Below are 144,179 nucleotides of genomic sequence, written 5' to 3'. Positions count from 1 at the left end.
TGGAAATACCTGGATGTGACATTGCATTGTCTAAGTTTAAAAACATACCTACATGAAGAAGAAAAATGAACAATATTAAAGTTTTAGGTGGATTTTTCCTTTAACATATGAAACTAAAAAGCACATGAAGAAGATTTCCTCTTTGCGCCATCATGATTATATATATATTCCAAAATGAATGCTAACCATCACCCTGGTTTTACAGCAGAGACACAGCTAATCAGAGTAATGGCTCAATAAACTCACCACTGCTGACACACAGACGCACCCTGAGGCTGCTCAGACACACACTCCTCTCAGCACTACGTGTGTGTCCTGCTGTCAACATGACAGTAATGATGACGTCTAAACTACACACACACACACACACACACACACACACACACACACACACACACACATATGCAATGTAAATTTACAAGACATACATGGATAGAAATACACAGATACACGTTCACAAAGACACAAAGTCACCTGCTGCCTGGATTATGTCTCTCTGTCACCTGAATATCTGTTCTCTCTGGGAGGGCCTGCAGTGTGTGTGTGAGTTTGTGTGTGTGTGAAAGAAAGAGAGAGAGAGAGAGAGAGAGAGAGAGAGAGAGAGAGAGAGAGAGAGAGAGATTTTGCTGAAACTTTCAAATTGAAGACAGGTGAGAAAGCTGGAACTGTACAACATGTATAACAGTTTCTCTGTTTGCTAAAATATTCAAACTTTTCCAGTAATGTTTCCTTTCAAACTGTTAGGTGATGACATCAATTTCTAGTGATGCAGATGATCGAGATTTATAAAGCACAAGATAACAAAAATAATGTAATACACATACGGTAATTCGCACAGCACCTTTCCAAAAAAAGTAAGAAAGTGCTTTAAAATGGAGAAAAAAAATAATAATGACATGACAGCATCAAAAAGTTGCTGCAGATTTGTCAGGTGCACATACATGATGCGAATCTCCCATTTCACTACATCCCAAAGGTGCTTGGGATCTGGTGACTTCAGAGGCCAACTCATTGTGTTGCTCAATGTTTTTGTCCATAATCTTCTATTCTCCAAATTCAGAGAGTCTATGCCAAATGTAGCCTCCGTTTCCTGTTCTTAGCTGACAGGAGTGGCCCCCGGTGTGGTCTTCTGCTTCAAAGTTTGACGTGTCGTGTGTACTGGTTTATTTAGCTTAAAAAGTAGGAGGAATTGTCACACAAAAGGATATTAAGACTGACATCAGATTGTCCGGTCTAGCTCACTGACTTATCAATTAACTAGTCTCGCATTGCCGGACCCTCCTCCACAGCGCTGCGGAGGAGGGTCTGGCGAGTCCACACAGCATTCAATTCGATGGGAGCAAAACGTGCTCTGGTTTATTGGCATTTCTTTTCTTCTTCTTTGGTGGAACGTTCAAAAGTTGTTGATTTACCCTGCAGAGATCTGAGAAAAGGTTAACATAGACCTCATAAATCGACTGGAGTTTAAAATGCCAACACAAAGGAAGCCCAAGGCAACGGATATCCGGCCTAAATGAGTGAAATCCGGCAGAATTTCCGTCGGCAACGTAGCAATGCCAGAAGTGGAACGTCGTGGATAAAGACTATCAATTAGCTGACCAATCATTTCACAACTTTAATGTGACAGTAGATGTTTTTTGCCCTTGGTTGATTGACAGCGGGCACGCTTGTCACCCATTGTGCTGTCGGTGTCGGCGGCTCTGGAGATGCTCTGTGTGGGAACGTTCTGGAAAAGCGAGCTCCTATCAGCGCTTTCACACCGGGGTCCTGTCACCTTCCTCAGCCGACACCAGCGAAGCAGCCAGAGAAGAGAGCGTCATGGCGTGAAACAGACCCGCTAACTCATGTCACTGGTTGATTAAAGGTCTCTGAAACATCCAGGAGGGTCCAGAAACTGGGAAAGAGTCCCTCATTACTCTGAAATAAGTGTCCTGGAGCAAACCACTCAAAGGAAATAAAAGTGATGAGTCATGACTGGGTGATTAGCACTGTCCTATATGCAGACTGAGCTGTTAGTTGAGCTGATAATAAGGTGTGTTATTGTACATTAAGGTCTGGATGAGGACCCTTTCTCTCTCCTGCTCAGGTATTCTTATTGTTTATGTTTGTCTTAAACACAATAAGGACATGTTTATACTTGAAATAAGAGGTTAACAGTCGTCTAACCGTAGATAGCAACATAATCCTACCGCCCCCTACAACTGTAACTGTGTTTATATTCTTTTAAATTCATAAGGCTTCACCGCCATGACCACATACAGACACAGTAGCCTATTACCAAAGCACCAACAAGTCCTCCAAACCCTACTGGCTGTTCATTCCTACCTTCTAATACGACCAACACATTCGTACTCCCAGCGCGTCAAAAAGTGACACGTGTTACTGACGTCTCCTTTTTACGTCCAGCCCTTTGGTGTCATATTTAGACACGCTTGGTCGGGACTCTTGGCGTCACTTTTTGACTCTGTATCAGGACGTACGTTTAACTGACATGCGGCTCGAGAACGGGAACAGTTAGGTATGGGAAAAGATCGTGGGTGGTGTTACAAAATGTACGTTTCAATGACACGCGGGACAACAACGGGGACACGAGCCCTGGTCTCTTCGGTGAAAGACCCGTGTTGTTTGACCCATCTACCACCCCATCCAACCTCCCTATGCGGATTTTCGGTCTTTTATACTATTCGCTACCGTTGTCGCTCTTAACACTACGTCATTTTACAGCACCCCAGTCGAGCTGCTGCTATGCCCTGTGCGTTCCATACAAGCGCTAAAGGGTGATTTTTGGGTCGGTATCTGAGAGCCACTGACCATGAGAGCCACTGACCAAGCGTCAGTATTTAAAGAGTTGGGAGTGAGAACGGGTTAAATACGATCCCACAGGAGTGTTTTCCGTGCTCATAACTCAACCCAAGAACGTAATGGTGGCTTTTCCTTATTTATTTCAAACAGGACAGTGTTTCGCCTGGTCTCACGGGTGATACATTTTTGATAAAATGATGATGAATTTTGACCAAAAGACTACTGCCATTTAATACGCTTTATTTACGTTCTTTCATTTGCTGTGATCGTCTTGGGCGGCACCACGCTCCAGATGCACCGTTGGTACCCTTGTTAAATAGATAGCAGTGAGATGGCAGAAGTGGGGTGGGGGGACACCCACCTTTGCCCCAGCTCTTTAAATTCGGTAAACCAGATTACTATATTCATAACCCCAACCTCAAACTTGACCTTAAATCTAAAGGTAACCTTAACAAATCCCATAGTCCTAACCCTACAATTTTGTGTCCCAATATTGGAGGTGAATCCCCATAAAATGACTGTGTGAACTGACTGTATTCAAATAAAATGTGTGTAAATAAAGCTAAGCAATTTGAACAGCCACCTTATCCATCTTGTCAAACACAGAGAGAGAGATAGCTGGCTTTATTCTTTTTGACTTTTTATTCAAGATTTACTTTAAGCTGTTAGTAGAAGTGTTGGGATGGGATTACAAGTTTGAGTACGCTGAATGACATGCTTTAAATACAGTAGAAACCGAGAAGAAACAGGAGTTGGCAGGTCAAAAATAGAAGGAGACAGAGATATGAAGTGTCTAAGTTTGTCCATGTTCCCGCGCCGTGAGTGTGCATGTCTGTATTTAGGTGTTGGTGTGCTTTTGTGTTCATGCATGTTATTTTCCTGCATGTATGAGTGTGTGTATGTGTGTGTGTGTGTGTACGCGTGTGTGTGTGTGTGTGTGTGACACCGCAGACAGGGCGTCTGGATGTTGCTGAGAACTTCCAGAGCTCCAGAGCAGAGTGCCTGTCCCTCAACCACGCCGGCTCTGAAACACACTCAAGACAAGTTAATCCTCCAGAGCTCGGCTTTATCTGCACCCAACAACCACCCCCCCCCCCCCCTCCCCCTCCCGACTCCTTCACTCCCTCCATCTCTCCCCTCCTCGCTTCGCTCACACATTCCCTCCATCTTAGTCCCTCGCCTCCCGCTCTGTGATCGATCGCGTACTTTGCTAGCACTCGTTCAGCCCTCCATTTGTTCCCTCGCAGATTGTAAACGCCTCCATTTCTCAAACTGTCCACATCCACTTCTTGCAGCAAACACCTTTATGTGGTTAACAGAGTGTCGGGTCTTCTCTGGGTCCTTGTTCAGGAACATATGGACATGAAGGCGACCATTTGTCAGGAACTGCGCTTTCACATTTTTGTAACTAGCTGAGCACAAAACTTGTTTGATTTGATAATTAACTGATTTGAAATAAGGCCTTGCTACGTCTCTGCAAGCAATGAAAGATTATGTGATTTTCAAGTCATCTTCATTTGATTTAATCATGTTTCATTACTGTATGCCGTGCTGTTTTCAATGTACCCGGTAGTTTTTCTTTTTAACCACTAGTAGCTGTGGAACAATATTTTTTATGTCCCTTTTTCACGCTATTCTGCTGATCATCAGGTAGCAGTAATGCACCGAGAAGATGCATCCGCAAAAAGCAGAGAAGACTAAGGTTTCAAAATATATATATTTTTTAAAGCAGCTTTATGTGGGGGAAATGCATTCATTCACACATTTGTTAGATTTAAAGGATAGACAGAGTGAGTTGGGTTCATAGCATCATCCAGAGGCACACAGCGCCATGCAAATAAATTAAAATGCGCAAATGACTTGTCTTTGAATTGCCCGGCACAATTGCGCCATGCCAAAAAATTATTTTGCTAATTCTTTCAACAGATTGAAAAAACATCAAAATAGACATTTTAGTGCAATTAAGGCAGAGCTGTGGTGGGTGACATTACTCTATGTCTAGTCTCGCTTTGCCAGACCATCCTCCAATATGCGCTGAAGGAGGGTCTGGCTACTCCACATAGCATTTGGGGTTGATGGGAGAAAAATGTGGTCTGGTTTAATGGCATTTTTTTAAACCAATCAGAATCATCATAGGGGTGCCCGGATAGCTCAGTTGGTAGAGAGGTCGCCCATATATAGAGGTTTACTCTTCGACGCAGCGGGCCTGGGTTTGACTCCGACCTGCGGCCCTTTGCTGCATGTCATTCCCCCCTCTCTCTCCCCTTTCATGTCTTCAGCTGTCCTGTCAAATAAAGGCCTAAATATGCCCAAAAAATAATCTTAAAAAAAGAAGAAAAGAAATAAAAGAATAGTCATGGGCGGTGCCAAACTCCGCACAGAGCCGCTGCAAAATAGTCTAATACTCGATAGTCTAGCTAGCTGTCTTAATTTACCCTGCCGAATTTAGACCCACCAAATTAAAAAAATATAAAAAAAAATGAAAAGAAAGCGGAAGGAAATGAAATCATACATGCATCTGGCGGAATTTCCTGCGGCACAGGAGCAATCCCGGAAGTGGAACGTCAAGGATATAGACTCCTCTAAGTCTTACCTATAACATTATTCATGTCACTGAAGGTAATCTGTTTTTTGCAGAAACCTCAATGGTGATGATTAAGTTGCAGATTTGCTTATACAATACTGTAGCTGCAGATATCACACGGCAGCAAGAATGAAATCTTTAAACTGATATTTGAGTCAGACAACAGCCTACCTGAGCCCATGTCCAAAGACACAACTCACCACACATTCACATCTCACGGGCACACAAAGTGTGTGGGTTAAACCCTGAACAGTGTTGTTAACCATGAGGATCAGCGGCTCAACCACCGTGACCTTTCCTGCCTCTCAATACAGAAGAAGAAGAAGCATCACTGTCAATTTTGCAAGACATTTCCAGGACTAAAAAAAAGTTGTTCTTAAGTTTTTTTTTACTCATTCTTAAAAGTCAAGTCAAGTCAATTTATATATAGAGCACATTTAAAACCAACCTACTTGTATTATCTTATAAAAACAAAAGAAGACAATAAAAATATAGACACGATGAACATCATAGAAACTACACACTTCTATACAAATGTCCCTAAACTAAATCATACGCCAAAGAATAAAAATGTGTTTTAAGATGAGACTTAGAGATCTCTGCAGTAGAGGAGGACCTAATATGAATGGGAAGTTTGTTCCAGAGTCTCGGGGCCACAACGGAGAAGGCACGATCCCCCTTTGTTTTCATCCGAGACTGTGGAATAGCTAAAAGGAACTGATGAAACCATCTTAGGTTCCTTGAGGAGTGACGTAGGGTAAGGAGATCAGCAATATATGAAGGGACCAATCCGTGTAATGCCTTAAAAACAAGTAACATTACCTTAAAATCCAGTAACCAGTGAAGAGAAGCCAGTATTGGGGAGATATGATCCCTCCTTCTGGTACCAGTCAACAATCTAGCAGCTGCATACTGGACAAGCTGCAGGCGTGATAAAGATGATTGGCAAATCCCAGAATACAAGGAAGTGCAGTAGTCAATACGAGACGAAATAAGAGCATAAATAACAAGTCTCCAAGTCCTTACGACAGAGGAAGGATTTTAGTTTAGCAATAGTCCTGAGATGAAAAAAGCAACATTTGACAACAGAACTAATTTGTTTGTCAAATTTTAAAGAGTAAAAGATCGAGACCTGGGTAGTATTCCGCAAAAGAAAAAAAGATGTCAGCTTGTGACGATACAACGCAGCCTTTTAGTCCAGTTTCACATATCATTGCATTTTATTTCCAGGTTTTCCAGGATGACTGGGAAGAAAGGACAACTGCAAAGATTTGTAACATTTTAATTAAAGACCTTCTAGCCCTGGGAACCTTCCGCTGCCACATTTTGTTTTTGCAGCTACGTGGTTTCCCTTGCCTGGCGACGGCGTATCGAAGAAGGATGGGTGGATTAGCGCTATGGCCCTCGTGTCTGCTTTGGGCTCGTCCGAAGATAGGTTACATGACCCGGTGACCTATGCTTCTGCAGAGACCGCGGTCTGTCAGCGCAGACCTGCTGGGATGCAGAGCTCAGCGTCGGACTCTCTCACACCATCCCAGAGCTGGATGCCTGAGGATTAAAGTGTGTGCTGAGAGGTAGATCTGTTTTGTTTCTCTAATGCGCTAAGTACTTGAGGAGCCGTGCCCGTTCTGAAAAAAAACATGTGTGTGTGCTTGATGATATTTAGAAGTGTGCATGTGTGTGTGTTGGTGCATTTCTTGAAATGGTGGTTTGACTGTATGAGTGCCTGGGAATTCTGTCGGTAATAAATACAGTGAGGCTTAAGTGTGTGTAAACACGTCTGCAGTACCAGACTGTGAAACACTCTCCTGTGGATAGAGGCAGTTGGGAAAATCGAGCAGCTTACGTGGCACATATATCTGTCTCTCTGATGTTTTTAATGTCTGAGATAACCAATAATAAAACTAATACTCAACTCCACTCACCCATGACGACTTCCTGCTTCAGTCCTCTCTATTTCTGGCTTCAGGTTGCTCGTTTTCGCGAATATAAAGCTCTGATGTGATAAAGAATCTAGAACACGTGATGCTCCCCTGTGATCAGTTAGCAAGATGAAGAAACACAAATTGTTCTTATGTGAAAGTTAAATACAAAAATGTAATCAAGTGTTAAGGATCAATTATTCCAAACTTCCTTAGACGAGATCTTAGCACACCAAAAAAATGCCAGAAAGTTTAAACATCATGTTGATAGGCGTTTCCAGTACGGCGTGTAAAACGAAGAGCAAATATGGGCTATGAAATCTGATTGGGAAATCATTTTTACAATTATTCCGACAACACCTGAACGCAGCACAAATGCTCTATCTCGCAATGTTAACGAAAATGAAAAATAATGTGTATCCGCCCCTTGATTCAAATATGCTCCAAAATGTAATGGGTTTTTCCTGCGTGCTACACCCTTCGACTAACTTTCATGAATATCGGGCCAGTAGTTTTTCCATAATCCGGACAAACAAACCAACAAATGGACAAACCGAACCTAAAAACTTAACCTCCTTTGCGGAAATGATAAAAGAGCATGTAAAAAAGGAAATATACAGTCAAAAATAATAATACATAGAAATATTACATAAAAAGATTAAATAAAATGTGAAAAAATTAAGTTATTTGGCATTGTCGATTATATGTTTTTTTAACTGAATAGTGAAGACGTGTAACAAACAAAGTGGATGGCTTTAAATTTGATTTCAAGTCATTTGCTCCCTCGTGCCACACACTTTCCGTTGCCTAATCTTGTGCTTGTTTATCAACCACCCTCAAAATCCACTCGGCTAAAACTGAGATCAAGAAATCCGTGTGGTAATCTGCTGAAATAATGTGTATGTTTGCTTGCTGAAGAGGTATCATCCTGTTCCTCATCTCCATTCCTTCCCCTCGGGGCTGATACTAAAGGCTGTTGACCCATTCACGGCATTTACTGCGTCAAGGCACAAAGTGGGCCGCCATTCTCACCCAAATCCTCCCAAAGCTCCCTTCTCTTTTTCCCGGGCCAGGCCTTTGGAGAGGCAAGCCAGTCTCCACAGGTGCAGCCCTGGAGAAGATGACAGCCTCTCTTCAGCAGAGCTTAGCTCCTCTTGTGTGGCTTTGAGGCTCTCAGCCAGTGCATTCCCCCGGGGGCCGTAGTTGCAGCTACACCCTCAACAACACAGGTACTGTTGTACACTCCACAGACTTGAATGCCAAAATGGGACATACAGCAAAAGATACAACAGACATGTTTATGCTCTTTGAAGTGAGTGCGTCGTCAGATGCCAGCGGCCCTTTTCCAAGCGTTGTCTGTTAACACCCCGCCGACGTACGTTTGCTCACCGAGGAGGTGCGAACACTGAGGTATAACCTGGGAGATCAAAGATAAAAATGGCTGTCAAGTGGTTGAAGTCGTGGCTTGTCTGTGACCTCAATGAAAGGAGGCATTATTACACACTTAGCCGCGTCCTGTAACATCAACACGCTCGGTGCAATACACTTGAGAAGGAAATCACTACCTTTAATGAAATTAATTATATGGATCAAGCCTGCAAAAAAAGATTGTGTCAAAGGGGATTTATATGATTTCCTGTCCTTTTAACATTTAATATAATTAATTTAATCCATGTTCTAGATTTATTTATTGCAAAAACATATTTTTTTAAATAATACATTGTATTGGGACAGACCGAACCAATCCCAAATGTTTTAGGCTACTGAGAAAAAATGAGATGTTGTTGTGTTACCTTGCCTTTTAAAACTGGACTTTTGCATCTGTATTTTCAGAATAGCACTTCTAAGAACATTTGAGCCGTACAAAAGACGATGTAAAGGCCGTAAAGGAGACTACAACGCAGTGTTGTAGTCAAGACCACCTAAACCGAGACCAAGTCATCACCAAGACCAGAGGGACTAAGAGGGGTTGAGACCTAGTCAAGACCAAGACCAAGGCAGGGCGAGACCGAGTTAAGACCAAGACCAAGGCAGGGCAAGACTGATTCAAGACCAAGACCAAGGCAGGGCAAGACTGATTCAAGACCAAGACCAAGGCAGGGCGAGACCGAGTCAAGACCAAGACCAAGACCAAGGCAGGGCAAGTCTGATTCAAGACCAAGACCAAGGCAGGGCGATACCGAGTCAAGACCAAAACCAAGACCAAGATAGGGCGAGACCGAGTCAAGACCAGACCAGTGCTAGACAGCCAGAGCTTCTCCTGTCTCCCACATTCACTTTCTTGGGAGCGCGTGTTAAGGGGGCGTGGAGAGGTGGTTAACAGTACCAAATTTACAATTAGAAATGAGTCAAGTTATTGGTTGCATTTGAAGCAGAGTTAACACATGAAATAAGACAATGCACAGACAATTTAGTGATCAGAATCAGAATCACAAAAGGGTTTTATTGCCAAGTACGTTTTTTAACACATACAAGGAATTTGTTTTGGTGTTGTTGGTGCACATCACACGTTCTCTAAATTGAATATTACACAGTATAAGTATAGGTATAATAAGGTATGATATCCCTGAAGTTGTGGTCTTAACCATTGTTGAAATAAAATCCCAAGTCCTCTTTATCAGAGACTGAGACGAGATCGAGTAAAATTGCGGTCGATGCCGAGACCAGACCGAGACCTTCAAAAAGTGGTCTTGAGACCGGTCTTTAGATCCAAGACCGATCTCGAGTATTACAACACTGCTACAATGGTCCAGTACTGGGAGTTTGTGGAAGAGGGTGCCAGGCCAGCGACAAAACTGTGATTTCTGCTGGCAGCATAGTATAAATAATGAATATTGCATGAGGAGTTGCATCTCACAGTCAATGCAAACGACAGATCCAAAAACCATTCAAGAAATTGAGTGTATCAGCGCCCTCCAATTTTCAAGAGTTGAGTTCAAAGTACGTAAAGTTCCTAAAGTTGCCAAAGATGCTAGTTAAACTTGGCGTATGCTGACTTTTCTGTCTGTTAGCTACTTCATCATGTAACTCACATGCACTCTGTGGAGGCTGGGTGGTCCAAGCAACAGGAACTTAACATCTCCTCATTCACTCGTAAAAGTTGACACAAGCAAAACAAACGCTCGTAACGAACGGCATCCTACTTCCCATGGCACGAATGAGCGAAAGTGTGAGAGGGCGTACGCGTTGTTGCTCTGCGTTTTTTAACAGCGACCGGTTGTTGTGTTTGACGCCTGGTATTTTGTTTAGGAAGAGAAAGCTCTCTGTGTGTGATGCTGATGGCAGTTCCCACTCGGGAGCTTTTGTCCCGAACTTGACAGCTTCTCATTCATCTAGACCGAAAACTCAAGGACAGTTTTTAAATGCCTGAGTCACTACTGGGTCTAACAGGAAACATTGACGTTCAACATCCTATTCAATGAGCCAAAGATAGGAACCGGCCTGTCTAAACACAGTGAAATAAAATAAAAGTGAAAGCACACATTCACTGACAAGATAGTAAAAACCAGTACAGCAGCATTTACAGTTACGATTCTACTGTTTGGTTGCTTCAGTTGAGACATTTTGCACACTTGTTTTTTCATGTCTTCATATTAGAATCAGCTTTATTGGTGGTAGGTGTAACCTACAAGGAATTCAACTCTAAATAGTTTAAGATGATAATCCAGAAATGCTTTGTTTAGCAATAGTTTAGCCAAAAATATTGTTTGTCATTTGCCAATAAATGAATGCTAGACACTAGGATAATGCTGTACAGGAATTTTCAAAAAGTTTTTCAGAGATTTTATAACCTTTTTTGCTGTCTTTTGTTTGGAATCCGCCAAAGTCCGTCTTAAGGCCATTCGATAGAAAATCTTTCCTGGGACCATTGAGAGGCTAGGGAGATGAGTACTAAATACAACAGATATTGTTTTTGAATGAACTATTCATATAATACACAACTCAAATACTCAAAGTGCTGTGTACATTGAAAGTTATTTGTCACTGTAATCATTTATCTTGGCCTGAAAGAGCTGGGGGATAAAATCTGTGTTCCGTGCAAGAACGCATTCCAACTTCATTCTTCTTATTGTGTATTGTAGTATTGTATTATATTAATATAGATTTGAAAATTGAACTTATTCTTTTATGAAAGTCAGTTTAAAATCAGGTTTGGAATTTTGTATTATTTACATCCTACATTTTCATCATACAACTGATGGAGCTCAGCGTAAATTCTTGCAGGAAGACTTCTAAACTTAATCACATTTCTCTCTCTTCTAAAACTGACCAGCTGTTAGAGGCGTTCACTTTTATCTAATCCATTAAGAAGCGGCCTTGAATTTCACGAGCCAATCACAGCATGACATCCCTGTTTTAAACCTGTCTCTCTCTGCTGCTTAGTTGTCATTTCAGGCTTAGAGCACAACCCTCCTCCTCCCCTTGCTCCTCCGGTCTCATCTCGCACTCATCTCCTGGTTCATCCTCCGGCAAGACTTCGCCTACCTTGGTTCAGTATTCGGGTTTCTCACACCACCATCAGTGTCTAGACTTCATTGCGGGATTAGCTTCTGGCTTTCTCACCCCCTAAATATATATATATATATATATATATATAATTTCAGAATGATGGAGTCTAATCTCCCAAGACTGTACATGTTTTATAATGCATTCGTACAATACATCTTTTTATATCTGCAAGGAAGTCTCTCCTGATTGAAATACGTTTTCTGTGAGTCATGTGATGTGTCCGTGATCTGTTTAACATGTAATCTCAGTTATTCTGTGTAAATATTTGTGATAGCATTGGAAGTCTTTGAGCTGTGCACCATATTACCTCAGCTGGAATCTGTTTTTACATTAGTTAAGGTATTTTTTGGGATTATAAAATAAGCTTTCAACATGTTTGAGCAACCCAAATAGTGGGAAAGTCACTTACTCTAACTCGCACATTATCTCGTTGAATTTAAAATGATGTACTGAGAATGTGTTTGTGGTTTTTCGGAGACAGCAGAAGAATGCCTCTGTGTGGTAGGGGGATATCGAGCAACGTGAGGAATGCTAACAGACTGCTGGTCTTTATTTGGTCTGGCTCCGGCTCTTATCTGCTTCTGCCTCTCTCAAGCTAACCTTCTTCTGTGTATTGACCAATCACAGCCCGGTTTAAACTCGCGGAGCCAATCCAAACAGAGGCAGAGCAAAAGCAGCAGTAATCTTCATGTTTTCCTGTGAATGGTAAATCAAACATAGACCATAATACATGTTCAAAAGAATGTAGTTTGTGATAAGAAGGGGAGAACACACCATCATTGTGCTTTGAGACAATTAGCATCTTGAAATAATACAGGACACATCAGTGAACAGATGTTAGTAGCGCAGAGTTAACTAAAAAGAAAGGTTTTGAACAACTCACCGTAGCTCTTGTTGTTTCCGGCTGCAGCCATTTTATCAGTCAAAAACAATCGATTTCCGAATGCAACAAAACAGGGAGGAGAGTAAAGACGGAAAGCTCCTAAAGCTTAGTTCCATATAAATGCACCGATTATTTCTTGTTTTGTCATTATTGAAAAACAATATTGACCTTGTAGTGGAAAAAGGAGCCTGATATGGAGTCTGTTCATTCGCATTCGGATATCGACTCGTTTTGACTGCCAATGTGGTAGTGGCTGGAAACAACAAGAGCTACGGTGAGTTGTTCGAAACCTTTCTTTTTAGTAAAACTCTAGGTACACAAACAAAGTTGTCAATGCTTTTGTTAAGGTGTAGAGCCCCTGGTGATACTTCGAGCAAAGTTTAATGTTGTGTCGAGCCTTCTTAGTGTTTTAAAAATAGCTATTTTGAGGCTAGCATTAAAGTACCCCTATCACTCCCATTAGGGGTATCACACTTCTCAGCCTCCCTGGTAAAGTCTACTCCAAGGTGCTGGAAAGGAGGGTTCGGACGATAGTCGAACCTCGGGTTGAGGAGGAACAATGCGGATTCCGTTCTGGTCGTGGAACAACGGACCAGCTCTTCACTCTCGCAAGGATCCTGGAGGGAGCCTGGGAGTAAGCCCAACCGGTCTACATGTGTTTTGTGGATTTGGAGAAGGTGTATGACCGGGTCCCCCGGGAGATACTGTGGGAGGTGCTGCGGGAGTATGGGGTGAGGGGGTCTCTACTCAGGGCCATCCAATATCTGTACGACCAAAGTGAGAGCTGTGTCCGGGTTCTCTGCAGTAAGTCGGACTCGTTTCAGGTGAGGGTTGGCCTCCGCCAGGGCTGCGCTTTGTCACCAATCCTGTTTGTAATATTTATGGACAGGATATCGAGGCGTAGTCGGGGTGGGGAGGGGTTGCAGTTTGGTGGGCTGGGGATCTCATCGCTGCTCTTTGCAGATGATGTGGTCCTGATGGCATCATCGGCCTGCGACCTTCAGCACTCACTGGATCGGTTCGCAGCCGAGTGTGAAGCGGTTGGGATGAGGATCAGCACCTCTAAATCTGGGTGCGGTATTACATTCAATCTATCGCACCGCTGTGACAAAAAGAGAGCTGAGCCAGAAGGCAAAGCTCTTGATCTACTGGTCAGTTTTCATTCCTACCCTCACCTATGGTCATGAAGTCTGGGTCATGACCGAAAGAACGAGATCCAGGGTACAAGCGGCCGAAATGGGTTTCCTCAGGAGGGTGGCTGGCGTCTCCCTTAGAGATAGGGTGAGAAGCTCAGTCATCCGTGAGGAGCTCGGAGTAGAGCCGCTGCTCCTTTGCGTCGAAAGGAGCCAGTTGAGGTGGTTCGGGCATCTGGTAAGGATGCCCCCTGGGCGCCTCCCTAGGGAGGTGTTCCAGGCACGTCCAGCTGGGAGGAGGCCTCGGGGAAGACCCAGGACTAGGTGGAGGGATTATATCTCCAACCTGGCCTGGGAACGCCTCGGGATCCCCCAGTCGGAGCTGGTTAATGTGGCTCGGGAAAGGGAAGTTTGGGGTGCCCTGCTGGAGCTGCTCCCCCCGCGACCCGACACCGGATAAGCGGACGAAGATGGATGGATGGATGTATATCACTCCCATTCAAAAGGCCATTTGACCGAAAAACGAAAATACGGTGAATCTTAAAAGTGGCGATTCCATCCTATATATGCTTTTAAACGAAAGTTTGACTCGGGTACATTCACAAAAAGACCATAGGTTGCATTTTGGCGAGAGTTACGCTTTAATGATTTCTGGAAATGATCATTCAAAAAGCGCAGGATTGAATGTGTTTAACAATACATAAGGTTAGAAATTCAGAAGACAAAGCAGGCGTTCTCAGAGTACAACTTAATTTTTCACCAAAGGCCGTTATTTGTACTTATTTCTCCAAATCCTTGCTTGGTCACTTGCACACCTAGCAAGCTAGTAGAATGGACATTCCCTTTCACATCATCGTAGCAGGATGGTCAGAGCGACGGCCATTTTTATGTGTACCATTTGCCTTTATGGTGGTGAAGTAACAGGTCCCCAGGAAGTGCGCCGGGCTTTAAAGCCAATTTGACATAGCGGCAAAACAGTGGAAACTGTTAGCCAACCTTGTCTGCTAAATGATAGTTAGATAGACAGCTTTTTCCAAACAAAAGGTCTGTATGTTGGATGTCCAACCATTTTGGATGGATTGAAGTGACATTTTGTACAGACATTCATGATGCACAGAGGAGGAATCCGCCTGACTTTGCTCACACCCTGACTTTTCCTCTAACACCAGCAGAACAAAATTTTGACTTTTAATGAAATATCCAAACAAATATCAATTGCCATGCAATTTGGTTCAACTTTTCATCTAGGGCCAACATCAAGTAAGTTTTGTTCTCCTTCATTTGAAGTTATAGATGAGAAATGTTGATCTCAAAAAACTCTTTCAACTGAAATTGAACAGTACATCTTCTTGTGCCGCAATAATCATGTGGAATAACATTCTTTTGTATTTTCCTTTAATATTGTGTGATCTATTTAAGTTCTGAGTCTTTACTTCTTGTTGTTAATTAAGGTCTTTAAATGTTCCTGAGAGTCATGTAATGAAGCTAAACCTGTAACCTTTTTTTGCTCCCAATCACCAGAAAATTGCAATTGATGACATCATCAGATAGGGCCTGAGCTAATCTGGTCTTGTTGTCGGTCAGCAGCAGCGGCAGCGGCGGCAGAGTGGTGTGACGCGTTGCATCAGACTTGGAGCCGCAGGGCTGCTCGGCTGCTCAGGATCTGGCTCTGCGAGGCCACAGCAGTGTTTATGGAGCCGGGCTGGAGATTAGCATGACTGCAACACACACACACACACACACACACACACACACACACACACACTTTGTCTCTCCCTCTCTCTGGGTTTCCACTCTCAGACTGCTCGCCATGAACACTTGCTGCACCCCTCCTCTTTTTTCAGGGGGTCCCCTTATCGTAGGCCTGGAGACTAGAGCAGTGACACTATCTACAGATGTGGGGAGGATGCGTGTGTGTGTGTGTGTGTGTGTGTGTGTGTGAGCAACAGAGAGAGAGATTGAAGTGCTAGCGGCTGACATGAAAAGGGTCATAGCGTCAGATACGGCTGTCGCCAGCGCCGTCATGCCTTGGAAACTCCAACGCAACCCAACAAGGCGTCATGGCAGGAGTTTACTGCAGCCTTATCACACGACCAATATTCACTCATGCTGCTGAAACAAGAACGTATCGGGTGATGACCTCATATTGGCAGCTTTTCAGGAAACATTTTGGGGTTTGAATTTAGCCACAGTTTTTTAAATTTATATTATTAACATTTGGCATAAAAATGGACAGAATTTGAGTTGAGACATGACAGAGATATGAAGGTGGAAGCAGACAACCAGTAGACGGGTCATACATGTTTAGAGTATCACAAGGGGTTATGTACATATACAGTACATGACCACCAGTGTGTGTGTGTGTGTGTGTGTGTGTGTGTGCATGTGTGTGTGTGTGTGTGTTTGATAAGGAGCAGGGTGATGGCGCCATGCTGATCCTCCTCTCAACAGCACTGCAGTAGTTCCCATGCTGTCCACATCCTTTAATGAGTGTGATGTGTGTTCTCTGTCAATGTGTACAGTGAATTTTCAGCTGTGTTATTTAATTTTTTTTGTTTTTACATTAAACACTATAACTCGCCTATTACACTGATATTGTACATATTTTTTGTGTATATAGGTAGCCATAACTGTATATTTCTTGTATAAGGAAAAAATGAAAAGGAAAAGAAAAGATATATATATATATCTTTTCTTTTCCTTTTCATTTTTTCCTTTAGGACTATTTTTTATATACCCTGTTCTATTTTATCACAATCGAACGATTGTGTTGACCAATATCCTAAAATCTCTCAAAGATGTTTCACACCTACTGTGTGAGAAAAAAAATTGACTAGTTTTGCTTTGAACATTAGTGACCAAATGCTTTTTCATTAATAAGATAAGCCTGGCTGCTACTACAGAATTTGTTATCCCCTAACGGACATCTTAGAGGCTGTTTGAGCCGCTCTTCAGGACCTCTTTCCAAAAAGGGACGATCCTTCAAGACAGGGATAAATGTGCCTACTTCTTTCTAAAATTTCAAACATTTATGATCTAGGCTTGAGCCCATTTTAAACAGTTTTTGGTTAAACAATATCTATGTACAATTTTACAGTGCCCTGTAGCCCTGCCAACATGTTTCAAATGTGTGCATGCAAGAGTGTATGTGTGGACGTAATCAAAAGAAGCCTATCTTTAAGTGTGTGTGTGTGTGTGTGTGTGTGTGTGTGTGTGTGTGTGTGTGTGTGTGTTGTCTCCAGAGAGGGGCATTCTGATACTATTGTTAGTGAAATCTAATCTGTGTGTGTCGTATTGTGTTGGGGGTGGAGGGGCTTGGGTACCAGGGGATGGTGTGTGTGTGTGTGTGTGTGTGTGTGTGTGTGTGTGTGTGTGTGTATGTTTGTGTGTGATGTTGGTTTGGAGGACATTGTGCTGAGCTCGGGTCTTCAGCAGCTTCTTTCTCCATTAATGCTCCATTAGCCAAATTAGAGGCCTAATTGGGGAGACGAGGAGAGCTCTGCGCTTTTAAAGGCTGTGTGTGTGTGTGTGTGTGTGTGTGTGTGTGTGTGTGTGTGTGTGTGTGCGTGCGTGCATGCGTGCGTGCATGCGTGTATGTGTGTGTGTGTGTGTGTGTGTGTGCATGTTGAGTCATTTACTGTAAAGGCAGACATATAAAGGGACTTTTCATTTCAGACAGGAGGGCTGTTATCAGCAGGGTATGTGAATGGATAAAGGTGCAACGTTGGATGAGGAATGCTGGACTCTTTGGCTGAATATTGGACAGACGAGAGCTCTGACGACAGTCGCTGATGCTAATGGACCGTCTCAAGTCTTAAAGGGCCAGCGGCTGCAAATTTGATCAGCAGGTTATTAGCTAATTAGCTAGCTACTTACTGTGCTTGTTGCTCTCAAGACCTGGTGGTGGGGAAGTAAACTGGAGGAGACACAAGGTAGTGTGACTAGAGTGTGTGTGTGTGTGTGTGTGTGTGTGTGTGTGTGTGTGTGTGTGTGTGTGTGTGTGTGTGCGCGCAAGCATCAGTAAGTGACGAAGAGGAAGTCATTTGTCTGCCAGAGACAGAGAAGAGATTAGTTTTGTTTAAATTAAGAGAATTTCTAAAAACTGCACACATTTCAGGAAATTTCAGGTTTGAAACTGAAACTGACATCCAAGTTATGTAAGTCCTGATATCCCGCTCTGTTCATTCTTGATTTTGGCTGTTTGAATTGAGCCATGAATTACACATATGTCTGTTTCAAGTCAAGAACGTCTCAGTTTGTCGTAAAGCTGTTGAAGTATAGCATACAAGACTATACAAGACTTTAAAAAATATATAATTAGAAAGTGTACTCACCTCAAAGTTGCGAAGTCTGCTCACCTCTAAGTGATGTCTCGCTGAAGCTTCGATGTCTGTGTGTATCGTACCGGGATGTAACGTTACTTAAACAAGCACTGGGTCTTGCTAGTTCTTTCCCTAGCAAGACCCAGTGCTTCAAGACTGATAAAAAGATGCTGGATAAAACACGTAGATAACGTTACATGCGTTGTGGAACATAGCTAAGCTAGCTAGCTAGCAAACAAGCCGAGAATCAAGCGGGGGCTCGATGGTGTTTTAAGCCCCCACTGTCTCCTTCCAGGCAGCGCTGCGACCGTTGACTTCAAGGCACCTAACCCTAACCTTGTCTTTTAATTTTATTTAGAATCTAATACGTACAACAAATTAAGAATTACAAAGACAAAACAAGTTTCAAACCCCCCACCCACCCCTACCACTCCCCCATGCATTCATACCACAATCACCACCACAATCAACTCCAAATTCATAGTGTTTTAACAAGAAAACAAACTATAAATAAAAAGAAGCACAAAGCAAACAAAATTAATAACAAAGAGAATAAAAAATTAACATAAATCAATCAATCCTCTAATTCAAGTAAACAGACCTAACCCTAACCTTAACCCTAAGTGTTTTAATCCAAACCACAATCTTTTTCCTAATCTTCACTCCACGTTTTGGTGCCTAATCTTAACTTTCGTTGTGGCAAAAAGGTCATAAGTCACAGATTTTCAGGTAACTAAACCACCAACTACCGCTGATACAACGGAGGTCTGTAGCTGGCGTCACAAAGCTCTCTAGCGGCTTAAACAACTAGCAACTGCCGCTCGGCGTCATGGAGCTCGTAGCCAGCCGGCGTCACATGTCCACCCGCCGTCACGTGACCACAACCGTCACGTGACCAGCTGCCGGTCTCCTAATTTCGTACGATATCGGCCCAATCATGAGAATGCGTTGCACACTGATGCGATTTTAAAAGAAATATTCATTTTCATATTTATTATTCCAATTCTGTTCTATTTCATTTAGAAAGTGTTATATAGTTGAATTTTGGTAATATTTAATCTCTAATTATTCAGGTTAAGAAACAATAGTATATACTTAAATCTAAGTATTTTTCCTCTGGAGAGAAATTATGTGAAATTATGTGAAGAGAAAATTTGCTGATTAATATTACGAGAAAATTGGTTTACTTTATTTACTTTCCTTAGGTAATACTTGATAGTTTGATGATAAATGCATCTGTGTGCATACATCATAATTGGGTGCATGCCTGTGTGTGTGTGTGTGTGTGTGTGTGTGCGTGCGTGCGCGTGCGTGTGTGTGTGCTGATAAGAACAATAAAGCCTCGATCTGTGTGAAATTTCCCAGACCAGACCTCTCTGCTGAAAGTGCTCTAAAGTAGTTGGCAGAAACAGCCGCTCCGTGATAAACTGTAAATGACTGAGAGTTAGTTTAACCTAATCCCCTCTTGTAGGAGACCTGCAGGTCCCTCCAGCAACCTAACAGGTCTGTGTGCCCCGAGATCTCCACACCTCCACACTTATCAAAGCCTCGTATATTACACAGTCTCTCAAAGCCCCTCTCACTGGCCTGGCTCCCACAAATAAATGCTCACAGAGAGCGGCAGTGTGGAGGAGGAAAGAATAATGAGGGTTACTTTAAGCTGCAGTGAAGAAGCTAGGGTTAGGGTTTATGTAAAAAATAAATCTCAGTCGTAGCAAAATTACAAAATGGAGTCACACAAGACTAGGATTCAATTAATTCACAAAGTCCAAATACATTTGGTAGTCTTAAACCTAAATGATGTAAAGATATACAGTATATTTACATACTTTACTTCTCATTAAAGCTGGTATTCAAAATAGCACCAACAAATACAGGCCGGTCGCTAAAAAAGGCTGGTAAAAAAAACACATTAAAGGAGGTGAAATTACCTGAAGCCTACTACAGCGGCTCATATAGCATAATATACATTTCCTCAGCTTTCTGTAGCCGTTTTTCTCATATAAACTGCGGATAATGTCCTATGAATCAGGTGCAGACGTTGTCCGAAGTTACCCTTTCACACGTGTAGCATACAACAGGAGATTGTCTGTGTCAGACGCGTGATTTAGGGGTGGTGCCTGCGTAGAGTGTGCATGTGGCAGAACATGGTGTGGGTTACACCACAGTCACATAGTCAGATCATAATTTGCTCATAAACAACAAGTCTCTTGCCGTTCCATCAATTTGTCTGACGATTTCAGCGTTGGCCCTTACCGACAGAAGTTCATGAATCTTGCCGTCTCTCCAGTTAGACATTATCGTTTCCACCTTTGTGTAAATGACCCTTCTTCTTCTTTTTCTTCTTCTTCTTCTTCTTGTTCACCCTTGGATGTTTTTCTTCCAGTTTCCCGCAAGCCCGGTAGAAATGTCTAAACAACATGCCCTCTTGCTCGCTGTAAATTCTCTGGACAATGACCATGCTCCATTTACACATGGGCTCAATCAAGACATTACACAGACTTTGTACGAGAAAGCTTGCAGGGTAAAGTCTGTTTAATCACCGGTCCATCTGATTCAGACATTTGCGTGCTACCATACAGCTCCCCCGGGTAATGTCAGTAATTTCCGGTTTGCAGTGCATGTGTGAAAGAGGCTTTAGATTATCTTTTTAACAGCCATTAAAGTTGTTTCTTTGGGATCATCCCTATGTTGCCAGGGCCTGTGTGTCTCTTTATATAAACTCATACTGTAAGTGTTTCTTAAGAGCTATCTTCGCCGTTAAAATTGCAAAAAAAAAGGAGAGATAGGAGGAGATGGATGGTTCAAATGCAGTTCGAAAGGTAAGAATTGAAGCTGGAGCGGCCTCTAGCTCACCCGGTAGAGCGTGCACCCCACGTAGGCTGAGTCCTTTGCAGCGGCCCGTGTTCAAATCTGACCTGTGGTCCTTTGCTGCGTGTCATCCCCTCTCTTTCTCTACCTGCTTTGCTGTCTATCCACTGACACTATTGAATTAAAGTGAAAAACCCCAAAAAATTATCTTAAAAAAAAAAAAAGTCAAGAAAACAGTCTTGCACGTAAATTGCCTGCAGGACAAGGTTTAGAAAAAACCTGACACACTGGGAGTTTTAGAGCCGCGTTATGTTAGGAAAATAACTAGCTTGACCATCCAATAAGCAGTCAGGATGAAGCATACTGGCAGCTTCACAGTGTGGACTTGATTGTGTGTCTATTGCATTCTTCACTCCTTCACAGGTATCACACTCTCATTGATGGCGGATAAAAATAGCTGCTTTAGGAAGACGGTGTGGCTCGCACTAAGCCGAGCTGTCTCTCTCTCTCTCCTCACTGTTGAGTCACGAGCTCTTTTACTAAGAAAACAGCGCAGCATCCAGGTATTGTGCTGCAAGGTCAGCACCGAGGGACGAGTCTGGAGAAAAGAATGGGTGGCGGTTTGACATTTTTATTTAAGACACATTGGAGAGACAGACGACCAGGGTGTGTGGTCGCACATGCCGGAGAACACAAACAAAAAAAATCTTTGTTTAAAGTTGATCATTTATATAGTGGTTGTGAAATATTTAGCTTGTAAAAAAAAAAAAAGGTAGGCTACGAGCAGGAAGTTTCACAAGCTGATTCTGGAGCGGCAGAATTCTTTCAACATCTACTGAAGTCAGAAGCTCAGTTTGAACACGCGGAAAAGATAAATTACAAAGAAGAAGAACTGGAGCAATGATGTTACACTCAATCCTAAAAAGCAGCTGACATATAAATAGATACATACATGGGGTATGGGTATACAAGGGTATGGGTATGGGTATGTTTCTTGAATTCTTGTCAACTGAGTGCATCAAAAAAATTAAATAAATATTACTGACATTTAGTATCCAAGACTTTCCACCACAGTTAGATAGGATCTCCCCTTCAATCAACCACTACCCACACTTAATCACTGATAGCCCCAGAGGCTCATGGGTGATTATCCGCAGGCACATCTCCACCTTCACTTCTTAGACAGTCAAGAAGTGTTTGAGGATGATCAATCAATCATTTTAATGGCTGTTGTAAGGTTTTATTAAGGACCTCTCTGGGGAGAACGGAGGCACGTGATGATCGATTATCATGTGATACCGATGTGACAACAAGCACATGAATATTCTAAACAGATTTATTTTGTTACTTTACCTTATAAGCTTTGAAGTATTAGATTTTGAGCATTTTGTAAATGAATTGTACCCTCTGATGATCTCTTATTTCAAATAATAGTAAAACATTTTTTTTTTTTTTTGTCAGCAACAACAGTTTGAAAAAAACGATATTGTGTCCCAACTCTCGACATCTTCCTTTATGAAGACAACGTGCTCCGCTGTGGTTTGCCCTTGGCCGAGCTGCTGTCCCCTGGAAACCCCGTTGATTTCCAGAAGAACCCAAGCCTCGTGGGTAACTGGGTTACCGAGCCTGTAATTTGTAAGTAATAGAAGTTGTCCTGGATGAGGGCACATAGATATGGTCCAGGAAATGTTTTCTAAACGTGGGAGGCAGTGGGAGGGAGGGGGGGGGTATCCAGAGAAGCCTCTCCACTTCAATCCTGGTAAACGGGGACAAACAGGATTAAGTTGGAGGTAGCGGGCTGGGGAGAGGGCACGCTTGCCTCTGGACTTTCAACAGCTCTGAGTGGATGCTGCCAAAGAGGCAAGGAAGAATGGTCAAATGCACTCATTCTTTTAGCCGGCCTGGTCCGCCGTACGGCAGCAGTAAATTCTCATTGGTGGAAAGGTACAGCGAGGTAAAGACGAAATTGTAGTTCTGCTTACAGTCGAGGTTTTTAGGAGAGATTGTGGTTGTTGTTCAGTAATTTATTTCTATTAGTTGCATATGCGCCTGAAGGTGGCAGTTTGATTAAATCACTTGACGTTAAGAAGGCTCCTGATATGCAAATTAAACCCAAATGTGACTCGTGCAAGATGGTGACCTCAAGTGCAGAATGACATCCCATTTTTTAAGATCATGTGTGCAGCGAGCACGTTAATGGTGGGAAGTTTAACAAAACATTCCCAACTCAAGGTCAATTTGTAATGGATTGAGTATTTGTGCCGAAACAACATGGTTCGGGGGTCACAGTCTGGGGCACCGAGCCGCACGCAGAAAACACCATATAAAGATTGATGCATGTAGTGCAAAACCAAAGTACAGAATCCCAAACTTTTAGCCATGTGCGAGTGTCTATGTGAATGAATGAATGAGGTGAAAATTGTAAAGTGTTCTATAAACAGTGTTGGGAAGGATACTTTCAAAACGTATTTCGTTACAGAATACAGAATACATGCCCACAAATGTAATTTGTAACGTATTCCGTTACGTTACTCAATTTGAGTAACGTATTCTGAATACTTGGATTACTTCAAGATTACTTCCACATTGAATTGCGTTTTATAAGTGTAGGAATGCGGCTATCACATCTTACTAAACAGGCCTATAATGGTGTGTTCTTTTTATTCCAACTAGCTGAATGTGTACCTGAACAAGCAGATAGATAGTCCGTAACGGCTCTGGAGCTAGTAAATCAGCACCTAGGAGAATGTAAAGTCGCACGTCAATGTTAAAATAGCAAGGTGACCAGTAAAACTACAGCAGACGACTATTCTCGGCTAATTAAAAAAATAACTTACTTTAAGATGCTTCTTCAGGTTGGAGGTGGAGTAATTTGGAGCTGAAAGGAGGTTGGTTGCTGGCAAGCAGAGGCTGCACGGCACAGTTAGCTGTATTTCATTCTCTCTGTTCGTTCTTTAATGTGAAATACTGTTTGAATTTCCAAGATAGAAACTTATTGCTGCCCTGGCTCTGTCGTGCCGGTTCCGACTCCATTGTGACTGATCACGCAAATAGCTATTTTTTTCTATTTCATATTGGGGCTTCTGGAAAATGCATAACGTTGCCTTAATTTATTCAGAGTGAATAAACTCGTGAAACAGATAATATTTGTTCATTTCCACATGAAAACATGCCCCAGATTTGCTGATTTCTGCTTGAAAGTGAAAGCGTAAAACGTTCTCCTCCATCCTTACCACCACTAAGGAGCCCTCGAGCAAGATACTTAACCTGTACGCTTAAGTTTTGTGGCCAACAGATCAAACTGCAGCTGTACTGGGCAGCATCCGGGTCAGGAGTGACGCATTTGGAAACTCCACCCTCAGACTTCTTCTTTAAGGGTTGTTAAAAACGTCTCTGTGTCCATCCATGGTACAGTTACAGCAAAATTTCACTCGAGGGGCTTGTAATTGAATAACTCCATCCCTATAAAAGCAATTGTACGGTTATTATCTTCTTAGGGCCCCATTTGTGTGGAGTGGCACTTAGGAGCAGGATTGTCGGAGAGACTAATCTCATATTTGGATTTTCTTAGTCATCAGATTCGCCAATGTCACTGCTGCTGCCATTGCTGCGGCCCATTGCAGCCGGTGTGATGATGATGGGTTTGCTGTGACCTCGTGACTGATGAGTCTGTGTGTGTGTGTGTGTGTGTGTGTGTGTGTGTGTGTGTGTGTGTGTGTGTGTGTGTCGTCAGTATTGGCAGGAGCTGGCTCATCAATGAGGTTACTATCAGGTGTGTGCGTGGCGACGCTGTCAGTGTGTGAGGTCATTTAGCACATTCTCAGGGTTTGCGCGGGGGGGAACCGTGGATATGTTGGAGGGGGGCAGTGAATATGGATGAGATTGATGGACTGCCAGGGGGAATTATTTTCCCGTGCTGATCAATGTCGCCCAGTTAAAACCTTGTGATTTGATTAGGGTTGACCACTTTCCTGATCTCCCTCTTTGATTCCATGTTAAGCAAGCAAGCAAAGAAAGCCCCTAAGTTATGCAAAGATAATAGCAGTGCGAACAGACTTTAGGAACATTGGCAACTTGAATCTTTTGGCTTTGGATGATTCTGGTTTATTACAACTCAGATCTTATTTTGTCTATAATTTAATTGCTGGGATCGCCGTGACGTCACTACAACAGAGTCCAACAGCAAGAAACACAAGCATACAAACGATCAAAGACATATTTCTTAATTATTTGATTAATTGTTGTAGTCCTTTTTTCAGGCAAAAAAAAAGGCCAAATTCTCGTTACAGCTAATGGGAGGATATATATGCTGCTCTTTCTTGCCAGGTGAGTTTCTTATGTTTCTTTGTAATGAGCGGGAAGCCGGGCACTGTGACTATGTGTTTCCTATCCAGAAGGTTTCTGATCGTCGAAAGCCAGAGCTGCACCCACCGCATTTTGGCTGCCAACTCAGTCTGCTTCTTCCCGGGGCTGAAAGCTGTCAAGAGGGCACGCTAGACGATGGGTGTCACACTAAATAAACGCCGGGCAGCCATGCTTATTTGTATGGTGTTAACAGTTTGACTGCAAACCCCCTCCCCCAGCCCACCCCACCACACCCCCTTAAACCCGCCCAAAAGAGCCTTTCCTTCACGATGGAACTGGGGCCAGAGACGAGCAGTGCACCATTTCCCACAAACTGAAGGATTTACAAGTAAAATATACATTTTTGTATATATTGTGGGTATATTCTGGCAGACACACAACAACAACACACACACACACACACACACACACACACACAATGAGAAAAGCTCACGTGGGTTCCAGCCAGTATTGATCTTTTAACATAGGATTATACAGTCTGGCTCTATAGGCTTAGCGGCCTTTAATTCCCTCACAGAATAGATAGACTGACTTTGGCTCTATACATATCTGGATCGATGCAAATCTACTTTCGCCCCAGCGGTTCAATTTTAAGCGAATTCCATTAGCCATAAGTAAAAGTTTTCTTGGGTAATGTGATTAGAGAGAGAGCGGGAGGGGGTTGCTTCTCACCGGGGGCTCTCTGAAAGCGGTGAAACGTTTCTATTTTTCCTCCTTCCTCTTCTTGTTCTTGTTCTTGTTCTTGTTCTTCTTCTTCTTCTTCTTCTTCTTCTTCTTCTTCTTCTTCAAACTCGCTATGCACGCTTTGTCTTCTTCCCCGGCGGACGAAGAAGTGTCGATAACACGGAGAGACTAACAGGTTGTGATGCACACGGAAGCAAACACACTAAAAGAGAAACGCACACATTGGCAGGCACATGCTGAAGGGATGATTGATTCTGGTTCCTGAGGACTGACAGCGATTGTTTTTGTATTTTCTGATAGCTGGTATTTTCCTGTCCGCAAAATTGCAGTTCTACTTCTGTCAACATGAAAAGAACGTCTGAAGCAGCAATTTATAAAACAGCAATTTTGATAATTGATTCGGATTTGTTGCCTTTCTCTGTTTTATTGTTGTAGATTCATAATCTTTGGGTTTTGGAGTGTTAGCCATTATGAAATAAGCAATTTGAAATGATATCTTGGAAACAACATTTTTGGTATTCGTTTTAGGTTATATTGACTCATGGAATAATTATATAAATAATCAACAAATATAAAAATGATGCGGCCATAATTAAGACCAACATGTGTCTTTTAAAACATATATAGAAATCTTAAAAAAAACTAAAAATTCTTTGAGTTAGCATTGCTGAAAGATATAGTCATACAATCCAATCAGAAATCAGGAAGTCTGTTCTTCAATGTAATTTTACATATATATATATATATATATATATATATATATATATATATATATATATATATATATATATATATATATATATATATATATACGTTTGTATGTGTGTATATATTTATGTGTATGTGTTTAGGGGTATATATTATGTGTTTTTTTTTCTTTTTCTTTTTCTTTTTTAATATTTAATATGTGACATTTGTTTATACTAGTAACAAAAGGGAAGGAATGTCTAAAAACAAAAACTAGAAAATTAAATTAGTAGTTTTTAGAGGCTGTCTCCATCATATTGTGAAATTACAAGAGTGACTGACCGATATCTGATACTAAATAAAATCATCCTAATACATTGGTCTAATCCTGTTACAAACAGCAATGAGACAGTAACAGGACAACTGACGTCCACTGATTGGACCTAATGTATCTAAGGAGAATAGACACACAACAACAAAACATAAATTATGCTGAACATTGTCCCGAGTGCAAAATTCAATCACAATGACACAACTGCTCGTGTATTACGACCATTTCACAGAGCTCCCAGCAGGCCCGGCTTCACCTACAACAATAGCAGCGCTAATATTAGAACAACAGGCCGTGATTCCTCTTCACTTCCACTCTCGTCCCTAACGTGATTTTCTTTTCTATACAGTAATTTGTTTGGTTTCAGATTGGTGGAGGGGCGGCCCCCACGCTGTGTGCGGAGCGGCAGCTGCCTGTAAATGGCCGCCGAACGTCTTTGTTGTGTTGACGGGCAGGAAGGAGAGGTCGCTGTGTGTCAGCCACATCTTTGTTTGACCCCTTTGATATGTCAGTTAAAGAGCAGGTCGGGACGAGCTCGGCCTGCTGCTGATTGTTCAGTTTCGGTCCAATGGTATTAAAATTCTGTCAATTACAGGAGAAGTGACTTTATGTCTCCATATGGTCTGTATTGACTTCTGCAGCAGGGACACAAATTAACATCGGTATGCTAACATCTTTATGTCCGAGTGAAGGTGGTTTGGAATTGAACACATGCACACTTGGTTGAACTAGCACATGCCAAGTCACCGTTGACTTTTTTAATATTGGATGAAACCGGGATCAGTTGCTCGCAACCAAAGGAGACTCCAGGAAGTTACTTGGTCCCAGCCAAGAAATAGTCTGGCACATAATCCTCCATAAAACACCAAATTGACTTTTACTTATGTGAATGTGCCGATTTGCTTTTTTTGGCCCCCGATCCTGATCAGATTTTGAAAATATTGTCCTGATCCAATACTTATATTTGCCTAGATAATAGAGCTGCATACCGTTTTTTTTTTTTTTTGGACTATTTTGACTTTCTAGTTTAAAACACTTCTACTCTGCTGATATTTAATTTAATTTAATTTAAATTGTGCTCAGCTGACGTAAATGATCGCAGTAAGATGATCGGGGTGACTGCCAATCTCAGATCAGTTAAAAAAAAAAGCCCATATTGTGGCTGGGTTAGCTCAGTTGGTAGATCAGGCGCACGTGTATAGAGGATTACTCCTTCCCCTTTCATGTCTTCATCTGTCCTGTGGAATTAAAGGCCTAAAATGCGCACAAAAATAATCTTTCAAAAAAATGCTTATATTGCCTCCAATATGACACTTGCGAATGGGATCGGGACATCCCTATATCCCTACAGAGTCTTTTTACACTGTTGCTAATTTTACTTAAAGGTGCAGTAGGTAAGACTTATAAAACTAACTTTCTGTCATATTTGCTGAAACTGACCCTATGTTCCAGTACATGAAGCAGATAATAATAATAATAATAAAAAAAATCTCCTCTGGCACCACCTACAGCCTGTAGTGTGATTTGCAAGTCTAACTGCGTGTCAATCACTGCTCATGCACCTACATTCATTCTCCCTTGTGGGGGGAGGGGCTTATGAGACCGTTTTGGGATTTAGCAGAAAGGGAGGAGAGACTGAGAAGTTGTTGATGTTAAAATTTTTTGGCTAAGTCCTGGAATGTTTTTCTCACTTTTACCGAAGTTTTTGAAGCTTTTTTTTCCAACATAATTTTATCAATTATTTTCTTCAAATGCTATAAAATTGAATTAAACTCCCAAATTTCATGAAAGTAGCAAACTGAACATTAATTTTACGTTGTATGGAACCATGCACGTTACTTCTTTTTGACAAGATTAGTTGAAAGAAACCCTAAATTTTCTGATATAGAAACTTTTTGAAAATGGGTCAAATTTGACCCGAAGGGCAGAAGTACAATATCTTGAGTACTTCTTTAAAACATATTAATTAGTTTTGGTTTCCAGAGTATTTGGGTCAAACCTTCATCCTTGACTCTCTTTCTTCTTCCCTTTCTCCTCACACCTCTCTGTTCTCTCAGCATTCATCTGACGAGTCAGTGAGCTGAGTACTGCAGTAAAAAGCCGTCTAACAAGCTGCTGACAGCGCGCTGAATCAGGGGCAGAAGCAACGAAAACCGTGGAAACGGATTTAAGTATGCCCCTGGTCATTAGCCTCAACATAATCAAATCATTTTACTCATTCAGAAGTTCTCGGGGGCCCGTCCCAGGATGACGGACGCTGTCGTGAAGGCTTTATTCTCCCCTCAGCCTCGCTGTGCCAGGAGAGCTGCTGCCTGCTACGGCTGCTGTCCGTGCTGCTGCTGCCAAACAGGGTCACTTAACAGCTTTTAATTGTTCGTGTCTGTCTCCAGGCACTTGGAAATATATGTTGGCACTGCTCTTTCCACAAAGGTAAAAAAAAAGCAGGTTTTAGTGAGTTAAAGTAAATGCGAACTGCAGGTGAAACTGTGGCTAAGCATTTTCAAAAAGTTTCTATATCAGAAGTTTTGCGTTTCTTTCAACCAAATTGTCAACGAACAATAACGTGGGTGGTTCCATACAACACTCTTCACAAGTAAAATAAATGATCAGTTCAGTACTTTCATTGAATGTGGGTGTTTTATTCAATTGTATAGCATTTGAAAATAAGTGCTTAAGAGAATGTTGAAAAAGGTGACAAAAATGTCGGAAAAAGCTTTAAAAAACGTGGGAAAAAACAAAAACATCTTAAAAAACCACAGAAAAAAAACAACAAAAACATCGGAAAAAGTGACAAAAACATCGGGAAAAGAGACAAAAGTGTCGAAAAGTCAACCAAAATGTTAAAAATATGTTTAGCATTTAAAATGTTGACCCAGAAAAACAAAACGTTGCATGGTCGACGGGAAGGCAACACAAGGGTTAAGAAAAGGAAAAATCTCAGTGGATGTGAGAAGCAGCAGTGTGTTAAAAACAATTTCCATTTTTGGATTTCATTTTCAACTTTTAATTACCTTTTACTTTGTATTTTGTTCCCACAGTATTTCGCTTTGTATCTTTACATATTAATATGAATCGTTTCTGTTTCTCAAAAAAGAGAAAAGAAATTTTGTATTATTATTATTTAATTGCTTGGAGATTATAAGGCCCCAGACATCATGCAACTTTCTGTTTCATTTCACAGTAGGCCAAAAGAAAGCATCCAAAAGAGAGAAAAGGTAAAAGAAAAGAGAAATGTGTGTTTTAAGGATCAGTAGAAGTAAAAAGAAATGGTCATGTTGTTTCCGTGTCCTCTGTGACTCTTCATGTTTCCCAGAGCTCAGAAAGGATTTCTCCCATCTCTCTGCACTACTTTATCCTGATTTTATCTAAGGTCAGGATGCTTTTCATGCTGTTACCTCCCCCTAGAGATCAATGGAGGAATAACAGCCAGTGCTCACTGTGTCTCCCAATCTGGATAAACTAACTAACTGGCTTTTTCAGGGTATGGCAGCTGCAGCTGTAACAAAATAAAGAGATGAAATTGAAGATGAAGAGAATAACATGAGGAGTCAAATAGAACTTTATGTCAAATTGATCCAACACCACCACCTACTTTCTGTCTGTTTAGTACAAAGAAATATAGCTGGACTTCATTCATGCAAGATCAACTTGGCAAAAACAGACACACCAAATCAGACTCATTTGTTAGTAAAACAGATTTTAAGAATACATATCACTGTGTGTCCACTTTCATTTCCAAATTGAATGTATAATAATATTCTCTAGCATCAAATGGTGAGTGTGTGTGTGCGTGTGTGTGTGTGTGTGTGTGTGTGTGTGTGTGTGTGTGTGTGTGTGTGTGAAAAAAACACATGTACAATGAAAAATAATTAGACTTACTTTCCACTCCTTTCAAATCATCATACAAATAATACGCATATGTCCTTCTTTTTTTAAACTTGAATCTTATTTTGTAGATATACGGCATATTAATCTCCTCAAAGACTCTAAATTAAGCTCTGTGGCTTTGCTCCAAATAAACAACGTCGTACCCAGCCCACATAGGAGATAATAAGTTGACTGCGAGTTATGAGTCTGAATGTGTGTGTGAGACTTTTATCTACAGACGGTGTGCATCAAAGTGTGTATCTGAATTTCCCTGGGTCCAGCTGATTCAGTTTGTTTGTGTTTGGTCTGAGGCCGCGGGGGCTCGGCCAGCGCAGTGACAGACGTGTGCGGCTCTTTAATGCCGCCCCCTCACCCCCATCCCCTCCCCTGCTCTCGGCCTCTGAGAGATATATTGTTCCCTGGAACTTTTGGTTCCCATGAATCCGAGCTGTGTGTCCGAGCTGGCAGCAAAAGAGCTGCCTGCCACATCAATTCATCAACACCGCCCGGCCGTTTCACATGTGGTGTCTCTTCCAAGTGTGCCAGAGGTGTGTGAGTCTGTGTGTGTGTGTGTGTGTGTGTGTGTGTGTGTGTGTGTGTGTGTGTGTGTGTGTGTGTCTTTCTGACCTTTTCCTATCCTGCCTCTCTGTTTTTTGCCTTAATTCCATCAAATCAATCCTTAAAAAAACTACCGGTATGATCACAGTAACATTTTTATTCACATGTTATTGACTTCTTTGAAACTGTGTTCAAACTGCACATGTGTCCGCAGCTCATTGTGTAATGTGAATGTGAAGGAAAGTGCCATGGGGGTCAAACTTTGGATATTTAGAGCAGGGGTTTACATCCTTTTTTTCCACCATGAACCTTTCTTAGCTGACATGTTTTATTTCCCCTACCTCTGAAAAAACTGTAAGCTGTGTTCAGACAATACATTTTACAGGTGGACATGATTTACACGCACACACACGCACACGCACACGCACACACACACACACACACACACACACACACACACACACACAAACCCCTGTGCAAAATTCCCTCTGTGCAATAATCACTTATTCTAAATCTTGATCGTATATATTCTTAAAATATATATATATATATATATATATATATTAATTATTGCTTCTTCTACAAATTTTGTAAAATTTTATTATATTATTATTATATTTAATGTGTTTTCATGTTTAATGTTTTTTCTTTCATTGCCTTTTACATACTTACTGTTTTGCTTTAACGGAGCCTCCCAGCATACGTTTGTACTTGTGTAACCGATTGAATCGTCTTCGCATTCATTGGAGACTTATTAACAGCTAATATCTGTATTTGCTGTTTGAGGAAAAACACAGACTGCACAAAGGTGGTTATCAGAAGCATCTTATTTTCATATAATATTGGCTTACCAGAAAACTAAATTCTTTTTTTAAGATTATTTTTTGGGGCTTTTCCCTTTATTTGACAATGGATAGACATGAAAGGGGGAGAGAGAGAGATGGGGGATGACACGCAGCAAAGGGCAGTGGGTCGGACTCAAACCCTGCGCCGCTGCAGGACTAACATGGGGCGAACGCTCGAGGGCCCGCCTCACCAGACAACTAAATCAACTTAAACATAGATTGATAGTTTAAATAAAACTTCCATTCTGCAAACAAAATGTGTGCAAATGAGGCAAGACGGAGCTCTGCGTTGACCCGTTTGTATCAGTTTTCTGAAGAGAAGGCTGTCAATCGAACAGATTTACTGTAAATTCTTGCTGGGGAAAGTCAGATGTAAATGGAAAAGTAACATGCTCAGCAAATAGTTGATATGACAAATAATACATTTTTTACATTTTTAAAAGCCTGTGTTTCATGGAGGACTAAAAAATGTTGTTCAGCTTGCTGCAGTTTGTCAAAGAAAAGCATGATTAAGGTAAAGAAAATAAGTCATTGTGCAAAGTCAGTGATAAACTGATGAACCAACACATCATTTGTTTCACTGGGCCACAAGTCAGCACATTCTTTACCACTATGCTTTTTGTAATCTTCATTCCGACCGACTCACAAGTCCCTATCATCATTTATTTTGACCCAACTAAAAGCCAGTGATGGCAGCATTTGATTTTTAGCCCATTTTCCCGATTAGAATCCAAACCAATAAAGCAGAGACTGGTTCTACTTTTTTTTTTATTTATTTTGTATTAAAATTAAGGCCTGAAACTTTATCCCATCTGCTAAATTTGTTGCAATTTTCTCTGAATGAATCGTTAATGTCACGGCCAACCGTATTAGGTCCCACTTGTGTTGCAGCACACAGCAGCAGACGTCACTTATTCTCTCAAACCTGCCTTTAATTTATTCATTAAATTGTCCAATTCTGCTACAAGAGCCCAGTGGCTGGAAAGAAATTAATTATGAGCAGACAATGCATTATTTATCCATGTTTGGGCCAGGGATAAAACATTTGAGTCGTATGTCTTATTGAAGCTCAATGATGTTTTATTTTGTCAGTGTTAGCCCAAAGGTTTATATATCATGTTGGTAATTAAGTCAAGCCAGGGGCCTATTGGGGTGTGTTTGAAAACTAATCCAAAAGTACTTTGTATTTCAATTTAGGTACTTTGTATTTAGATTTGACATGTAAAATTACTATTTAAAGAATAATGTGTAAAAATAAGGTATTTCATACCAAATCAAAATCACATGAAGGACAGCTGACCCATCAATCCAGTGAAGGTGGTGATAGATCTGACCAGAATATAGCTCATATAAATCTTATAATGTACCGAGTGTATATATGATTCATCCAAAGTAATTAAAACTTGAATTTGCTAATTTTGATGAAACGATTTTTTTTTACATTACATTGCATATTTTGATGCAGATTTGAGTTGAGAGAATTGATTAAGCAGACTTGTCACTCGTTTTAATGTCATTGTACTTTTTCAGGTGTAGAAGCCATGTGTGTGTGTGTGTGTGTGTGTGTGTGTGTGTTTGTTTGTTTGTTTGTTTGTTTGTGTGTTGTATTAAAGCTATTTAGTATCCATATGAATATATTAATACTGCTGCCTACAGCCTGTGCAGTGATGATTTGTCAAGTTGCTCTTTAACTAAAGATGAGTCAATGAGGTTAATCATTTCTCCACCGGCTCCTCCGCCCGGCCAATCTTTCTTCGTTAGGGCCTCGAGCCATCCGTCACGGGAAAAAAAAAGCTCCAAGCCTCCAAATTTTCTGAGATTGCCCGACAGTTTTTCAGCCTCTCCCTCTGCTTACACTCACAACAATCATCAGAGAAGATAAATATGCACAGCAAATGCACAGCTACGGGAGAAATTGCCTCTGTTCCGGGAACGGCCAACCTAATCCGTTCTGCTCCATCATCCGTCCAACTGACAGGGGAGGCTCGGGCCGGGCAGGCGCGGACCAACCACGGGGCCGGGTCCCTCGCCGCGGTCCAGGCTTCGTGGCTTCGTGTCCTCATGTCTTCCTGGACGCTCGTGGGCCGCAGCTGCTCGTCAGGGCTCCTCGTGCCTCCATTCTGTCAGTATCGGCAGCCGAAACTAAATAAAGATGTTTACTGACAGCCTAATGAACGGATGGGCCCTGGTGATTTAACCTTGATGAATGGTCCGCCCAGGTGTTTTCAATAACGACAATAAGCACTGCAAGCCGCAGGCCCACTGATACTGGTATAATGCATTATTAGGCCATTAGAGGCAGGCCAAGAGAGACCACTTATGCACTGGCCTATCAATAATGCGGTGTCCCAGTCCACATTTGGGCCAGGGGAATTAGTCATACTGAAATTCTATTTAATAAAAAAATCACAGGACGACGCATAAAGAATCTCATTACATTTTAACAGGGTTACAGTAACCCAGGAGGACTGCGAGTTTAATTTTCATAAGAGCATCCATTCCTCAATTATGTCAAGCAGAGAAAATGTAAATGGCAAATGGAATCCTAACAATATCTAACCAACAGCGCATTGGCAGCAGAGGAGAGCGAGGAGGGGCTGCAGCTATGTGTGTGTGTGTGTGTGTGTGTGTGTGTGTGTGTGTGTGTGTGTGTTTGTGTGTGCATGCATAGTTTCTGATCATGCAAAAAAACAAGAGAGAGAAGCCCACAATTTGTGTGTGTGTGTGTGTGTGTGTGTGTGTGTGTGTAAACCCACTCGCACCCAATAAAACACAGAGCAGCTGCAAGGTGTGAGACCTATGCAGTGAAAACTATTTTGAATCTACTCAGAAATATAAAATGTGTGTTTTCCTGTCCCAAACTCTGTAAAGGTGTCCTCGTCGTATTCTATGCTGATGACTTGGAGTTGATGATGACATATGTTTTGGATAATGGATCTTTTCACGTACTGTAGATGATAATTGCGGATACGACAGTGACAGATAATAAGCAAAAGTCTGTTGCTTGTATGTCTAAATGCCATTTTGTGTTTTGACTGCATATTATGCTACAGTACTTAAACATAATCTGCTTTATTGTATCACCTGTGCCGTTTCATGTTAGTATCTGAGTGTCCTCTATTTAATGCACTACAAACAACACATTAATGAGAAAAACTATTGTGTCCAACAGAAGATCGACTCTGTTACAAATGGATGCATTGGAGGAACAGTTCAACATTTTGGAAAATACACTTGTTTGCCTTAAAAGTTAACGTTATCTTAATTAACTAGCTAGAGCAGATAAAAATCTGCCAGCGACAGATGACATTTCAGGTGGCAATACTGACTTGAAATAAAAAGCCCTCTGTCTTCCACTTCGGACTGAAATCAGGAAGCTATTGTTATCATTGAGTGTTACGTTTTGGCAGGGGTGGAACGCAACTAAGTACATTTACTCAAGTACTCTACTTAAGTGCAAATGTTGAGGTACTTGTACTTTACTTAAATCTTTTCTTTTCGTGCCACTTTCTACTTTTCTACTCCGCTACATTTCAGAAAGAAATATTGTACTTTTTATACCACTACATTAATTTGACAGCTTTAGTCACTAGTTACTTTACAACGTAAGATTTTTGCACACAAAACACACGTAGTTTATTAAATATGATGTTTTATTATAAAATAAACTACCCAAAAATATAACGGCCTACGTCCTAAGTCCAGCTGAAATGATTAGACCATTAAACACTTAGTTGATGACAGAACTGTTTGGATGGTTTCCAGTTTCTAAAATGTGAGGATACTTACATACTTTTACTTAAGTAACATGTTCAATGTAGGACTTTTACTTGTAACAGAGTATTTTTACACTGTAGTATCTACCAGAGATGGGGGACTCGAATCACACGACTTGACTCGAGTCCGACTCAATTCGCCAATTTGAGGACTTGAAACTTGCTTGACTTACAGTCATAAATGACTTGACTTGACTTTGACTTGTTATTCAAGACTTGAGACTTGACATTGACTTAAGACAGATGACTTGAAAGGACTTGACTTATTAATATAATAGGCAAGCCCGCGATGGGCAGTGGTGGTTAGACACGAGAAGAAACCACCGCTGCCTATCGTGGGCCAGTCCCCGCGGAGCTCAGCTAGCTTGATGTAAACCTAGCACCTTAATTGGATGTCTCTGTAATGAAGTTTTTGTTGCAACAGTTTCGTTGCAATATTGAAGAAAGAAAACAAGGCTTTTCATGACGAAAAATGTCTTTTTAAACTGATTATGAATGTAAAAACTGGGGTAGATCTAAGAATTCTGTACGACTTGACTTGTGACTTGCTTCACTTATAGCAGGGACTCGACTTGACTTGCTTGATTATCACCACAGTGACTTGAGACTTGCTTGCGACTTGAAGGTTAAGACTTGAGACTTGCTGGTGACTTGCACATGTGTGACTTACTCCCACCTCTAGTGTGTACTACTACTTTTACTTAAGTAAAGAATCTGAATACTTCTTCCACCACTATGTTTCAGACGGTCACAAGACTAAAGCTGCCATCATGCGGCAGTAGGCTAAATAGAACGGTCACATATGTTGACATTATGAGTCATTGGAAATCTACCTATCCTGTCATTTAGATATGAGGATGTGGTGTGAGTTCTCCACAACACATCCATTCTTTTACGATGCAGAACAGGACACGTTTCATTGGGGCAGGATTCATAGGGAGGCACGAATGCAAACACAGACACATACAGACAAACACACACAAGTGGATCTGTATATTCTGCAGGGCTCAAACACATATACGTAAAATCTTTGCTCACAGCGCATCTCATCAAAAAAAAAAAAAAAAAAAAAAAACAAAGACTGCTGCTGAAAGGTGTCACTCTGCACTCTGGCAACCCGTCTCTCTCAAACACACAAGCTCACAGACTGCCGGTAGCCGCATTGGCATGTAGGTATAAGCGCCCGGGGGCCGAAGCTGAGGGCCCCTGCAATAATAAACTGCTAATTGAAGGACTGCAGTGAGCAGAGAGGTGTTAGCGGGGCACCCAGCCGCTGAAAGATCACTGCAGCACGCCAGCCAGCCGAGGCGCTGAAAGAGCCTATTACACCTCGCCTCAGTACCCGGACCTTGTTTAATGAAAACGCACACTCACACACACCCTGCCTGGACGAAATATATACTCTTTACATCTGACTTGGATGGGTTGGATACAGCGTGGCAGGAAAGCACTGTGGGAGTGTTTGTCTACACTAAATGCTTGATGCCAACTGTTATAGATGCTATAATGGTTATTAATCAAAAACATTTACCTGTATAGACCACTTAAGAATATTTTTGTGGGAATGGTTTTCCCTGCACCTGATTCGGTGACTGTTTACTGTGAACAATCATGAGTTACCGTTAACGTCATGAGGTGGTCCTTTCAAGAAGAACGACAGCATCAGTCATTTCAGAAAGTGTCCTAATACGATATTACATGACAAGTGACAAAGCCCTCTAGCAGGAATTATGACGGCAGCAAAGGGAACATGTCGGCAGAGGTTAACAAAGTCCACCGAAGAGGTTTCAGTGGATGGATGGGGTCGTCAAAACAACGCACTTTGACATAGGAGACCGCCGTGGGTTATTGTAACCATGATGAAAGGTCTCCTAACCTTAACAAAGTATTTATTTTAACCCAAACTGTGATCTTTCCCTAAACCTCAAGTCCTTTCTGTGCCTAAACCTAACTAAACGTTACCCGTAGCGTTGTCACATCATAAAACTGACTTTTCAGTTGTTTGGAAGGCACAGGCAGCATTGGCTCAGAAAACGCTTCTATGGAGGCCGTGGACAAACAGCCCATTTAGTTTTTTTGTTGTTTTAATTTTAACATACACAATAAAGCATAAATCGAGCAGCTGTGTTCCCTTGTCCATGTTTTTTCTCATCCAAACAGGAGCAAAATTACATTACATTTTATATTACACAACTAAATATGTCTACACAGCAATACAATAACAATGCTGCTCCTTTAATTTTTACGTCTTTTAGCACATTATAATTTATGTATGTATGTATGTGTGAGTGTGTGTGTGTGTGTGTGTGTGTGTGTGTGTGTGTGTGTGTGTATGTGTAGATGTATGTATGTACAGTATGTATGTATGTATGTATGTATGTATGTTATGAATAACAATTTTAAGACCTCTTTTGCTGGGTTATTGTTTCAAAATAAGTCAACTAGAGATAGCTTTTTCAACAAATTCAAAAGTTAACGTTAGCTTAACCCTCAAAGCCTAGAGCTAGGGCTAGGGCTGTTTAAATCTGCCAGCGACAGGTGGCATTTTAGGTAGCAAAACTGACCGTTTAGCTTGAAACAAAAAGCCTGACGCAAATCAGGAAGCCATTGTTTAAAAAGTCACTGTGAATTTCATGCAGTATGTTGGTCCCCATTATCACTGTAAACTGCATACGAGCAGTGCATGGAAAGGTTGATAGACGTAGGAGCTAAGGGTGGAGGGGCTTAGTTCTCTGGAATCTCGGACATTCGACCATGTAAACCAGCTCAGTGGGCACGTTTGAAAATCGCTAACATAGCTGAAACACACAGCGTGATATGGTGGGAAATGGCCAACGTTTTAGAAAATGTCTCCCTGGCATCAGCAACATGAAGGATGAAATGCCCCCAAAACACCACAACCACCTCCACCATCCCGTCTGCGTGTCCATGCCTCTCCCCCCTCCCCCCAACACCCAGTCGGCCTCCGTCTCACCCCTCTGAGAATGAAGTGAGGGCCCCCAGGAGAAACAGCCCCTTATGCGGCGTGCATGAAGCCATGCAGAACGCTCATAATCTTTTAATACTTGCACAGGCAGGAAAGATTAAACCGTCAGGGTGTTGACAAATGACAGAAGAACCTCGTCGAGTGTGTAAGTCACAGCAGTGGACTCACACGCGCACACATACACACATATACTGTACGTACACACACGGGCTGCACGTATGACCGAATGGTCAGAGACTCTTAATTAACACAATTGGCTTTCCAGATTGCTTCCCCAATACTTGATCAGGTCCATCTGTAGCAGTAAGAGGATTAGTCAAAAATCGCTGTGGTAATGAGAGAGAGAGAGCGAGAGAGAGAGAGAGAGAAAGAGGGAGAGAGAGAGGGAGAGAGGGAGAGAGGGCACATACTGGAAGACGAGGGAGGGTAAAGCAGGGAGAAAGAGAAAGGGATGTAAACACAGACAGACAAAGCGTTTAGGTAGAGAGAGAGAGAGAGAGAGAGAGAAAGAAAGAGAGAGATGGTAAATCTGGGAATGACTAGGCACTTCATTCGCAGCAGGTCTCCTGTAAGGAAACATAAAAAATAGCCAATGAGTGATAGTTTATATGATTAGGAATGTTCCTTCATTGATATGCCTATAATTCATATTTTTTTCTCTCCTTTTGTTCTGTTTTTATTCTTATTTTCTAACTTTATTCTTTTAAAAATATTTTTTTATGGAAAGCAATTGCTCTGTGCATATGACTTTATTTATTCTGTATTGTTTATTTCATGGAGACCACTCAAGACGCTACCATATATAGAAATATAAACAGACAAGTTGGCAGCAACACTAAATACAAGACCATAAAGAAGAACATAGTAAATAAATAAGCCACCTCTGGTTGTTACATAAAAGTAGACATTATATTAAAAAGTTAAGTGAGATTGGCTAACTCGTTCATGTTGTAAGAGTTGATTTTTTTATTTTTATTTTAAATATTTTTCTCTCATCATCAAAACCAAGACATACTAATAATGACACTCGTCACTTTGATTTCCTGAAGTGCACTGTCTTGGAAACATTAGGCAAGTTTTCATCCAAATTTCAACCACATTAACTTGATTTCCAAAAGATCAGCATATTTCTTTGAAAATGGCAGACAATAAAACTTTGAGATTGAGCATAACTATTCAGAATTATTAATTAATTTAATTATCTAAGACATTGCTATGCATATGTTTTTATAGAACAAAAAAACTTGTTTCTCTCTAGCATTCACACACAAACACAGTGTGTTTGTGGCATACATTTGGTATACATTTTTGACAGTCCCTATTAACCAGAAGGTCCCAGCTGGGTGACTCTGGAGGTTACTGGTGGCAAGTCCCCCTTGGCATTGTGTAGGGTCTGAAAAGAAGGTCACTGATTTGGGCTAATTCTATTACATAGACCCTACTCAGGGCTGGTTAGGTCTGCATTTGTGTGTGTGTGTGTGTGTGTGTGTGTGTGCTCTTGTTCGTCTACCTTTGTGAGGACCAGTCTGAGAGTGATGACATTTTTGGAAAGAAAGCACATTGTCTTCAAAGAGTTTTTCCAAAGGCCTGTTTGAAGGTTCAGACTTTTTGTTTTTAGGGTTAAGATAGAATCAGGTTTAGGTTAGGGTCATAGACTGTTGTACAGTCTATGGTTAGGGCAAGGTTTGAGGTTGGACATGTACTTGTGAGGGTTAACCATGGGTTAGGGACTGGGGAAGGCTTTATGTCAATGAGGGTCCTTACAACTGAGTGTGTGGGTGTGTTTGAGGAGCAGAAAGTGTGTGTGTGTGAGGAGGTGAAAGAGGCAAAAGGAGAACAAGGGAGAAGACTGTAACAAAAGAGGTGAGTGTTGAGAAACAAAAGCAGTTGTACATGAGCCTTTCCATCATTACCAAGGTAGGTAGCCTTGGTAACGTTAGCTGAACCACGTCCCCTGTGTGTCTTCCTCTGTGCTGCAGCTAATCCTCTGCGTGTTAGCCTGCTGACTCTGTTGCTGCTCTGCTTCATTTGTCTGCACAGCCAGCATGGAGCAAAGCCCGTCATATGACTGCATGCTCTGCACATCGGCCTAATCATATGGAAGAAATGATCACAGGGCAGGAAATCGCAGCACAGGGCCAAAGGAAACAATCTTTCTGCACTGACTTAAGCCAATCATGTCCTCTCTCTCAACTCACCACTTGGCCTCTCGCTTGCCCCCCCATCTCCTTTTTTTCCCCACATTTCTCCTTTATGTGATTTTATTCATGTGCTTCCAGTCCCCAGATGTATCTGCCTTCCTTTATAAACTCGAAACATAACACAATATCACCAATCCGTAAATCCATTTTAAACCTCAAGTCAAATTAGACATCTTTTTAAAGCATGCAGGACTAAAATTAACATGTATTGTTCATATTTTAGCCTTTTTTCTATTGTCAAAAAAAGTTTAATTAAAAGGTAAATAACGCATTTTTCAACCTGGGTATATGTGGGCCATTCTGACTATTGTCTTTGTATTTGCCACCTCTGTTGTATAGACTTAATTGGAAAATGTAAAGTGCTGTTAAAAAATGTGTATTGTGTAAATTTATAAAGCTAGTTTGGTTATCAGAAGAGCTGCCCCCAAAAAGAAGATCTTTACACAGCTATATTAGCTGATGGGGTTTGAAATTCATGTAAAATTTTTGTTTATAAGGAAACCTGTGGGCAGTTCATACTGCTTGCTGATATATATTGTTTTGCCGCATTTCCCAAATCTCTGCAGCAGAGGCAGTGAGTGGAAAGCTAGAATGATGCCATTGTCAGAACGGCCAAAATATGAGAATAAAAATGCCGGAACTATCCTTCAATAATTTTCCAGGGCAGGCATTTCATGACTTGTTTGAAAAATGTCTAATAGCAAATTTCATTTATGAAAACAGTCCACGTATGCTTGATGCAGCTGATAAAAAAATGTTGCAAACGTCAAGAAATTAGTTGGGTTTTCACTGAAATCTTTTGCCTGGCCTGTTGGAGAAGCCTCTGAAACTATTGGGCACATAAACTTCATTAGAACATTTTCGTGACTATGTATGGAGGATTACCATCAGTTCAACACCAATAATCAAACAGCATCATACCCATCATATCAAAGAGGGACGGGACTGACTTGCTGATATGAATTTTGAAGAGAAAAAAAAAGTAATTGTGTGCAAAAAAAAAGTAACTGTGCTCAACATGATATCATGACTTCGCGTAAACATACACACCCACTTTCTTAGGCCAAGTGGCGTGTTATCTGTACGCATTTTGAGCTATGTCTACGCTGTATACAGCGGACGTAAACATACACACCACTTGGTGTGTTATCGCCACTTGGCGTGTTATCACGAGAAGAAAGCTACGGTTGGGTTTAGGAAACGTGACACGTCTCCTGGGTGAAAGTCCAGTGTTCTACCCATCCACAGCCCCAACTGACCTCCCAACGCGGGTTTTCGCCCATTCATACTACTCGCTACGGCTTAAATTCACACGCAGTGGCAAGGCAATGTAAGTCAATGGAGGCCAAACGGCGCTGACGCCATTTCATGAGATCAGTCTGCTGTGCTGAGTCACCAGCAGCTTTGGTTTTAATGAAATGAAGCTCTGATGTGTATCACACTGTGTTCAGCTTGACGTCTCCTCCTCAGTTTATCTCTCCATCAGCGGAGGGGCAGGTGAACCGGCCGACAGCTTTGTCCCGGGAAGCGAGGGATTCAAACGCTCGAGGTCAAGGTGCGCCGGTAATCCACGCAGCTGTGTTACCAGGATTAAGACGAGGCCAAGGCCATCGTTCTGTCCACCTAAAACAGGTGTTACCATGGCGATGACCTGGAGATGGTGGGGGGGACTGCAGCACCTGCTGGGGTTGTACAGAGTGCTGGACCAAAACATCTTGAACATGAGAGTAAAATTCACACTTTCCATGTACACATACAGATATACACAAAGATACTCGCATGGCAACAATCAACCACACAATCACACACTATTTCTCTTTCACTGTACACACACAACGACTTACCGTTACCAGTTCAATTACTCAGAAGCCATCAAGTAACCTTCACTGGAAAACTCCATCCAAGCTTCCTGCAGTTACATTATCGCCTAATAGCAAAATATGTTTGAGGGAGTTAAATATCAACAATAAAGTTTTGGGATCTGACACTATAAATCTAATCGGGATGGATTAATATTTACAGTTGAAGAGAATGAACCCCAATGCTTAGCAGGTACAAGACGTCATGTTTTGTGTTGTGTTTAGTTTTATTAAATTGAGAACATTGTCTCAACTTCTATTTTAAGTATTTCTCTAACAAATTTAAGTGAATCACTAACTAAGAAAGGAGGAGACCAAGAAGTTTGAGGTAAGTTTGGATTATGTCTGGCTCTCTGTCCCTCATCTCCAGCCACATACCCTATAAATTCAAAATTCAAATTTATTTGTCACACAATAGTCTTTTTCGGCGACGTTTCATTTCCGGGATTGTTCAGGTGCCGCTGAAAATTCCGCCGGATGCCCCTCATTTTTGGCTGGATGTCCGTCACTATGGTTAACTGCTCCTCAGATCTCTGCAGGGTAAATCCAGACAGCTAGCTAGACTGTCAAATCTGACTTTTTATGATGCACGACTAAAACGATTTTTGAACGTACACATGTTCCACCAAAACAAGTTCCTTCCCGAGGCTATTTTGCAGAGGCATCGTTGCTCCGTCGGGCCCAAAACGATTGTGATTGGTTTAAAGAAATGCCAATAAACCAGAGCACATTTTCCAGACCTTCATCCGCAGCGCTGTGGAGATAGGTCTGGTAGTGCGAGACTACATACACAATAATATATACTATACCTCAAACCACATCTCTCTCTCCATCCAGCAGATGCCGTGGACCTTCCCTCCTTTCCACATCACCCACCCACCCACCTGTTCCCACTCCACTAATTAGCTCTGCCTGGCCTTCCCTGCCCACCTCCTCACCTGCATCTCCCTCGTCAGCCACTCTCCGGATATACTGGTCCACTTCTTTTGTCCCCTTGTCGGTTCATCATTGACTACGTTTACATGCACGTACTATTCCGTTTTTCCCAAAAAAGACGTTATTCCGACTAAGCTGTTTACATGGATAATGAAAGTGAATATTCCACTAATATTCCCGTTTACGTGTTTTCCAGCGGTGGTGGATTTGTTGGACCGTGCGAAAACAGTCTCCCCCCCCTGTAAAAGGAGCTGTGTTTCTCCTTCTTATCGGGTATGCAGCCTTGCAAATTGTTGGCTGGTTGGTTTGTGTACACTAACCATAGCATCGCACAGAGCTGACCATAAGCCGTAAACAGGCAAGAGGCCATAAACTGCGGTAAAACCCCAGATTGAGACGCATATTCCGAATGCGCTGTATACATGTCCAATGAATGCCTCTAATACCTGAATAATACCAGAATATCCCACGTCTTAATCGGAAAATGCTATATTAAAAAAAAATGGCCTTATTCGGAATATCCAAGGAGAATATGCTGTTTACATAACCTGTATCAAATTTGGAATGTGGTCATGTTTGACCCCTGTTACCTGTTGGCCTCTTACCTTCCTGTCGGATCGACTGCCTCACTTGGACTTTTAACTCCTGTATAAGCCTAGGCCTATATATCATAACTTTGTTCCTTCAATAAACCACAGAATCCATCCTGCTGCCTCAACTGTCTGTGTCTGCCTGTGTCTAAATAACACATGGAATCTAAACATGATAAATGTATGTTAAAAGATCCATATCCAAGTATGTATGTGGAAAATGAGGTTACACTTTTTTGCGAAACTTCATTTTAATTTTGATTTTGAACCACATTTTAACTGTAAATCATCCCCAAGAAGAAGTCAGAACAGGCGGAATATACGTTGTCTTACCTCTCTACCTCCTAGATTTAAATCCTCGCTCACACAAACACACACGCCCTGGTTTGTGACAGCCGCTCTCTCTTGACTGATGTGGTGTTGTGGCCCCGGGGCCCCTGGAGAGCTCTAATTGAATTGACTTCCAGAGAATACTAATGGGCCTTAATGTTGAGATAACTGATACTCAAACAACGAGTGATCATTGACAGCATGTGTTTCTGCTCCGTGATAAACATGTCACAGCAGCACGGGGAGCCATTTAGCCCATAAATTAATACCCCCATCCCTCTCCCGTCCCCTGTCCCGTCCGATTACCCCACACACACACACACACACACACACACACACACACACACACACACACACACACACACACACACATGTCACCCACACATATATTACAGACAACTTTTATAGGTCAGGCTTTCACAATCCCATTTATTGTGCACTAACACAAAAAAATTAGATAACAATATAAATAAATGATGATGTTTTCCCTGGCTGCATGATTTTAACACTATATACCTGAGGTCATGGCACAAACCAGGCTAACACAGTGTTTTGATGTAGTATATTTGAACATAATTGAGGCAACAATTTTAAAACTACTGGAACATTTATGATAACATTATAGGCTAACAATTTCTCAATTGTGCTGGATGACACCTCCAACTGTAGCTAGTGCATCTTGTATTTCATCCATTGCTCGTTTCTGCGGTTGAAACACAGCTTAAGACATAAGTGTCCTAACTTGACTAAAATGTCCTCAGCCTTGAAGTCTGGTCCTCATAAAGATAGTGTACACACACACACACACACACACACACACACACACACACACACACAGGAGAGTGTACTGTGTGTACTGTGTACCCATTGCTTCAATATTATTACAATTAGGAGGTTAGTTCAACAAATAGTGATTCATACTTTCGCAACTTTGCGTCCATGGGTCCCATTGCTGTCCAAGCCAGAATTCGCTTGTTTGTGCAGCAGATTACAGAGATGACCTCAGTGCCCTGAAAGCTGTAGCTTATACACCCTGCTAACTGTTTTACACCTCCGCCTTCACACCGACAGATCACACACCTATTTCTTTTCCCAAGAGTTTAGATTCTCAAACATGAATCAGGTGACATTGATGTGGCTGAGATGACATAGAAAAAACATAAACAAAATATCTGATATTTGCATTAATCTGGAAACACACAACACAACAACAAAAAAGCCATTCATAATATGAGAGGAAACTACAGATCTGAACACAATCCTGTAGTTTGAGCTGGTTAAAGAAGAACATCTAAAGATCTAGCCATCTAAAGGGGACTGTATTCCACAAAACCACCGTCATTATTTAATGTTTTAGTGGACATGGTTGAATTTAGACACAGCTGTTTTTAATTTGCAGAAGGTCCCTAAAGCAACACAGCTAAGCGTCTTGGATAGAGAGTTTCGTCAACCCCCAGCCACAACACTGGCTCCGACAGTACCCACACACACCCTCGCCCGGCCAGTGCCTCCGCCATGCTGTGTTTGGTGTAAAAACAAATTCCCTCAGTGCAATCGCAAGCTGAGCGGACAGTTTTCAATAGCTTGTCCTTCACCATCGTCCCGTCCAGCGACACCTCTGGGTTTTTGACATCCCTGACGACAACCCAGCCTCAGTTATTGTATTTCGTCCAGGTTCACCAGCCCTGGATCAGCCAGGAGTGTGAGAAAATACCACCATGAGAGCGAGGACGAGCGCGGCGGCGGGGGTTTTGATGGGTTGGAAATTTGGGGGTGATGATGAGAGATGTGGCACACAGGGAAGGGGTTTTATCCCACGCGATGTCCACATGTGCTGGCGGTTTCAGGCGTGGCTTTGGACAGACAAGATGGGGACGGCACACACGCATGGCGCTCCAACAACAACTCTATAGGGTGGTATAACAATAAGCATACTGTCAGATGTGTGGGCAGTGAGAACCCCTGTTTGAATGAGGCAGTAATGAGGCATTATAACAGTTTCTGAGCCAAGACAGGGAGAATTACAGTGAGTGAGAAAACATTTTTAAGGGATTCACGTTTAAACAGGGGTTAGTCTTGCATTGCCAGACCTATCTCCACAGCGCTGCGGAAGAAGGTCTAGCTAGTCCGCACAAAATTCCTGGGTAGGAGAAAAACGGGGTCTGGCTTACTGGCATTTCTGGACCCAGCAACAATGCTGCAGCAAAATAGCCTCGGGAAGGACCTTGTTTTTGTGGAATATGTGTACGGTCAAAAGTAGTTTTAGTTGTGCAACAGAAAACTCAGATTGGACAGATAGTCTAGCTAGCTGTCTGGATTTACCCTGCAGAGATCTGAGGAGCAGTTAACCATAGTCCTCGGAAATCCACCGGAGTTTAGAAAGCCAACACAAAGAAAGCCGAAGGTAACGGACATCCGGCCCAAAATGAGTGGCCACCTGACAACTAAGGTAGTTTGGCCTCGACTGAAAGAATTTTTTTACATTATTTTTTTCATTGCCATATACATAGCTACTTTACAAACGTAGGAAAAAGCAAGGTCATATCAAAAAGAAAATGGCACAGAGTTATTTATTCATTTTTACAAGATGAGCTGGACAAATAAGCCAAAGGGTCTGTGAACCATCACCTTATCGTGGTGGAGAGGTTTGTGTGTCTCTGTGAACCTGAGGGCTGTGTTGTCTGGAGCTTTGTGCTCCTGGTAGGGTCTCCCAAGGCAAAGTGGTCTCAGGTGAGGGGCCAGACAAAGAATGGTTCAAAAACCCCAATGAAAAAGCTAAGCAGAGATGGAGTGACCCTGCCCGGAGGAAGCCCGGGGCCCCGTCTGGAGCCAGGCCCAGACGGTGGGCTCGCCGGCGAAGCGCCTGGTGGCGGGTTTGCCACGGAGCCCGCCGGGCACAGCCCGAACAAGCTACGTGGCAACTCCCTCTCCATTCCATGGGCCCACCACCTGTGGGAGGAACCGTTGGGGTCGGGTGCGATGCCACATGGGTGGCAGTGAAGGTCAGGGGCCTCGACGGACCAGACCCGGGCAGCAGACGCTGGCTCTGGGGACGTGGAACGTCACCTCTCTGTGGGGAAGGAGCCGGAACTGGTGCGGGAGGTGGAGCGCTACCGGTTAGATCTGGTGGGGCTTACCTCACGCACAGTCTTGGTTCTGGAACCATACTCCTGGATAGGGGTTGGACTCTTTTCTTCTCCGGAGTTGCCCAGGGTGTGAGGCGCCGGGCGGGTGTGGGGATACTCACAAGCCCCCGGCTGAGCGCCGCTGTGTTGGAGTTTACCCCGTGGGACGAGAGGGTCGCCTCCCCACGCCTGCGGGTTGTGGGGGGAAAACTCTGACTGTTGTTTGTGCATATGCACCAAACAGGAGTTCGGAGTATTCGGCCTTCTTGGAGACCTTGACTGGAGTCCTGCATGGGGCTCCAGTGGGGGGACTCCATTGTTCTGCTGGGGGACTTCAACGCACACGTGGGCAATGATGGAGACACCTGGAGGCGTGATTGGGAGGAACGGCCTCCTGATCTAAACCAGAGTGGTTGTTTGTTGTTGGACTTCTGTGCTAGTCATGGATTGTCTATAACGAACACCATGTTCAAACATAGGGATGCTCATAAGTGTACCTGGTACCAGAGCACCCTAGGGCCGAAGGTCAATGATCGATTTCATAATCGTTTCATCTGATCTGAGGCCGTATGTTTTGGACACTCGGGTGAAGAGAGGGGCAGAGCTGTCAACCGATCACCATCTGGTGGTGAGTTGGGTCAGAGGGTGGGGGAAGACTCTGGACAGACCTGGTAAGCCCAAACGTGTAGTGGGGTAAATTGGGAACGTCTGAGGAGGCCCCTGTCCAACAGACTTTCAACTCACACCTCCTCCGGGAGCTTTTCGTGCATCCCTGTGGAGGCTGGGGGCATTGAACCCGAGTGGACAATGTTCAAAGTTTCCATTGCTGAAGCTGCAGCGAGGAGCTGTGGTCTTAGGGTCTTAGGTGCCTCAAGGGGCGGTAACCCACGAACACCGTGGTGGACAACGGTGGTCAGGGAAGCCGTCCGACTGAAGAAGGAGTCTTTCCGGGATATGTTATCCCGGAGGACTCGGAGGCAGTTGCAGGGCACCGAAGGGCCCGAAGGGCTGCAGCCTCTGCCGTGAAAGAGGCAAAGCAGCGGGTGTGGGAGAAGTTTGGAGAAGACATGGAGAAGGACTTTCGGTCGGCACCAAAGTGCTTCTGGAAAACTGTTCGCCACCTCAGGAGGGGGAAGGGGGAACCATCCAAGCTGTGTACAGTAAGGATGGGACACTGTTGACCTCAACTGAGGAGGTAATAGGGCGGTGGAAGGAGCACTTTGAGGAACTCCTGAATCCGACTAATACGCCCTCTATGTTAGAGGCAGAGCTGGAGGATAATGGGGATTGTCGCGATTTCCCAGGCGGAAGTCACTGATGTAGTCAAACAACTACACAGTGGCAAAGCCCCGGGATTGATGAGATCCGTCCAGAAATGTTCAAGGCTCTGGGTGTGGAGGGGCTGTCCTGGTTGACACGCCTTTTCAACATTGCGTGGAAGTCTGGGACGGTGCCAAAGGAGTGGCAGACTGGGGTGGTGGTTCCCCTTTTTAAAAGGGGGGACCAGAGGGTGTGTGCCAATTATAGGGGTATCACACTTCTCAGCCTCCCTGGTAAAGTCTACTCCAAGGTGCTGGAAAGGAGGGTTCGCCAATAGTCGAACCTCGGGTTGAGGAGGAACAATGCGGATTCCGTCCTGGTCGTGGAACAACGGACCAGCTCTTCACTCTCAAAGGATCCTGGAGGGAGCCTGGGAGTATGCCCAACCGGTCTACATGTGTTTTGTGGATTTGGAGAAGGCGTATGACCGGGTCCCCCGGGAGATACTGTGGGAGGTGCTGCGGGAGTATGGGGTGAGGGGGTCTCTTCTCAGGGCCATCCAATCTCTGTACAACCAAAGCGAGAGCTGTGTCCGGGTTCTCGGTAGTAAGTCGGACTCTTTTCAGGTGAGGGTTGGCCTCCGCCAGGGCTGCGCTTTGTCACCAATCCTGTTTGTAGTATTTATGGACAGGATATCGAGGCGTAGTCGGGGTGGCGGGGTTGCAGTTTGGTGGGCTGGGGATCTCATCGCTGCTCTTTGCAGATGATGTGGTCCTGATGGCATCATCGGCCTGCGACCTTCAGCACTCACTGGATCGGGTTCGCAACCGAGTGTGAAGCGGTTGGGATGAGGATCAGCACCTCTAAATCTGAGGCCATGGTTCTCAGCAGGAAACCGATGGAATGCCTTCTCCAGGTAGGGAATGAGTCCTTACCCCAAGTGAAGGAGTTCAAGTACCTTGGGGTTGTGTTCGCGAGTGAGGGGACAATGGAGCGGGAGATTGGTCGGAGAATCGGGCGCAGCGGGTGCGGTATTGCATTCAATCTATCGCACCGTTGTGACGAAAAGAGAGCTTAGCCAGAAGGCAAAGCTCTCGATCTACCGGGTCAGTTTTCGTTCCTACCCTCACCTATGGTCATGAAGGCTGGGTCATGACCGAAAGAACGAGATCCAGGGTACAAGCGGCTGAAATGGGTTTCCTCAGGAGGGTGGCTGGCGCCTCCTTAGAGATAGGGTGAGAAGCTCAGTCATCCGTGAGGAGCTCGGAGAGCCGCTGCTCCTTTGCGTCGAAAGGAGCCAGTTGAGGTGGTTCGGGCATCTGGTAAGGATGCCCCCTGGGCGCCTCCCTAGGGAGGTGTTCCAGGCACGTCCAGCTGGGAGGAGGCCTCGGGGAAGACCCAGGACTAGGTGGAGGGATTATATCTCCAACCTGGCCTGGGAACGCCTCGGGATCCCCCAGTCGGAGCTGGTTAATGTTGCTCGGGAAAGGGAAGTTTGGGGTCCCCTGCTGGAGCTGCTCCCCCCGCGACCCGACACCGGATAAGCGGACGAAGATGGATGGATGGAGATGGATGGATGGATGGATGGATGGATATCAAGATTTCATTAAAGTCATTAAATTAACCATTACCAGAATACTTGTATGAACTACTGCATTGTGTTGTAGTTTCTTTAGACCAGACACGGTGATCTCTATCTGTCAATCTCTCTGTTTATTCTAATGAAAAATGCAAAAAAATAACAGGACCTCCTCATCATAGGCCGCTTCAGCATCTACAGTACACAAACAAGAAATATGCAAAACGGAAGTTAGCTTAATCTGCCACAAATTTAAGCAAGCCACACTACCTCTTAAAAACTCTAGAACACCTATATAATAATGACAGTCTGATGCCTACAAGGGGATAAACTCTATACGACTAAATTAAGTGCAAAGGTCAAAGACACAAAATAACAAGTAGGCTATTAGTTTTCCTAGTATTACATGCTCATACTTGTGATGTCAGTAAATTATTCTCTGAGGAACCCCTGGCTGCTGTTCATCTTCTTTCTCTTATTTTTTGTGGTGATTCTCACAGATTCTCATATGCAGTTTTGGGCTTCCAGGACCGAGCCGCCGGAGAAAACAAACACACTATCTCTCAAAAACTTCCCACCCCTGCCTTTTTTTGTTATTGTGTTTTTTTCCCCCACATACACCTCCCAAGCCCACCACGTCACCATGAGCGGGAATCAGCGTCTAGAGTATCGTGGGTGTTTGTTTGTGCAGTTTGAGGGACGCTGTCATGATGTTACCACCAGAAGGCAGCCAGAAGAAGGGATTTTCCCCCTCTTGCTCCCTCTCTCTCCTTCTCCAAGCTAAACAGATTAGATCAACTCTTCTTTCCTGATGTTTCTGTCTCTGTCGCCAGATAAAAACTATGGCACCCATGTTTCACTGCAAAAAGTCCTGCATATAACAGAGTCTGCTACTCTGTTTGCCTGAAGCCTCAATTGCTATTTCTTTTTATGAAAATACCTGGGGATCTGCAGAATCAGTTCCCAGTAAAAGCTCCAGGTGTAATGTGGCTGCTGTCAAAATAAAAGTTGTAAAAAGAGAACACTTATATGGAGAAAAATATGAAGGTTTGGGTGTTTGTTGTAAACTAAACTTCTACAGTAATCTGCAACAGACAACCAGAGCCACTGTAATGAGATGCATTTTAAAACGTTAGCTAGATTGTGATTTTAAAATGCAGATACATTGTGATACTTCAGTGACATCTACTGGTTGTGTAGTGCTGGTGGGACTTGCATGACACCAACAGGAATGAAGGACAAATTCTACCTGGCAACGTTTCATACTTGCAGTCAAATTTTATATCCATAAACGTAAATACTGTTAAAGTGAATCTTTCTTTTCCTTCTATGGTAAATAAATTATGCTTTTAATTTAATTTGTGCCTTTTTGGTAAGAGCTTAGCCTACCCCATGGTTTTAACTTTACCTTTGTTTATTGTTTGTATGCAAGCTTGCTGGTATTTTATGTTTTGTCTTTACATAATTTATTAATCTGCGGTAATGTTTAATGTTCATAAACAAAGTTTGTTAAGAAAAATACTTGTAAGGCAGTGATTTAGTGGTAATAGGCTACCACAGACGGTTTAGAACCACTTTAGTAAATATACAGTATCTTTGTTATTAGGCTACTAAGTAGGCTGTTAGACAAAGTAGGCCTATGTCATATATTTGTGGTCTGGTTAGGGTTTAAATGATTAGTCATAAGTAGTATCCCCTAGGTATAATAGCCTCATTTAAATGTATTATATTTTATTTAGACCCTGGTTTCTGTAAATTAATCTTTTTTTTTAAATGTCCCCAACATGAAGGTAGCAGTGCATGAAGTAGTAGGTTAAAAGTAGTAGCATAATATCGCTACCACCAAGGGTGTAACTTTGGTTTGAGAAGTGGACACACACACACACACACACACACACACACACACGCACGCACGCACACACACACACACACACACACACACACACACACACACACACACACACACACACACACACACACACACACACACACACACACACACACACAGTGTCGAAAAAAACGGTAGAGTTAGTCAACTGCAGAGTGATAGAGAAAGACATTATATCTCTATGGCTCTGGTCAACTGGTTACATCTGTACTGTTATGCAACGTATTGTTACGTCGCTACTTGGCGTTGTCATGGTTACCACCAGAAGCTCTTTGCAGGGGCGCTAAACGGCCAGACGGGGGCGAAGCTTCCTAAGATTTCTACGAGTGTCTGAAGCGAGGAACCAGTGAAAGCATCACTCAGGAAGGGTAGTACGAGGGGCAGATCCGAGGACCAGATACGAGCAACTGTGGTGCTGCTTAGCTCACACCTCCGGTTCTTTTCAACGGCGCCTCACTGCCTAACCTCGACTCTTCCTGGAGATCATGGTGGCTAAAACCAGAAAACAGTCCGGGAAGAGTCCGGCGACCCAGACTGACCGCGACAAGAGCCCGCTTGTTTCGCCCCATAGCAAAAGTAACGTTAGGCGACCAGGCAGGGAGGGCAAAGCTTTCAACAGCTCTCATCCAAACGGGCTCTCGGGCATCAGGCACAAGCTCGGGCTAACTCCCTCTGGAGCCGCGAAGCTGGGAATCACTCTTCTCCTCGGTAAGTTAGGACCGTTAGCCAGCTAGCTCCTCCTAGCTAACGGCTACTAACGTAGTCTATACTAGTAACTTAGCATTTAGCGTATCCGCTAAAATTAAGTTATCTCCGCTGCTGATTAGTTGGCTAACGTTAGCTCACCTGAACGCTAGCTCACCAGCGTTAGCTACCTATTGTTGCTCTTCATTTCAATCGCACTAAAGTAGTCCGTGTTCCTCTCTGCGTATGTGACATGTTAGTTCCACACGTGTTAACATGTTTTCTGGCAAGGGTCAAGCTAATGTTAACATGATTTCTCTTCAATATGCACCACCGTAGCCACCCGCAACATTGTATAAGCCTTCACCCCCTGTGTTTATGCCTTCTTTCTGGACCATAAAGAAGCATTACTTTGCAGCACTTAAAGTTGATTCTCTCTGTCCACAGCTGCTCTGACTGGCTATCTCCACTGGTGAGTTGCTCTCACAGCATGTTATTACTGCTCATGCATCACTGCTGTGTTTACTTGTGGATGCAGCTCTTGGCTCACATATTTCTCCTCCCATGGTTAGGCATCATCTCTCACAGCTGTTTGAGAATGACAGACACTTTTCACACTTGTCAAACCTGGAGAAAGAAATGGCTTTCCGGACAGAAATGGTAAATCCTCTTATTTTTTGTAATTGGTATGCACTAATAAGCCAGTACTGTTTGAGTTTAAGTGCATAGCGTCTTAGGCAGTGTCCTCATCTAGGATCCTTAGGACTGAAGACTGGTGTATCTGGTAATGCTTGTTTAGGGTTGGGCATCGAGAACCGATTCCTATTTGGAATCGTTTCAAAAATTACGATTCCATCGGAATCGTTTCTTTATTGGAATTGTTTGGAGGATTTGGTTTCAAATCTGATCACGGGTTCAGAATTTAACATGCGCATGTTTTGGTTTCCGTAGCGGCCAGGTGCTTGTTGTGTTGCAGCCTTGGAGCACAGTAAGCGGTGCTCTGGTGTGGCTTTATATTAAATTGAAAAGCCCCGTCAAATTGCAACCCACCTTTGAATCAAAATAAATCTTTCCTCTTATTTGTGAAATAAGCATGTGACCCGTTTCAACTCCACCCCTCAAAGAATCGAGAATCGAAAAGAACCGGAATCGGAAAGAAGAATCGGAATTGGAATCAGAATTGATAATATCCAAACGATGCCCAACCCTATGCTTGTTATAGGCTTGTTTTCAAAGGAAGAAATGTATTAATTATGAAAATAATGGGCAGATTAATAATAATACAAATAACCATGAGTTGCAGCCCTAGTCACCATAAAGGCACATTTGCCTTCTGTTACACTCAGCCTTGAAAAAAGTATGCAGTGTCACAGTTCCAATGTGTGTTATAAATAAATATTGAGCAGAGCGAAGTGAGCGATGCTGCAGTTTGTAATCTGGTATTGTGGTGTTGTACAAAACAAGGTGATGACACCGAGCTAGAGTAGTGACATTGGCATTTCCAAACACCGTTTCTATTTAACAACCAAAAGAAAAGTTGAACAAAGGTGACCTGCGAGTCTGCCAGAGTTGGGCCCGGGCGAGGCAATCGCCTCCGAAAAGCAGGCTTTAATTTGTCAGCAGCATAGGCTTCAGTTAAAGTGAATGTGGGAGACAAAACGAATATTCAAGGCAGAAGTGTATGCAGCCATACTGACTCCATAGCTGCATCTCGTGTCTCTTAAATTGCCTCCTCGAGTCCACTTGCCTCCATTTCTAGCGTCTTCATCCCTCCCACCGAGGAGGCGCGGGAGAGACGCGAGCAAATCATGGGAGGAGAGAGGCAACGAGCAAATGCATTGTAGAGGGACGAGACATCCTTTCCTCTGAAGCGTTGCATGAATTCTTCAGCTGTTTGGGCGGAGTTAGCAGCTCCTTCAGCTGCACGGCTTCTGGGAAGGCTGCTCTCGTGTATCTTTGCTTATAGCTCCTCAAAGATCCCTCCTCGATGCTTGCTCCTCGGTCCTCGGAGCAGAAATAAGAGCTTTGAGACGGCCTTCACCGAGAAGGGACAGGAAAAACATCCGGTTCAGCCAAGGACCGAGGAGTCAAAGAGCTATCAAATAAAGGCCATGGGATGTACCCATTATCACCTGCAGAAAATCATCCTTTCCTTGCACAATATTTCAAACAATATTGAACTTCAAAACTGATATTTGTGATTCTAACAATATACAAAGTGTTGGTGCATTCCTATTTTCTGTCGCTTTCCGTCATGACTCAAGGGCAAAATCAGCAAATGTTACTTAATGTAGCATATGTTTTAAGCATCACTATAACTGTGTAAAAGTTCTCATTCTTATTCAACATGCAGCACAAGCTTCATGCCCTTTTTTAGAGATGTGAGACAGTAAAGGTGATGATTTTATCACATGCAAACTGAATATTTTTCTTCCCTCGCCCCTGCTGTGTGCTACAGTGCCAAATGTGCTGCGAACTGTTGCCATCTGCTGAGTCTGTTTGACTCACTTTTGTTTCCTCTGTCTGAGTTGTTTGTTGTGGCGCAGTTATATTTAGTGTATGTCTCTCTCTCTCTCTCTCTCTCTTTAAGCATCTCCTTTTTTTTCTTTGTCTTTTTGTTCCTCCGCTCTCTCCCTTGACATTTTTATTTAAATTTCTTTCTAATTTTGAGTTTTTATGTATGAGTTTAGTCAAGTATTAATTATGTTCTTTTGGTTCCAGGGTCTGTATTATTCTTACTACAAGACCATCATTGAGGCTCCCTCTTTCCTGGATGGCCTCCACATGGTCATGAACGATCGGCTGACAGAGTACCCCCTGGTTATTAACACGCTGAAGAGATTCAATCTCTATCCAGAGGTAATGCTGATTTGGCATGCTATTGTAGTATATTATCAGACTTTAAAGTAATAATCCCGAAGACTTTCATGTTAAAGGTCTGTTAAGTCACTATCTATTGTCGGTAACGCAATGGTGATTGAGCCGATGGCCCTGTGATGAGCCCTTGCGTTTGCAGTATTGCGAACTGGGTGTGTGTGGCAACGTTTCTCGTTAAAAAAAAATCCAAAGCAGCGCACAGTTAGTGACCACAGTTATTTTATAATAATTCTAGTGTAAGGTCTGAAGCAGGCCTGGCAAACTAAGGATTCGGGTTATTCTGAGTCACTCACCAAACTGATCCGGGTTGCACGAGTCACTTGAGTCAGTATTGATCTATAGGCAAGCCGAGGCGAGCTTGCAATGTTTCGGACTGTCTGCTCGACCTAATTGCATTTTAACGTACTACATTTATACACCAAAACCTACAGTAGGCCTAGCTGGGCTACGTGCAGAACATTGTATGTTATTTCAGAAGTGAAAGAATGGCTGTTGTTGTTGATTTGCTTTAACCTGAGCGCGAGTGAAGTTCACTCGCTCGTCTGCTACAGAATTTTACACTCATGACAACGTAGCCGACTGACTAGTGCGGGAGCTAGCGGGTCGTCGAGGACTCGTGAGTCGTCGAGGGCTCGGGAGTTCTCGAGTGGTCTGTGAGCTTGCAATGTTTCCGGCTCTGAGTCTGCGGGTCGGGAAGTTGTGTCTCGGACTGTCTCTCTGCTCACTCTGAGTTGACTTGTGGAGTTGTGGTTGTCTATGGAATTGTAAGTTATAAAGCTTTTGGGAGCTAAGATGGCTAGGACTAGTAGTAGCTAATGTTGCAAGAGGTTTGTATGTGGGGCTGTTATCCTTTTTAGAACTGATCCAAGTTAATGATACCAGAGACTCGCGACTTGTGAGTTAATTGAACGAGTTGGGTTAAAGATCTGAGTGAATCACGACTCAAATAGGTTTAGTCTGAAAACAATAACAAAAAGCCACCCCATGCCGCTAAAACGCGCTCTGTCTGAACAGGACCTAATGCTGGCAGGGAACATAATGGAATTTGTACACGTACAGATCTGGGATTTAAAAAAGTGTTTAAACAGGCTTCACACTGATTCTGATCCGTCTCTGCTCCCCAGGTGGTCCTGGCAGGCTGGTACCGGATGTACACCGGTGTAATGGGATACTTTGGGATCCCCACAAAGATGTGCTGGTCCATCAACAGAGGAGAGGGACTCAGTCCTGTGGACAGCTGTGAAGGTACAGACTGTTGCCTTGGAGCTGTAGTCTGATCTGCAAATACTCTTATATACACACACACACACACACACACACACACACACACACACACACACACACACACACACACACACACAGACAGCAGGTTGAATGATGACTACATTACACAGGCAGATAGTTTCACTGTGACCTGGAGCTACACTAACATTTAAAATACTCACACAGTCTTGCGCTGAATTGACTGGATGACTAATTTCTTCACAGACTTTGATGATTCTCTTCAGTTGTGGACAGATGTGGTCAAAACAGCCTCATAGGGATATGGCAGTTAAGAGAAAATGTATACATTTAACAGAAGGAATAGAACAAAAGGCAACGCACAACATATTTTTGCTTAATATGTCTAATACTTTTTTTTTCTTGAATTGTTGTTGAATTGTTTAGTCTATGAAAATAACGACAAAAATGCCCAGAGCCCAAGATGACCTCATTAAATTGCTACTTTTGTCCATCCACAGTACGACAATCACATACGTTCAACTTGAAATCCGATCGAATGACAAAAAGCTTAGCATAGAGACTGGAAACGGGGGGGCAGCTAGCGTGGCTCTTTTCCAATGTAACATTTGCCCTCCAGCTCCTCAAAAATGATTGCTTGTCTATCTAAATGGTTGTCAATTAATTTTCTGTCCACTCATCAATTAATCAACTAATTGTTTCAGCATTATTATCAATTGAAATAGAAAATAAATGGAGGTGAGGGAATTCTGAGATTGACAAATAATAAGCTCACAAATTCATGTCAGGCATAAGTTGACATTAAAGATCTAAATGAATTGGTAGAACAACACAGCCAGGGAAATGTGTTTATTATAGTAGCCCTGAGGGAAAGACAAATGCTTTTTAACCTATTACAGACAAACAGTTTTCTGGTATTTGTTTGCAGGAACATTTCCGAGACGGATAAATCCGCTGACAGTAAACAAGCAAAAACTGTTGTCAGCTTTCCGTTGCAGAGCTGCAATCTGTGTGTTTCTGTCAGTCTCATTAGTGAGAGCGAGGCACCCTCGGTTCAATGTACTCAGGCTGTTTTCACAATGTTTACACAAACCTGACGCACACGCTGCCTTGCATAAGAGCTAACCGTCAGAGAAGTGGGAACATTTCCTGTAAATGTCGGCTGGTACATTATGTTGTGAGATGCAGGAAGGCAACATTTTACTTCACTTTAATACTGAGCTGCTACGGGAACCAGCGCCGTGATTTACCGACAAGTCGACGGCTCTTAGTCATGTCAACACATTATTGCACCTTGTTAGTCCTTTCCAATCTTTTCTGTGAACCTGCTAATGTAGTGAGGTGAGGTGTATTTGCGTCTACCCACTAGGTCTCTGAGTACAAATTTGAGGAACCTAACGTTCTGTATCAAAAAGGGGGACCCATTATTATTCAGTGTAATATATTCTTATGTCTACTGTTTCCATTAGGTCAACACCCTTGCTGGTCAAATATGCCACATAGTCTCACTTACTGATGCAAGTTCAGCTTTAGTGTAATCTAAACATGAGATCTATTTGATATTTGTAGACTTCCGTCTGCAAAGAGAAAGTTTGGTTTATTTCCTTCCCTGCCCTGTAAAAACAACCTCTAGTCCGATTCAAACTGATCCTTAGTCTCTCCCGACAGTGCTTTATTTGAGAGGTAACTGGAAGTGTGGGAAGAGAGAGACCGAGGGGGAATTACCTAAAACAAGTTGGATTCGAACCAGGGACTTTATGATCACACAGTATATGATATGTGTTTTAACCACACGGCCACCAGACCCTAAGCTTTTTATTTTATCTTCCACATTTGGACCGAAAACATGGCCTAAAGTGTTTGATGGAGCACTTACCGAACCCACTGGTTATGATTCTGCCGAACCCCAAACCGAAAGCTGTGCGTTTTTCATTTTATTTTATTTTAACTGTAAAAAATACAAAAAAATAGGCAACATTATGCCTGGCACACAAGTGGGAAAAACTATTTTTGACAAAGCCTATGTTTACCCTATCTCCTATAATCTACCTATAACCTATAATCCCATAAAGTAGGCTACCCCCATGCTCTATTTACATCGTAGGAAAGTACATCGCTATCGCCAGATGAGTGACAATTTTGTTTGGCAAATTTTCGCTAACCAGTGTATGATGAATGCATGTTGGGTGGGTGGAATTAGAAAGCTAATGTTAGCTAAGGAGCAGCAGCCGGCCGTTCGGTCGCTCCGCTCCCACCGTAGGGAGACTCCTTTACCGAGAAAACAGCTGACAGCCTGGGAGAGGCGCTGTCTGGTTAACACCAGTTTTTAGCTGTGACTGTCCTTCCTTTGCTGTACCTGGGGTTGCGGTCTGTAGATTCCTTCATGCACAACTCATATTCTTTTGGATGTTTCATATGCAAATGTCTTAACAGCGGCCATGTTGTGTATTGTTTAGGGTCCTCGCCACCACGAGACCAATCGGCATTGCAAATTTAACATGTAGCTCGACTTGAATGGCCTTCTTTTGACAGAAAGTACTGCCAAACAACACTTTTTCTGCTCTCAGTTCCATTTTCACTTTCTCACAGCCTACTGCCATTGCTCCTGCATTCCGTGTAGCTCCAACTACGTCATTACGTCGACCACGTAACTCTACAAAGAGTAGTGAAGTAACAAGATGGTTCAGTCCAAGATGGCGGAGCTGCAGCTCTGTCATGGGTGCGTTTGTTGGCAATGGAACGATCTATTGAGGTTCGCCTCATGTTACTTCTGTACTCTTTGGCAAGAGCAGAAACTCAACACGTTAGCCTCCTTTTCTCGCCTCTCATTACTTCTCTTTGGTAGCGTTGGGTTCGGTCGAAAAAAAGTCTAACGTTCGGCAGTACCCGAACTCCGTCAAAAAGCCCAAAGTTCTGCCGGAATTCCAAACCGAACTCTGGGTTCGGTGCATCCCTACTAAAAACAGGCCACAAAAAGCCTGCAGCAGGTGATTGGTTGGGGTTTGTGGCATCCTCACAGGAAGAGCACAGCACCATGGATCTGTCATCCTGGCCAGGAGCTCTGTAGAGACACTACCTGTTTCATGGGCTATTTTTGCACACTGACCTAACTTACAGTTTTGAGGAGACTTGTGCATGCCACCTTCAGACTGTAAGAGTGTGAGAGAGAGAGATGGAACCAGTCAATGTTCAGCAATTTTGGGGTTGATAAATGACGATCATTAAAATCATCGTCAAGTACTTCTTTTGTTCACCAACCAATCGTGTGTGTGTGTGTGTGTGTGTGTGTGTGTGTGTGTGTGTGTGTGTGTGTGTGTGTGTGTGTGTGTGTGTGTGTGTGTGTGTGTGTGTGTGTGTGTGTGTGTGTGTGTGTGTGTGTGTGTGTGTGTGTGTGTGTGTGTGTGTGTGTGTGTGTGTGTGTGTGTGTGTTGCACATTAGGGATGGGCGACCCGGCGTACTTCTACGTGGCCTTTGTGTTCCTGCTGAACGGCGCGATGATGAGCCTGTTCTTCCTTTACGGCGCCTACCTCAGGTAACTCCGCTCTCACTGCTGTCACGCTCAGGTGGGCATCGGAGACGAGATGAGGGATTTTTTATGGGCCATGTCTTTTCTCAGCAGTCAGCTGTCAGACCTAGACACAATACAGTTAACAGAGTGCAGCAGTTTGTCTCCTGTCAAATATGTATGTGAAACATGAGATGGAGGATGCTCCTTTCTGAATCTGTCCTTTGCTCTCTTGCCTCCCTTATCTTCTGTCCTCACTTTCCATTTTTTCCCCCGTCTAGTGGCAGTCGACTTGGCGGCATTGTTACCACGATGTGTTTTTTCTTCAATCACGGCGAGGTAAGTGCACTACCCTTACTGTCAGTGTCAGTGAGTCAGGAGAGCAAAACGCTTGTTGCTTTGTACTATAATTGTGCGCAATAATTCTCTCTGGTTGTATGTTACTGAAAAGAAGAGGGGCTCATTTTGTCCCTCAAAGGAGCTTAGCGTTGGTTTTCAGCTGGCACTTAAAGCTGAGTCCCTCCTCCCACCTTCTTCTCTCCAATTTCCTTCAGAACAAATAGCATGTCTCTGTTTTTCCCGATCGATATGCCGACATTTCAGTCCCACGCACACTCACAGGTGTTTCTCAGTCCCTGTCTTTTTCCTTCCCCTGAGTGCAGTAGTAGATTTTAGGAGCATCTGTGGCTTTCCCTTTTTTTGTTAATTTGAGGAAGCAGTGGGTTGGTAATGTAGCTGAGTGTTTCGAGGTGACAAACGTGTGACATTTTAGTGTAAAGTCAGTATAAATAGGGGATTTTATCAAGCGATAGAAAAAGGTTTCAAGAATGCGTGGCATCCTGGGAACAAAAAACTAGGGAAGTCCCGATTAAGCTTTTTTGTCCCCCGATCAGAGGCCTTTGACAAAGAATCTAATACGTATACATACCTAAATGGCACAGCTGTGATGTTTTGATTTGCTTTTGATTGTGCATGTTTGTTTTTTTGTCTGTGTGCATCTTCATGGATGTTCTCAGAGCACTCGTGTGATGTGGACTCCGCCTCTGAGGGAGAGCTTTGCCTACCCCTTCTTAGTCCTGCAGATGCTTCTTCTCACCTACATCCTACGGTAAACTCACCGCCAGCATCTCTGCCTCTAAATCACAGTGGTCCAGATTATCCTGCTATAAATCTTCTTCTTTTTTTACCCTGTTAGCAAATTATCCATATTACAACATTCAAAAATAATTTAATTTCTTTAAGTTTAATACAAAATCTCAACTTGTCTGGAGTCTTACCTGTGTAATTTAGTGTTTTTTGTTTTAATTCAGCAGTGAGCACACCTGAAGTATGCATTGTGCATTGAGCATACGCATATAGTTGGGGGGAGGAGGGAGGGGGGGTAAGGTGCATAGTTCTGAGACGCTATATACTTATATAAAAAAATATAAAGATAGATATGGTTTTATATACAGTACAGGCCAAAAGTTTTGACACACCTTCTCATTCAATGCTTTTCATTTTCATGACTATTTACATTGTAGATTCTCACTGAAGGCATCAAAACTATGAATGAACACATATGGAATTATGTACTTAACAAAAAAAGTGTGAAATAACTGAAAACATGTATTATATTTGAGATTCTTCAAAGTAGCCACCCTTTTCTTTTTTATTAATAAGGGAAAAAAATCCACTAATTAACCCTGACAAGGCACACCTGTGAAGGTAAAACCATTTCAGGTGACTACCTCATGAAGCTCATTGAGAGAACACCAAGGGTTTGCAGAGCTATCAAAAAAGCAAAGGGTGGCTACTTTGAGGAATCTAAAATATAAGACATGTTTTCAGTTATTTCACACTTTTTTGTTAAGTACATAATTCCATATGTGTTCATTCATAGTTTTGATGCCTTCAGTGAGAATCTACAATGTAAATAGTCATGAAAATAAAGAAAGTAAGTAGTAATGATATTGCACAGTAATGAAATTGCACAGAATTTTCAATATTTTCAAAAGTATTAAATATTAAATATTGCACAGTATGTGGGTAGAAGAAAGGCCAGGGGTTGGGGGGTAAGACTGTGAAGTCATTTCATGTGTGAGTTCAAAGTGGTTATGGCTTTTGTTAGTGCTCGTTCTGATGCACCTGTAGCGCCTCCCTGAGGGCAGCAGGTCAAACCAATCAGAGCCAGGGTGGGGGGGCTGTCCTCGGTGAGGTTTTCTGCCCTGCTGAGGCAGCGGGAGGAGTACGTGTCCATAAGGGAGGGGAGAGGGCAGCCAATGATCTTCTGTGCTGCTTGTTTGTACGTTGTAATGTGTAATGGTTTATTGAAAAATGTAACCTTTTCTTGAGGGAGGAACCCTAAACCCTCTGTCAAATACGTGTGCCTAAGTCTTCCTCAAACTTAGGGAAAACACTGCCAGTGTCATCACACACTCCCAAATCTGATCATCTCATCAAACATGCAGCTTTCTAACTTTTAATGGAGCACGGTGGATCACTGTACAGTGCACTACTTTGGTATTCACTCTCCAGATCTTATTGTGAATACCTGAAATCTTTGGAAAAACCAAAAAAACATGGGCAAGCATCTGGTGTTCTTTTTCATTTTAACACCCTGTTTAGATGCGTGAAAAAACAGAAGTAAAACATGGCCAAACAGCTGTTTCCTTGTCACATTAAAGTAAGACATGCTACAATTGTCCCTGCGTGTTGTGATCGCTGGGGGTGAAGCTCAGCTCGCTTCTGTTGTCTGCTAAATCGTGCACCGAAGCAGGCAGCGTGCTGAGCTAATGTACTTGTCACTAGCAATCTTTGTCATTGCACATCAACTAGCGGACGCCGCCTTGTGTTATGTGAGTGCAGTCCGTAAACTATGACTCCTTCCACCACCAGCTTTAAAAAGGAGAATGAACTCTGTGTCATATTTCTGAGGCTGGCTCGGTGCATAACCGGGCCTTTGTAGGGATGGAAATTGAATGTGTGTGTGTGTGTGTGTGTGTGCTTGTGTGTGCTTGTGTGCGTTTTCTCAGCCGTCTTAATGCATCTTCTCTTATCTCCTTTTTTTTTTTTTTTCTCTCTCTCTCCTCCTCTGTCTCTCTTTGCTCCCCAGGACACGGAACCCGAGCAGGACGGCCATGGTCGCCCTGGGCATCTCCAATTTGTGCTTTATGCTGCCTTGGCAGTTCGCCCAGTTTGTGCTGCTCACTCAGGTAGAGAGGCAGAGAGATTAGGGGGAAAATAGAGACTTTGAGAGAACAGAGCCTTCTGGTAAGGAAGGTGCATAGATTGCAGAAGTTAGCCAGGGTGGGAGAGATACGATATGGGCAGGAAAGAAAAGGGACAGAGCTGATGAAATTACCAGAATACATCTAATTTACATCCTTGTTTCATAAACCTCTCATAACAAACAGTAGGAACATATGCGTTTTAAAATCATTAGCATATTCCAGTGGAAAAAGTTGAGACTGTGAAAAAGAGATGCAGACACGCAAGTTAAAGAAAGAAGTGGTGGGCTAAAGAGTGTAGGCTGGCAGACGGAGTAGCCGGAGTTTGAAGCACGACTCCAGAATGAACGGGTCACCGCTGCGTGCTCGGCAGCAGTTAAGCCCACGCTGTCGGCGGCCCCCTCAGGGCACCGCAGCTTTATGGACACGAGACGAGTTATTTAACAGCTATTATTGCTTTGTTTTGTTCTTTTCAGCAGCTAATTGAGCCTGTCTGCCTCATCCACTGTGTGCGTAACAAATAGTGTATGTCCGCCCACACTGCTCACCCCTCAGTGTGGATGGAGTGTGAAGAAATATACAAAGTACACTCTGCTGGTTTTTAAAGTTTTTAGAATGACAAAGTTAATGACATTACTACGAATTTGCTGGTATTAATATCTATAGTATTGTGATACCTTGATCCAATTACAGGCGTGCGACCTGTACATAGCTATGGGACCTGGAATTTACCACACACAGAATCCTAGCTGTTACAACTTGATTATTCACATTTGCATTTAAATGGTGTATTTAAAACCTGAAAGTAAAATATAAACATCTTAACATTTTCTAATTAATTATATTTTCATATTCTGTTTTGTGTGCTAGACACCGCATAAGCTAATATCAAATGGACTAAAACTTATTTTGCAATACCGTTTAAAAAAATGTAATTAATCATTTAAGGGACATAATGAGGAAAATGTGATGATGTGGAAAGGTGTTTTTACTTTGAGTTATATAATGCATAATTGAAATGCAAATTGAAATAATGAAGTCGTTCTGTTTTTCTGGGGGGTAAATTTATGTCTTAGATAGCAATAGTGGAGCGATAACGGGAAATAAGCGGGGGATTATGTTTCCTGGAGTATATTGTTATGGTCGTCGATTTTTGTTTCCTTTCTAGGTGGCTTCTCTGTTTGCTTCTTACATCCTGGGTTATCTCGGCGCCGCCAAGATGCAATCCATCCTGGTCACTCATATGGTACAGTAGATGACCTTTCCAAAATCCCACATCAGTCCATCCATCCATCAGAGTGTTAAAGCTTTAGTGTGTAACTTTTTTTATATTAATGTTCTCATAATAATTAGTTCTCAGTACGGCTGCATTCAGAAATTGTTGTTGTCGGGCGACTTTCACGCGCAGAAACTCGAGTGATGATAATTAACTCTTCTAAAGAGTCCATCATGTTTTTTTTTAATCCTCTGTGTTTATCTTGGCTTCTAGCAACTGCGTGGAGGAGGGGTGGGCGATTAATGAAGGCTTGTGTCATGTGGATGCAACAACAGTGGTGTTGTCATTACTTCTCAAGGGGGAGCGTTAGAAACTATGCACTATAGCTTTAAGGGCCCTATTTAACGATCTAAGCGCACGGCATGAAGCGCCTGGCGCACATTCGTTTAGGGTGTGTCCAAATCCACTTTTGCTAGTTTGACGGCGAAGAAAAGGTTCCGTGCGCCGGGCGCATGGTTCAAAAGGGTTGTACTTAGTGTCTTCATTAATTCATAGGTGTGTTTTGGGCGTAACATGCATTAAACCAATCAGAGATCATCTCCCATTCCCTTTAAAAGCCAGGCACGTTTGTACCTTGGCACATTGCTATTATGATGGCGGATTTGCACCGAAATATTTTATTTGTAAGTGTGTGTGTGTGCGCCAGTGTGCTGTGCACGAGCCTAGGCGCATTTTACTAATTCGCTGTTAAATTAACAATGAAATCACTTCCCGCTGCCTCAAGATAGCAATCCGCCAAGAATGCACCTGAACACACCTCCCTGTAAGACCAGCACGCCCATGGGCGCACAGTTAGCAAAGACACTTGCGTCGGGCTTTGCGCTGCGCCGGGTTGCAAGATAAGGCCCTAAGAGTGTTTCTGTTCTCACTTTATATATTTATTTGTTACCGGTGCATCAAGCGGTGGCACCTCTGTAGCTTGGATTGATTCAACCGTGAAAATAATTATGCCAAAGCAACTAAACTACTAAGACAGATACAACAATATAATTAAAGAAGAATTCAAACGTGGAAAGGGAAGATGCAAATTATCTTTTTGTGCAGGTGAGACACAAAGGCACAGAATGAAGAGAGACAGGAAAGAGAGAAACGAGAAGTTATCCTGAGTAGAGGTTTTCGGTGGTTCATTTCGATTTGCTCAGTAGTTTGGTATATCACAAATGTCCATTAGCTTTCACTGTGTGTGTGTGTGTGTGTGTGTGTGTGTGTGTGTGTGTGTGTGTGTGTGTGTGTGTGTGTGTGTGTGTGTGTGTGTGTGTGTGTGTGTGTGTGTGTGTGTGTGTGTGTGTGTGTGTGTGTGTGTGTGTGTGTGTGTGTGTGAGGATTATGTGTTGTGCCCAACACAAGTGAAAGGCTTTCCAGCTGCTATCCTCTGAGCTGTAATGTGCTCTGCCCCGGCTCGCCTTATCTCGCTCAGCTCTTCGGCCGGAAGAATTTCATGAGCCGGCAGGAAGACACGCCAGCCGAGACAGGGACGACTTTTCTTTAGCATTAACGATGCCACTGCACGTGCACGACTGCCTTTTTAGCATGGAAGAGGGAGGATATGTGGACAACTCGCTTCACCCTGCCAAGGACAAAAGAATATCTGTTGATGTGTGTGTGTTTGTGTGTGTGTGTGTGTGTGTGTGTGTGTGTCATTCCATTTGGTCCCTCTCTTCCATATTCTTTCCCCCTAATCCCCTCAGCATGCCAGGCTGTTAGCCAGGACCCGGTGTGCTCCACAGATAGGGAGAAGGCCCTTTGTGGTAAGATGGTGGAGATTTGTGTCAGAGGAAGGCATATGCCTCTGCATAATTTAGCGAGCTTGGCTGCGATAACTTTGGCTTTGTGTGTTGCGTGCGTGTGTACGTGCGTGCATGCATGCATGCTTAAGAAAGATATCCAGACACAAAGATATGCATGTGTCCTCTATGAGCTACAGCGCTGTTAATGAGTCTTAATGAGCAGTGTCACTTTTGATCATCAACTGATCTGTCAGTTGTTAAGATAAGAAGGCTTTATTGACATCCTTCTATAAACAGTGCAGTGCAGTACAGAGAGGAACGAAATTGTGCTTGCCTGGTACAAGGGAAAAAGAATAACGCATATGGTGCAAACAATACGACACAGAAACAGGTACAGAACAAAATACAAGACAAGGTACACATACAGTATGCTATAAGCAACTGTAAAAATTGTGTTTGGGTATTTTTTCATGATTAACTGTTTCCGTAGGCTTTAAAATGACAAAACTAGTATAAATTGCGCAATCACAGTTTCTCAGATCCCAAGGTGACCCTTTTTAAATTGATCCAAACGCCCCAAATATTAAATTTACAATGATACAAAAAAGAAATACATTTTAGAAGCTGGAATTATTTGAAAATATTTAAAGGAACACACCGACTTTTTGGGAATTTAGCTTATTCACCGTAACCCCCAGAGTTAGATAAGTTGATACATACCTTTCTCATCTCCGTGCGTGCTGTAATGCTTTCTGACGGCTCAAGCGGCATCAGGCCAGCACAGAACATGCAGGTGAATGGTTCCAGCAATCCTACTGCTCCGAATAAGTGACAAAATAACACCAACATGTTCCTATTTAGATGTTGTGATTTGTAGAGTCACAGCGTGTACAAAAAACAACGTAACATGAGACACAGCCACCTTCTATCCCTTAACAAACCAGGAACTATATTCTTAGGTGGAAGAATATAGTACTTTGGCGGAGTGATATGCTCGCAGCAAGCCTGTCTGAGAATATAGTTCCCGGCTTGTTTACGGTTAGAAGATGGCTGTGTCTCATGTTACGTTGTTTTCTGTACACGCTGTGACTCTACAAATCACAACATGTAAATAGGAACATGTTGGCGTTATTTTGTCACTTTTGTCACAATTTGGAGCAGTAGGATTACTGGAACCATTCACCTGCAAGATCTGTGCTAAGCTAAGCTAATGCTGGAGCCGTCAGACAGCGTTACAGCACACATGGAGATGAGAAGGGTATGTATCGACTTGTCTTACTCTGGGGGTTACGGTGAATAAGCTAAAGTCCCAATAAGTCGGCGTGTTCCTTTTTAATATTGTATATAAGTTTTTTAAATGGCAGCTGCAACTGGTGAAGTACCCCCTTTCCCCTGGGTTGTAAGTGCCTGTCTACATAATGCAACAAGTTTGTGTTTGTGTCGCTCTACACTGTGGGATTAAGCATCAAGTGTTTATTAAATAAGGATTACATTTTCCTAGTGGCTGTGTATTCAAAGTTTACTGCATTGGTTTAAATCTCTGGAGTGTTTTACACTTAAGACAATGTATCCCAGACCAGCCTCCTGCTAACGAGAGGCAGATATGTTGTTGTGAATATGGAGTGTTTTATTGAGGCCACTGGTGTGGTGGACTTTCCATCTTATAAAACTCATGCTAAGTAAGTTGAGCCAATGGTATCCAGGTGTCATCCAGGTCAGTGTCCAACATGCGTAACCTCATAACCTTTCCAGGGAGAGGGGTTTTTCAACTTTGTGCCTCAATAGATGATGGGAGACGTAGCAGCTGTGTGATGCCGTGGCCATAGAGAAAGTGAACACCTAAAACATTTTGTCTGTGCTGAGATATTTGGCTGCCCGCAATATCTTTGTTTACCTTAAAGCTACAGTGCGTAGTTTCTGTCTCCCCCATGAGGAATTCTAAGTGATGACAACAAAACTGTCGGCACGTCCACATGACCCAAGTCTTCCGTGATCGCGCACCACCCCTCATCCACGCAGTTGCTAGTAGCCGAGGAGGACACGGAGGATTAAAAAAACATGACGGACTCTTCAGAAGAGGTAATTGTCTTCACTCGAGTTTCTGCGCAGGAAAGTCACTGGATGCCTCCAGTTTCTGAACATAACCATAGTGAGAAATACAGAGAGTTGTGTGGAGCTGATAGTCTTAATTAGCTTTGTAGCATCTCATTTGGCAACGGCTTGAATGTAACGGACGTTCATTAATATCAAAAAGTTACACACTAAAGCTTTTAAGGTTCTGCTAAACTTAATGCCTCCACCATGATTAAAAAAAAAATAAAAAATTCCCCACTGGGGATCAATAAAGAATAAAAAAACAAATACACCTTCAGGAAGATGGGAACTTCAGAAGTTGGGATGGCACCACACTGTACTGTGTCATCCAGCCAGACTCGCATGTTTGGCGTTCTGTCTAATCACAGCGACAGATCGCGCACATCAAGCAGGTGACCGTTCCTCTCCTACCTGTTCTCATCCTGCAGATCACTCTCGGCGTCTGCTTCGTCTTGATGTTTGGAAACTCCATGCTGCTCACGTCCTTCTACGCCTCCTCGCTAGTCTCCATCTGGGTGAGTTGGACCTTTTAGAGTCCAATGTACTGCTTGTACAGCTGTTGACGTTCCGAGATTTATCGCGTCAGTCTAGATAACTTCAATTTGATTAATGTATCCAGCTGGTCTTAAATAACAAACACATGTGTTTGAGTAAATGATATTGCAGAGGAAAGTGGAAATGAAAATACAAAACCATTGTTGAGATAATAGGTTTGTATTTTATCATTTTGGATAACTATGGATGATTTCTTTCGTGGTTTTGAGTTCTGTTTGGTATTTTTTTCTCTCTCCAGGCAATCATTGCATTAAGGGATCGATTTGCTCAAGTCTTTAAACCTGGCATCGTCATGTGGGTATGTAGAAATGACTTCTCCTTCTTGTGTTTAGAGGGGATACGCATCATTTTTGCCACTTTCTTATGGCAGAAATAACCAAATGTGGCTCATATTACATGTTTATATGCAGTATTTGAAACTATCATCTCCAGAAAAAAAACATGTTGTCGATTATGCAGCCTTAGTTTTGGGTCAGTTAGTTTGTTGTTAAAAGAGGTAAAAGATTGGAACTGGCTGGATTTTCTGGCCACTGTGTCCAGTCAACAACGGCCTACCTGGCTTTCTCCCAACTCTACAGTGCCTTGAAGGTGTTTGTGTGTGTCTGTGTGTCTGTGTGTGTCTGTACACATGTCAGCCTGACAGTGTGCATCTCTTCTCCCTCCTCAGCTCACGCAGGGTTTGGCTTGGGTTGGCTCCACCGTTCTGCTCAAATACATGCTGTCTACAGTCCTCTGTGCCTCTGATGATGTAAGCTGCAGAAACCTTACTATATGTATCTGGAAAAACTGCTAATATTCAGTTTGAAGTAGATTATATTCCTGAATAATATGTTTGACTTAAAGGTGCAATATGTAACATTTCTGCTTTAAAATGTCTAAAAATGACCATACCTATGTTATATATTTTTATGAGTTGTGTTCTTACACTATCCTAAATGTTTCCACCAAATGTCAAACCCAGAGAAATCTGTTATTTTATTTTCAGACACGGCACGTTTCCTCTAGTCGCCCGTCAGTGGCTTCATATAACCTTTCACCCTCCAGTTACTCTAACTTCCGTCAGAACACTGGCACCAAGATGATACGTTCAGGAGTAATTGTAAATCATACAATGTCACAGAAAAAAAATACTTGTAACTGTAATACTGCTTTTTTTTTGCCATACAGCATCATTTTGTGATTAATTACATCCCACTTTTTATCACATTAATACAACAGAGACCTTATCTATTTTGAAAGTTCAATATCGATACCAGCTTGACATTACTACAATGTGCTAACGTTGATGCTAAAGCTTTGTGGGTAACATTATGAGGTTACAACATCGTTCAATACGCTAATAGTTATTTTTAGTATGACTGTTTCGACCACAGCTAACAGGACTGAGCTAACCCACAAATAACTTCACTAGTAACGTTAACGTTAGCTGTATAGATAGACGATTAATCTAATGCTAATTTAGCCAAAGTAGCACACCCCGGTCTGTCTGCCTCACTCCCCCGGCGCAGAGAGACTCAGTCGGGATGACAGCTGACAACAGCCCCGGGACATATAGCTAGCTAGTTACCGTTAGCCCCCAGTCAGCTATCAGCCAGCTACTTCCATTACAGAAACCACCGGCCAAAACTTATCTCCAGTGCCTGGTGCTTACGACGCTAACGGCAGTTTAATTAAACGTCGGGAAACAGACTATATCAGACCCAGCACCGAGTCACAACAGCGGCAACATCCATAGCGGTAGCTAGCTACATCTCCGTAGCGCTACCGGTGTATGTGCCGAATTTCTCCCCCCTTCGCATTTAGCTGTCTTAATGGTTAGCTAAATTAACCCGACAAAAGGTAGGGGTTAAGCAGCAAAACGAAAAGTTAAGATTACTGAAAAGAGAAGGGGAGATAATTCCGGGCAGCTGGGAGATGTTCTGCTGCTGCACAACAGGCATCGACCGTCCTGGCTCGCTATCGCGGAGATTTCCCCGACAATCTCCACCCACACCCGTCTCTCAGCCTCGTTTAGTAGCTAGCTAGCGTTACAACAAACCCCGTCCGCCCCGGTGTTGAAACCTTCCAAAAGGTGACATTGATATGTGAAATATTTTGTGTTTTAGCTGCTGGCTACTGTTAGCTTGCCGGCTCACTAGCTAACTGATCAGCTACAAATAAAAATCTAATCAAGAAAAACGTAATTATGTTGGGGGAAACTGCAGCTATTTTATTAGAATAACATAAATAAACGTAACGTGAATAAACTTGAATGGTTAAACTCGTCCGTGAACAACCGGCAGCGAAGGTGTTTAACACTAAAAACTCCCATAATTCCACGCAACTTCACAACGTCATCAAAAGTCCAGTTTTACCATCCATTGTTTTGGTTGAGAGACCCCTAGGGGCAGAAAGTTACATATTGTACGTTTTAAAATCAAAGTAATGACTATGAAGGGTTCCTAGAAAAAGAAAGGAACATAGAAAAAGAATGTTTGTGTCCACATATCGAAAAGTTTTAATTGTTGCACAGATATGTTTTTAAATGTGGATCGGTTCATATAATGTTTAGCAATACACACTGCATTTGTTATTAAAGAAATGATATTCAAGTCATATTGTGTAGTCAACCTGTTATAATAATTACATTTTCAAGAATAGACAGAAACCACTGAAGATGTAATAATGTTAGTTTTTACTTGCAAGTAGAGTCAGTTTACAGCACTTGCAACATAAGTACAGAAAGTGAGTAACGGGAAGCCCCCTACATCAGCATATTTATGACCGAAATGTAATCATAATACAAAGTTGATGTCGTCAGTTGTTATCTGGTCAGCTTAGATGTCGTTGTCTCCTCTATCTGGTCAGCGTCGATGACGTCTCCTTTATCTGGTTAGAGAGACACATGTTCTGTCCTCAGGCCCCAGACAAGATAGCCAATGGCTCCATATTGTCTTGTGGGAGAGCAACCAGTATAATATGATATTCTTATGCAAACAGTTTTAATATTAATGAAGACAGTGGAATGCAAATCATAATTTATCTAACACAACCCTCAAGTGAAAACTTAGCTGCCAATGTTGAGATTGCTTTGTGAAGCTAACGGCCTATTTAACTGTTATATTGTTAAATGCCACCATCAGAAAAGGTCACACTGAACAATTAACAAGCATTTAAAAGTCAGGAAAGAGATCATTGTTAAAAAATGCAAAATGTATAGAAAAACATGTTTTGTAATGTTTTTTTATTTTTATTTATTTTTTGTCTTTTTCCAGGCTCACATCAGTGCACTGATCAAGTCTAAGTTCACGAGCTACAAGGACTTCCACACTCTGATGTACACGTGTGCTGCAGAATTTGACTTCATGGAGTTGGAGGTAAGGTCTGTTTATATCAAAATCTGGCCCTCGATCAGAGTTCCTATTTTTCATGCTTGAAGCTTTCACTGATAAAAATACAAGTCTCAGGTGGTTTGGTTTGAAACCCATTTCTTTTAATCAGGAAAAAAAAAAAAATAAAGCCTGCTGTTTTGTATCAAAGTGGCTGGTATTTTCTCACAGCAGGAGGGAGGCAGATCTGTGCTCTGAATTTAATGGGGGAATAGAAACCTAACAGCAGAACCTGGCAGCTTATTTTGAGTTGATTCTGTGCTACACAGCCGCCTGATTTCTTTCTTTATTTTATAAAGGACAACACACATTAATTAACATTTCTGTAAATGTGCCAGTGTTAGCCGGCCGGCTGTAGTCCTTTGGCCAGATGATTTTAGACCAGAGGAACACGAAACCGCAAGACATTAGTACAGGTTAAACTATACAAACAGAAGTCAACAAGACACCACACAGACAGCTAGAGCAACAAATAAGTTTTCTCAGTAAGCCATGCAGAGCTACAGGAAGCAGCAGGACATTAACAGTTACACATCAACAGTATCCCCATTCAGTATAAGAAGCCACGCAAGCATCAATACACAGCCAAGCAACATTTCACGTTTGTGTTTGCATGTCTGGACCGTGCATATAGCTGGTTAGAGTACAGTGAACAATATTAGATGTCGTACCTGACTGTGCCTCTGTCTCTCTCCCCCTCAGACCCCTATACGTTACCTCAGAACGTTGCTGCTGCCCATCAACATGCTGGTGGTTGCTGTCATCGCTTGGAGGGTAGGTTTTCGTGGAGCTATTCAGACAAACACTTTGATTTGTTTTCAAAGTAGCAGAACGCCCCCACACACACACACACACACACACACACACACACACACACACACACACACACACACACACACACACACCCTAAAAAGAAAAGCTTAACTACACAAAGTCGGCTGCAAAACAAAAAGAGGACCCTAAAGATAGTGTAGATCTGTCTTTGGTTAAATCCCAATCAGTAGATTCATTAGCTTAGATAAACTAAGGTCTTCTTCCTAGCTTTTTCCAGAACCACATCTCACGACAACAATACACTGTCACGTCATCACAAGCTGCAAAAACAGTCATAAAAGGGCTCGAATCACAAAAACCCTGACTCAGTAACACCTCAGTGATTAAGATGCGTGCCCACATACATCAAAATAAAAAAAAATGCCAACCTGGCATTAATGGCGGCTCCTTCAGAATACGATCTCATATTTTACGAGGATAGTTCACCGAAACGTGTGTCTGAAAACATTTTAAGCGAGAAATAGGCCGTGCAGTTGCTGAATCTGTCTTGATTTCAGATCGACAAAGGTCAGTTTGAAAGATTTTCGTCAGATATTAAGAGGCTGTTCGCCGCGCTCATACCACCAATCAGATTGGTCACGGAGTCTGGACTGCCCGCCTTTCGATTCTACGTGTCAAATCGGGGCCAAAATGAAGGCCGACAGCCCCTCCAACGGACGTCGGCACGGAACACACCCAACCGACTCAAGTCACTGACCTCGCCAGACTGTCCGACGGCCGATTATCGGCTTGGTGTGTCTCGGGCTTTATAGACCAAACAACTAATCGAGAAATTGAAAAAAAAAAACTATCAACAGATACGACAATGAAAAAAAGCATTAGTTGCAGCCCTGCATCTTGTAGTAAAATGCAGCACATAACATAAGAATCCTATATATGCATAACACCTGTCTTCGTTTGCACCATCCTTGGGAAATGAGGAGTCTTAGGAGTGTTGGCTGTAGTTAGAGAAATTGTACAGATGTGAAAAAGTGTCAGGCCTGCTGTATGAAGCCTCCCACGCCTTTCAGACCAGTACAGCAGGCAGTCAAACATGCAGTGAGCCGCTGGCAGGAAGACAAAACTGGGAGTTGATCTGCTCTGATTACTTAATTACCCCGGAGGAAAACTGCTTGCTGCTTTTTATATATTCAAGTTATATACTCTTTCGCTTTCAGGAAATTGCAGTGGTCTTATTTGCTCTGCATGAACCATCACCTTATCGTGGTGGAGAGGTTTGTGTGTCTCTGTGAACCTGAGGGCTGTGTTGTCTGGAGCTTTGTGCTCCTGGTAGGGTCTCCCAAGGCAAAGTGGTCTCAGGTGAGGGGCCAGACAAAGAATGGTTCAAAAACCCCAATGAAAAAGCTAAGCAGAGATGGAGTGACCCTGCCCGGAGGAAGCCGGGGCCCCGCCTGGAGCCAGGCCCAGACGGTGGGCTCGCCGGCGAAGCGCCTGGTGGCCGGGTTTGCCACGGAGCCCGCCGGGCACAGCCCGAACAAGCTACGTGGCAACTCCCTCTCCATCCCATGGGCCCACCACCTGTGGGAGGAACCGTTGGGGTCGGGTGCGATGCCACATGGGTGGCAGTGAAGGTCAGGGGCCTCGACGGACCAGACCCGGCAGCAGACGCTGGCTCTGGGGACGTGGAACGTCACCTCTCTGTGGGGAAGGAGCCGAACTGGTGCGGGAGGTGGAGCGCTACCGGTTAGATCTGGTGGGGCTTACCTCACGCACAGTCTTGGTTCTGGAACCATACTCCTGGATAGGGGTTGGACTCTTTTCTTCTCCGGAGTTGCCCAGGGTGTGAGGCGCCGGGCGGGTGTGGGGATACTCACAAGCCCCCGGCTGAGCGCCGCTGTGTTGGAGTTTACCCCGGTGGACGAGAGGGTCGCCTCCCTACGCCTGCGGGTTGTGGGGGGGAAAACTCTGACTGTTGTTTGTGCGTAGTTGACATTTACATGTGTAAAGTTATAAGCTTTGAGAAAGGAAGAACAGCGAGATTTATTCTGGATTCCTGAAGCATGAAACATTTTTTTTTGGCTTCAGAGAAAAAAGATATTTAAAGAGCTGCTCTTTATGTAGTCTAATCTCATTACGCCTTGCCCACGCTAAGCCAAGAATACTTAAGTCGATTTGACAAAGCATGGTATGCAGTACATGAGCAAGCTGTTAGGAAGATCTTCTCCTACGGTGAACTCTTTTTTTTGTGTGAAAACATGACATTTGAAGGAATCTCCTTTTGCATTTCATTCTAACCATTTGTCCTTTTCAGACGGTCCAGGATATAGTGCGGTTCCTGAGGGACGGAGGGAAGGCGTCTGTCAAGCCTGATGATGTTGATGAAGCTGCAGGGTGAGTGTCCTGAGGCCTCCTCCCTGGCCATGTTGCTCATTTTAACTATATTTACAGTTGACTCTATCAATTACTAACAGATTATAATAGGGGAAATAGCAATTCTTTTTTTAAATGTGTTTTATAAAAGCTTTTAATATAGATATTTTGTCCCAAGTGGGCATCTGAGTTCATGTATTTCTGTCTGTTCTGTGTTGCAGGTCTGAAATAGCTGCAAGAGGAGAGGTGAGACAAAATACTTTTCCACATCCTTTATTAATATTAAGCATACGCACAAGCGTTATCTTGATAAAACCTCAATGTGAACTCGTGGGCTCTTTTTTATTTATTTTTTTGCAGCGTTGTTCCATTTTTCTAAATCTGTTTTATTTGATTATATTCCTCCAGCGCAGTAACATCTGCTCAGTGACTATGTCCCTAAGTGGTTTTCATCCCTTTTCTCATTACTAAGAAATGAAAGGCAGCTTCCCTTCTACTCAGAAGTCTCCCCGTGCTGCCTATTGTCAACTCTCTCTCAGCGGCTGCATGTCATTTTTCTGTAATATCCCTCCCAGGGCAGGGAAACGTTCAGATGTTCATCCACCAGCCACAGTGTTTGGAAGTTTCCAGAGTGTCCCAGATAATTGCTTTAACGTTTCTGTATGGATCAATGAGTAACCGTGCAGAGCCCCGAGGGTGTTCTCACGATCAAAGCATCATGAAAATGTCATTATACAGCAAATTAAGCTTTTTTTGAGGTCCATTTTAATTGGAGGATAGCTGCCTCTGAAGAGATCATGGCTTCACTGACAGCAGGGCTGCAACTGGCTGTCACTTTTTAAGAAATTTAGAGCACAAAATTCATACAAATGAATTGGGACGCAATTCACCAACCTACGCTTCCGTTCATTCGTAGTGCCTCCACTGCCTTAAAGGACAATTCCGGCGCAAAACGGACCTATGGGTTAATAACAGATGCGTACCCCCTTGATCGCTCTCTGGGATATGTTTTCATGCTAATCGAATGTGTTCGTAGCTTGAAACAAGCTAGCGCGGACCGCTGATTAGCTTACAACGCTAGTATTCGGGGCACAGGGAAAGTAAAAGCAAATCGCTAATTATACCACTAAAAAGGCTCAAAATATTACCACACGTCAACGGTAGCGTAATGAGGGTCCCTAAATGTTAAACGAAGCATTGAGAACATTGTAAGTGTACAGACAGTTTAGAAAGACAGTAGCTCCCGAGACGGCGGCCGCCTGTAAACTGTCCGCTAATATCAACTCTCGAGTCACTGTCAGTCTTTACATCAAGGCAAAACTAGGGAATGCAAATTAGGACAACTATGTATCAGCATGCAAGGTCATTGGTATTATGCTGTACCCAAAAAAAAAAGGAGCCTAGTCTTAGTCTGGAGCCCTGCATGTCATGAATTTTATTTTTTAGATTTATTTATTTAAAAGGGACAACGCACATTAATCAACATGAGTACAGAGTCCCAACATGTAAATGTGCCAGATTTAGCCATACAGGCTAATTTTCATCTGCAGTCCCTAGCAGGTTGATGGCTTAAAACGATACGCTACAACAATACAACAAATACACATAAAACAAGAAAGACATAGACGAGTAAAATGTCACAACCACTATTCCAGATCATGACTACTGGCAGGTTGATGGCATGAGAAAAACATAACACAAGTATCATACACAGTGGACACCGGTCAAAGTACATTAGGACACACATTAGAACACATCAACAACACGTAAGCACACACAGAGACACAACTATAGCGATAAAGACAAACACATTATTCTGTATTATGGCAGCATAAATACTCATGTAAAATGTACTTTGTAATATCATATTGCAGCAATGTGAAATCTAACTAAAGCTGTTTTTAATACTCCAGAAATGTGAAGCCAGTTGTGTTTTGGTTGAAACGACCTGTTCTGAGTTTTGTGTTTGTCTGTGTTTAACTGCCTCGGCTGCTGAGGAGATTAGATTCCGATGTGTGTGTGTGTGTGTGTGTGTGTGTGTGTGTGTGTGTGTGTGTGTGTGTGTGTGTGTGTGTGTGTGTGTGTGTGTGTGTGTGTGTGTGTGTGTGTGTGTGTGTGTGTGTGTGTGTGTGTGTGTGCGTGTGCGCGTGTGTGTGTGTGTGTGTTCCTCTGCAGCTGGTGTACCACAGCCTGCAGCTGGTGGCATTTTCTGTCCTGGCCGTCCTCATCATGCGTCTCAAGCTCTTCCTGACGCCCCACATGTGCATCATGGCCTCGCTCATCTGCTCCAAACAGGTCAGACTCAGAAAGAGATTTAGGGATGTAGCACTTACTAGGAATTTGTCATGGTTGAAGGTGCATACTTAAAACCAATAATATAAAATAAAAGAACAATAAATACAGAAACAAATAACATACATACATACATACATGTTACTATTTAGCATTAATTGGGTTGGTATTAGAGACCTATTATAGAATAGGTCTGTCTGTGATTAAAAATTACAATGTACTACATTTAAAAAAATAAGTTTTTTGTTTTCTTAATGTCAAACTATTATTATTTGACATTTATTTATTGAAGAGGAATAACCCCTTGAGATGAACCATCTCGTCTTCGAGGGGGTCCTCTAGTTCAAGTACAGAAATTGACGTTGACCTTACAGCGGCAGTCAAACAAAAAAAAAAAACACAAAAAAACAACAACAATAAAAAACAACAACTTACTTTACAATAATAGTAAGTGCAAAAATATATAATACATAACTCATACAAACAAAACATTCACTCATACAAGACTCTCCAAAGGTTGCTCACCCATCCCTCAACAAAATAAACACATGAACTATGTGAAATATAAAATATATATGTACCGAAACACACATCTATTAAGTTTCTTCTCCACTTAAATTTTATGTTAATGGTGCAGTTTGTTGAGCACACATTCTGTCCTTCAATAATGCTCCCCGGTGGTGATGTCAGTTGTTTGGCTGGATCGGGGAGAGATATAAACCCCAAGTTGCAGTGTTTGCCGTCATGGCCATCATGGCCGTACAGGGAGTGGCCAACCTGCAGGCCCAGTGGGGGATCATCGGAGAGTTCAGCAACCTGCCGCAGGAGGAGCTGCTGGACTGGATCCAGGAAAACACCCAGCCTGGTGAGTGAAGTCGCCTGCTTCCATGACTACAGTAAAATATAGACCTGGGTTAAAAAGAAATTTAGATTTTCCAATTTAAATTGATTTTCATTTGAATGGTCCAACATCGATTTCAAATAAATCCAGAATCGATCTCTGTCTGTATCGTATGAAACTAAAAGACCCTAAGGAATCCATTGGTACCAACTAGGGGTGGGAGAAAAAAATCGATCCAGCATAGTATCGCGATATTTTCCGTGGCAATACTGTATCGAAACACAGACACAGAGTATCAGTCTATTATTATATATGTGTTGGTCAGTTTGTCTGCTTGACAATCCCATTTTGCAGCAATACAATTGAAGTGAGATGAACAAACTGAGAAATGAACCTTTTTTTTTTTTTTAGATAAAACAGATGTTGACAAAGTTTCTTTTTGGGGACATAATGTGAAATTGGAAAAAAGGTAACAATTTGCAATATATCACAGGATATTGCAGTATGTTTAAAATCGCAATAATATCGTATCTGGCATGGCCATTTTCAAAGAGGTCCCTCGGTCACCTCATGATATCTGAATGAAATGTCACTCAGAACTCACTGACTGTAGAGTCTGTAGAGCTGCACACTGTGTGTTCATGTTAAATAAAAAGAACATTAATGTTTCTGTTTTGGGGTCAATTCTTAATGTGAACATTGATACTTTTAATAATGCCTGGAAGTGATTTTTAGTTTTAGTGTGACGTCAAGGGGATTCAGTCTATAGTATAAGGTTTTTTTCTAAGTACATTCTATACCTAGATACTTATGAAAAAGAATAAAAGCAGTGGAAGTGTAGTTGTATCCACTCTACAACTTTCCTGTTCCATCATCTCTTTGTAGTCTCATTTGTTTTTGGTTTTGTGTGCGATTGATGCAGATTCTGTGTTTGCTGGGGCCATGCCCACCATGGCCAGCGTGAAGCTTTCCACAGGCCGGCCCATCGTCAACCACCCCCACTACGAAGACTCTGGTCTGAGGTCAGTGGGACTCTCAGCAGCACTAAGTGCTCCTCTGCTCAGATCAGAAACCAAAATGAGTTGTTCAACAAAGCATCCATATGTGGCTCGGGGCAGTTTTGAATTTAATGTAAAATGTGTGTAAAATCTTTCGGTTACACTTTACTTGAAGGTATCTACATAAGAGTGACATGACACTGTCATGAATGTGTCATAAACATTATAAACAAGTCATAAACGTTTATGACATAACGCTTCTTTTAGTAAATTTCATTCGTTTTTTGTCATGACAAGTTATGGTTGGGGTTAGAGTTAGGGTCCATGTGTCATGACCGTGTCATGTAACTCTTATGTAGATTAGAGGATGGATATAAATAAAGTGTTACCAATCTTTCTTTATGTAAATCTTGTCTCCCTTTCCTACATGTATCACTCAATCTTTTCTTAGCTAAAGCAAAACATATACAGCAGGATATGTCAACATCATCTTCCCATCCAGTTAACAAATTACAGGAGAAAGTGATCACAAGCTTGTTACAATGCTTCACTTAATAAGATAGTAAGATTAAAATTCAAACATCAAAAGCATTTAACATTCATGCCTAAAACATTCAAAATAATGTCTGAACAACGGGAAAATCCTATGCTGGCTGATTCTGCAGGACCAGCAGCGTGGAGGTCATCCAAATATTTGCAGGTTCAAAGTTCTGCACTGTGAAACAGAGAACTTTGTAGTCGATTCAGTCCTCATTCCCATAACTTAACTGCTGCATTAAATGTGACTCTAGTTGTGTTCCACCTTATGCTTATAGCTCATAACAACTTGCAACTGTTGATTTATTTAATGAAAGAGGAGAGACAAGCTAAGGCCTTTGCTTCCTAACTACACTATGAACCACCCAGACCTCTCAGGTGGTCTGGGACAGGTCTGCTTGCTGTCCCCAGAGTCCGAACTGGGTCAGTTTTTATGCTCCACATATCTGGAACAAACTCCCAGAAAACTGCAGATCCGCCGCAACTCTGTTCTTTCAAATGAAGGCTGAAGACCTTTCTTTTTGATGCTGCCTTTCTTTAAATAATTGTTAATTTCTTAAACTGCACTGTCGATTTTATTCTCGTCTTTTATCTAGTGGTATTTTTGAACAGATAACTGACCTATTTCTAAGAATTTCTCCAACGCGAGTGTGACATAGATTTTATGATTAAAATCGATGTCAATATGTTTAGGATTTAGCAAAGTTTGATTAAACTAAGCCTCATAGCGACGGCTATATTGTAAGTAAAGAGAAGTACTTCCTCTTGTTATGGGTAACAAGGTTACAAAGTCACAAGTTCCTGCGGGGCCCGTGGTGGATGAGATGGTAAAAAAATATGGTCCTGCCTCTTTTTGTTTTTTTTCCATTATTTTATTGTTTAACTCCTCTTGAATGTTTTCATTTTTTTAATGGTTTTTTTTTTTTAACTGCTCTTTCATGTTTTATGTAAAGCACTTTGAATTGCCCTGTTGCTGAAATGTGTCTATACAAATAAAGCTGCTTTGCCTTGCCTAATACAACATTTTTATTGATTTACATATTTATACTGTATTGCGTTCCACGCAGGGAGAGAACCAAGTTGGTCTACTCCATGTACAGCCGCATGACTGGTGAAACAGTCCGGGGGAACCTGATGAAGCTGGGAGTGGACTTCTTCGTCCTGGAGGATTCCTGGTGCACAAGGCGAACCAGGTACCTCACAGAAAGGGGGCACATTGTTACCCCAGGACCACGTTTCTTTCTCTGAAATTTGTTTCAAACATGTAAAAGAAAACAGAAAATCAGGTCATTTCAGAAAATAAAAATATACATACCTTAGATACATCTCAACAAAACACTTTTTTTTTAAATTTATTTTCACGTCTGAAAAAGGAGTGGGAAGAAGTATATACTCTATAGTCCCACCCCTTCTCCATAAAACTTTTTAAATAAGTTAACGAACTTTCTCCGTCATACATTTTTCTTTTCTTTTTTTAAACTCTTCCAATATTTAACTTTGCTTACCAATTCTCTTACAACATACAATTTATTTCTCATATACTCTTATCAATTGTGTATTATAAATCTTTATATAATCCTTGCATATTTATTTATGTTTACCCAAAATACATAATGATATATTTTAGTATAAAAAATTAAACTTCATTCAGAAATTCTAAAGAATGTGAATAAATAAGTGAAAAAAATTAAGGGGAAGCTACGAATGAATCTAAATAAATAAACAATATGCAAACAATGATGATCAAACACCTTTCTCCCTACCCCGTGAGAATCATCTCCTTATATTTCAGATTTTTGATTTAGGGTATTTTATTTTTATTTTATCAAGGGAGAATAACTAAGAAAGCATAAACTATACGTTTTTATTCCGTTAAAATGCTAACCTTGTTTTCTTCTTTCTGTCTTCTTCTCTCTATCTTGTTTCTTCCCTCTCTCTCTTCGCCCAGGCCTGGGTGCAGCATGCCAGAGATCTGGGACGTTGAGGATCCCCAAAATGTTGGTAAAACTCCGTTTTGCACCCACATGTCCAAGAGCTCCCGTCCCCACTTTGCCACGGTCTTTTCCAATGACATTTACAAAGTTTTAAAAGTCCCCAAAGCTACCAACGACCTCAGATAACACCGTGGGGCCAACTGGTTTTTTTTGCATTTTGATGAGTCACTGCCATTGCTGTTTTTTTTTTTTTTAACCCAAACCCCCACAGTTCCCCTTTTTTGTGGTGCTCTGATTCTCTGAGCGAGGGGCTCGGGCACTATTCGGTTGGACAAGCCTAAACCGTCGGAGTCTCTCCACACTCGGTGCGTTCACTGTTCTCGTGACTTCTAGGAACTCCCTGTTCCCCACATTTTGCCAATCATCCTTAATGCTGCATCGTTGTCATGCAGTGAGTTTCCCCATTACGCCCGTTGGTGCCCAAGTTAAAGCTAAAAGGGGTCGTAGCTCTTCAGTCTGTTGCATTGGTTCTGTTGTATAGAATCTTTAGTTTAAGAAACATTGTCTTCAAAGAGAAGCTGTTCATACATCAGTATTGTTTCTAACTGTGTAAAATTCATTTTTCTTTGACTCGTGCTGAAGAAGTACATTTTGTCTGGACCAGTCGACGATGTCCACATACTGTGAAGCAATACCCTTTTGCAAACTTGACAAAAGCTGACTTCCTGTATTGTTATGCGCAGTGTTGATCTCCGAAAAAAAAGTTTTTCAGTAGTACACGATTTTTATAATTTATTTCTGTGAGTATTTTTTTATGCAAAGTTCAGAGACGTTTTCTGTAGAAGCCAACAGTGTTTTAAGAGTCTTTGGACTCGCAGGGGAACATTCTGTTCTTGTGTTTGAGAGCTTTTAAAAACATTTGTACTACATATCAGTCAGCCCAGACGGAATTCATTGGAATTCAGAATTTCACACCGTAGAAGACCTTTCATTCTTAATTTAGTCACAAACTGGCAAAGAATTTTCTTAACTGTGCCCTGTTCCAACTTTTATGTAAATACCCAAACAGTTGTTTTGTACAATACCAATGTTCGGCCTTCAAAAGGTTATTTTTGTTTCTTGAATTACTGTTTATTGCCAAAGGAAGTGTTGATATTGAAGCTGCAGATTCGGGGGACTGTAGCACATAAAAAAAAAAAAAAATGTTTTTTAGTAATTAAGAACCTTACATTTGTGAGTTCTGTGACCGCCAATCCAAACTTTTTGTAGCAGTGGATTTTATGTAAATGGTAGCAGTCGTTGGTTCCTTCTTCAGGGCGCCTTAATGACCGTTCAATATTTCACCTAATAGACCTATTTGCTTTTTGGCTGATCTTTTGGTTAGATGAGGAGATCAATATCAGGTCTGTTTAGGAGAGCTTTATCAATCTCCTAATTTCATTTTTGGGAAGAAGGCTAGTTATTGTATTTCTCAAAATGTTGAACTGTTCTTATTAAGACGGAGAAGTCGCCACGTTGGAGGGGTAGCAACAGGAGAAACAAATGTTTTCTCTTTCTGATCCCTTTTCCTCCTGCAAGAGCGTGAGTTTAAGCCAACGCCCCACAGAACTGTTCTGTTCATGTTTACTCCTCCAACATGATGGGATGTCCTTCACAATTATCGATTACTACTTCTCAAATATTCCCTAATGGGTTTTTCGTTTCTGAAAAGGCTGCAAGCTTCTCTCCGCTTTAATGTATTCTTTGTGTATGAACTTGTAACGGGTTAAAATAATTTTGGTACACAACACACCGTGGTGCAGGTGATTTTGTTGATTGGGCGCCAGAATGAGATAACGGTCCTTCTGCGGTGAGATTAAATGTGCCGGAGCGAGCGCTTGAACAAATCACACATTTAATCTGGGACATTTTGTCGTTCTGATTGTCCGAGCTGTTGGTTTATGTCTTACTTGTACGAAGACTGAAGTTTCACGGTGTAGAAGTGATCTTCTAGTTTTTTAAGGACTGTAGCCGCCCTTCCCAAAACACTTTGACATAAGTAGTTTGTTCCTGTCGCAAACGTAAATGTGTTTCAGGTGTCTTTTCTAATGTCTATTTTGTCTGTATTTTAAAAAGAATAAAATATTTACCATTAGCACCATTGTTTTTTTTTTTTGTCCTAAATAAATGTTTAAAAAATAGAAATCAGTTATTTTCCTTCTTAATTTTAGCCTATTCAGGAATATTTTTGTTTATTACATTTTATTTATATATATATATATATATATATATATATATATATATATATATATATATATATATATATATATATATATATATATATATATATATAATACACAGTCGTGAAAAAATTAGGGTACTTTCCATAAGATCATCTCTCAATGCAAATCAAACCAGCTATTAGGCTAACTGAAATCAAACCATGCCAATCTGTAGATATGGTGAAGGGTATGTGATGATGTGGGGCTAGGCCAAGGGAACTTTATCAGGATGCATAGTATCCTGGATCCATGAAATAACTGGCCTTTAAAAATAAAAATCTGCCTGCCTCTATGGGAATTTAACACAGTGGTGTACTTACTTATGCCCCCTGTATTTTAAGGAAGAACATTTATTTATTTACGATACATTATTCATTCACAAACAAAATTGGTGTCCTTAAAGGTTGGATTTTTCCTCATTTCTTTTAATTTTCAAGATCAATTTCCAAAAATTGATCCAAAAAAGTTTTTTTTTTTTATTCCTTTTTTTTTAGTCAACTTTAGCATGGCTGTCCTAATTGTTTCACATGACTGTATAGTGTCACAGATATTTCATGCAAAAAGTGCAAAAGAAATCCATTGCTGATATTGTTTTATCAAAAGTGTTTACTACAAAGCAAAATGAACACAATAACCCCAGTTATTATTTATTTATTTATTTATTTATAGTCAGTAAGTTTGAGTCTTGGAGATGAGAGTCCTGCACCTGAAAAGAACCACTCTAATATTTTCTGTGCCAACTACAGCAAGTAGATGAACTTGTTCTAGTGGACAGCAGAGAAACAAGTCCAGAAACATGGTCAGCTTAAATGAATGTCGTCGTGTTGGAAGTTGTGGCAAAAACAAGCCGTTCAAGTTTTAAATTCTGTAAAGAGTTCAGGCCCGTAAATGTACTAATCGGTACTGCATGAAAACAGTGTATTCTTTAACTCCATATTATTTAGTAGTGTTTAAGTTGAATCGAGTTAGTTATGATCCAGACCATTATGCAAAGCTTGCTTAATGATTTTATTTGACTTTAGCAAAGATGACAGCAACAATGCAGCAGTGGCAGTACAATCACAAGCTCAGGGACATGGATCAGTTCTAAAACACACCTAAGCTGCTGTGTCCATCCATCCATCCATCCATCCATCTTCGTCCGCTTATCCGGTGTCGGGTCGCGGGGGGCAGCTGTGTCGATGTACTAAATATAATAGGCCTGTTTTACATAGGGCTGGGTACATTTTCATACATATAGGCACCTACCGAATTGCCTCTATAGTATTGAGTATAAAAAAAGTCATTCATTAGGAAATTTCAATACTTTAGATCTTATCAGCGTTTGTGAGCCAATAAGCATGCAGCTTTTACCTAGATCTGGTAAATGGATTTCGGTAAAATTGGTTTCAATAAAAGTATCAATCAGGAACCGGTATCGAATTCATGGTTTCGGTACCAGTATCTGTATCGGACATTTTTGAGCAATACCGTGTCCTAGTTTCACACATGATTGTTGTAGTCTGATGTTAACACAGAGACTATCAAAGACCCATTTTATCCGTCATTTTGCTATTGTCTAAAACTTAACTCCATGTTGCACACAATCCTATTGGTTATTTGTCATGTGAACAATCACATTGAAGCTAAATCTATTAACTATCACATTAAAGCTGGATCTATTAACTATCACATTAAAGCTGGATCTATTATGTTGGTTAGTTTGAGTACATATAACAACATTGGCTATATTCTTGCAAATGGAAGTAAATGTTAAAGCTAATCCAGGACCGAGCCATACACTTCCACCTCGCACAGGACCAGCCACTCCTTTCTTTCAGGGATAACTATGTTAACATAGCGGCCATCAAACCCGTTGACACACTGGAATTCAACAGTTTGACCTGCCGGGATGCTTGAGATCACCGCACACCTGGTAGAAGAAGCAGAAATCCCTCCATTAACTCAGGTTGGCTGAAGAAATAGACGACTCATTTTCACCACACCCATGCAGAGCCGGCCCGACCCATAAGCGAAATAAGCGGCTACTTAGGGCCCCGTGGCTACCAAAGGGCCCCCAAGAGCGCTTGAAATGTCCCACAATAGAGCTTATAACAGAGCCGGTCTATTTAAAGATAGTGTTACTGCTAATTGGTCCCACATTAGTCTTTAAATGCTTATGTGCACATTATGAGTGCTTAAACTAATATTTACAATACACAAGTTGGTTTAGTGCCAAGTGCAGTGGCAAAACGTTACAATGTGGAGAGTCCCCAAACCAAATCCTGCTTAGGGCCCCCAAAAGTCTGGGGCCGGCCCTGCACCCATGAGTCTAATTTGACAAACAACATACGCTGAGAGTGACGTAGGCTTCACTTTGTTAGACTGTTGATGGCAGATGTTTTCCTAAGGGCTCGATAATGAAAAATATTGATATTACAAGAATGTCTCTTAAGTTCTTGTCGCAGAATCCTAATTAAGAACCTTCCATAAACATATTTTTGCCCTATATACTGTATATGTTATTGCTGAATCATGATGTCAAGTAACTGAGATATTTCAACAGGTCCTCAACTGTAACCAAAGGGTTCTCTTCTACCTTTTATAAACCTTTTTTTGCCATCTTGTTTCATCTCAAGTACTCTGAAAGCTTGTGAAGAGATGAGTCAGTAAACAATATTTTACATTTTTTTTCGCTTTGTACAGAACAAGGCACAACAAACCACTAACTACAGTTTCAACTCATTCATGGGAAAATCTGTCTTATTTTATCTTTTTTTGTAGGTCATTTGTAAAGGGCTTCGCAGACTATTTCCTATTTGGATTTTTAATATTGAGATTATTTAATAAATATGCCAATATACAAATATTTGAGTTATTAGTTTACATTTAGTGCATTTGTCTATAATAGTGGCTTAGATTAAGATCAGACTAAATTTTATGGACGAATTATGAATAAAATGTAATTCCAAAGGGTCCACTTTCTTCTTTTGCCATTGTATCTGTATCAGTGTATGTCAGTAGATAAGTAACAAGAAATTGCACTACAGAAATGTTGCTACTATGAGGATTGAGATAATTTAGAAAGCTCTGCCAAATATAAATTTTGACACAAGTCTGGCTGTAACATACATAGTTAAGTATATAGTATATAATATATAATAAGCACCAGAGTGACAGAGTGAGAGAGACATCTAAATTCCAATTTAGTGACTTCTAAACATTAGTGATGTTATAAACAGGCGGTACATTACCTGGGATTGTTGTTGCCATTGTTGTTAAGGGAATCTCCAACGCGGATCTCAGCTCCATTGATAAATTGTTCGTTTATATCTCGGTTGGTTATCCTAACCGAAAATACTTTGTGGGTTTTGATCAGATCCAGTCGCCACCAGGGGTTCACCTCATGGTCTGTGTGACTGCAGGAAGCCTTCTCCCACGTGCTGGCCTGATTCCCGTCAATGGCATTATACGCAATGCCAAAACTATGTAATGATGACTGTGTGGCTTTTCCTTGGAGTGCCAGGTTTTCTCCTGCGAAAAGAATAACTATAAAAATCACAACTTATACCTGGACTTGTTTGCGCTTATCATTACAACAAACTCCCAACAAATTGTCGTTTGATTCAACATGTATGGCTTCTGATATCTCGTGGGAAAAAATGTTTTCTTGCAATTTTAAATCTTTTAATTCCATTAAGATTTTTTAATGTGTCACAGCCTTTGGTCGTGGAGAGGTGGGCTTTACCCGGCTGTCAGGGATACTATTGAGTTACATCATGGAAATATTAGAATTTCTTTCTTTTTTTTTACCCAGTTTAGAATAGGATAGCAGTTATATGATACAGATCTAGGCCATGTTTAAACTGTCTCTGGCCAACCCCGACTCTATGGAAGTGCAATACTACTTTTAATACTAAGCACTTTGAATTACCTTGTTGTAGCTTGTTTATACAAATAAACGTGCCTGGTCTGGCCTTGTGTTTTACTGTGGCAACAGTTCTGCTGAATTTTGAGTGGAGCTGGGGAGGATGACGCGGCCAAGCCAGTGTTGTTTATGGTTGCAATGGCGCTGCGCTAAGCTAAACACTAAAGGGGGAAATTAGCTGATTTTCAACCCTTCTAAACAGTCATCCAGATTGACCGGCAGGTTAACTGTCGCCTTTCATCTGCATGGACGGCAGTACAGAAAATTTCCTTAAGTTAGCAGCTAACTTGGTTGACATAAGGCTGAAGAACACATTTTTAGGCGAGCAAATGTTCTGATCAACTTTGATGAAGTGAAAACACAGTGGGAGGATCAAAGTTTAAGATGAAAACATCCACAAATAAGTTCACAGATATGTTAAGTGGACCTATTTCATAGCATTTTAAGGTTCATATTTGTATTTTGTAATTCTACTAGAAAATGTTTACATGCTTTCATGTTCAAAAAACACTTTACATTTCTCATACTGCCCATGGCTGATGCACCTGTATTCACCCTGTAGTCTCATACAGAGTATAAACAGAGTATAAAGCAGGACTTTTTATGAACACTCACCATTAAAGGCTTCTAAACCAAATACTACACAACCGGACATATTCCTGGAGGAATGTGACCCAAAATAGGTGAGAAATTACTGACATTTTCCGCCAAGATTACAGCTATCTGGTGTTAACACGCAGCTACTGTTGTTAGCAGTGGACACTAATAAAATATAGCAACACATTCTATCATCAAAGGCGAAAAGGCTAAAAAATTGCAGATAAAGGATTTTAAACCAAATACTACATAACCGAAAATGTTTCAGGAGTAATTGGGGGGAATTTAACAACATTGGCATCCAAGATTACTGTAATTGTTGGGGCTTTGTAAATTATAGAGTGTGGTCTAGACCTACTCTATCTCTTAAGTGTCTCGAGATAACTCGTGTTATGATTTGATACTATAAATAAAATTGAATTGAATTGAAGATTACATCTTTTACTGTTGTTAGCATGTAGCTACATGGGACAATGTTAACGCCGCAGTAGCTTAATAAACAAAAACACTCCAGTCCTGCCTGGCTGGAGCAGATGACCAATCATAGAAGACCGGCTTGGAGTTGTGTAACACTTAGCCGAGGGTAGAAAAAACTGTTGAAACCGGAGCATTCAGAACAGTTGGAAATCTGAATGTTTTAGCTCACGGGGGTTTCTCTGAAATATGTTTACCTCATGTATTTATGTTTTGACCAGGTTTAACATTTTCACTTTAATGTACACAGTGCCATGGTTAGCATTGCTAAGCCTCTAACATGATTGACAGGTCACCGTGTAGCTTAAAGCATCTCCTGCTTTATCGTCAATAAAAAAAAAAAGAAATCTAAGCATAATTTACAAAATGAATATTATGATGTATTGAATAAGACTTGAAACTAGCGATTGGGGCCATAAACCCGACAGGAAAATGTGTTTTGAGGAAAAAAATCAAGTGAGAATTGGGGTTATTTTCTCATAGACTTCTATAGCAACGGACTTCCTTTTGCAACTAGTAGAGTCCAGCCCTACTGGAAATTAGATAGAACGTAGGTTTGAGGCACTTTGGAAGCTTTGTCCATTTTTTTTTTTTTTTTTTTTACAGTCTTGGGTTCAAAGATGGCATTTTATTCATTCCTATGGAAGTTGTGTGTACATAACGAAAACGTCTTACAACATGTTATTTCTTAAACTCTCACCAGTTGGGGCACGGTACCCGAAAACTTCCACTTCACAGAGTGAAAGAACCCTCTCTAAACCAGGTAGAGACACGGTCACATAACGTCCCTCCACACGATTGGTGAAAGTCACAGTGTGTGAACTCCCTGCAGGGATTGCAATAATTACACCAGCCCTAAAGGAGAGAAAAAAAGAGAGAAAGCAGCTCATTATTGATGTTCAGGATCAAGTTGGTGGTTTCTCCGTGATGCAGACTACAGTGTCGTGCTAAAAGAAACAGGTCTGTTGTGACTGGGCTGACTGGATTGAGGTTGAAAGTGTGAGTCTCCAAACTGACTGACATCCTGGACCGTACTTTAATGAGGAATGCCTCCACTGCTAGCATTGGCCTGCTCCCACAGGTCCAAAGGAAAACTGTGGTGATGATTATTGATCAGAGCAGATAGGAAAATAAAAAAGTGCATTTCTCTGGAAGAAATGAAGTTTCAACTGTTACTCTAGCTTTCCCTTTATATATAATATTATATCTCATAACTATTATTAAGCACTCACAGTGGGTTTGTGACACCATTGTCTCGCAAAGAGTTGCCAATGCGAATCTCTGCCCCGTTGATTCTTTCTGGACAGCAGTCTCCTCTGTTGGTGATGATGATGGAGGTGACGACGTAGGACTCCAGCAGGTCCACTCTCCACCAGGGGTTGTTCTGTGCTTTAGAGTGGGTGCATGAACCGGCACCAAAATCAGAATGACGGTTTCCATCAATAGCATTGTAGGCAGCTCCAAAAGCTCCATCCCGACGTAGTGACTGAGTTGCTTTGCCACGCAAGGCCACATTTTCTGTGAAAGAAATACACACGGTTTAGTTACCAGCGTAATGTTGGCTAATGTCTGCTAATTAAGCCTTGAGCCACTAGACTCAAGCAGAGATGAGGAGAGGGCTACAGAGGTTTAAGTTCTCTTCTTTCTAACGCCATACCCACAGATTGTTTTCATTTTTAAACTTGTAATCTTCAGCCCCAATCAACACTGACTCAAGTTAGTAAATTATTTAGTGCTATTTTTGTAAAGTGCCCTTATATTGAAGTAAATCTGTTTTATTGGATTTTAAAATTAAAAAAGTCATTGAATTTCTAGCACTGAATATTTCAGAATGAATTGCTATTCCTTGGGTTACCGGATGTTAACAGTGAATTACATTTACAATTACATTTTGTGGCTGAGTTTGGCCTGGTGAATTTAAGCAAGTTGAAAATAGTTCAGTTTAATTTTATATATTGTATTTTGAATCTGAGTTTGGAATTTTTTGATTCGGAATTTATAACTTAGAAATATAAAGTTGAAAATTTGAAGGGTAAAATTCAGAGGCAAAAAATTCAGATACATAATTTCAGTGCATACATATTCAGTGTTAGAAATTCAATGGCTTTTTAATTTCAAAATCTGATGAAACAGATTTACTTTCCTACCCTTGTTACTATTTTTATGATTATTATTATTATTGTATCTTGTGTGACCATAGATTCCTGTCCAGAAAACTTTCTTTACAGAACAGACTTGTATTGTATTGACCACAGCCATTTCAGTATACCTCCACCTTTTCTGACCCCCCCTTTCATTCAGCGTATTATTATAATAATGACATCACCACATATGAGCAATGTACGCAACTACCTTTGATGCTGTTTTATTGTTAAAATACAGATATTCCCACATTATACTTACTGTAAGCTGAGCATGTCCCCAAGAGGAGCAGCAAAGGAAAAACCACAATGTTTTTCATTATTCTAGTGGAGACAGACAAGAGAGAATTTTTCATAAATAGCAAAACTGCAAATGACATTTCCACTGTTGATTATTAAGTCCTTCAAGAAGAATAAAAACAAAATGGAAGATCAAGATCTTTGCCGCAATGATCTTGAATGAAGAATAACTGCATAACATTATTTTTTTTAATGAATGAACAATTGGGTAGAGGTTGGTTAAATGTCTGGTCTCTTATTGGCTCTTCCTGCTCTGAGCATACTGAGCTGCTCCTAAAGTTTACTTTTACACTTAATTGTTGAATGATGTTTGATAAATGTGTAAATGTATGAATCAGGTACCAATAAAATACATCTAACTGGTACTTAAAAATGTACAGTGGAATAAAACAAGACAATGGGGAGAAAGGGAATAACTATTGGACGTTCGAGAGGAAAGGAGAAATAAATTATACAAATTTTTGTAAATATTGGATACCTACAGAATATTATACTGGAAAAAAAACAAAAAAAAAAAAAATTTGGGGAAGATGGTTAACCACTCATATTCTACAGAACCTTTAAAGTAACTAGAAAGGCACTCGGAGAGCACAGACCTCCGGCATGGCCATTCCCTATCTCGCAATGTCAACGAGGAAAAAATCAAGGGCGTATCTAAGACTTGAGGAGGTTCGGGGCTTAGCCCGGACCCATTTCAATAAACTGAATGCAATGCAAAACAGCGATTGGTTTTAGCTTCCGGTTTGTAGATGTAAGTTAGGTGACACCAACATTTGGCCGAATCATAACTGGCCTGGCAACCAAAAGGCCAAGGTGTTTTTTCCAGATTTGTGTGGCGACTTTTGATGCGAGGGGTCTGGGGGTCCACCACCCCCCGAAAATTTAGAGCATTAAATACTTCATTTCCTGCATTCTGGTGAATTATTATGCACCTTTTTCTACCTTTTTCTGAATCAATATGCTGGAAATATCTTTATGTAAAGGGAAACATATTACAATCCAAATATAAAAACATAATGGAATATATTGCAGTAAGGCTATAAGACCGGCTTCGACTTCGATTAATAAAATGACTAAAATAGGAGAAATGCAAAATGAAATGCTTACCCTGATTCCTGGTTAGAACGAATGATGTACCCCTGGTGTCAGTTGATTCAAAACTGTATCGTGCTGATTTGATGTTTAAATGTAGCAACAGCTTCTTCAGAGTGAACTCCTGTTTCTGGAGATAAAAATCCTTTAAACCAAGCTATTTATCTAAAATATCTCCCTTAATCAATTATTAATAAATATTACATAAAACACAGACACTATCCAATCACATCACATCATAGAATTTTCTCCCATGCACTCCTACTCATCTAGGTTCCAGTGGTCATCTAAGGACACACCACAAAATATACTCCAAAGTTCATGTAATACACACTCATTAATTCCTCACTGATCCCACAGTACCATTTAACTAGGACTTTGGTTTAACACATTCACAGATGCAATAATGCTTTCACTCAGTATAAAATGACAATGTATGATTTCATTATGTGTTATGGTGGGGGTGTCCAAACTACCTACAGCCCAACACCTTTAACAATATATATATAGCTTGTGAACATATTACATATTTGGGTTATGATTCCAAAATGACAACAGAGGTATTGATATTTGTTGGTTTACAGTAAAATAGTTTGGGGGTAGGAAGAATGATTCAACACTTTGCCTCAGCCAGAGTTACTGTATCGTGCTGATCAGGCATCAAGTTGTAGAAACAGCTTCTTCACCATTGGCAAGCCCCTTCCAGTCATTGGAGTAATAAAAACCCTTAAGGTCAAGCTGTTTGGTAAATTCACCCCTTACATTCAATCGTTAATATTGAACACATTCATCACAGACACTATCCAATCACATCACATCATGGAGTTACTCCTACTCATTTAGGTTCCAGTAATCATCAGGTTGCAGGTAATCATCAAGGACACACCATGAAATATACCCTAGAGGTCATTGCTTTCCCACAGAGAGACAATTTACTGATCAAACAGTACCATTTAACTAGGATGAACTGAACAACTCTGAGTGGTTGGCAGACTTTCTGTAGTTGATCTTACCTGCCGTCTGAACACACTGAAATTATAAGTTTGCAAGGAAAAAATGGGCCTACATATAAAAAAAAATTAAGAAATGGTGGAATGCGATTAATGCGATTAATTAATGCAAACAGTGTTGTGTCTCTTCAAGTATGTTAATTTTATTCTTGTTCATGTTTAGGGCCCTATTTTGCACTCAGCGCAATTGCCTTTGTACACCGACGCATGTATCATTCCTATTTTGCACCCGACGCACGGCGGACTTTTCCCTCCACAGACGCACGTCGGTAAAATAGGGAATGTATTTGCGCTCCCGGGGGGCGGTTCAGCAAAAAGAGGAAGCGTGTTCCGGCGCAAACGTTATCTGGTGCTATTTTGCAGTTTCAGAAAACAATTCCGCCACTGACCAGGAAAAACCTGGTCTAAAGTCAGTGGCGCTAGTCTAAAGTCAGTAGCGCGTTATTCAGATGCTATTTTAGGGGCGCATGCTTGGCCATAATGTAGCGTGTGCACAATGCGCATACACTTCTCTCATCTAAACGGACGCAGCAGTTCCCATTTTTGCAAACCATACATAATTACAAAGGAAAATATTACTGAAAATGTTCTGATCAACTTTGATGAAGTGAAAACACAGTGGGAGGGTCAAAGTTTAAGATGAAAACATGGACAACACACACACTCTTATATGTCTGTTTGAATGTCTCTTTTTGACTGGAGCCATGTCAAAGAAAATTTTCTGTAACCCTTGTGTATAAGACAATAAAGTAGGCTATTATCTTATCTTTTATTATCTTAGCAGTGGACACTAATAAAAATATAGCAACACTTTCTATCATAAAAAATTGCAGATAAAAGATTTTAAACCAAGTACTACATAACCGAAAATGTTTCAAGAGTAATTGGGGGGAATTTAACAACATTGGCAGCCATGATTACATCTTTTACTGCTGTTAGCATGTAGCTACATGGGACAATGTTAACACAGTAGCTTAATAAATAAAAACACTGACTGGAGCAGATGACCAATCATAGAAGACCGGTTTGGAGTTGCCTAACACTTAGCCGAGAGTAGAAAAAAACGTTGCGTTGTGACTGGGCTGATTGGATTGAGGTTGAAAGTGTGAGTCTCCAAACTGACTGACATCCTGGACCATACTTTAATGAGGAATGCCTCCACTGCTAGCATTGGCCTGCTCCCACAGGTCCAAAGGGAAACTGTGGTGATGATTATTGATCAGAGCAGATAGGAAAATAAAAAAGTACATTTCTCTGGAAGAGATGAGGAGAGGGCTACAGAGGTTTAAGTTCTCTTCTTTCTAACGCCATAGCCACAGATTGTTTTCATTTTTAAACTTGTAGTCTTCAGCCCCAATCAACACTGACTCAAGTTAGTAAATTATTTAGTGCTATTTTTGTAAAGTGCCCTTATATTGAAGTAAATCTGTTTTATTGGATTTTAAAATTAAAAAAGTCATTGAATTTCTAGCACTGAATATTTCAGAATGAATTGCTATTCCTTGGGTTACCGGATGTTAACAGTGAATTACATTTACAATTACATTTTGTGGCTGAATTTGGCCTGGTGAATTTAAGCAAGTTGAAAATATATCAGTTTAATTTTATATATTGTATTTTGAATCTGAGTTTGGAATTTTTTGATTCGGAATTTATAACTTAGAAATATAAAGTTGAAAATTTGAAGGGTAAAATTCAGAGGCAAAAAATTCTGATACATAATTTCAATGCATACATATTCAGTGCTAGAAATTCAATGGCTTTTTAATTTCAAAATCTGATGAAACAGATTTACTTTCCTACCCTTGTTACTATTTTTATGATTATTATTATTATTGTATCTTGTGTGACCATAGATTCCTGTCCAGAAAACTTTCTTTACAGAACAGACTTGTATTGTATTGACCACAGCCATTTCAGTATACCTCCACCTTTTCTGACCCCCCCCCCCCTTTCATTCAGCGTATTATTATAATAATGACATCACCACATATGAGCAATGTACGCAACTACCTTTGATGCTGTTTTATTGTTAAAATACAGATATTCCCACATTATACTTACTGTAAGCTGAGCATGTCCCCAAGAGGAGCAGCAAAGGAAAAACCACAATGTTTTTCATTATTCTAGTGGAGACAGACAAGAGAGAATTTTTCATAAATAGCAAAACTGCAAATGACATTTCCACTGTTGATTATTAAGTCCTTCAAGAAGAATAAAAACAAAATGGAAGATCAAGATCTTTGCCGCAATGATCTTGAATGAAGAATAACTGCATAACATTATTTTTTTTAATGAATGAACAATTGGGTAGAGGTTGGTTAAATGTCTGGTCTCTTATTGGCTCTTCCTGCTCTGAGCATACTGAGCTGCTCCTAAAGTTTACTTTTACACTTAATTGTTGAATGATGTTTGATAAATGTGTAAATGTATGAATCAGGTACCAATAAAATACATCTAACTGGTACTTAAAAATGTACAGTGGAATAAAACAAGACAATGGGGAGAAAGGGAATAACTATTGGACGTTCGAGAGGAAAGGAGAAATAAATTATACAAATTTTTGTAAATATTGGATACCTACAGAATATTATACTGGAAAACAAAAACAAAAATTTGGGGAAGATGGTTAACCACTCATATTCTACAGAACCTTTAAAGTAACTAGAAGGGCACTCGGAGAGCACAGACCTCCGGCATGGCCATTCCCTATCTCGCAATGTCAACGAGGAAAAAATCAAGGGCGTATCTAAGACTTGAGGAGGTTCGGGGCTTAGCCCGGACCCATTTCAATAAACTGAATGCAATGCAAAACAGCGATTGGTTTTAGCTTCCGGTTTGTAGATGTAAGTTAGGTGACACCAACATTTGGCCGAATCATAACTGGCCTGGCAACCAAAAGGCCAAGGTGTTTTTTCCAGATTTGTGTGGCGACTTTTGATGCGAGGGGTCTGGGGGTACACCACCCCCCGAAAATTTAGAGCATTAAATACTTCATTTCCTGCATTCTGGTGAATTATTATGCACCTTTTTCTACCTTTTTCTGAATCAATATGCTGGAAATATCTTTATGTAAAGGGAAACATATTACAATCCAAATATAAAAACATAATGGAATATATTGCAGTAAGGCTATAAGACCGGGCTTCGACTTGATTAATAAAATGACTAAAATAGGAGAAATGCAAAATGAAATGCTTACCCTGATTCCTGGTTAGAACGAATGATGTACCCCTGGTGTCAGTTGATTCAAAACTGTATCGTGCTGATTTGATGTTTAAATGTAGCAACAGCTTCTTCAGAGTGAACTCCTGTTTCTGGAGATAAAAATCCTTTAAACCAAGCTATTTATCTAAAATATCTCCCTTAATCAATTATTAATAAATATTACATAAAACACAGACACTATCCAATCACATCACATCATAGAATTTTCTCCCATGCACTCCTACTCATCTAGGTTCCAGTGGTCATCTAAGGACACACCACAAAATATACTCCAAAGTTCATGTAATACACACTCATTAATTCCTCACTGATCCCACAGTACCATTTAACTAGGACTTTGGTTTAACACATTCACAGATGCAATAATGCTTTCACTCAGTATAAAATGACAATGTATGATTTCATTATGTTTTATGGTGGGGGTGTCCAAACTACCTACAGCCCAACACCTTTAACAATATATATATAGCTTGTGAACATATTACATATTTGGGTTATGATTCCAAAATGACAACAGAGGTATTGATATTTGTTGGTTTACAGTAAAATAGTTTGGGGGTAGGAAGAATGATTCAACACTTTGCCTCAGCCAGAGTTACTGTATCGTGCTGATCAGGCATCAAGTTGTAGAAACAGCTTCTTCACCATTGGCAAGCCCCTTCCAGTCATTGGAGTAATAAAAACCCTTAAGGTCAAGCTGTTTCGGTAAATTCACCCCCTTACATTCAATCGTTAATATTGAACACATTCATCACAGACACTATCCAATCACATCACATCATGGAGTTACTCCTACTCATTTAGGTTCCAGTAATCATCAGGTTGCAGGTAATCATCAAGGACACACCATGAAATATACCCTAGAGGTCATTGCTTTCCCCACAGAGAGACGAATTTACTGATCAAACAGTACCATTTAACTAGGATGAACTGAACAACTCTGAGTGGTTGGCAGACTTTCTGTAGTTGATCTTACCTGCCGTCTGAACACACTGAAATTATAAGTTTGCAAGGAAAAAATGGGCCTACATATAAAAAAAAATTAAGAAATGGTGGAATGCGATTAATGCGATTAATTAATGCAAACAGTGTTGTGTCTCTTCAAGTATGTTAATTTTATTCTTGTTCATGTTTAGGGCCCTATTTTGCACTCAGCGCAATTGCCTTTGTACACCGACGCATGTATCATTCCTATTTTGCACCCGACGCACGGCGGACTTTTCCCTCCACAGACGCACGTCGGTAAAATAGGGAATGTATTTGCGCTCCCGGGGGGCGGTTCAGCAAAAAGAGGAAGCGTGTTCCGCGCAAACGTTATCTGGTGCTATTTTGCAGTTTCAGAAAACAATTCCGCCACTGACCAGGAAAAACCTGGTCTAAAGTCAGTGGCGCTAGTCTAAAGTCAGTAGCGCGTTATTCAGATGCTATTTTAGGGGCGCATGCTTGGCCATAATGTAGCGTGTGCACAATGCGCATACACTTCTCTCATCTAAACGGACGCAGCAGTTCCCATTTTTGCAAACCATACATAATTACAAAGGAAAATATTACTGAAAATGTTCTGATCAACTTTGATGAAGTGAAAACACAGTGGGAGGGTCAAAGTTTAAGATGAAAACATGGACAACACACACACTCTTATATGTCTGTTTGAATGTCTCTTTTTGACTGGAGCCATGTCAAAGAAAATTTTCTGTAACCCTTGTGTATAAGACAATAAAGTAGGCTATTATCTTATCTTTTATTATCTTAGCAGTGGACACTAATAAAAATATAGCAACACTTTCTATCATAAAAAATTGCAGATAAAAGATTTTAAACCAAGTACTACATAACCGAAAATGTTTCAAGAGTAATTGGGGGGAATTTAACAACATTGGCAGCCATGATTACATCTTTTACTGCTGTTAGCATGTAGCTACATGGGACAATGTTAACACAGTAGCTTAATAAATAAAAACACTGACTGGAGCAGATGACCAATCATAGAAGACCGGTTTGGAGTTGCCTAACACTTAGCCGAGAGTAAAAAAAAGCGTTGCGTTGTGACTGGGCTGATTGGATTGAGGTTGAAAGTGTGAGTCTCCAAACTGACTGACATCCTGGACCATACTTTAATGAGGAATGCCTCCACTGCTAGCATTGGCCTGCTCCCACAGGTCCAAAGGGAAACTGTGGTGATGATTATTGATCAGAGCAGATAGGAAAATAAAAAAGTACATTTCTCTGGAAGAGATGAGGAGAGGGCTACAGAGGTTTAAGTTCTCTTCTTTCTAACACCATAGCCACAGATTGTTTTCATTTTTAAACTTGTAGTCTTCAGCCCCAATCAACACTGACTCAAGTTAGTAAATTATTAGAGGTATTTTTGTAAAGTGCCCTTGTATTGAAGTAAATCTGTTTCATCGGATTTTTAAATTAAAAAGCCATTGAATTTCTAGTATTGAATATGTATGGATTAGAATTATGTATATGAATTTAAAAGGTACAGCGGAATAAAACAAGACAATGGGGAGAAAGGGAATAACTATTCGACGTCCGAGAGGAAAGGAGAAATAAATTATACAAATTTTTGTAAATACTGGATACACTACAGAATATAGTACTGGAAAACAAATTAAAATTTGGGGAAGATGGTTAACCACTCATATTCTACAGAACCTTTGAAGTAACTAGAAGGGCACTCGGAGAGTACAGACCTCCGGCATGGCCATTCCCTATCTCGCAATGTTAACAAGGACAAAATATTTTTTGTATCTGCGTGATTCGGATATGCAATTTAATCGGCTCTTCCGTGAAAAGGTATAGTAATAGGAATAGTTCTGAGCAGGTCATTTTTTTTTAAAATTGATGAAATGAACATGAAGTAGTTAATGTTTTGGAACTTAGTTCAAAATCAAAACATTTTTAGCTGAGAAATGCAAAATGAAATGCTTACCCTGATTCCTGGTTGGAACAAATGATGTACCCCTGGAGTCAGTTGATTCCAAACTGTATCTTGCTGCTTTGACGTTTAATTGTAGCAACAGCTTCTTCAGAGTGAACTCCTGTTTCTGGAGATAAAAATCCTTTAAACCAAGCTATTTATCTCAAATATTTCCCTTAATCAATTATTGATAAATATTACATAAAACACAGATATTATCCAATCACATCACATCATGGAATTTACTCCCATGCACTCCTACTCATCTAAGTCCCAGTGGTCATGTATAACCTGACTCCGCCAGATGGATTGCTTCGCATTTGCTCGGCATATCCATCTGGGAACTTTCCGTTGGAGAACTTTTGGGAAGGGGCGGAAATACTGGTTAGCTGATTGGATGAACCATCTGTCTATCACCTATGTTGGTGATAGACGGGCCAAATCAACCAATCAGATCCACGAAGCGTAATAAAATACAACCACAAGCCCGCCCCTGCTGCTGCAGGCAAAGCATAGCTCGTAAGCTCAGCATGCAAACATGTCGGTAAAGGAGATTTGCCGTTTGTGTAACGAGAATTTAGGAATAAAAAGCACCATTTCAGGTTCACGGACCATATTCCAAAAGAAGGATCCAAGAGAAAAAAAGCATTAGCGAGCGGCTACCGCTGTCTGAAAATACTGGTTAGCGGATTGGATAAACCATCTGTCTATCACCACCTAACCCACCTCAAAACCAACGCTGATTGGCCCGGTCGTTTGGCTAACGGCTCCAAATTTTCTCTGCCTCAAGATGCCAGACTGATCTGCGAGTGGAAAACTGGAGCTCACGAGATCAGGACGGTCTCACGAGGCTAGTCATCTAAGGATACACCATGAAATATACCCCGGAGCTCAGAGTTGTAGTTTATTGAAATGTGATAGAATGATACTCTCTGTAGTTGCCACCAGCAGCACCCACTGTCAGAGTGCTACAGGGATTTAGAAAGAGGCTTTTAGAAAAATCTCTCAAAATGTATACGTTATTGAAGAACATATTAAATATTTGGGTTGTGTTTCCAAAATGACGACAGACATATTTTTACCTATGCTGAGTTACTGTATAGTGCTGATTAGGCTTCAAGTTGTAGAAACAGCTTCTTCACCTTTGGCAAGGCACTTCCAGACATGGGACAGAGCGATTAAAACCCTTAAACCAAGCTGTTTGTAGGAGTGTGTCCTGGTCATCTAAAGACACCCAATGAAAGATATCCCAAAGTTCATGTAATACACACTCTCACAGAGAAATGATAGCACTGATTCAACAACTATGATGACATCAGTTCCAGCCCTGCAGCACATTTACATTTCCTATTGTCATGTGTTTTGTATGCTAAAAAAACCAATATTATAAATTAAATTTATAGTATGAATTCGTAAAATGCAAGTGCTGGAGTGGATGCCAACTTGTCCTTGAAAATGGGCTTTACTGTCCCCATTGTTGATCTAAAGAAGACGTGATGGGTGAAACGTCGTCATAATGAATAGAGAAATACATATAGAGCAAGAGAGTGCGACAATTTTTTCTTACTTTTAAGTCTGCTTCCAGTGATCAGCAGTGTGCAGTTCTTTTATATATTATATTCTTTATTGCCCCAGGGACACGCTTCATTTTCTGAGACAGATGAAATATTATAATATAACTACAGATGGGATATTTTACTGATTTTAAATCCAGCTCTGTCATGGCAGTGTGGGCAGATGAACATTTTTTGATTCAGGGATTCCATCAATAGCACTGAAGTAACTCCTAACTAGGGCTGGACAATATATTGATATTATGTCCATATCAATATATGAAACTAGATAGTGTCTTACATTTTGGATATCTTAATATTGTGATATGACACAAGTGTTGTCTTTTCCGGGTTTTAAAGGCGGCATTATAGTAACATGATTTTCTGAACTTACTAGACTGTTCTAGCTGTTGTATTATTTGTCTTTAACCACTTAGTCATTACATCCATGGTATTGATGATTATTTATCAAAAATCTCATTGTGTCAATATTTTGTATTAGTCAACCTTACAACATTGTCGTTATATATAATACAATATAATATAATATTGTGATATTTGATTCTCTCCATATAGCCCAGCCCTACTCCAAACATGTGCTCATAACGGTCTGACTAGGTTGCTTTTCAATATAGGCCATATTTTAGAAAGACATAATGAAAGACTGTAAATCCTTAAGCTTACATCAGGGTCTCAACTAATAGCTTTACTGTGGTCCTGTCAAACTTTGACCAAGCTGTTTGTGTCCTTACAGTCAATCATTTATATAGATCACCTTCATCACAGACACTATCCAATCACATCACAGCATGAAGATTACTCCCATGCACTCCTACTCATCTAGGTTCCAGTGGTCATCTGAGGACACACCATGAAATATAACCCAAATTTCATGTAATACACACTCATTAATTCCTCACAGAGAGATGATTGCACTGATTTATCAGACCTATTTGACGAGGACTTTGGTTCAACACATTCACAGTTAAAATAATGCTTTCACTTAACTATTAAATGACGATAATGTATGATATCACCATGTGTTATGGTAGGGGTGTCTAAACTGCATACAGTTCTATCATCATATGGGAATATCAATCACAGGAAGCTAGAGTCACCCGGTTGATTGGTGTGATAAGCACCTTGATTAAAACTATTAATCTCTTCTGATCAAGAATGTTTAATGTTTGGGAATTTTTTTCCACTCAGTTGTGCGCTGGCTTAGTCGTGGGAAGGTTCCATTCTCTGATACCTGAAATTGACTAATTTTGCAAGAAAAAGGAACGAACAGCTTTGTTGAACTGAGCAACCCTGAGTAGTTGGCAGAACTTAATTGATCTCACCTTCCGTCTCAACAAGTTGAATAAGATTTCCATCAAGTGCGTAAACATAATAATAGTAATAGCTTGTATTTATATAGCGCCTTTCATGAAACCTAAGGACATTTTACAGAAATTACTGTGACACATGCAACAATCAACGATTTCATGTGTGCATTGTACATTTGTTTTAGACCAATGATGATCAAATGAATAGAACAATAGGCTGTTTAATGATTTAATTGTATTTCAGTATTGATGACATACAATTTTTTTTTTTTTATCCTGTAGCAGGTTCTGACAGTACACCAAAAATCTAGCATTAAAAACGACCACTCAAACAACAGAATTAGAAACTTAAACATGGCCAAACTTAATAATATTTATGCAGTAAGAAGTGGTGTTAACAAAATCATACATAATCTTCATGGAATCACTGTCATACTAGGAGCTAATGAATGAGTTTACAATGAAGTGATTTGTTTTTGTCATGCATTGTGAACTTCTTCAGAGCTAATCCAGGCGAGAGCCATACACCTCCACCTCACACAGACTCAGGAACTCTTCTTTTCCTGGGATGACTATGTTGACGTAGCGTCCGTCCATCCCATTACACTTGAACTCACCAACACCACCTGCTGGAATATTTGTGATCACAGCACACCTGGCAGAAGAAACAGAAATCAAAAAGGTTTCTCTTTGTTCCTTTAACCAAGGGGCACAAAGTTAAATCATACTTTTAAAAGTACAGTAAAAAACAGAAAAATTCGATAAAATAATAAAGTATATATGTAGGAGGTATAACATCTTACAAGTCAGTTGAAAGCAAGCCAGGTTGAAAAAGTGTGCTTTAAGCTGACTTTTGAAAAACATATAAACAGTAATGTATTCCACAGTTTAGGTGCCATGACAGCAAATGCACGATCAGCCATGATTGCAAATGTAGGAACTGCGAGAAGAGCTTTCTCTGTCTACCTAAATGTGCTTAAAAAAAAAAAAAAAATATATATATATTATATAAAATTATTACAGCAGCAGTAAAATATGCTGTGTTGAAATATGAAATACAAATGTATCTAAAGATGTAAATTGAGAAACCAGGGACTCTGATAAGCTACCTGGGATTGCTGTTGCCAAAGTTTGTCAGAGAATCTCCAATGCGAATCTCAGCTCCATTGAGTCGTTCTGCGTCTTCATCTCGGTTGGTTACTTTAACAGAAAACACTTTGTGGGTTTTGCGCAGATCCAGTCTCCACCAGGGCTCGACGTTGTTGTTTGTGTGAGTGCAGGAGCCGTCCTCCCACCTGCTGCCATTATTCCCATCTATGGCATTGTATGCAACGCCAAACATGTACAGTGACGACTGTGTGGCTTTTCCTTGAAGTGCCAGGTTCTCTCCTGCAAAAAGAATACTTGCAAAAATTAAAATTTTTTCACCTGAACCTGTTTGCGCTTTACATGACAACTAAATCACGACAAATTGTAGGTCTTATTAAATGCTCCAACATATGTGACTTCTAATATCTTATTCCTTTGACTCATTGAAAGAATGTGATTTAATTTGCAGAAAAGACAGGATCAGGGGCGAAGCGGAGGGGGTGGCTTTTGGGGCTCCAGTCCCAAATGTTTTCTCAAAAGCCCCAAATATTTGGTGTTTTTAAAATACCATCAACTGTTCTATTTCTACTAGAACTATGCCATTCCCTGAAGAAATCTGATATAATTGTGTATTTGTTTTTTTTGTGGATCCGTGATTTACAATTAGAGCAAACCAGATTATCATGGGATCAATTAAACTGTAGCACATTTGTCAGCTAAACATTTATTCTGTGAAACCTTCTCCAGCATAGTGTAACAAAAATATGTTTCAAGATCATTAATGCTGTTTACACAAAATTCCAATCAAACCTACGTTATGTGACTTAAGAAATAGTAACATCAGACAACTCTTGCCTCTTTTAAGGTGACAGGAGTGAAAAGGAGTCATCCTCAACATTTGTAGTGTTCAGGGTTCAGAATGATAAAGAGAGAAGGAAAACAATTACATACAAAATAGGATGTAGGCTCTACAGGATTTCTGTTTTTCTTAGAAACTTTAATGTTTTTCCCAAATAATGTACAGATGTTTATGCATTGTATTATCTCAAATTGCTTGAATAATAGGGCATATACAGTAGCTGCTGTAAATGGAGAAAAAAAACTCCTGGTGAGCATGCCCCACTGGGTTTGGACTGAGCCCCGAATGTTTCTGGCCCATGGGCAGGATTTACCTCCATTTATAGAAGTTTTTTTTTATTAACAGTATGTATAAATGTTACCTTTAAAGTGATAACATCTCTACAAATACACTAATTAAAGTACTAACTACAACTAAATGTATCACGTCACAAATTTAGCTTATAAGCATGTTGACTTTATAACATCAACAAAAAATGTGTCATGATTATTTTGGCGTATACAGCAGTTTATAATTAAGATGAAGATCCCTGAATACTTATTTATGTAATAGCTCAATTTCTCACCAGTTGGGGCACGGTACCCGTAGACTTCCACTTCACAGAGTGTAAGGATCTTTGATGAACCCGGTACAACCACAGTCACATAACGTCCCTCCACACGATCAGTAAAAGTCATAGTGAATGATTTGCCTTTACCAAGAGTATAAATTTTACCGGCCCTAACAGAGAGAAAGAGAATGAAAAAGCAGCACATGAATCACATTTTACTGCCCCCCACACACACACACAAAGATGACACAGAGCTGGATACACATCTGCAAAGTATCCCTTCAGTGAAGGAGTTACAGAAGTTAGTGGAACAGAGGCTAGATGGAATGTGATGGCAGGACCTCAGCTCTCTATTTGGGAAGGTGGAAGCTAATAAGCTAGGCTAACTTGATCCCTACCATTAGCTTAACATTGATGCATAAAATGTGGTAACATCAACGCAATGTTGGCATATTTCGACAATGTGTTACTTTTTTTTATTTAAACAGGGCAGAGTTAACATTGAGCAAAATGCTCAGACAAGCCTACACAAAAAATTGTGTTCTTTGAAAATGCAGGATATTTTCTTACACTGGGTTTAAGGCACCATTGTTTTCTAAAGAGTTGCCGATGCGGATCTCTGCCCCGTTGATCCTTAATTCACAGCAATCTCCTCTGTTGGTGATAATGACGGAAGTGACGATGTAGGACTCCAGCAGGTCCACTCTCCACCAGGGGTTGGCCTCTTCATCAGTGTGGGTGCACGATCCAGAATGAAAACCAGATTCACGGTTTCCATCTATAGCAGCTTCGGCAGCTCCAAACGCGTGCTCATAACGGTCTGACTGGGTTGCTTTTCCACGCAAAGCCACATTTTCTAGGAATGAGAGTTAAAATACATACAACAGATATGAAATATCGTTTGTGAATTGTTAAGCTTTAATTAAGCTTTAATGTCTCAACTAATAACTTAACTTTAGTCCTGTCACATTTCGTCTTTCTGTCCCTCCTCTTCAGACCCATATTTAGTCCCCCAAATCAAATCATTGCCATTTTCCGTCCGTCCACCAGATGACCTCGGACTTTCCCTCTTGTCCCCAGCTCTGCCTGGCCTCTCCCACTCACCTCCTCACCTGCATCCCATTCACTCATCAGCCACACTCATGTAGCAGTTTGCCTCCTTTTGATTTTTCTTACATCATCCCAGTTGAAATGTGGTTTTCTGTTACCTGTCTGCTTGTCACCTGCCTACACTAGGTGTAAACTTAAACTGTTCACGTAATTTTCCAACCCAATTGTTATCAACTATAGTGTGTTTCTGTCTTCTGTATTTTTGGATTTGATGTCGTTTTGGATGTGTTCTTTGTATTTGCAGCATGTTGCCAAATTGATTAATGTTCCTCACTGTTTATTATCTATGCTCTGGTTGTCGAATTGGAGATTGAAGATGTTTTCTGTATTTTTTAATACAAATATATACAAAAATCCTGCAGGAATTTGTTGCAGAAAAGTTCACAGAAAAGAGGAAGTTAATCTCCTAATACAGTCCAACTACAAAACAACATTTGGAGAGCGTAGACTAGCTAATGCAGCACCCAAATTTAATGTGAGCATTTCCCAACTTTATGTGCAGAACACAATTCTGTTGCTATAAACACAAAAATTGCATTTGAAAAAGCTGTTGTAAAGCTTTTGTTACCCAACATCTGTTGCTGATGAGTAGCCTCATGTGTTTTTCTATGAAGGGAAAAACTTGCTCATGTCCAGACAAATTATTTGTGTAACGATACTTTTTTACTTTTCTTGCTAACAAAACAGTCAGACATACATTCACCTCCTGGTGATGTTTTACAATGAAGACATCACACATTCTGTCGGATCATGCTTACCGTAAGTGGAAACTGAGCACGTCTCCAGGAGGAGCAGCAGAAGGAAAACATACAGTTTCATCATTCTGGCTGAGAAAGATGAGAGTCATTACTTGACCATGTTTTTAAAAAAAAAGTTCACTTCCTATTCTTCATTATTACTGTTGAACACTGTTGAGAAATGTATTGCATTAGAATTATGGAGGAGGGAAAACAACGGAAATATTGAATTATTAGATTTCAACAAAATAGGGGAAAGTCCCACGATATAGTACAAGTATTCCGTTGTGGTTGAATTTCACAATTAGGATTAAGGTTTAAATCATTGCGGCTATTATTTTCTTCCTTATGCTGCAGAGCTTTTGTAAAGTAATACGTTCTCAAGCCGTGAAAATCAAGTAAAGACAGCAGGATACACAGGAAGTCATGTACTAGATGATCTGATGCTCAAAAGAAATTAAAAGTGTTACCTCAAAACCTCGACAGTCTGATGAGAAAATAGGCTCCTAAACTAAGCTATTCTTTTGCCCTTTTATATGCATCTCTTTCTTCACCTCTACGTCAGTCAAACCATGTCCAACCAATCATCAGAATTCAGATCATATTCATCTTCAACACTTACCCAATCACAGCCCGTTGGTTCACTCCCATGCACTTGATTTCACTTCCCTACTTGAGTTTAATTTCAGAAGTTATCCAAGTACATGCAGAGAAGTATGCCAAAGATCACTCAATTCACAATTCAATTTTTTACCAAAATTATTGATTCATGAGTATATAGAGTAACTTATCTAAGGAAAAAATAGGAAGAAAATATTCTTACACTCACTTAGTGGCAGCGGTGCAGACTGATCTCATAAAGTGGTGTATGTATGACACACCAATTCGTATGCCAATTTGGCGTGTTATCAAGATGCATAATGGCTTTTTAGCGTGTTTATCAACGCCGTTCGGCCGCCATTGACCTTCATTACGTGTGAATTTTCACCGTAGAAAGTAGTATGAAAGGACGTAAGTCCGCAGATGGGTAAAACGCAGGATCACCCAGGAGAGCCGGGATCGCTGGGATCACGTCCTGCGTGTGGTGTTTTTCAACCGTTTTTTTTTTATTTATTTTTTTATTAAGACTTCCCCAATGTTTCTTTCCTAAACCCAACCGTTTATAGTTTTCCTAAGCATATGACGTTGGTCATCATCATGTTTTTTGTGTGTAACCCAACCTTTTTTCTTTTTTTTTCTTTTTTTTACACGCGTGTGACGTAATTCTCGCGATAACACGCCACTTGAGTATTTCCATTTTATGCTACTTTCTACTTCTACTTCACCACACATCAGAGGGAAATATTATACTTTTTCACTCCAATACATTTGTCTGGAAAGTTATTTTACGGGTTATGATTTTACAAACAAAACGTACAATCAACTTATAGAGTATGATACATTGTTATAAGAGTATCATGTTTGATGTAGTAAAACTTAGCTCAACCTCAACCAGCTGTGATGGGTTTAATCCATGCATGGAAAGTTACCAGCAGGAAAAGAATTAGAAAAAAGGGAAACCGTTAATGCAGAAAATGCTTAGTCTCAGGTTTTTATTTTGCGCAATGTGCGAACTTCTGTTTTATGCCATCATCCATTAAATGTCTGTTTCAACATTTCACATTTCCACTTCTCTTTTTTTTCTCTGAAAATGCCCAAACATGGTCCAAATCTCCAGTTTACATGTATCTCTAACTAATCATCAAGTACAAATGTATGAGCAGCATTATATATATATATATATATATATATATATATATATATATATATATATATATATATATATATATATATATATATATAAAAAGCAAAAACAAACGTCCTGTCAATTTCAACTGCTTTTATATTTTAAGCATCTTAACATATGCAAATATTTGCACTGCACCAGACTGGCCAGTTCTTGCGGTTGTTGTTGCCATCCTGTATCTGTCCCGCTGGTGGGATATTCGGATGTACCGATCCTATGCAGGTGTTGTTACACGTGGTCTGCCACTGTGAGGACGATCAGCTGTGCTTCCTGTCTCCCTGTAGAGCTTAGGCGTCTCACAGTAGGGACATTGCAATGTATTTGCCCTGGCCACATCTGCTGTCCTCATGCCTCCTTGCACAATGCCTATGTTCACGTAGATTAGCAGGGACCCTGGGCGTCTTTCTTTTGGTGTTTTTCAGAGTCCGTAGAAAGGTCTCTTTACTTTCCTAATTTTCTTTTAATTGTGACCTTAATTGCCTACCGCCTGCAAGCTGTTACTCTCTTTTCGACCGTTAAACAGGTGCATGTTCATTAATTGTTTATGGTTCATTGAACAAGCATGGAAAACATTGTTTAAACCCTTTACAATGAAGATCTCTAAAGTTATTTTGATTTTTACAAAAGTATCTTATCTTATAAATACAGTGTCCTAAAAAAAGGGCGTTTCTTTTTTTGCTGAGTGTATATATACTGTACTCTAAAATGTTGCTGATCCCTGATCTGCTGACTTGAGCCTTATCTACATTCAAGGACAGATGCCAGTCATCTGTGGTAAATGATCAATAAACAAAATGTACCAAGATAAGCTGTGCACATAAATATCCCTGTGTGGTCACATCAAATCATATTCACCAACACAACATCAACAGCGGCTCCTCGTCTTCTGGGTTCATTTTGCAAGTCAAGGTATGTTGTTGAATAATGATACTTTTAAAATATATTTTATAATATATATTATTATAAAAAAGCAGCTTGGATATCTAACTTCTGTAACAAAGATGGTCGTAGGTCAGGGATACATTTAATACAGTAATAATGATGACGATGTTTATCCTTCAGTGTATTTCTGTTATTGACTCTCTTGTCTGTTTCAACCAGAACAATGAAACACAGTTCAGTTCTGCTTTTGCTGTTCCTTCTGGGGACGTGCTCGGCTTACACCTATCGTAAGTATGATCCAGCTATATCTGTGATATTGTTCTTATAAAACAAAGAAAAACAGTGAAAAATGTGTTTTGTTTATTGTTACTTCACTTGAATGTTTGAGCTTCAATGTGCAGAATGATTTATGTGCAGAGTTTCACATTAGAAGGCTGGTTTCACATTCACCTGCTGAAGGGGGAAAGTTTCTCTGAGTTTACCTGAAATTCGGTTTAAGACGTTGACGTACAAAAGGGTTTTTGTGGCATTACACCAGTACATGGTCTGCACAGTTGTCTTTCAACATTTTCAGCACAATCTTTATCTATATAGTAAGTGAAAAAGTTTAACTTACTACACTATAAAAATAGATGAAATAGCAAATTATTGGTTGAAAGTGAGAGACATTTATTTAAACTTTAAGCAGCTGTAATCAATATATTTATAATAACGTATCAAATGAAAGTGTGACGATGTGAAGGAAAGAGGCCACTCAGTAATGACCCTGCTGAGAATGATCACCTGAATTTGCAGCTCACCTGAGCTTGCTTGCTTTGTGTTTTGCCGCATCAGGAAGATGTTTTTAGTATAAGAGCTCTAAAAAGCCACTGTACACAGAGACTAGCTAATCAACATGGTGGGACACTTAGTACCTAAAGAGACAGGTATTTCTCTCAGGAGGTCGTTAAGATCAAAAACATCTAAAAGAGAGTGAATATTGGACTTATATTACGTGGACAAACACCACTTCAAATGAATAATAAAAAAAGCAAATGTTTACAAAAAAAGTTCACCATATCAACTTAAAAGGTGACACAACTTGTTTCTGCTGACCCCAAGTAGCCAAATATACCAATAAACTGTTTAGTAATTTACACACATTTTCCCATCAAGCATCTTAATGTGTTGTTCAACTGTTTTCATCCACAGAAAATGTGGCCTTGCGTGGGAAAGCGACCCAGTCAAACCGTTATGCTGACATGTATGGTTTTGCCCACAATGCTATTGATGGAAATCGTGAATCTGACTACAGCGCCGGATCATGCACGCACACTATTGAACAGACCAACCCCTGGTGGAGAGTGGACCTGCTGGAGTTCTACATCGTCACCTCCATCATCATCACCAACAGAGGAGACGCCTTTCCAGAAAGGATCAACGGGGCAGAGATTCACATCGGCAACTCTTTACAAGACAATGGTGCTGCAAACCCAGTGTGAGTGAATGTAATGACTTCCTAAATACAGGGTTTCCTCCAGGAAATTGTATAGCAGACTTAAAGGTCCCATGGCATGAAAATTTCACTTTATGAGGTTTTTTTTAACATTAATATGAGTTCCCCTAGCCTGCCTATGGTCCCCCAGTGGCTAGAAATGGTGATAGGTGTAAACCGAGCCCTGGGTATCCTGCTCTGTCTTTGAGAAACTGAAAGCTCAGATGGACCGATCTGGAATCTTCTCCTTATGAGGTCACAAGGAACAAGAAAGAGAGAAAAATCATGGCAAGCAAAGTGGCAGTTGGTCAAGGCCACACCCCCATCCCCATCTCCTCTTCAATAGCATTTAAAGCTACAGACACAGAAATGGCACGTTCTAATTAAAGCTCATTGTGGGACAGGCTGTAGTGGCTGTAATTCTGCACCAAGGCTGAATTTCTGGAAAGAGACTTCAGATACAGTATTAGGGGACCACTAAGGCCTATATAAAAGAGACTTCAGATACAGTATTAGGGGACCACTAAGGTCTATATAAAAGAGACTTCAGATACAGTATTAGGGGACCACTAAGGTCTATATAAAAGAGACTTCAGATACAGTATTAGGGGACCACTAAGGTCTATATAAAAGAGACTTCAGATACAGTATTAGGGGACCACTAAGTTCTATATAAAAGAGACTTCAGATACAGTATTAGGGGACCACTAAGGCCTATATAAAAGAGACTTCAGATACAGTATTAGGGGACCACTAAGGTCTATATAAAAGAGACTTCAGATACAGTATTAGGGGACCACTAAGGTCTATATAAAAGAGACTTCAGATACAGTATTAGGGGACCACTAAGGTCTATATAAAAGAGACTTCAGATACAGTATTAGGGGACCACTAAGTTCTATATAAAAGAGACTTCAGATACAGTATTAGGGGACCACTAAGGCCTATATAAAAGAGACTTCAGATACAGTATTAGGGGACCACTAAGGTCTATATAAAAGAGACTTCAGATACAGTATTAGGGGACCACTAAGGTCTATATAAAAGAGACTTCAGATACAGTATTAGGGGACCACTAAGGTCTATATAAAAGAGACTTCAGATACAGTATTAGGGGACCACTAAGTTCTATATAAAAGAGACTTCAGATACAGTATTAGGGGACCACTAAGGCCTATATAAAAGAGACTTCAGATACAGTATTAGGGGACCACTAAGGTCTATATAAAAGAGACTTCAGATACAGTATTAGGGGACCACTAAGGTCTATATAAAAGAGACTTCAGATACAGTATTAGGGGACCACTAAGGTCTATATAAAAGAGACTTCAGATACAGTATTAGGGGACCACTAAGTTCTATATAAAAGAGACTTCAGATACAGTATTAGGGGACCACTAAGGCCTATATAAAAGAGACTTCAGATACAGTATTAGGGGACCACTAAGGCCTATATAAAAGAGACTTCAGATACAGTATTAGGGGACCACTAAGGTCTATATAAAAGAGACTTCAGATACAGTATTAGGGGACCACTAAGGCCTATATAAAAGCATCCAAAGAGCAGCATGTCAAGGGACCTTTAAGCCTCCTAAGGGCCGGGACACATCAGGCCGATTATCGGCCGTGGGACAGTCTGGCGAGGTCAGTGACTCAAATCTGTTGGGTGTGTCCCGTGTCGTTGTCCGTCTGGGGGGCTGTCGCCGTTCATTTTGGCTGACCTGACATGTTCGGTCGGCGGCAGGGCCGTCGGGACTCACCAGGAAATGACGAGCGGAATGAGGAGACTACAGTCTCTCAAAATCTGATGAAAATCTTTTAAACTGACCTTTCTTGAGTTGAAATGAAGACAGATTCAGCAACTGCACGGCCTATTTCTCTCTTAAAATGTTTTCAGAAACACGTTTCAGTGAACTATTTTAGTACAATATGAGATCGTATTCTGAACGGCCGCCATGAGTCCAGGTCTGAATTTCCGGAGAAAACAAACCCATGTGACGCGTTCGTCCAATCAGCTGCCGGTTTTCATTTCTTGGGCAACATTACAGACTAGCGCCGCCTGCTGTTATAGAGATGTATTACGTCTCGTCTTTTTGGTCTGTTCTGTGGCAGTTTTTTGGACCTCGGGGACGCGACTGATCATATCGACGGGGTTTTCTGTCAACAGTCGGCCGTCGGCTATATGTGTCTACACCATAAGATAGTGACTTAGCTCATCTTACTATCTATTAACTAGTATTTGATAGACTAAATGACCGTCACACTCAATGAACATGTGGCATTGCTGTGTGAGTACTGCCTCTACTATTTTCAGCAGATTAAGTGTTGGTGTTATTTATTACTTTGTATTGCTATTTAGCTTTAGTACTGCAGTTGTAAAACATCTTCATACACTGCTTCCTCTCTCTTTTAGGGTTGGTGTAATTTCTCATATTCCAGCAGGCAGGTCTCTAATAATTACTGTTACCAGTCTTGTGGAGGGACGTTATGTCACTGTGGTTCTACCTGGTTTAAAAAGAGTCCTTACACTCTGCGAAGTGGAAGTCTACGGGTACCGGGCCCCAACTGGTGAGAATTCAATATGTGGCTGAAGCCACACAAGATTTGTTTTTCTAGATGATGGCTTTGTTTCATTTTATATTTGGCTCTCCAGCCAGCTCCTTTATTTAATGAATGAACCTCTTAAAAATTATTCATAGGCAATGTCAATTGTTAAATCATAAGAACAAGTTTCTCGAGATTTGTTATTAGGGATACTGACATATAACATAATCTACACTAGCTACTGGTTGGTCCTTTAAGTTTTTCATTGCTGATCTAAAAAATCAACAGGCATAGTTACAACTTTCCGTGACATCTCCATCCGTCTGACTGCATTTCCCACTTACCACTGGAAAAGGCAACAATGTGGAAATAGTTGTGAATTTCAATTTCAAGACATTCACAGATTGAGCACACTTTCTTCTGCAGAGAGCATCAAGGAAAACTAATTATACTGATGTTTGTGAATGTGTTCTGTTCGCAGGAGAGAACCTGGCACTCCAAGGAAAAGCCTCACAGTCATCATTGTATTCTAACGGCATTGCATATAATGCTATAGATGGGAATCGTGATGGCATCTGGAGCCAGGGTTCTTGTACGCACACAAAATCCGACTTTAACCCCTGGTGGCGACTGGACCTGGTCAAAACCCACAAAGTGTTTTCTGTTAACATAACCAACTCTGTAGATTCTGTCCCACAACGACTCAATGGAGCTGAAATTCGAATTGGATATTCTCTTGATAACAATGGAAACAACAATCCTAGGTAGTTTACAGTGCAAATACTAAAAAACTAAAACTACTGTAACTAAAAGTTTGGATAAAGTAATGGATATCTGTCATTGGGCTTGTTTGGAACACATTAAAAAACAAAACAAAGAATATAGGTTTGGCATGACATTGCAGTAACTTGTATATATGAAATTAGTATCAATTTATTAAAATAATCATGAGTTAACAAAGTATTTTCTTTTTCTGCTAGGTGTGCTGTGATCTCAAGCATCCCTGGAGGTTTCACCGAAACCTTCCAGTGTAACGGGATGGACGGTCGCTACGTTAACATCGTTATTCCTGGAAGAAGCGAGTACCTGACCCTGTGTGAGGTGGAGGTCTATGGCTCCAGACTGGATTAGGTCTGAGGAGGTTCAAAATGTATAACAACATTTTACATTGAAGATGTTCAGCAGATGCTCTTGTACAGACTCATGTTGCAATCATAGTTTAAGATTAATTTGCTATCTACAGACGGATGGGAGTACTATCTTGGTAAACTAGAGTTACTCCAGGAAAAAAGTAATGTCATTTATAGTTAATGCAGCATTGTGTGGAAAAGCGACCCAGCCAGATCGTAATGGTGACAATGGTAATTCAGCCAATACATTAAGGTCCATCAGTTTTCATATAATGATATCTATCCATGTCCATCATCATGAGTGTATACAGAAATCAAACACATTTTCTGAGCTTTTGTAATTTTATTTTATTGTGGACTTATTTCCTCCTTATTTATCCTCATGTGGTCTTTTTAGCATCTAAATTGAATTCCTGTGAATTCAAAATACACATGTACAACTGTATTTATGTGGGAATTGACAGTAAACAGCGAGTACATTTTTTTTTAAACAAAACGTGGCCTATAAAATAAGAATGCATAACAGAAGTGCGTGTTTACATTGTTGCTATGTCCATTCAACTAAATGTCTAATGTAAACTGAATATTCCATGGATGTATTAAGAGAATGGAATATTCCTCTAATTTCCTTATCATATTGCAAGAATAAAATAATGTCACATTAACTGTGTCTGTGTGTGAGAGTCAAGATGGCTCCATCTTGTGGCGCCTCTACACTGCTCTGATTGTTGGTGATCTTTGTTTTTCGTTCTGTATGCTTGTTCAGCTATGGACAGAGTGAGATTTCAAAAATCACCCAAAAAGGATCCCCTGAGGCCTGAGACTTTAAAAGCGGGTCACAAAAATGAAGTTTCATTTTTCTTAAGGCTCAGTATAAACTTTCCTCAAACAAAAGTCATTATTGCATTTGTTGGTGATTTTACATACACACACACATATATATATATATATATATATATATATATATATATATATATATATATATATGTTCTCTGTATGCACTCTAAAAGAGAGCCTGTCATCCACCCAAATACCCAACGCCTTGATGATTGCAACATGAGGTTATGCAATAGCATCAGCTGACATCCTCAATGTAACATATCATTGTTATACATTTTGAACCTCCTCAGACCTAATCCAGTCTGGAGCCGTAGACCTCCACCTCACACAGGGTCAGGTACTCACTTCTTCCAGGAATGATGATGTTAACGTAGCGACCGTCCATCCCGTTACACTGGAAAGTTTCGGTGAAACCTGGAGTGATTCTTGAGATCACAGCACACCTAGCAGAAAAAGAAATTAGTGTGTTAACTGATTGAATGATCGTTTGAATAACAGATAGATAATAGAAACATTTGATAGATATACGGTAAGTTGCTGCTAAATTACACCAAACCTCTATCATTTGTTTTATTTTTTATTGATCATGTTTCAAACAAACCCAAAGACAGATATCCATTACTTAACTTTTTTAGTTATAGTAGTATTTAAGTTAACGAACTGTAAACTACCTGGGATTGCTGTTGCCATTGTCATTAAGAGAATCTCCAGTTCGGATCTCAGCTCCAGCAAGTTGTAAATTAAGAGTTTTGTAGTTAGTTATGGTAACAGAAAACACTCTGTGGGTTTTGCCCAGGTCTAGTCGCCACCAGGGGTTTAACTCCTGGACTGTGTGAGCACAAGAGGCCTGGGTCCAGACGCTGGCACGATTCCCATCTATAGCATTATATGCCGTGCCTGTAGAATGTTGGGATGACTGTGTAGCTTTTCCTTGGAGTGCCAGGTTCTCTCCTGCAAAAAGAAAACATTTGCAAATATCCACACTGAAAACTAGTTTTCCTTGAAGAACAAATTGGCCATGATCTGTCTTGAAACTGAAATTCACAACTATTTGTAAATTGTTGCCAATTCAAGTGATAAGAAGCAATTACAGTTAAAAAAGGAGAGGTCATGGAAAGTTGTAGAGATGTCTGTTGTTTATTTGGACCAGCACTGAACAACTTGAACGATGCAGCAGTGCCAGCAGTAGTAATGTAAATTTGTAGATTGCATTGTACGTCAGTATGTGCGAAACATTTGCTTATGTCAACTTTTGAGAAACTATTTATTGTATAATTTACCAAAATACATTGCCTGTGAATCATTTTTAAGATGTTCATTAATGAAAAATAAAAAAATTAAACCTATTATGCATGTTAGTAAAGACACATGCAGCTTAAATAGATACAACAAGGAGAGATCTTATGTGTAACAGGAAGTGCATAAAGTTTTTTCTTCATTCCAATGAATGCAGTTTAATAAACTCTGGTGTGACCACAGCTGTATAGGAAATTAGGCGGTGGCATCAAATCACATCTTGTGTGGCTTCAGCCACATATTCATTCCTCACCATTTGGGGCCCGGTACCCGTAGACTTCCACTTCGCAGAGTGAAAGAATCCTTTTTAGACCAGGTAGAGCCACAGTCACATGACGTCCCTCCACAAGTCTGGTAAAAGTCATATTTAAAGTCCTGCCTGCTGGAATATGAGAAATTACACCAACACTAAAAGAGAGAGGAAGCATTGCAATAAAGTTTTATAACTGCAGCACTTAAAAGGGGAATAGCAATTAAAAGTAATAAATAAAAATGTATTACTTTAATAATAAATCATTAATACTGAAATTGCTTTGTCTCAGGTTTTTATTTTGCGCAATGTGCAAACTTCTCTTTTATGCCATCATCACTTAAATGTCTGTTTCAACATTTCTTATTTCTACTCCTCTGTTTTTCTCTCTGAAAACACAAACATAATCCAACTCTCTCTCTACACGGTGAAGTGTCTGTTAAGTTAGTCTACTCTCTAATTATGAATATTAAAGTGATGGTTTGGAGTAATTTCACCCTAGGGTTCTTTGCACCATGACCTCGAGCCAAACACCCTCCGAGAAGCTTTTTTCACCTGGGTCGAACATTGGGAGAGTTAGCGTAGAGTAGCGTTATCAGCTGAATAGCTTAGCGCAGGGGCTAATGGACCCACGTTTGTATCTCGTGAATGACCCCACTAATAATGCCCGAAATGATACCAAACGTCTACACTAGTACATATAGGTTATGTACTCATAAAACGATGGATTGGAAAGTTTGTAAGTACACCAGTTTATGTAAATAACACTTGCCTGCTGGCTTCTGCTCTCTGTTGTTGTTGCTGCTGTAAGACGAGTGCTTAGGGCTGTCTACAAATTACAACACCAAAAAGAGATGCAACAAAAATATTTTTTTATTTAACTTTTTTTTTTTTTGTTATAATTTTTTATAATTTAACATTACCTTATTTAATCATTAAATTAATAAATATTTTTGTTGTATCTCTTTTCGGTGTAGTAATTTGTAGACAGCCCTAAGCACTCGTCTAACTGCAGGTAGCAGCAGCAACAGAGAGCAGAAGAGAGCAGGCAAGTGTTCATAAACTTCTGGTGTACTTACAAACTTTCCAATCCATCGTTTTATGAGTGCATAACCTATTTGTACTAGTGTAGAAGTTTGGTATCATTTTGGGCATTATTAGTGGGGTCATTTACGAGATACAAACGTGGGTCCATTAGCCCCTGCGCTAATAAGCTATTCAGCGGCTAACGCTACTCTACGCTAACTCTCCCAATGTTAGACCCAGGTGAAAAAAGCTTCTGGGGGGGGGTGTTTGGCTCGAGGTCATGGTGCAAAGGACCCTAGGGTGAAATTACTCCGAACCATCACTTTAAGGTGTTATGGCTTTTAATATGTAATTATGCCTCATTCTGATAACTTAAAACTTATAATAATTTAGCTATAATACAATCTGCCTCTCCGTGAACCATCACCTTATCGCGGTGGAGAGGTTTGTGTGTCTCTGTGAACCTGAGGGCTGTGTTGTCTGGAGCTTTGTGCTCCTGGTAGGGTCTCCCAAGGCAAAGTGGTCTCAGGTGAGGGGCCAGACAAAGAATGGTTCAAAAACCCCAATGAAAAAGCTAAGCAGAGATGGAGTGACCCTGCCCGGAGGAAGCCCGGGGCCCCGCCTGGAGCCAGGCCCAGACGGTGGGCTCGTCCGGCGAGCGCCTGGTGGCCGGGTTTGCCACGGAGCCCGCCGGGCACAGCCCGAACAAGCTACGTGGCAACTCCCTCTCCATCCCATGGGCCCACCACCTGTGGGAGGAACCGTTGGGGTCGGGTGCGATGCCACATGGGTGGCAGTGAAGGTCAGGGGCCTCGACGGACCAGACCCGGGCAGCAGACGCTGGCTCTGGGGACGTGGAACGCCACCTCTCTGGGGGGAAGGAGCCGAACTGGTGCGGGAGGTGGAGCGCCACCGTTAGATCTGGTGGGGCTTACCTCTCACGCACAGTCTTGGTTCTGGAACCATACTCCTGGATAGGGGTTGGACTCTTTTCTTCTCCGGAGTTGCCCAGGGTGTGAGGCGCCGGGCGGGTGTGGGGATACTCACAAGCCCCCGGCTGAGCGCCGCTGTGTTGGAGTTTACCCCAGTGGACGAGAGGGTCGCCTCCCACGCCTGCGGGTTGTGGGGGAAAACTCTGACTGTTGTTTGTGCATATGCACCAAACAGGAGTTCGGAGTATTCGGCCTTCTTGAGACCTTGACTGGAGTCCTGCATGGGGCTCCAGTGGGGGACTCCATTGTTCTGCTGGGGGACTTCAACGCACACGTGGCAATGATGGAGACACCTGAGAGGCGTGATTGGGAGGAACGGCCTCCTGATCTAAACCAGAGTGGTTGTTTGTTGTTGGACTTCTGTGCTAGTCATGGATTGTCTATAACGAACACCATGTTCGAACATAGGGATGCTCATAAGTGTACCTGGTACCAGAGCACCCTAGGTCAAGGTCAATGATCGATTTCATAATCGTTTCATCTGATCTGAGGCCGTATGTTTTGGACACTGGGTGAAGAGAGGGGCAGAGCTGTCAACCGATCACCATCTGGTGGTGAGTTGGGTCAGAGGGTGGGGAAGACTCTGGACAGACCTGGTAAGCCCAAACGTGTAGTGCGGGTAAATTGGGAACGTCTGGAGGAGGCCCCTGTCCAACAGACTTTCAACTCACACCTCCGGGCGGAGCTTTTCGTGCATCCCTGTGGAGGCTGGGGGCATTGAACCCGAGTGGACAATGTTCAAAGTTTCCATTGCTGAAGCTGCAGCGAGGAGCTGTGGTCTTAGGGTCTTAGGTGCCTCAAGGGGCGGTAACCCACGAACACCGTGGTGGACAACGGTGGTCAGGGAAGCCGTCCGACTGAAGAAGGAGTCTTTCCGGGATATGTTATCCCGGAGGACTCCGGAGGCAGTTGCAGGGCACCGGCGGGCCGAAGGGCTGCAGCCTCTGCCGTGAAAGAGGCAAAGCAGCGGGTGTGGGAGAAGTTTGAGAAGACATGGAGAAGGACTTTCGGTCGGCACCAAAGTGCTTCTGGAAAACTGTTCGCCACCTCAGGAGGGGGGAGGGGGAACCATCCAAGCTGTGTACAGTAAGGATGGGACACTGTTGACCTCAACTGAGGAGGTAATAGGGCGGTGGAAGGAGCACTTTGCAGAACTCCTGAATCCGACTAATACGCCCTCTATGTTAGAGGCAGAGCTGGAGGATAATGGGGGATTGTCGTCGATTTCCCAGGCGGAAGTCACTGATGTAGTCAAACAACTACACAGTGGCAAAGCCCCGGGATTGATGAGATCCGTCCAGAAATGCTCAAGGCTCTGGGTGTGGAGGGGCTGTCCTGGTTGACACGCCTTTTCAACATTGCGTGGAAGTCTGGGACGGTGCCAAAGGAGTGGCAGACTGGGGTGGTGGTTCCCCTTTTTAAAGGGGACCAGAGGGTGTGTGCCAATTATAGGGGTATCACACTTCTCAGCCTCCCTGGTAAAGTCTACTCCAAGGTGCTGGAAAGGAGGGTTCGCCAATAGTCGAACCTCGGGTTGAGGAGGAACAATGCGGATTCCGTCCCTGGTCGTGGAACAACGGACCAGCTCTTCACTCTCATAAGGATCCTGGAGGGAGCCTGGGAGTATGCCCAACCGGGTCTACATGTGTTTTGTGGATTTGGAGAAGGCGTATGACCGGGTCCCCGGGAGATACTGTGGGAGGTGCTGCGGGAGTATGGGGTGAGGGGGTCTCTTCTCAGGGCCATCCAATCTCTGTACAACCAAAGCGAGAGCTGTGTCCGGGTTCTCGGTAGTAAGTCGGACTCTTTTCAGGTGAGGGTTGGCCTCCGCCAGGGCTGCGCTTTGTCACCAATCCTGTTTGTAGTCGGCGGACAGGATATCGAGGCGTAGTCGGGGTGGGGAGGGGTTGCAGTTTGGTGGGCTGGGGATCTCATCGCTGCTCTTTGCAGATGATGTGGTCCTGATGGCATCATCGGCCTGCGACCTTCAGCACTCACTGGATCGGTTCGCAACCGAGTGTGAAGCGGTTGGGATGAGGATCAGCACCTCTAAATCTGAGGCCATGGTTCTCAGCAGGAAACCGATGGAATGCCTTCTCCAGGTAGGGAATGAGTCCTTACCCCAAGTGAAGGAGTTCAAGTATCTTGGGGTTGTGTTCGCGAGTGAGGGACAATGGAGCGGGAGATTGGTCGGAGAATCGGGCGCAGCGGGTGCGGTATTGCATTCAATCTATCGCACCGTTGTGACGAAAAGAGAGCTTAGCCAGAAGGCAAAGCTCTCGATCTACCGGTCAGTTTTCGCCCTACCCTCACCTATGGTCATGAAGGCTGGGTCATGACCGAAAGAACGAGATCCAGGGTACAAGCGGCTGAAATGGGTTTCCTCAGGAGGGTGGCTGGCGTCTCCCTTAGAGATAGGGTGAGAAGCTCACTCATCCGTGAGGAGCTCGGAGTAGAGCCGCTGCTCCTTTGCGCCGAAAGGGAGCCAGTTGAGGTGGTTCGGGCATCTGGTAAGGATGCCCCTGGGCGCCCCCTAGGGAGGTGTTCCAGGCACGCCCAGCTGGGAGGAGGCCTCGGGAAGACCCAGGACTAGGTGGAGGGATTATATCTCCAACCTGGCCTGGGAACGCCGATCCCCAGTCGGAGCTGGTTAATGTTGCTCGGGAAAGGGAAGTTTGGGGTCCCCTGCTGGAGCTGCTCCCCCCGCGACCCGACACCGGATAAGCGGACGAAGATGGATGGATGGATGGATGGACAATCTGAGGAGTTATGATAATGACACCACAATGTGCAAGAAGTGCAAAATGTGGAAGAAGTACTTAGATCCTTAAAATAAGTAAAAGTATAATTTCAACAGAAAACTATTATGATAAAGTCCTGCATTCAAAATCTTACTTGAGTAGAAGTACGTGTGTATGGCAAAATATACTTAAAGTATCCAAAGTAAAAGTACTCATTATGCAGAATGACCCATTTCAGATATTTCTATACTCAAATGATCGTACATTTACAAAAGATAAACTTGCACAGTTTGGGAAAGGGAAGTTTGGGGTCCCCTGCTGGAGCTGCTCCCCCCGCGACCCGACACCGGATAAGCGGACGAAGATGGATGGATGGATGGAAACTTGCACATGCACATCTAAAACGGTTATCGAAATGTTCTGTTTACATTGTTGATTGCTCTTTATTGGACAGCAGCAACTGCTTTACCAGCCCAGTCTCATGGCAGTTTGTGAAATGGTCATGTTATTGAATCTATTGATTTGTGTACTGAACACGTTAATATCGTTATTTTCGTGGTGGTGAGCACGAATTTTAAAGTAATGTATTTCAATGGGAAGCATATTTCATGATCACAGAACGATTACGGTAGCGAGTAGTATTGATAAGGCGAAAGTCCGCACAGGGAGGTTGGTCGGGGGGGGGGATGGGTCAAACAACACAGGACTTTCACCCCGGAGACCGGGGATCGTGTCCTGCGTGATGCAGTTGCTTTCCGTGTTGTTCTCTTCCTAACCACAACCGTCCCGTTGTTGTTGCCGCCGGTGTGTGGCGTTTAATTTCCCCGTCCTCCAGAAAAGCCCAGTGTCATGGCAGTTCGTGAAATGGAATGGCAAATTGTGACCTGTACACAAAATAAACGAGAAAATCGTGACTTGTACACAAATCAATAAATCAAAATAACGTGACCATTTCACAAACTGGCGTGAGACCGGGTTGGCTTTACACATCAGTAAAGTCTTTACTAGCTAAGACATTTCTTAAGTTTTAAGGGTGCATAGTAATTTAGGTAATGACTAAACTAGTTACCAAGAATGTAGAAAGGAACGTATACGTTCAAACTTAGGAATGGATTTCTGACTGGATTCTGATCTTGAGGAGCTTTGCTTAGTGAAATTTATTGTGTCAGCTGCTGCACTGTGCTTTACAAAATAAATTACAGTGTGTGTGTGTGTGTGTCTGTGTGTGTGTGTTCATGGTGATGAAGGAACATGTCAACCAGTGCACCAGTGTGGCTTACTGATGTGTTTTTAATAGTGGAGCAATGGAGCTGTATGGCACAGAGGTATATGATTATCAGCCTTTGGTTAATAAAGACCATGCATTCATATAATACATTTTAAATTCAAATCAATTTTCATAATAATATTCATTCATGTCAATCATCATCCGTGTGTACAGAAATTGCACACATTTTTATTGCTTCTCTGTATTTATTTGATATTATCATGGACATATTCTCAACTCTTTTGTCCTCATGTGGTTTTACACTTCATTGTTTGTGTGTTCTTCATCAATTTTATATTCATGAGAATGCAAAGACATTACAGACATTATCTAATCATACCGGGAAGTTGGGTCTTATATGATCCACCTGGCAGCATATCAAAAACAACAATAGTATTCTCTAACAACTGTATTTTTGGGGATTTGACAGTAGCCAGCAAGTACATGTGACACTTCAAAACAAAACGTAGAATTTGAAATGAAAACGCATAATAAAAGTGCATGCTTACATTGCTGCAATGCACATTCAACTAATGTCGTAATGTAACCTGTATGTTGTATATGTCAAAATGTAGTGTGAAGTCATTCAATCTTTCAACTGATACTGATCTTTACAATATAAACTATGAATAGCATTTTCTGTGCTACCGCTGTTAGCATTCTGCATCAACTAAAGGTTTTAACTTTGCTGAAGTTTATTTAATAAACTTTACACTTTCTCAATTTGCTGCTATCTATATAGCACCAGATATAATCAAGGAAACAAATTGAAAAAAAAAACATAATGAAAGTCACTGACCTTGGATGTCCTTGACTGCCAAATTCAGGCTTATCTACAAACAAGGACAAGTCATCTGTGGTAAATACAAGCGGAGGAAGGGGATGCTTTAGTTCTATCAGGCTGTGATTGAATCCATGCTTACCTTTTTCTATTCTGATGTAATACAACCTGGGCACCACAGCCAAAGAGGAGAAGCAGTTGGACCAAATTGTACACACAACCTTAAAAATTATTGTTACTGAGCTGCCCTTTTTCTCTGCCATACATGAGACTCAAGCTGAGAAGTTTGGGCAGAAAATCATATCTAATCATGAGGCTAGTTTTTGACAAGAAAACAAGAAAAATGCAGAATTTAATTTGCATTAGTTGAGGATTTAGCTAAGCTCTACATGTAGCCTACATCTAAATGTTATTGATTTAATACATTTGACACTTTTCAAATAAGCTGCTGTGTTGTATTATTTTGTTGTTTTCACATGTGTTGTCCTGTGACTTGTTTTTATGACTGCCTGTTATATGATTTAATAAGTAGTAGCTGTTGATCTTGTAGACTATCTACAGTTACAAAGGTATGAATGAACCTTAACATGCCAGTCATCTGTGGTTAATCATCAGTAAAACATTAGAATGTGCCATGATAAGATGTACACATAAATATCCCTGTGTGGTCATAAAAATCATAAAAGTTGACATTGTTGCAATGTACCGTATATTGAACTCATTCAACTAATTTCATGATTTAATCTGCAACCAGATTTTGTCAGAATCTATTGTTAAAACCTTCATTCTTTCAGCTAAAGCTGAAGTTTGATGAATGATGTGGAAATAAAGTATTGAATCTTGAATCTAAAAAGAACAAAGGTAGTATTAGACAAAACAAACATCATAAAATGAGCTGATTTCCTTGATTGCAGACTCAAGCCTTATCTACATACAAGGGCAAAGACAAGTCATCTGTGGTAAATCATCAATAAACAATAGCATGTGCCATGATAAGATGCACACATAAATATCCCTGTGTGGTCCACACCAAATCATATTCACCAACACAACATCAACAGCGGCTCCTCGTCTTCAGAGTTTATTTCACAAGTCAAGGTATGTGGTAGTAGTTAAATAATGGTGCTTTTAAATACACAATTTGGAGGGTTATTTGATTTTTGTCTTGTGCATTGGTTACGACTACACACGTGGTATCTTATTTGACACTAGTTTTTCATTTTAACTGTTAAATTGTATGCAGTGTAAGTATCTAAATTCTGGTTGTTGTAGGTCAGGGATAGATTTTATACAGTAATAATGATGACAATGTTTAATCATTCAATATAATTCTATTATTGACTCTCTTGTCTGTTTCAACCAGAACAATGAAACGCAGTTCAGTTCTACTTTTGCTGTTCCTTCTGGGGATGTGCTCGGCTTACACCTATCGTAAGTATGATCCTGCTATATCTGTAAAATCTCTGTTAAAGTCCACCTCCAATCAAAATGTGTTTTACTTTTTGTTTCATCACTTGGACTTTTGAGCGTCACTGTGCATATCCAGACTTTTACACTAGAATGCGGTTTTCACATTTATCTGCTAAAGGGGGACATACTGTACAGTATATCAACAATGTGTTCACAACTTGTTTTACAGCTGCTGCCATGTGGTCGAAAATGTAGGTTATTGCAGGTAAAATTCCACTAAACATTTTAATATGTATTTCAACTGTCTCATCCACAGAAAATGTGGCCTTGCGAGGAAAAGCAACCCAGTCGAAGCGTCATGCGGACTTGTATGGTTTTGCCCACAATGCTATTGATGGAAACCATGAATCTGACTACTATGCCGGTTCATGCACCCGGACTGATGAACAGACCAACCCCTGGTGGAGAGTGGACCTGCTGGAGTCCTACATCGTTACCTCCATCATCATCACCAACAGAAGAGACTGCTGTGCAGGAAGGCTCAACGGGGCAAAGATTCACGTCGGCAACTCTTTACAAGACAATGGTGCTGCAAACCCAGTGTGAGTGAATGTAATGACTTCCTAAATACAGGGTTTCCTCCAGGAAATTGTTTAGCAGACGCAAGATACCCTAAGATGCTGACTCAGCTCATTTTATTAACTATTGGCTAGTAGATTATAAACTAAACGATAGCAACACTCATTGAACATGTGGAATTTGCTGTAGGAAATACTGCGTCTACTCTTTTTTTCAGCCAATTAAGTGTTGGTGTTATTTATTACTTTATATTGCTCTTTACCTTTCAAAACTTCATACACTGCTTCCTCTATCTCTTTTTTTAGGGTTGGTGTAATTTCACATATCCCAGCAGGCAGGCTTTTAAAATTGACTTTTACCAGTCTTGTGGAGGGACGATATGTGACTGTGGTTCTACCTGGTTCAAAAAAAGTCCTTACACTCTGCGAAGTGGAAGTCTACGGGTACCGGGCCCCAACTGGTGAGGAATGAGTATGTGGCTGAAGCCAGATGTGATTTTCTAGGTGATGGCTCTGTTTCATTTTTTATCTGGCACACCAGCAAGCTCCTTTATTTTGAAAATGAATGAAAATCTTAAAAATTATTCATAGGCAATATAAATTGGTAAATCATGAGAAAAAAAAGTTTCTCAAGATGTAAAAATGTGCTGTTGTGGATACAGACATACAACAGAATTTACACATTTACTACTGCTAGCTGTTGGGGCATCCTTATGCTGTGTTGATCCAAATTAACAACAGGCATCTTCACAACTTTTCATGACCTCTCCATTTTTGACTGCAGTTTCCTCTTACCACTGGATAGGGCAACAATATGCTTGTTGTGAATTTCAGTTTCAAGACATATAGAGATTTGGAAAACTTTGTTCTGCAGAGAGAATCAAGGAAAACTAGTTATAATGATGGTAATGATGTTTGTGAATGTGTTCTGTTTGCAGGAGAGAACCTGGCAGTCCAAGGTAAAGCCTCACAGTCATCACTGTATTCTACATTAATTGCATATAATGCTATAGATGGGAACCGGGACAGCGTCCGGAATTCATGCAGTTGCACAGACAACGACTTTAACCCCTGGTGGCGACTGGACCTGGGCAAAACCCACAAAGTTTTTTCTGTTAAAATAACCAACCGAGATTCTTACTCTAACCGACTCAATGGAGCTGAGATCCGAATTGGAGATTCTCTTGAAAAAAATGGCAACAACAATCCCAGGTAATTTACACTGCATTAACTAAAATACTACTATAACTTTGTAAGTAATGGATGTCTGTCATTGGATTTGTTTGGAACACATATATGCTAAATTTAAAAGAACAAAACTTAATGTAGGTTTGGCATAATTTAGCAACTTATAGCTATCAAATTAGTATTAATTTATTCAAATGACCATGAGTTAAAGTATTTTCTTCTTCTGCTAGGTGTACTGTGATCTCAAGCATCCCTGGAGGTTCCACCGAAACCTTCCAGTGTAACGGGATGGACGGTCGCTACGTTAACATCGTTATTCCTGGAAGAAGCGAGTACCTGACCCTGTGTGAGGTGGAGGTCTACGGCTCCAGACTGGATTAGGTCTGAGGAGGTTCAAAATGTATAACTATAACATTTTACATTGCAGATGTTCAGCTGATGCTCTTGTACAGACTTGTGTTGCAATCATAGATTAAGATTAATTTGCTATCTAAATTTAAAAAGTTTTGATCTCCGAATGCAAATGAACGGACTCCAGAGGAGGAAATGTCATTCTTATACGAGGCTCCTTTTTCAACTACAAGGTCAATATTGTTACTCACTAACGACAAAACAACACATTTTCCGTGCGTTTATATGGAACTAAGCTTTAGGAGCGTTCCATCTTTACTCTCCTCCCTGTTACATTGCATTCGGAGATCAACACTTTTTGACTGGCAAGATTGACAGCGACCGGAAACAACAACTGCTAAAGCGAGTTGTTCAAAACCTTTCTTTTTAGTAAACACTGTGTACACAAACAATGTTCTCAATAGTGGAGTTCATGTGTAGAGCCCCTGGTGATACTTGGAGCAAAGTTTCATGTTGTGTTGAGCCTTCTTAGTGTTTTAAAAATTTTGATTTTGAAGCGATCATAGTAGTGCCACTAGGTCTCCCATTCAAAAGGCCATTTGACCGAAAACGAAAATACAGTAAATCTTAAAAGTGGTGTTTCCGTCCTAAATATGCTTTTAAACGAAAGTTTGACTCGGGTACATTCACAAAAAGACCCTTGGTTGCATTTTTGCAAGGTTATGCTTTATTATTCTCTAATTTTACAGTTTTATATCTGTGTTTATCTGACCTATCAAATCTAAGGAACTTATCTAAGTACAATTGTATTATATATGTATATATGTGGGAATTGACAGTAAACAGCAAGTACATGTGGCACGTTTTTTTAAACAAAACGTGGCCTATAAAATGAAAATGCATAACAAAAGTGCATGTTTACATTGTTGCTGTGTCCATTCAACTAATGTCTAATGTAACCTAAATATTCCATGGCTGTATTAAGAGAACGCAATATTCCTCTAATTTCCTTCATGTTGCAAGAATAAAATAATGTTACATTAACTGTGTCTGTGTGTGAGAGTCAAGATGGCTCCATCCTGTGGCGCCTCTACACTGCTCTGATCGTTGGTGATCTTTGTTTTTCGTGCTTTTCTCGATCCCCTGAGACTTTAAAAGCGGGTCACAAAAAATTTAGTTTAATTTTTCGTAAGGCTCAGTATACTTCCTTAAATAGCTGAACAAACTTTCCTCAAACAAAAGTCATTATTGCATTTGTTGGTGATTTTACATAATTAAGATGTCAAAAAATTACTATATATATATCCAGTGAAAACTTTAATTTTAATCAATCACATGTCGTTTAGTTGCCTGTCAATTGCGTCATATAACCTTTGACCTCTCTAGTAGCTCCAACGAAGTTTTGGTAAAACACAGAAATACCTTAAAACACCAGATTATTCGTTCAAGAGTAATTGTAAATAATACAATGTTACAATGTCCAGGTTCAACATGCTCATAAAATTATTTTTAGTATGATTATTTTGACCACGGTTAACAGCGCTAAGCCTAACCCGCAATTGAATTCACCATGTAATGTCAACTGTAGTTGACTTATTTCCTGCTAAGTTAGCTAGCGAGATACCTAAGATTCAATGATGCCATGTTGGACTGAGGCATGTCTTGGAGGGTGATAGCGAAGGTGCAATTCTTATTTATTTTTGCATTTATGCATATTGTAACTTTGCTAGGGGCTATTGTTCTGTGCCTGTGATACTGTCTTATAGTTTGCTTTTTGTTTTTTTGGTTCTTGTAACACGGCAGATGTTTTGAGAAATTTTGTTATGACCTGCAATGTACTAATGAAAAATCAATACAAACATTGTTTAAAAATAAATAAATAAATAAAAAAGTTGGCCAGCGAGCACACCCTGGTCTGTCTGCGTCATTCCCCAGCGCTAAAAGACCTCGGGACAATGAGTTGGAACAGTGATACACGGAGTCAAGGCATTGAAGTAAAGGAGGCAGCAGTAATATGTCCTCATAGGCGAGAAAGAACACTTAAGAATGGAGCCTAGCCCTCAGTGTCTTCACTAGCTTTTTATATATTCACGTTTATTTGACAAAGATCAGGTATAATACACATTCCATTGCAACACTTAAAATCTGATGTATTATACAAAGCCAGAAGCTAATTATCATCCTCAGTGCCCAGGCAGGTGAACAATAATACAAACAGCATATCGATACAACAACAAGCTTCTTTTTTTTTAACTGTTCAATATGTACACAGAGACAGTATGCACACAGCACACAAAACAGCTGTGGCTGCTCATAAAATTTAAATTCATGATTGCATTTTTTATTCTCCTTTAACCACCTTTTTAACATCATAAAAATGAGGAAGTTTTGATATGCAATATAAGGGAGTTCCATTTTTTTCTTCTCAGAAAAACAGGTTCTCCGTATGCACTCTAAAAGAGAGCCTGTCATCCACCCAAATACCCAACAACTTATTGATTGCAACATGAGTTTATGCAATAGCATCAGGTGACGTCTGCAGCGTAAGATATCATTGTTATACATTTTGAACCTCCTCAGACCTAATCCAGCCTGGAGCCGTAGACCTCCACCTCACACAGGGTCAGGTACTCGCTTCTTCCAGGAATGATGATGTTAACGTAGCGACCGTCCATCCCGTTACACTGGAAGGTTTCGGTGAAACCTGGAGTGATTCTTGAGATCACAGCACACCTAGCAGAAAAATAAATTAGTGTGTTAACTGATTGAATGATCGTTTGAATAACAGATAGATAATAGAAACATTTGATAGATATACGGTAAGTTGCTGCTAAATTACACCAAACCTCTATCATTTGTTTTATTTTTTATTGATCATGTTTCAAACAAACCCAAAGACAGATATCCATTACTTAACTTTTTTAGTTATAGTAGTATTTAAGTAAACGGACTGTAAACTACCTGGGATTGCTGTTGCCATTGTCATTAAGAGAATCTCCAATTCGGATCTCAGCTCCGGCAAGTTGTAAATTAAGAGTTTTGTAGTTAGTTATGGTAACAGAAAACACTCTGTGGGTTTTGCCCAGGTCTAGTCGCCACCAGGGGTTTAACTCCTGGACTGTGTGAGCACAAGAGGCCTGGGTCCAGACGCTGGCACGATTCCCATCTATAGCATTATATGCCGTGCCTGTAGAATGTTGGGATGACTGTGTAGCTTTTCCTTGGAGTGCCAGGTTCTCTCCTGCAAACAGAAAACATTTGCAAATATCCACACTGAAAACTAGTTTTCCTTGAAGAACAAATTGGCCATGATCTGTCTTGAAACTGAAATTCACAACTATTTGTAAATTGTTGCCAATTCAAGTGATAAGAAGAAATTACAGTTAAAGGAAAACGCCGATTTATTGGGAATTTACCTTATTCATCGTAACCCCCAGATTAAGACAAGTAGATATATACCATTCTCATCTCCGTGCGTGCTGTAACGCTGTCTGACGGCTCCAGCATTAGCTTAGCCTAGCACAGATCCTGCAGGTAACTGGTTCCAACTAGCCTACTGCTCCCAATTGTGACAAAAGTGACAAAATAACGCCAACATGTTCCTATTTACATGTTGTGATTTGTAGAGTCACAGCGTGTACACAAAACAACGTAACATAAGACACAGTCATCTTCTAACAGTAAACAAACCGGGGACTATATTCTCAGACAGGCTTGCTGCGAGCATATCACATTTTGCCCAAGTACTATATTCTTCCGCCTGAGAATATAGTTCCCGGTTTGTTTACAGTTAGAAGACGGCTGTGTCTCATGTTACGTTGTTTTTTCAGCTTCAGCCACATATTCATTCCTCACCAGTTGGGGCCCGGTACCCGTAGACTTCCACTTCGCAGAGTGTAAGAATCCTTTTTAAACCAGGTAGAACCACAGTCACATGACGTCCCTCCACACGTCTGGTAAAAGTCATATTTAAAGACCTGCCTGCTGGAATATGAGAAATTACACCAACCCTAAAAGAGAGTGGAAGCATTGCAATAAAGTTTTTAACTGTGGTACTTGAAAGGGGAATAGCATTTTTTTTTATTTATATTTAACCTTTATTTAAACCGTTAGGCCGTTGAGAACAGGTTCTCATTTGCAAAGGTGACCTGGCCAAGAAAAGCGTAGGCGTGCAAGACAACAAATAGTTTCACATTCAATACAGTACAAGAATACAGAATACAATATGCTACATAAAGTGCAGAATAAGTGGGCATTACAAATGCCGGCACGTAGTGAGGTGCAAGTAAGTCGATATATGCAATATAGATGAACAGAGAGTCTATATCACTGCTGAGATGGTGTAAAGAGTCAATAAACAGTTAGTCTATTGGTCTAGTTAGTGAAGTAGATCAGTTATAACACAATGTATATGAATAGACAGTCTAGATAAATGCTGAAGTGTAGTGAAGAGTCAGTATACAGTTAGTGCAATTTAAAGTAATGAATAACATCAACACTTTGCTTGAAAAAGAGTACACGCAGTATTTCACACAGCAAATGTCACCTGATCAATGAGTGTAGCTATCATTTAGTGCATCATCTACTAGCTACAGACCATAAAATGAGCTGTGTCAGGGTTAGGGTGGCTTACCCCTGCTAAACAATTTCCTGGTGCAAATCCTGTAGCCTAAGTAATAACGTTCACTCACACTGGGTTTGCAGCACCATTGTCTTGTAAAGAGTTGCCGATGTGAATCTCTGCCCCGTTGAGCCTTTCTGGAAAGCCGTCTCCTCTGTTGGTGATGATGATGGAGGTGACGATGTAGGACTCCAGCAGGTCCACTCTCCACCAGGGGTTGGTCTGTACATCAGTGTGAGTGCATGATCCGGCCCAGTAGTCAGATTCACGGTTTCCATCAATAGCATTGTAGGCAGCTCCCAACGGGTGCTCATAACGGTCTGACTGGGTCGCTTTTCCACGCAAGGCCACATTTTCTGTGGATGAAACAGTTGAACTACACATTAAAATGTTTAAGGGAAGAATGTTTGTAGATTACCAAACCTCTTTAAAAAACACATTCAACCCCTCTGATGTAAAGCATTACAGACCTGTGTCCCTTCTTCCACTTCGCTCTAAGGACCGCACTTACAGGGTAACTTGGAGATAATCTGTGTCTGAACCTTGCAAACTCAATACTGGAGTAGCTTACTGCAGGGTTCACTTCTGGGTCCATTCAACGTTTCTCTTTACACCAAATCATTTGGCTCAGTTATTCACTCACATGGCTTTTCCTTTCACAGGTATGCAATTGGCACTCAACTAACTCTGTCTGCATATTGGTATAAAATTGTGCAGATCTGTCCTGGTGAGGTGTTACAATCTTAGGTAAGGAACCTTCCCCTTCTTCAGCAGATTAATTTAAAAACAGACATCTAGTGTCAGACTCTTTTCATTCTGCACAGTAAAGCTCAAACGTGAGAAAACAATAAGCAAAATTAGTTTTTACATGTTGGGGACTTAAATTTTTATAGCAAAGGTATCACAGATATAGCTGGATCATACTTACGATAGGTGTAAGCCGAGCACGTCCCCAGAAGGAACAGCAAAAGTAGAACTGAACTGTGTTTCATTGTTCTGGTTGAAACAGACCAGAGAGTCAACAATAGAATTACAGTGAAGGATAAACATCGTCGTCATTACTGTATGAAATCTATCCCTGGCCTACAACAATCAGTTGCTCCAGAAGTTAGATATCCAAAGTGGTGGCAGATAACAAAGTGTGAAATCTTAACTGCCAGTGCAGAGTAGGCTGACAAATATCAAACAACCCTACAGACTGTGTATTCAAAAGCATCATTTTTCAACTACACCCACATACCTTGACTTGCAAAATAAACTTAGAAGAAGACGAGGAGCCGCTGTTGATGTTGTGTTGGTGAATATGATTTGGTGTGGACCACACAGGGATATTTATGTGCACATCTTATTATGGCACATGCTATTGTTTATTGATGATTTACCACAGATGACTGGTATTTGGCCTTGTATGTAGATAAGGCTCGAGTCTGCAATCAAGGAAATCAGGGATCAGCTCATTTTAATGATGTTTCTCAATAATGTATTGCCACATCAGTCATCAAACTTCAGCTTCAGCTGAAAGAATGAAAGTTTTAAAAATAGATTTTGACAAAAACTAGGTTTAGGTTACATCATGAAATTAGTTGAATGAGTTCAATGTAGAGTACATTGCAACAATGTCAACTTTTATGATATGCTTTGCTTTTATTGGCTGACTTTTGTTTTGAAAAACATGCCACATGTACTTGCTGTTTACTGTGAATTTCTAAATAAATACAGTTGTCCTTCCTGGTCAGACATAAACACAGAGATAAGAATTTTAATGTTGCTGATACACTGCCAGGTGAAGCACATAGGGCACAAGTCCTGTTTGATTAGATAACATGTGTACTTATCATTCTCAGGAATCTAATGTTGATGCTCAAAAGACAAACAATGAAGTGTGAAACCACATGAGAACAAATGAAGAGAGAATATGTTCATAATAATATAAAAACAAAATATGTAAGCGCTAAAAATGTGTTTGATTTCTGTACACACTGATGATAATTGACATAGATGAATATAATTGTATGACAATGTATTGACTTAAATGAGAATGGAAACATATTAAAGGTATACGCCACCGTTTGTTGAAATAGGGCTTATCACGGTCTCCCCTAGCTGTAGATAGGTGGGCCAACGTATTTTTTGTGCATGCATTGTTTTAGTCCGGTGCAACACCGGCAGCGCTGCTGCTAGTTAGCTTAGCGTAGTGAATGGAATCTTAGGTTGCAGGTTAGCATGTTGTGAGTAAAAGTGAGCCAACAAAAGACAAAAAAACAACCTAATTACTTGCACTGAGACAAAAAATGCGTTGGCCCACCTATCTACAGCCAGGGTAGACCGTGATAAGCCCTATTTCAACAAACGGTGGCGTATTCCTTTAACCTGTTGGTAATGGGAGTGCCATAAGGGACATATTTACAAATATCAGCACTGATAATCTGTTTTTCTTAAAGCGCCCATATTATGCTCATTTTCAGGTTCATAACTGTATTTTTAGGTTTACATGGTTTAATTTTCAAAAAACACCATATTTTTCTTGTACTGCACAGCTCTCTCTCACTGCTGCAGATCCTCTTTTCACCTGGTTTCTGTTTTAACTACAGAGTAACACCTCTTTTCATCTTCTTCTTCTGTACTATCTTTGATTGCACTCGCACATGCTCAGTAGCTCAGATGTAGATCATGTCAGCTAGCTAACTCTAGAGACAGTAAAAGAAAGCCCGTTTCTCCAACTTTGGTCAGTTACAAGGCAGGATTAGCTGGGAGACTCCTAAATGATTGCGCACATGTAAGTAGTTCTTTTGTAGATTATGGTGAATTTGTGTGTGTTGTAGCAGTGCTTTGCTATTGAGAACGACGTAGCATGCTAGCGTTAGCATTAGCGTTAGCATGCCTATGCTAACGCTACGAGCTAACGGTTGTGGTTAGCCAGCTCATTTCGGACTGTGACGTCACAGTCCGAGCCGATTTTGAACAGCTCACTAGGAGACTGAAGGCAGGACACATTCAGAAACCGTATCTCACTCAAAACAAAAGTTTGTATGTGTGTGGAAGCACCAGAGACACAAAAGAACACCCCAAATCCCAGAAAAAATGATTTTTTCATAATATGGACACTTTAATGCTCTCGGCAGAATAAAAAATTTCCACAATCTGTGAATGTCTTGAAACTGAAATTCAAAACTATTTGCACATTGTTGCCCTTTCCAGTGGTAAGAGGAAACTGCAGTAAAACATGGATAGGTCATGGAAAGTTGTAAAGATGCCTGTTGTTTATTTAGACCAGCACTGTCTGCAATACATGAAGGGTGCACCAACAGCTAGTAGTAGTAAATGTGTAAATTGTGTTATGACAGTATACACAGTATGTGTGACAAATATGCAAAATTGTTCTGCAAAATAATTTATTATGATTTCCCAATTTATATTACCTATACACAATTGTTTAGATGTTCATTTATTTTCAATATAAGTCTCACTATTGCATGTTAGAGTTAATATAGGGCCTACATGCAGCTTTGGACTTTGCAAAGGAGAGATCCAACAGTAAGTTAATGCATTTTGCCCGTTTCCGTCATTCAAAACAATGCAGATCAAACTCTGCTGAATAGAAATTGAGACGGATGCATCCCCTAGAGTTCACATTAAGTACATTTTTCAACTCAAGTCAATTTTTATTTATATAGCCCAATAACAGAAATCTTAACTTGCAAAAAAGTACAGTTTTAGATGCACACAAGGTATATCTTTCGTAAATGTAGGTATTACTTAGTTTCTTTATGTCTGCATACATGGAGAGACGTGTTTCAGAGTAGTAGAGTAGTAGTAAATATCTTTTTTTCATTAACTTTACAATAGAATGAGATAAATCCAATCCTAACTAACGCTATTTACCTCATAAGTCAAATGTTATTGGGATAACGTTTTGTAATTTCAGATATGTTTTATTGTTTTTGTGAAACGTATCTACACAACAGCTTCACCTGGCAGTCACTGGGTAGAAACAACTAATCTCTGAGTAGTAGTAGTGTGTGTGGTGTAACCCATTTTAATTTGGATGCGTGCAATTCTTAGTAAACACTTAGATCGAGGTTTACAAACAGTTGTTGCAACCGGTTCCAGAATATGAAGCAGGACTCATCTTAAAGCCCTTATCATGTCAATTGATATTGTGCTTTGAGTATACTCCCAAACTAAATTACAACTATTAAAAAAACCTGAAAACAATGTCAACACAATGAACCCCGGGCTTTTGGGGCACCTGGCAATCAAGGTAAATACAACTAGCTAGATAACTAGTCCAATTTGAGTTTTCTGTCACACGACTAAAACAACTTTTGAAAGTAAACATGTTCCACCAAAACAAGTTCCTTCCCAAGGCTATTTTGCAGCTGCACCGTTCCGTGAGGGGCTCCGTGCGGGGCTCCGTGCGGGGCTCCGTGAGGGGCTCCGTGAGGGGCTCCGTGCAGGGCTTAGCACCGTCCAAGACGGTTGGGATTGGTTTAAAGAAATGCCAAAAAACCAGAGCACGTTTTTCTCCCATCCCGGAATGCTGTGTGGACTAGCCAGACCCTTCTACGCAGCGCTGTGGAGGAAGGTCTGGCAAAGCGAGACTACACAGTTGGTAATCCAGTTGTGTCCACATACACTGTCCTGGTGCTTTGGTGTACCAAATCAATCCATCTTTATTATTTCTTTTAAAGAACCTCCAATAACAAAAAAGCCAATGTGTTCTTATTTAGTATGAGGAAGATATAAAAGGCACATAGATTATTGTCTGACATTAAACTGAGGCTTTCCCCTAAATGTCAAACATTTAAAGCCTGTGAGGGTGTTCAGAGACTTTAAAAGATAATAACAAAATGCAATGAATTATACATGGATTATTATTATTATTATTTCTTATTATTTGCTGTAGATGTCCCTACTGTAGGAGTTCCCATATTGTTAGACTCATGTCAGACTTTCATTATTTGTACATCGTGTAAAAATCGAAGACATAGTTCACAGAACAATAAAGTATTAAAAGAAGTTCAAATAGTTCAGACAACTGCAGAGGACCACTTCTATTTGCACCTCGTCGGCCACATTCATCACGTTACTTAGATCAAGATTTTGTACATATTGCAAAGGACCTTAAATGATTTCAAATAATAGTTGTTTAGTTTTACTAATGTAAATGATCTTGTCCCACCACAGGTAGAGTTGAGGACAATTCTTTAATCCAATTAATTAACTTTGGTTTACAAGTCTTTGAGTGTTAGATAACTCTTTTGCAAGTAGTAAACAAAGAAGTCAAGGACAGCTTTATTAGATGTATGATGTTGATCAGTGTAATAACCTAAAATGAAGAATTTAAAGGTGCTCTAAGCGATGTCACACGTTTTTTAGGCTGCAACATTTTTTGTCACATACAGCAAACATCTCCTCACTATCCGCTAGCTGCCTGTCCCCTGAAAACACTGTAAAAAAATGCGGTCTCTGTAGACAGGCCTGGCTCCAAAAACGGCAACAAAAACAAACTGTGCCAACCTGCACCACGAAACATAACAAACAGTCTTCCAGCGTTCCAGACAATAACCGACAAGAAGGATTTGAGGGCGGGGGGTTACTGGTTAGTAGCACGGAAGGGAGGGAGAGGGGATGGGATGAAGAGGAGGGATGGGTGAGTTAGCCTCGTTTTGTTTGAAAATACTTCGAACGTCAACAAGAAGTGCCGTCACCCAACATCGCTTAGAGCACCTTTAAGGTTAAATGTCTTATGTATGTCCATTAGGCTATATGTCCAGAGCTTCTTTAATCTCACTTCAACAACTTCACTTGATCATATTCCCAAACAAACAACAAATTTCCCTTTTCCTGTCCACAACTAATGTACTAATTACTTATGTTTCAGGAACGTTTGCTCATGGAAATTACTGAACTATATCTTTGTGACCCTTTTTTTCAAAGTCTCTGGTGATCTTTTTCATGATGAATTTTAAAAATCTCAATCCATTCGTAGCTGAACAAGCATACAGCACAAAAAACAAACATCACCAACAAGCAAGGCGGCATCGTGTTGCCACAGACACAGTCTAGTAAATTTTATTCTTGCAACATGTTAAGTTAATTTGAGGAATATACATTTATTTTCAGGTTACATACGACATAAATTCACTGTACATTGCAACAATTTAAACATGCCCTTTTATTCTGTGTTTTCCTTTTATATGCTGCCTTTACTCTTGTTAAGTTTTTCTCCCAATCAGTTACTTAGCATGCATGTCTTTATGGTGGTGGGAGGAAACTGGCGTACCCTTAGGAAATCCACACAAACGGGGAGAACATGCAAGCTCCACAAAGAAAGGCCCTGCTCGGGGATTGAAGTGCAGAAGCAGCAGTGCTAAGTACTGAGTCCTGGTGCTGCACAGATCAACATCAACGGAATAAGAACAAATAAAATCAGACTTACCGGTAATCAAATTTGAACTGAGAAACAGTTTTGTCTTTGTCATTATTATTACCAGGCTTAATCTAGTCTGGAGCCGTACACCTCCACCTCACACAGGAAAAGGTGAACGCTTCTTCCAGGAATGACGATGTTAACGTAGCGACCGTCCATCCCGTTACACTGGAAGGTTTCAGTAAAACCTGGAGAGGTGCTTGAGATCACAGCACACCTAGCAGAAGAAGAAATGAATTTGTTGACTCATTGAGTGATCAGATGAATAAATGGATACTCTCATAAAAGGTACCAAATTATTTGATGTAAAATACTATGTATGCCAGAAAAATTAGTATAAATGTGTTTCAAACAAACCCAATGACAGCTATCCATAAATCACAAACTGTAGGTTATAGCTGTATAGTTAATGGACATTAAGCTACCTGGGATTGTTGTTGCCGTTGAGATCAAGAGAATCTCCAATTCGAATCTCCGCTCCAGCAAGTTGCCAATTAGGATCGTTGTAACTGGTTATGTTCACAGAAAATACTCTATGGGTTTTGCCCAGGTCCAGACGCCACCAGGGGTTTAACTCCCGGAGTGTGCCACTGCAGGAACTCTGGCTCCAGACGCTGGCACGATTCCCATCTATGGCATAATATGCAATGCCTCCAGCATGCACTGATGACTGTGTGGCTTTCCCTTGGATTGCTAGGTTCTCTCCTGCAAACAGAACACATTTACAAACATCAGCACTGATAATCAGTTTTCCTTGATGCTCTCTGCAGAACAAAGTGTCCCAATCTGTGTCTGTCTCGAAACTTGAATTCACAACTATTTGCACAGAGGTCATGGATAGTTGTGTGGATGCTTGTTTTTTCCTTTGGATTAAGACATGTGTTGCTCAATTAGATACCACTTTGCTAAGAAGAAATCTATCAGGAAGCACATGTTTTTGCCCATTTTCGTTACTCAAATGAATGGAGTTCAAACTCTGGTATGGTGCATCACCTAGAAAGAAAGAAAAAAAAAAAAAAATCACATCTTGTGTGGCTTCAGCAACATATTAATTCCTCACCAGTTGGGGCCCGGTACCCGTAGACTTCCACTTCGCAGAGTGTAAGGACTTTTCCTGAACCAGGTAGAACCACAGTCACATATCGTCCCTCCACAAGTCTGGTAAAAGTTAATTTTAAAGATCTGCCTGCTGGGATATGAGAAATTACACCAACCCTAAAAAAAGAGAAAGAAGCAGTGTATGAAGTTGCTTTATAACTGCAGTAATTGAAAGGTAAAAAGCAATATAATATAATAACACCAACACTTAATTTGCTGTAAAAAGGCGCAGTATTTTAAACAGCAAAAGCCACATGTTCAATGAGTCTGTCTAGTCCATCATCTACAAGCTTATAGATCCTAAGATGAGCTGCATCAGGATCTGGCTGGACCAATGTCCTGGGAGAAACCCTGTATTTAAACCTACATTGTGTAATTTTTTGAGTTGAACCCCTTTGTTCTTTCACAAATATGTGCTCATTCATGTGTAATTACTTCCACCAACTAATCAAAGTATTACAACAGTAACAACACAAAGTATTCTCATAAGCGTAGAATCTGCCATTTAGAATCCTTCAGAATACATACAGGCGAGTCGCTCGAATGACATCTTTAAAATACCTTAGCCAAAGAGGGACATACCTCCGCCTTTCGCACTTTTAGACTCAAGGCACCATGACGAATGCCAGCCGGGAGGGAAAAAGAGAATGAGAAAGAGAAACGACAACGCGAGTTAATATTGGAGTGGCTAGAACAGCTGCGTGGAAACGATGGAGATACTGAGAGCTAATTTCGGGTTCGGCCACCGTAGGAGTTGAAACACACTCAAAATGGGAAGAGCTAGAAAGTAATATTCAGTTGGTTGTCATAAACAATTTCACCTAGATGGGAGAAATTCTTACACAATGTAGCTTTAAGAAGCCATTACATTCACTCACACTGGGTTTGCAGCACCATTGTCTTGTAAAGAGTTGCCGATGTGAATCTCTGCCCCGTTGAGCCTTTCTGGACAGCAGTCTCCTCTGTTGGTGATGATGATGGAGGTGACGATGTAGGACTCCAGCAGGTCCACTCTCCACCAGGGGTTGGTCTGTACATCAGTGTGAGTGCATGATCCGGCCCTGTAGTCAGATTCACGGTTTCCATCAATAGCATTGTAGGCAGCTCCGAACGGGTGCTCATAACGGTCTGACTGGGTCGCTTTTCCACGCAAGACCACATTTTCTGTGAATGAAACAGTTGAACTACACATTAAAATGTTTGGTGAAAACCTGCAATCACTCATGTGTAAACCTCCAGACTTGTTTTAAGACACCTGCTTTCAATAAATGTACCGGTACTCATTCTGCCTCCCTGAAAAATCCAGAATCTGTGAGGGGGGGGGACTATGTTTTATAACAAAGATATCACAGATTTAGCAGGATCATACTTACGATAGGTGTAAGCCGAGCACGTCCCCAGAAGGAACAGCAAAAGTAGAACTGAACTGTGTTTCATTGTTCTGGTTGAGACAGACCAGAGAGTCAACAATAGAATTACACTGAAGGATAAACATTGTCATCATTACTGTATGAAATCTGGCCCTGACCTACAGAAGTTAAATATCAAAACTGCATAAAACTATTTAACTGTTGAAAAGAATAACTGGTGGCAAAGAAGAAACTAAGCGTGTAGTCTTAACTGTCAAAAACTAAATAACCCTCCAAATTGTGTATTAAAAAGCTTAATTATTCAACTACACCCACATACCTTGACTTGTGAAATAAACTCAGAAGAAGACGAGAAGCCTCTGTTGATGTGTTGGTGAAAATGATTTGGTGTGGACCACACAGGGATATTTATGTGTACATCTTATCATGCCACATGCCATTGTTTATTGATGATTAACCACAGATGACTTCAGATTTATTTTATTTTATCTGGTGCCACCTTTGTAACTGTAGATAGCCTACAAGATTGAATAATGAATTGCCACATCAACAGCTACTACTTATTAAATCATATAACATGCAGTCATAAAAACATAGCAGCTCATTAAAAAGGTGTCAAGTGTATTAAATCAACTACATGTAGATGTACATGTGCAGTACAGGCCAAAGGTTTGGACACACCTTCTCATTCAATGCGTTTCCTTTTTATTTTCATGACTATTTACATTGTAGATTCTCACTGAAGACATCAAAACTATGAATGAACACATATATGTACTTAACAAAAAAAGTGTGAAATAACTGAAAACATGTCTTATATTTTAGATTCTTCAAAGTAGCCACCCTTTGCTTTTTTATTAATAAGGGAAAAAATTCCACTAATTAACCCTGACAAAGCACACCTGTGAAGGTAAAACCATTTCAGGTGACTACCTCATGAAGCTCATTGAGAGAACACCAAGGGTTTGCAGAGTTATCAAAAAAGCAAAGGGTGGCTACTTTGAAGAATCTAAAATATAAGACATGTTTTCAGGTATTTCACACTTTTTTGTCAAGTACATAATTCCATATGTGTTCATTCATAGTTTTGATGCCTTCAGTGAGAATCTACAATGTAAAATAGTCATGAAAATAAAGAAACACATTGAATGAGAAGGTGTGTCCAAACTTTTGGCCTGTACTGTAAAGCTTAGCTAAATCCTCAACTGATGCAAATGAAATTCTGCATTTTTCTTGTTTTCTTGTCAACAACTAGCCTCATGATTTGACATGATTTTCTGCCCAAATGTCTTAGCTTGAGTCATGTATGGCAGAGAAAAAGCGGCAGCTCAGTAACAATGATTTTTGAGGTTGTGCTTACAAACTGCTTCTCCTCTTCGGCTGTGGTGCAGGCTGTATTAGATCACAATAGAAAAGGTAAGCATGGATTCAATCACAGCCTGATAGAATTAAAGCAATCCCCTCCCTCGATAACCTAAATGTCTCTGTTTACCTCCTAAAACAAATCTTTGTTGATCCTTTTTTGATAATGGAAATGGTGTTCTCCAATTCAAAAAAGAGGAGATGTTGTAAACCTGCCCCACCTCATGGCCTTGGATGTACAAAGACATAAACTCTCTGTAGCCAGGAAGAGTCTGGTATCAGCTAACATGGACAGACGTACAAAAGTTCACTTTGGTCATGCTTTTATGATGTGTTTTGCTTTTATAGGCTGTTTTGAAAAACGTGCCATATACTTTCTGTTTACTGTCAATTCCCAAAAATTGCAGTTGTCCTTCCTGGTCAGATAAGCACAGAAATAAAACAGTATATCATTGTTGCTGATACACTGCCAGATCATAT

General features: G+C 41.0%; 8 protein-coding genes across 9 annotated transcripts; 3 read left to right on the top strand and 5 right to left on the bottom strand.

Moving 5' to 3' along the window:
• The first annotated feature begins 53,103 nt into the window (after window positions 1-53,103).
• Window positions 53,104-85,251, top strand: dpy19l1l (dpy-19-like 1, like (H. sapiens)). Its single transcript, XM_028580741.1, has 22 exons — window positions 53,104-53,541; window positions 53,965-53,989; window positions 54,090-54,177; window positions 56,239-56,376; window positions 57,519-57,639; window positions 61,076-61,169; window positions 61,424-61,481; window positions 62,159-62,250; window positions 64,237-64,336; window positions 65,520-65,597; window positions 69,877-69,963; window positions 70,242-70,301; window positions 70,671-70,751; window positions 73,258-73,359; window positions 74,074-74,145; window positions 76,457-76,536; window positions 76,737-76,761; window positions 78,691-78,810; window positions 79,498-79,672; window positions 80,571-80,670; window positions 82,251-82,376; window positions 83,132-85,251. Exons 1-22 carry the CDS (start codon window positions 53,319-53,321, stop codon window positions 83,301-83,303), a joined length of 2,217 nt encoding a protein of 738 aa, XP_028436542.1. The 5' UTR covers window positions 53,104-53,318; the 3' UTR covers window positions 83,304-85,251.
• A 1,307-nt stretch (window positions 85,252-86,558) lies between these two features.
• Window positions 86,559-93,984, bottom strand: LOC114556931 (fucolectin-7). Its single transcript, XM_028580075.1, has 6 exons — window positions 93,905-93,984; window positions 92,760-92,821; window positions 91,589-91,874; window positions 91,057-91,211; window positions 88,612-88,891; window positions 86,559-87,290 (listed from the first exon to the last, which is right to left on the bottom strand). The coding sequence occupies exons 2-6, from the start codon at window positions 92,815-92,817 to the stop codon at window positions 87,137-87,139; spliced, it is 933 nt and encodes a 310-aa protein (XP_028435876.1). The 5' UTR covers window positions 92,818-92,821; window positions 93,905-93,984; the 3' UTR covers window positions 86,559-87,136.
• Window positions 93,985-104,139: 10,155 nt separating this feature from the next.
• Window positions 104,140-108,850, bottom strand: LOC114556930 (fucolectin-1). Of its 2 annotated transcripts, none has more exons than XM_028580072.1 (6): window positions 108,750-108,850; window positions 108,301-108,369; window positions 107,003-107,288; window positions 106,448-106,602; window positions 105,044-105,323; window positions 104,140-104,589 (listed from the first exon to the last, which is right to left on the bottom strand). In XM_028580072.1, exons 2-6 carry the CDS (start codon window positions 108,362-108,364, stop codon window positions 104,439-104,441), a joined length of 936 nt encoding a protein of 311 aa, XP_028435873.1. In that variant the 5' UTR covers window positions 108,365-108,369; window positions 108,750-108,850; the 3' UTR covers window positions 104,140-104,438. The 2 variants fall into 2 exon arrangements, with proteins under 2 accessions (XP_028435873.1, XP_028435875.1); XM_028580074.1 differs by having other exon boundaries at window positions 108,301-108,365; window positions 108,750-108,790.
• Window positions 108,851-110,858: 2,008 nt separating this feature from the next.
• On the top strand, window positions 110,859-116,097 carry LOC114557139 (fucolectin-1-like). Its single transcript, XM_028580471.1, has 6 exons — window positions 110,859-110,974; window positions 111,167-111,234; window positions 112,139-112,424; window positions 114,835-114,989; window positions 115,447-115,729; window positions 115,946-116,097. Exons 2-6 carry the CDS (start codon window positions 111,171-111,173, stop codon window positions 116,094-116,096), a joined length of 939 nt encoding a protein of 312 aa, XP_028436272.1. The 5' UTR covers window positions 110,859-110,974; window positions 111,167-111,170; the 3' UTR covers window position 116,097.
• A 1,130-nt stretch (window positions 116,098-117,227) lies between these two features.
• On the bottom strand, window positions 117,228-118,659 carry LOC114556822 (fucolectin-like). Its single transcript, XM_028579870.1, has 3 exons — window positions 118,485-118,659; window positions 117,607-117,886; window positions 117,228-117,378 (listed from the first exon to the last, which is right to left on the bottom strand). The coding sequence occupies exons 1-3, from the start codon at window positions 118,657-118,659 to the stop codon at window positions 117,228-117,230; spliced, it is 606 nt and encodes a 201-aa protein (XP_028435671.1).
• A 7,996-nt stretch (window positions 118,660-126,655) lies between these two features.
• LOC114557141 (fucolectin-1-like) lies at window positions 126,656-129,032 on the top strand. Its single transcript, XM_028580473.1, has 5 exons — window positions 126,656-126,719; window positions 127,015-127,300; window positions 127,583-127,737; window positions 128,215-128,488; window positions 128,695-129,032. The coding sequence occupies exons 1-5, from the start codon at window positions 126,656-126,658 to the stop codon at window positions 128,843-128,845; spliced, it is 930 nt and encodes a 309-aa protein (XP_028436274.1). The 3' UTR covers window positions 128,846-129,032.
• A 2,125-nt stretch (window positions 129,033-131,157) lies between these two features.
• LOC114557142 (fucolectin-1) lies at window positions 131,158-134,428 on the bottom strand. Its single transcript, XM_028580474.1, has 5 exons — window positions 134,365-134,428; window positions 133,507-133,792; window positions 132,671-132,825; window positions 131,777-132,056; window positions 131,158-131,548 (listed from the first exon to the last, which is right to left on the bottom strand). The coding sequence occupies exons 1-5, from the start codon at window positions 134,426-134,428 to the stop codon at window positions 131,398-131,400; spliced, it is 936 nt and encodes a 311-aa protein (XP_028436275.1). The 3' UTR covers window positions 131,158-131,397.
• Window positions 134,429-139,935: 5,507 nt separating this feature from the next.
• On the bottom strand, window positions 139,936-142,721 carry LOC114557140 (fucolectin-1). The gene is made up of 6 exons (XM_028580472.1): window positions 142,657-142,721; window positions 142,341-142,408; window positions 141,846-142,131; window positions 140,930-141,084; window positions 140,295-140,574; window positions 139,936-140,086 (listed from the first exon to the last, which is right to left on the bottom strand). The coding sequence occupies exons 2-6, from the start codon at window positions 142,402-142,404 to the stop codon at window positions 139,936-139,938; spliced, it is 936 nt and encodes a 311-aa protein (XP_028436273.1). The 5' UTR covers window positions 142,405-142,408; window positions 142,657-142,721.
• Between the last annotated feature and the right edge of the window lie 1,458 nt (window positions 142,722-144,179).

Source organism: Perca flavescens, chromosome 6 (assembly GCF_004354835.1).
Source record: "Perca flavescens isolate YP-PL-M2 chromosome 6, PFLA_1.0, whole genome shotgun sequence".
NCBI lineage: Eukaryota > Metazoa > Chordata > Actinopteri > Perciformes > Percidae > Perca > Perca flavescens.
Note: the sequence above shows the minus strand (reverse complement) of the source record. Positions and strands in the feature narration are given on the sequence as shown.

Coding starts and splice junctions, on each gene's coding strand:
- dpy19l1l (XM_028580741.1), top strand. CDS start 53,319: ATGGTGGCTAAAACCAGAAAACAGTCCGGGAAGAGTCCGGCGACCCAG. Junction 64,337..65,519: donor AGTTTGTGCTGCTCACTCAG/GTAGAGAGGCAG, acceptor TTTCCTTTCTAG/GTGGCTTCTCTGTTTGCTTC. Junction 70,752..73,257: donor TCCTCTGTGCCTCTGATGAT/GTAAGCTGCAGA, acceptor GTCTTTTTCCAG/GCTCACATCAGTGCACTGAT.
- LOC114556931 (XM_028580075.1), bottom strand. CDS start 92,817: ATGAAAAACATTGTGGTTTTTCCTTTGCTGCTCCTCTTGGGGACATGC. Junction 91,212..91,588: donor AATGGTGTCACAAACCCACT/GTGAGTGCTTAA, acceptor TCTCTCCTTTAG/GGCTGGTGTAATTATTGCAA. Junction 87,291..88,611: donor AATGGCAACAACAATCCCAG/GTAATGTACCGC, acceptor TTCTTCTACCAG/GTGTGCGGTGATCTCAAGCA.
- LOC114556930 (XM_028580072.1), bottom strand. CDS start 108,364: ATGATGAAACTGTATGTTTTCCTTCTGCTGCTCCTCCTGGAGACGTGC. Junction 107,289..108,300: donor GTGCTCAGTTTCCACTTACG/GTAAGCATGATC, acceptor TCTCATTCCTAG/AAAATGTGGCTTTGCGTGGA. Junction 106,603..107,002: donor AATGGTGCCTTAAACCCAGT/GTAAGAAAATAT, acceptor TCTCTCTGTTAG/GGCCGGTAAAATTTATACTC.
- LOC114557139 (XM_028580471.1), top strand. CDS start 111,171: ATGAAACACAGTTCAGTTCTGCTTTTGCTGTTCCTTCTGGGGACGTGC. Junction 111,235..112,138: donor GTGCTCGGCTTACACCTATC/GTAAGTATGATC, acceptor TTTCATCCACAG/AAAATGTGGCCTTGCGTGGG. Junction 115,730..115,945: donor AATGGAAACAACAATCCTAG/GTAGTTTACAGT, acceptor TTTTTCTGCTAG/GTGTGCTGTGATCTCAAGCA.
- LOC114556822 (XM_028579870.1), bottom strand. CDS start 118,659: ATGCTTCCTCTCTCTTTTAGTGTTGGTGTAATTTCTCATATTCCAGCA. Junction 117,887..118,484: donor CGGGTACCGGGCCCCAAATG/GTGAGGAATGAA, acceptor TTCTTTTTGCAG/GAGAGAACCTGGCACTCCAA. Junction 117,379..117,606: donor AATGGCAACAGCAATCCCAG/GTAGTTTACAGT, acceptor TTTTTCTGCTAG/GTGTGCTGTGATCTCAAGAA.
- LOC114557141 (XM_028580473.1), top strand. CDS start 126,656: ATGAAACGCAGTTCAGTTCTACTTTTGCTGTTCCTTCTGGGGATGTGC. Junction 127,301..127,582: donor AATGGTGCTGCAAACCCAGT/GTGAGTGAATGT, acceptor CTCTTTTTTTAG/GGTTGGTGTAATTTCACATA. Junction 128,489..128,694: donor AATGGCAACAACAATCCCAG/GTAATTTACACT, acceptor TTCTTCTGCTAG/GTGTACTGTGATCTCAAGCA.
- LOC114557142 (XM_028580474.1), bottom strand. CDS start 134,428: ATGAAACACAGTTCAGTTCTACTTTTGCTGTTCCTTCTGGGGACGTGC. Junction 132,826..133,506: donor AATGGTGCTGCAAACCCAGT/GTGAGTGAACGT, acceptor ACTCTCTTTTAG/GGTTGGTGTAATTTCTCATA. Junction 131,549..131,776: donor AATGGCAACAGCAATCCCAG/GTAGTTTACAGT, acceptor TTTTTCTGCTAG/GTGTGCTGTGATCTCAAGAA.
- LOC114557140 (XM_028580472.1), bottom strand. CDS start 142,404: ATGAAACACAGTTCAGTTCTACTTTTGCTGTTCCTTCTGGGGACGTGC. Junction 141,085..141,845: donor AATGGTGCTGCAAACCCAGT/GTGAGTGAATGT, acceptor CTCTTTTTTTAG/GGTTGGTGTAATTTCTCATA. Junction 140,575..140,929: donor CGGGTACCGGGCCCCAACTG/GTGAGGAATTAA, acceptor TTCTGTTTGCAG/GAGAGAACCTAGCAATCCAA.